This window comes from Tiliqua scincoides, chromosome 2 (assembly GCF_035046505.1).
Source record: "Tiliqua scincoides isolate rTilSci1 chromosome 2, rTilSci1.hap2, whole genome shotgun sequence".
Classification (NCBI taxonomy): domain Eukaryota; kingdom Metazoa; phylum Chordata; class Lepidosauria; order Squamata; family Scincidae; genus Tiliqua; species Tiliqua scincoides.
The window spans coordinates 39,908,477-40,052,655 of NC_089822.1; the positions used below are offsets into that span (position 1 = coordinate 39,908,477).

A 144,179-nucleotide genomic window follows, 5' to 3' on the forward strand; every position below is an offset into this window, starting at 1 on the left:
GAACCATAGTTGTAGTTTCTCATCATCCCTGAACCATTGCAGTTTGCCTAACACCTTTTTCAGGAGCTAAGCAGTCAAATGCACATGTTGGACCACTCAGACAATGATTTTCCAAATTCTTAGTGGATTGCCAAAATAGCAATGTTAACCAGTATTCATTTCAACATCACATTTTTAATGCAGAAAAATACCAGCTCTTTCTGTTTTAACTCCTGGGACAATGTGCTCACATTTTGACTGCATGACTGCATTGTTCTGATACATCATCCTGCCAGTGTTGGGAGCACACCAATTCCAGCCAAACAGGCACCGTGCAGTTGACATCAGGAAGCATATGGTTAATGGAGTGACATCACTAGGCTAAGTAACAAATCAAGTTTGGCATCCTGATGGCATCACTATTGATGATTGAAGTCAATTGGTGGGGGGAGAGAGCATGTGTAAACACACAGGCAAACATTTTGGCAAACAGCACTGAAAAATCATCTTTAAAAATGACTGTTTTTGGACACTGCCAAAAATGTTGACTCCCCGAATATTATTGGTTCAGTCCTAGTATTTATTCATTTGACCATATTATCTCGGTAGAATAGGGAATGGCTCATGACAAAGGGGGCAAGTCTGAATGGAAAAATGTCCCTGTTTCTATCTGAGGAAGATCCCTAAATTTGACATAGAATGATGCAATTTGGCATTTATGTACAGAGATGCCCGTCACATCGTTTCCATGCTACAGACCAATCTCTCCCTGTTTCTCTTTGCATCGAGCAAAAGAAATTAGTTACATTGGAAGTGCATTAGTGCTTCACTCGTGGTAGTGTAGCTCAACAAAACAATGCCATGCGGGGAGTGAATGCCTTATCAAGAGAAAGTTTACTTTGAGTGTTAAGAATTAATTTAGCCGAATTGGTGTGGAGAAAGTGGTAAACACAATCCTGCTCACTGTTGTTTGTCAGGGTGTATTATATCACCCTGGATTGCTTTGTCAATAATCTGCCTGGCCTGCAAGCTAAAAATCTAAGATTGCCAGGATGACTGACAGGCTGGAGATAGCTGATAATTCGAAGGAATTGGAGGTGTAAAATCTGTAAGGACCATGTCTACAGTATAAATGCCAGGGTATCTCCACATCACTCTGTACTTACAAAGGCAACAGCATTGTTAATGGCAGCCTGTCTGTCCATCAAGTTTGCTACAGGAGGATTTATCCCTCTTTCACTCCTTATCTTCCATTGCTGTGTTTATTTTGAAACCAGCTGCAGAATAAATTGCATCTTGCCTTCAACCTCCTACACAGAGTGCAATATTCTGGGAAGACTAAAACCATTGTGTTTTTTAAGGGGGGTGGCTTTTTTCTTCAGTAGACTAACTTCTAATTGCATTTGTGAAACGCATCGGCCTTTCTCCTCCCTCCAGTTTCCAGCTTCCAGGGGAAGCATCTTCTGTTTAACATAAGATGAGCTACAGTTGAAAATCTACCTTATGGAACACTGGAAGTGGGTGGGGGGGCGGCATTCTTGGCATGCAAAAAAAGAAAGGGGAGAATATATTTGGTACATGTAAGAGACTGACTGCCCAATCCTAATGGGCAGCCCAATCCTGAGCTGTCCGGGGAGCCCCCGCTCGGCGGAACCACAAGGGCTGCTGCCAAATCCAGCTTCTCCCGCGCTACCGCAGGAGGCACCTAGGGAGTAGGGGACGTTCGTCCCCTTCCCCCGGGTAAGGGAGGCAGCCCCACAATGGGGCTACTCACTTTAGTAGCACTCAGGCGCCGCTAAAGTAAAGGCACTCGTGTAAGGCACGCAGCCTCCACGAGTGCCAAGGATCCTGCGGAGCAGAGTTCCACGGTTCCTCCTCCTGCCCGCCCCCAGGCACGCCTCTGGCACACACCCCTCCCCACATCACACTGGCCTCCCAGCGTCACACTGGACTCCCTCCTCCCTGGAATGCCCCCGCCCCTCCCCACTTGCCATTCTGCAGCCCGGTAGTGGCAGGCACCACCGAGATGTGGAACGTGGGCACCCGCCAGGCGGTTGCTCTGCGCTGGCCGGAACCGAGCCACCTCCGGCAGGAGCCCAGTGGTAAGCCCCACAAACGTGTCTTACGGCACGTTTGCGACTGTGGTCCACGCCGCAGAGGCGCAGTGCGGACCATAGGATTGGGCCCTCACAGCCCAATCCTATTCACACTTTCCTGGGAGTAAGCCCAATTGATTCTAATGGGGCTTACTTCTGAGTAGACATGCATAGGATTGGGCTCTCAGACATGAGTTGTTCCAGTGACTTCTCCATAAAATAAGCTCCATTTAGGAGTTTTAAAAAGAGTCTCTTCAGCCCCCCCCCCCACCAGCCAGTCAAGCTGTGCTTGTTCTCACTAACATATCACCGCCTATATAAAAGGCTCAGCGAGAGGGATTTAATTATTCTGTTGATGATGCAGAAGTCAGAAATGATTTTACTTCTGTCTCTCAGAGCTGTGCTTGGCACACGTTTAGAAGGGGTCCTGAGCTGTGTGACCTGGATTCCTTTATGAGAAAATGGCATTAAATTAATCATATAGTGAGAGAGACAATCGTGCCACAGACTCTTTGTATCTAGATGAAAGCACTTTGGGGACTGAAAGAGAAACACACACACATATATGTGCATGTTTGTGTGTATACGCGGAGACGCACACACAGACCTCACTGTCTTTGGAAGAATATTCAGCCATATTTTTTGCTTCGCACACCAAACCTAGTTTGTATATATGTTTTGCCACATTTCCTGACTGCAGTGTCCAGGCTGGCCCACTGCACAGCCTGTTGCCCATTTCTGATGTAGTTGGTAGTCAATAACAATCACTATTATTATGGAAATAATATCACTGTGGTACTTGCAATTAGATTTATGGAAATCTTTTCACCTTAAAAGGTTAAAAATTAAGGTGCCTGAAGAAAAGGTTGGTGTCTGTTATTGGTGGGATCTATATTGGTGGGTCTATTGTTAGTAACCTGAGAGGACATGCAAGGAATAATGACCTGCATTTCAGCACCATGGACCTGTTTTAGTCTAGTCTGAAACGATGGAGGGCCCAGGCCAGATAATGGGTCAGCCCAATCCTAAGCTTCCTGGAGGCTGGAGGAACAGCTGTGCCAAAAGTGATGACCATTGTATGCTGTGGGCAAAGGGAAGCTGCCGGAGGTCTCCTCAGGAGAAGGGGACTTTTGTCCCCTTCCGCAGAGGAAAGCCCCAGGCCCCACAATGGGGCTTCTCACTCTGCACTTGCTATTTTGCCAATGCAGACAAGAGAAGCTCTGTGTTTGGCTTTGCAGCCTGATACAGAGGATAGGATCTGGCAGAGCAGGGCTCCTCCAGTCCCGCACCCCTCCCAGTTCTTCCCCTCACCCTGTAATGCCTCCTCCTGCCCTCAAAGCCCGCACTGTCACCCATAGCTTTACCTTGCTCTGGGCGGGCCCAGCACCAGCTAGCACTGGCATGGTGCTGGCAGTCACTACTCGGAGAGTGCCATAAACGTGCTTTACAGCATGTTTATGACACCCAGCTCCTGCGCTGGAGCTTAGCACTGGTGCTAGGACCCTATAGGATTAGGCTCTGAGTCATGCTTAAGTCCTGTCAGAGATGACCTATAGGCAACTGAAGAGGGGTCCCCAAATGTTACCACCATCCCTGACTTGGTAACACATACATCTGACTTGGCAGCATGTAGCTGTCCACTATTTCCACCATGTCATATGGAGGAGGAAGAGAGAGATGAAAGAGAAAAAGAAGAAAATGAGGAGAGGAAAGCGTTGAGCCCCAGCATTTCTCCCCCACCCTAAGTCACCCCTATCCTTCTCGGCTTCATTTTGGGGTCGGTTCTGAGTTTCATAGAAATTAGCGGGGCAGGGTGGTTGTGACTTTTGTCCCGCTGAGTTCAAGGCAGTCTGATGCAAGAGGACTGGATTAGGAATGAAATCATATTATTATTATTCTAGGCAAGAATGGTAATCCACCATAAATTAGTATCAGAGACTGGAATCCTAGATGTTGGCTAAATTCACATACCTGGTTTGTATCCTGATGTATGAAACAAATGTTGCTGATAACAGTCTTTATCAGCAAGATGTCTTTGGGCAGACTTCGTGAGCCCCTTTGGGAAAATAAACACCTAATTCACAGCCCAATCCTAATGTGGGCTAGCACCAGCACAGGAACCACTGTGCCGGTGCTAGCACATTTGCAATGACTTCCAAATAGGGAGAGTCATCGAGAAGACCTGTGCTGCCCCACTGGTGCTGAATCCAGTGGAATGGCAGCTGGGGCAGGTGAGTTCTGTGCCAGGTGGTGCAGGGGTGGGGAGAGGGCAGAACGGGGGTGGAGAGAGGATGGTTCAGGGCCAGGAGGGGGCAGAGAGGCCTCCAACATATCTTAACCCCTGTTCTGAAAGCCCTAGGTGGGGCTACTTAGACCTGCGCCAGCTATTTAACTGGTGCAGATCCATGTAGCCCCACTGGGCAGGCTGGGCCTTGACAGCCTGTTCCCTTACCCTGAGGAGACCTCTAGCCTGCCCAGTTTCAGCTCTGGATATTGTGTGGGTCATGTGGCCCTGCTGCAGCAATGCTGCATAGGATTGGCTGCAAGTCTTCTGTGCCAGTCTGGTCTGACAACACATGGTACAGCTACCTTCCGAAAGCTAAGCAACAGGGATGTGCAAATCCACTGTGGTTAGACTTGAGTGGAGTCCTGCGTTCCCTCCTCCCTTTGACTCGATTCACGCACAGGTCTTAATGGGCGGCCATGGGAACTCGTCCAAAGCATTTTCAGCACTATTTGACTCAAGTCAGGAGTTGTTTAGATACTCCTGTCAGGCGCAGCTCCGCAGAAAAAGCAAAACTCCTGGCGGAGTCTATGTGTGTGTCGGAGTTCTCATTTAACACTTTCCTGATGTCCCCACCTCATCTGTAAACAAAAGCTCCACTGTTATTCCAGTGAAGGCAGCAGTGCAGAAAGCAGTGATTGGTTCCTGATGAACCCCAGCCATGAAGCCCCTCCCCACCCCGTTCACATCATGCCTTCAAAAGGAGCACCAGGCATGCCAGGGCATGGAGCAACAAGGACTGGGAGGAGCCTATGTTTGGCAAGGTGAGGGGTGGGACGAACTGCGTGAGAGTGGAGGCAGAAGCAGCAAGCAGGAGTAGGGTCATGTGCAGCAGCTGGGAGGCTTACCAGTACTACCTGATCCTTTGCAGATTTACTCAGAAGTAGTCCCGTTGCAGTCCCATTCAATGAGCCTGCTGGAGCCATGAGTTTCTCTTTGATGGCTAGGAATCACCTCCCCCCCTTCTTCCCTCACTTGTCCAGGGAAAAAACCATCCAATGCTCGTCGGTTCCTTCAGAGATGGACAAGAGAGCCCAATCCTGCTTCCCTCCCGCCCACCTCCTGCTCGATGCAAAAGCAAAACAATAACCCTTCCCTGCTGCCTGGCTGGAACTTCCCTGCTGCTTGCCCAGTCTGAATGATGACCCCATACAGGGGTGGATCCAGTGTTTCTGTTTGGGAGGGCATCGGCACTACCAACTCCAGAACCCAGGTCAACCAGGCAGGTAGACCTGGGCTCCGGGTTGAACTTGATAGCCACTGTGGCCAAGGTTGTTGGGTGGATAGACCTGGGCTCCCACCTGAACTTGCCCAAATCTACCAGCTGGGTAGACCTGGGCTCCTGCCTGGACTTGGAGCTAAAGGCCTACTGGCTGGATAGACCTGGACTCCCATTCCAGCCAATCTCACTGGCACCTGCCAAGCAATCTCCCTGGTGCCTGATTTCGCTTCCCCACCCAGCGGACACCTTTGCCTGCTAGCAGACAGTTTGGGGGGCCACAGACCCATGCCCCCCCCGGCTCTGCCCCTGAATCCACAAGGTTTCACACCGCAAAAAAAGGTAAGCAAGCACACACAGACAGACTCAAATCTGCACACACAGGAACTCATTTCCAAGTCAGTGGCCTCAGACTCGAGTCAGTGCCAGAGTCATCTGACTCAAGTTCCCATCCCTGCTAAACAAGTCTGAGCCTGCCCAGTGGCTGCATGGGGGACCACCTGGAAGCTTTATACACGCCACCATGAGTTCCATGACAGAGGAAAGGTGGGCTACAATTATACATCTTTTTAAATGTTCAGATAGATCTGAGTTATCAGCACCTTAAAATCCCAAAATGCTTAAACTGCTATAAAAATATGTTGTAGATTGTTTAAACAAATCTCCAACATATTTAAAGGTTTAAACCTTTCTCTTGTTCACACCTGCATTCTGGAGAGTGGCAAAGGATAAAAGGAGCATCACACAACAATGCCCTATGACAGCCTTACCCACAGCTTCAACAGTGCTGCTGGCCCAGTTAGAGGTACTTGGGGGAAAGTAGCTTTCCAGAAACTACAATTATACAGCTTCCAAGAGACTAACCTAATCTCTTCTCCTTCCCTGTTACAGAGTCTCTACATGGTCTCCCACCATTGATAAGAGGCCTCCATAGAGCTTGAAGAAGAAACAAATATTGCATGTTGCTAGCACAACATTGTCCCATTCCATCTTTTTGTCATCCAGAAGGATATGGTAAATGCTACAACGCTTTTTCATATACTTAGAGCACAATCCTAAGATTGCATTGGGCCCAGGAGGGTTACAAATGTGCCATAAAGCATGTTTGCGCCTCCTCAAGTGTCAGCCAGGCCAGCACAAGTGTACCAGCCCATGGAGGCGGCAACCAGTTTTTGCGATGTTGGATGCAGGTGGGACCATGCCGACGGAGCTCAGCTGGTACAAGGGTCTGTGGGGCATGGGAAGGGCGGGGAGGAGGCATTCTGGGGCGGGGGAGGTCAGGCTCAGCCTCCCCGTTCCAGTGCAAGTTAGGATTGCGCTGTTAATTGTTCAAGGAAAACTGTGCACAGGTGCCTGTATATACTCACAAGCATGTACATATACACTTGTACACACAAAGTAACTCTATGCACTCCAGACAGAAAGATAATGTTCACTGGCCTAAAGCGTCCTTCTATTTTTTATGTGAAATAAATTCAATGGGCACAGCAAGTCTTTTGTAAGTTTTTTTTTTTTTTTTAAATCCAACCCAGAGCAGCCATCATCAGTCTGGAAAAAGGGGAGCTACAAATGAGGTCATTTATGTGTAAACTGAGATCTTGGGCAAGATGGATTTGAAGTGACACATCTTTGAGCAGGCTAGCTATTAACAAGATTGTTCTTTGTTGAGGACATTCAATAACCAGATTGTCTATAACAAGATTATCTTGTGTGAGAGATAAACCCTGCGCTGCTTCCATGATGAAACAGGCCTGAGAAGTAATAAACTATATAGGCCCAGAGTACGAACAAGTTAGTAAAAGAGACCTGAAGAGAACTGAATTCTGGCTTGCTAAAAAGATGTTGCCAATTTTCTTGGCATCCCACTGCACTTTCTGCTCAGACTTGTCTAAAATAAATCTTGTGCTCAGCAAGGGTCTCCCCCTCTTTTTCCTCTGCCTGCCTTGTCATGGAGTGTGTTGCTTGCCTGTTTTCTAGGTACACAGTAAGTTCTCAAAATTGTTTTAGCCTGCCCTTGGACTGGGAACTTTTTAAAATGACATGGAGAGAGAGAGAGAGAGAGAGAGAGAGAGAGAGAGAGAGAGAGAGAGAGAGAGAGTCATTCAGGCAAGGAATAATGATAGACAGATGAAGATACCTTTTCTTGGACTGATTTATGTTAATGTAGGAGCACACAATTTCAAATAAGAGGGATTGTCCATAGCTTGGAGGTTGAACACAAGTGTTGCATGCGAAAGGTCCCAGGTTCAACCTCTGGTATCACTAGATAGGGCTGGAAAAGATCCCTGTTCAAAACCTCAGAGAGCGACTGCCATTCAAAAGCAACAATACAGAGTTAGATGGACCAACAGTCTGGCTCACTATAAGGCGGCTGCATATGAAATGAGATATGAACCTTCCTGTTAAAGAATAGGCAGACTGCTACAGAAGCTCTTTCTAAGCCCAGCATCACTTATCACGAGGCAGATCTATTGTCCGGTATAGCATTTTTTGTTGCAGATAAATAAGTGGGCCTGCCATATCCATGGGCCCCATATCTGTGGATTCAACCAACTGTGGATCAAAACTAGTCAGAAAAAAAATTCCACGCACCCTGCCATAACGTCCAGCCATGTCACAGATCACAGATCCTCCCACCGTTCCACAGATCTGTACAGTACTACACAATTCTATGAAATTTTACGCCATTTTGTAAGTGGACCTGGGCATTTTGTAAGTGGACCTGGATCTGCGGACCTGAGCACCTGTAAATTTTGGTATCCACACAGAGTCTTGCCACCAAATCCCCACAGATAAGAAGAGCTCTACGGTATTGTAATCATGAAGGCTGGGGGTCGGGGCTTCAGGAGAATGCTCTCCTCCAACATGCTATTGTCTGCACTTTTTAATAACACATGAACAGAGCTTCAATTGCTTCCTGAAAATGTCAAGTGCTTAAATGTGATGGCTGCATCCAGCACTTCTGCTTATCAGGTGATATTCCAATAGAGTCAGTTGCAATCATATTTTCTGCACACAGGGTTGTATCTAAGCAGCTAGCTTTGTGAGCATCAGCTGACCACCATGGTGATGCTCCAGCTAGCTCCACCACATTCTGTGTTTGTCCTCTTTGCTCCTATATGAGGCCTTTGCATGCTCTGGCTGTGTCTCAAATTGCAGGGGGCACTTTGCCAACATAATGCCTCAATTCACACGGTTGCAAAAGGCACCAATTCCTGATTCAGTGCACCGGATACCACACCAGAGTTCAACCCTCGCACTTGGTATAACAGGCCAAAGGATCAGGCTAGGAGTATATAGTGTTAAGAAGTAGCTAAGCTCAAATTATTGTGAGAACAAGCTCTTTGCCTGCTACAAGATTCCAGAAGCCAAGATTATAGTGTGCTTTTTAAAAAAAGAAGTGTGACCTTGATGTGATACCTAATTGTGTGATACTAATATTAAGTGTTAGAACTAAAAAAGCTGTACTCATAATCCTCAAAGCATTCCAGAAGCAGATAGTTAAGTAAGTAGATTAATTGAAGTTTTGACATTAAGGTAGCCACAGACAGATTCTGTGTAAGAATCAGGATTAAAATTGAGGCTCCAATATTCCACCCCATGGCAAGGTTTTTCTACTATGAGTGCAGAGATTATTCCCCCCCCCCCCCCACACACACACATCTCTATGAAGGAGCATTCAAGCATGTGTGACACCTGCATCCTAAAGTGGTATGGTCCAGTGCTCATTTTATTAGATCTGCTGTTTATGTCAGCTGGCCCTTAGGTCTCCAGAACGCAAAGCCTCAAGACGAAGCAGATAGGAACTAAAACATGGAATTTGTGCTGCCTTGCTGAGAGCAAATGTTTTGATCATATTTTGGTTTGATTGCTGTGGATGGAAGCCACTTCACAGTTTTGTTGCGGTCATATTTCCTATTTTATATATGCTTTTGTTTAAGATATTGGCAATGGATGCAGGAAGGAGGAGAGGGAAACAACAGAAAGCAAGCTTCTTTTTACATTAATCTTTTCAAGTTGCCTTTGTTCTTTGCAGTTCAGCTTCTGTGAAGTCAGTCAGGGAAGGGGAAGCTTGTCATTTGTCTCTGTGCCTTGCTTTTTGAATGGGAAAAGTTGAGATTCTTTGTTTTTAAACCCAGGACAAATGGATGCCAGGTATGCAGTATTTCATCTGGCACCTTCTGGGGCCTTGTTGTGTTTATGGGCCACTTGTACAATAGGAAGTCTGCCTTTGCTGTACACAATTTTGCTACCTTATGAAATAGGCTGTTGGTGCACTATACGTGACTCATTGGGGCTGTTTGCATGTTATCCTAGATGTGTGCTCACTACTTCTCTCTAAGTGCCACTCCCCTGTCGCCAGAGTCATATTTAATGGACTCAGCGATATGGGTGGAGTTGCTCATGTGGGTCCTGCCCATGGAATTTGAACCCTACAAAGAAGAACAATGCAGCTTCCATGGGAAAGACTCAAATACATGGTCCTATCATACCTCTGTGAATGAGACAGCTCAATCCTAACCTGTCCTGGCACAACCAGGTCACATGGCCTGTGCTATCTCCAGCACAAGTTAGGAAGAGGCTAGAGGTCTACTCTGGGTAAGGGGATATTTTTGCCCTTATGCCAGGTAAAGACCCAGCCTGCCCTTTGAAGCTCCTCAGATCTGCACCAGCTATTTAGCTGGTACAAATCCAGGAAGCTTGGTGTAACACTGCAAGGTCTGGGGTTGGGATATGGTGAAGGCATCCTCTGCCAATCCCACACCCTGGGCCTGATCCATGCCCCTCTCCACCCTCCCCACTCCAAAATTCCTCCTCCCCACAGGAAGTGGGCAGAGAAAGAATGTCAGAGGCAGACATGCTGCCAGGTAATTGAAGGCATTTCACATGCCAGATCAGACCCCAGGAGGTTTCGGCTGGTCCTCAGAACAGATACTTTTAGGCCACGCAAAATGGTACAGAATTTGATTTAACAAAATGATGTCATATGTTAACTTTATTTATTTTGTATACCAGATTTTTAGCCAGCTTTTCTCCCCAAAGGTCACCCAAAGCAGCACAAGTCTGCATGGACCTGTGAAGACACATTGAACCCAGAAAGGAGGGGAGGATTCCGCAAATGCTGCTGTCACTGAACCCACCCCTTCCGCCCTCCTTCCCACCCCATCACCTCCCTGTTTCACCTATCCCTGCCCTGTTCCACCCCCTCCCTGCCTCCCTTCCACCCTCTGTGCAGTTCTACCTGCAACGGCAGACGTCCAGTGTCCATTGCTGGACAGCAGGCCCTAGGTGAGGGGGATAAAGGGGGTAATTTGTACCTGGGCCCAGGGTCAGAAAGGGGGCCCAGGAGCCAAAGGAGGGGCCCAGAATGTTCCTGGGATCTGACATTTTCCTATCTCACCTGAACTTGCTGCCTACGCATGATGCCGGGGCACAATCACATTCATGCAGTGTTTGCTGCTGCAAGCCATGCACACCAGGCCCAGGAAAGCATCCATGACCCTCCTTAACACCGTGTCAAATCTGGGAGGAAACTGGCCTGCCACAGTAGCTCTTTGGCTTGTGGATCCCATAACCATGAAGGAGTGTATAGAGGCTCAGGGACCTAGCTGTGGGGCTGCAGCTGCTGCAGAAGTTCATTTTGGTCCATTCTAGTGTGAGCCTAAATACTATGATGCTGTTTTTCTGCAATGGATTTTCTATATTTCAAAGATTTTAGAGAGACTTTTGTTTGGTGTGTTTGTTGTGTGTTTGGTTTTCAATATTACTTTATCTAGCTGCCAATGCCACATGGTTGGGTAGACCTGGGCTCTGCATCAAGAAGCCTAGTAGACCTGAGCTCCAAAACTATTGTGGCTATCAGCACCCTCCCCCTACCCTATTTTGCCCCCCCCCATCTGCCTGCTCCCATTGCCCCTTCCCCCTTTGGGAAGGGCCCAGAAGAAACTTTGTACCCCCTGATAAAATTCTTCTCATAGGCCCTGCTGGACAGTCTGTGCATTCTGGCATGTCACCTTTCATGTGAGCCAGAAAGTGTGTTATGCCACCAGAGTGCTTGTTCCAGCAGCATAACACACCATCCAGATTGAAACATGGGTCTCATCCACATTTTCTATCAGTGAAACGAAACCATTAATGACCTTTCTATAAGAGACTTTCTTAGGGTTTCTGTTATACAAACATATTTTTTGCATATTATAGTGCTGTAGAAATAATAATTAATCAACAGGGTTTTACTCTATTTTTTTTCTGGCACATGTTCCCTAACCTATTCCATGGTTTTCCAGTAACCTCTTCATTTCTGTACTTAGGATTTGTGGTAGTCTGTGGTCCTTATTGGGGCTTGAAAAGAGACAGTGAGAGAGGAGAGGCTGCCATGTGGGCCTACAAAATATGTGGCTCACATTGGGATGGCATGCTGATCAGTTCTGCTTCCTGTGCATTCCTGTCAGGTGGACGAAAGCGAGACAAAGAATATTGCCAGATGAAATCCTTGTTGGATCTCAGAGGAGAAAAAAAACCCACAAAAACCTGTTTTACTCAGGCCTGGTTGGCATTTGGAATTTTCCCCCTACAGTTCATCCTCTGTTATAGATGCTGCATGGGCTAAGACTATAAAAGAGGTAATTTAAGGGCAAATCCACACCTGAAAAGTCAAAATCATTGGTTTCCCCTTACAGAAGGCTCCCTGGGGAACATAATACAGGGAATCATGGGCAATTTACTACTAGTTGTGATATATAACTGCCTGATGTAAAAAATCAATGGTTTTCTCTTTAAAAGGCTTCCCTGGGGACCAAAGAGTAGAAGGTCAGTACAGGTTACTAGTTTGCATGCTTGTCTGTTTGTTCTTTGATGGCAAACAACACTATAAGTAATGACTATTCACTCCCAAGAAGAAAGTGGCAAGGATCCCTCTGTGCTCTCTACCTTATCTGCCATTGGAATATCATTCTTTTAGATTTTCTGTCCCAAAGAAGAAGAGTGGAAGATTTAAGGTATGTCATCTACTTCCCACCCACTTCTTTGTACATCTTTCTTTTTAAATGTACATACTCAGCTAAAGCAGTTCAGGCATTTTCAGAACAACTTAGTGGACCAACTTAGAGAGGAATCCTGAGAAGGTGTTGGGCTGGCGCAAGTCCCTTTCACTGGCCCAGGAGTGTTGCGGAAGTGCCATAAAGCACTTTCACACCTCCTTTCAAGCAGGCTGAGTCAGGTATGTGCTGGCTGCTGAAAGTTACATCCAGCCTTGGAGGCCAAGGCCAGCCGGCACAGTGGGTTGGAGAGGTGGGTGGGTGGGTGGGTGGAATGGAGGCAGGGAGGGGCATTTTTTGGTGGGGGGCTGGTGGACTATGAGGTGGATTGGGGGCTGGGAGGCGGGCAGGATCGACTGTGGTAGCGCAGGCCAAATACTAACCCCTGTCCCTGGCCCAATCTGCCTTACACAGGCTGCTTGGATTTGTGTCAGTAAATTCGCTGGCACAGATTCTAATAGCCCTATGGGGTGGCTGGTATGCAATAAGGGGTAAGGGAAAAAAATATCCCCTTACTCCAAGTTGTGCTCCAGCTGGCATCTACCTTTTGCTGGATATAGTGCAGGCCTCTCGGCCTGTCTGTTTCAGCACAAGTTAGGTTTGGATTGCCCACTTCTACAATGCTCCTCCCATAGCTCAAGCTGTGATCTCTACTGTACCACCTTTCACTGGCTGTATTTAAAAAGAAAACGGGGAACTGAGTGAAAGAGGATGTGTGGATGGTGGATATGATGTTGTATATGTTTTTAAGTTGGTTTTGTTATTGGTTTATATATTCTGGTTTGGCACTAAGCCAGTGTTTCTCAACCATTGGTACAGGTACCACCAGTGGTACTTCAGATGGTGCCTGGTGGTACTCACAGGACCCCTGGACACCTGCTGCCCAGCAGAAAGACCAGGAATGCAACATAGTGAACAGCGGTAGGAGTCTTCAAAGCACGCTTCCCTGCACTTGAAAAAGCCCTCCCATCCACCTTGAGCCTCTTACAAGTGTTTGACATGTCACATCTGGCCTCCCAACCCAGAAGTAACAGGCAATGATGTCATCACCAGCTGCTTCTGGTGGTACTTCAAATAGGTGAACCGTGTGAAGCGGTATGGTGGTGGACAAATGCTGAGAAACACTGTGGTAACCTCTTTGCTGCCAGTCACAATTTTCTTTTGATTTTGTTGCCTCCAAATTGTGAATTAATATATTGTTTTATTATTTTTTGCTTGTGAACTACTCTAGAATCTATGGGAGAGAAGGGCAATATATAAGCTTCTAAACATAAACAAGCACAGAAATGCACAAGGAGTCAACTATCAAGCTCATGAAATGTTTATATAATCATTTATATAATGTTTATATAATCAACCATATTATTTAAATCATACTGGTTGTTCCTTACGCTGTCTACTTTTTATTCTCTGAGAAACCTCAAGCACAGGAAATGTATGGTCAAATATCTGGTAAACCTCTTTTGACAATATTGTAGGAAGAAAAAAAAAGACATTGTGAAATGCAGCACCAATAATCATCATTTGGAACCACTAGATTCCAAATGCACAGCACAGAATATCAAATACATATGCATGCTTTATCCATCTGTGAGTGTGTGTGTGGGGTGTGTGTGTGTGTGTGTGAAAATGTATTGTTAAACATCAAGTATGTCTGCTTGAGAAACAAGTATAACATCCTCTATAAAGTAAAGGTAGACCAACTACAAAGTAATTGTGTAGCAGGAGCTACAAGGGGTCTTGATATTTACTGAGTCAGTAAATAGAAAAGGTGGCTTAATGCACAATTGTAAAAAGTCTGTGGTCAATGAAGCAAAGCAGAGAACACATATTAAATGGAAAAGGCAGTCATGCGGTGGTCTGGCTAGAAAGAGGGAGGCTGCAAAAGGAACAAATCTTGAAGTTATCAGCCCATGATCAGTGAAAAGGCAGACAACTCAAAGGGGCTTCATCAGCAGCAAGTGAGAATGTAAGATGTTTGTCGGTCCAGCCAATTGTCATCTCTCTTCGCAGGAGGCAACACATCACCCTGCTATGATGTGCCAACTAAGGCAATTCCTGCACCCAAGACGATTTGTCGTAGTGTCAAATCTTAGACTTCCTGAGCACCATCTCCACAATCCTATGACAGTGTTTTGCATGCAGAAAGACGTTTGCAAACTGACCTGCTCAGTGGATCTCATTCTCCTGCTGACTATAAGTGAACCACGTAGGAGTATCACCCTATAACAGATGACACTAGTGAGGAGGTGTTAGAGAGAAGTTCCCTGTAGCACCAAGCAGTTCTTAGATAGGCTAGGGGCAGAGGGAAATGGACACTCTCTCCCTTCCTTCACCTCACTGGCACTAAGAGAAGCTTTGTTCAGAAGTCCCTCCTGGATCCATTTTGATACATGGTAGCAGGTGTGAGGGAAGAGTCCTGATACCTTTTCTTCAGCTCCTGCTCTGCTCCTCCAAACTATGGCAGGCAACTGTTCTGCAGCCCTAATGGTTCATACCCAGGCTCCATTTGCACAATCCATACTCTGAGGCTTCTAGAATACAGTTCACTTGTAGGAAGATGACTCAGTTACTGTAGGCATATGCACATTGTTCCCTGTGGAGACACAATCGTGAACACATGGAGGACAAGCACATGGCTTATTTTTCTTTTTTGCAGAATTTGGACTCAGAGGGAACTGCTTGCTCAAGTTTGGATACTTAATATGTCACTCTGTAGAATACATGTGAACATTCCATGACAATGCACACTTTCTAGAATACAAAACAAAGATGACATCCACTGTTTTCCTTACTAGAGCAAGAACTCTTGTTCCAGAGGAAGGGAAACTGTAGATGCCACCACTTATAAAATATGATATACATATATAAAAAAGCACCCATCAGTGGTCATCACTTTCAACCACCCGCGCAATATCATTGCAAACAATGTCAGCCTCAGAACCAAACAAATGAAATCCCTTTATGCACAGCTTGGCACATTGAATCGTCTTCCTTGGAAGTTTTTTTTTTTTTTTTTTTGTGATAAGAGGATTATAATGACACTGAATCATGCATGTCACTTTTTAAACCAAATGTCTTGTTTCTCCAGTTCTTCCAAAAATGGATATTGTGAACACTGACGTCTTCCTTCTTTACTGGTATGAAGTCTTAAATGTAGGTTCATGTCAATAAGGGCGCAATCCAAGAGCACCCTTCGGCTGCCGCAAGTCCCTTGCGCCAGCCCAGGAGGGTTGCGAATGTGCCATAAGGCACATTTGCGCCTCCTCAAGAGGAAGCTGGGCCGGCACTCCAAGAAGGCTGACATAAGCCTCTGTGCCGGCTTCCTCTTGGACATTTATGTCGGCTTGATTGGGCTGGCACAAGCAGCAGAGGTAGGCGGGGAGAGGTGGGGAGAAGGTGGGAGGGAGGCGTTCCTGGGCAGGGGGAGGGCAGCTGGTGGGCGGTCCTAGGGGCAGGCAGGCGGGCGGGGAGTGGGCGGCGGGGCTGGGATCTGGCAGTTATGCCGGATCCCAACCCCCGTTCTCAGGGAGAACGGAGCGGCTTCAAGTCACTCCACTCTCCTCAAACTTCTTGAGGTGGCGCAAGTCCAAGGAGACCCATAGGGGCCAGCAGCCCTTACCCAGAGTTAAGGGGAAATGTTTCCCCTGACCTCTGGCTGAGCTGCTTATGGCCACTATTCTGTGCTGGATACAGCACAAGCCTCCTGGCTTGCCTGTTCCAGCACAGGATAGGATTGCGCCCTTAATCATTCATATCTACTTATTGAGATCACTCAGACCATTGGGCATCTTGGAACATATGCATGCCATTAAAATGTGCCAGATGTTTGTTTAATCCAAGTGACTGAATCATGCCAAGGTCTGAACACCTTGTAATTTGCAGGATAACTCACTCTTTTTACTTATTGTCTCATAAATTACATTCTGAACATCCATAGTTTAGAGGTCAGTGCCATTCGCTGCCCTTGATATGCCTCTCAAGCACTCTTACAGTCTCTGCCAACTCTTCCTTTTCTTACATCATGATTTTAAGGGCTCAGTTAAATCTTTGCCAATGATTTCATTCCATACATTATTACGTATTTTAAAAGCTCAGGATTTTTTTAGAGGTATACTGCATTAGTGGTTTAAGCAATGTTGTGAGTCCCCAAGAGATGGCGATGTTGAGTCTTCTGTTGTCTCCTGCTTCTTTTACTCAGCAATGCAGTTCTTAAAGAAGCTGAGAATTATTTTTAAATTCTGTATTATAATGCATTCATTAAGGAACATACATTAACCTACAGAGCCTCTGTAGGAGTGAGCTGTAGATGGACCTATGGTCTTTAGAGAAATGGATCGTACCCATGGAAACTGTTAAAAACCAAGCCAGTTGGCATTGTGTGATACAATATGAATTATCTTCTGAACAGCATCTTAAGCTCCAGTATGTGGAATATTTTATATACAATGATTTCACTAACTAACATTTTAAAACATCACAAGAAGACTTGAAAAACACTGTAGTTCAAACAGTTCTCTTTTAAGAGAGGACATTCTGTTAAGGAAGAGAGAAACCCTGCTTCCAACCAGGTTTATTTGATGGTGAATTGCATTAATTTCAGTGAAATGATTCAAAGCAAGTTCAGTGGCGCTTCCTTCTAAGTAAACATATATAGAATTGCACTATACATCCACAGAATAAGGGTCAAACTAGATGTGCATCTAATCAGGCAACATGACCATATGGGAGTGTCCTTTTTTTCCTTCTAAATAGCAGGAGAGGACCATGAAACATAGTAAAAAGGTGCCAGAGGGTATAGGGACTTTAGCTCTTTGCCCTTACATGGTTTTGATCACTATTATACCCTCCTTTTAAGGTTGTATTCTGTATTTTGTTTTAATGATTTTTTTAAAATTGCACAGTTCTTTATGATTACACTTTCTATTTGGTTCCTAATTTTTTGCATTTTACTGTTTGTATACCAGCGACTTTCAAAATTTTCCTTCTCAGGGCACACTGACTCTATGGTCTTCGCCTCTTGTGATTTCGCTTCCGGTTTCCTGGAAACTCTTCCTGGTTCTGTAGCTCTGTTTCTAGGAACAGTAACGCACTGTCTGTCCTTCTTCCTCCATCGCCCTCAAGATGACTACAAAGAGTTGCCCTAGAGACAGAGCCATAGAGCCTGGAAGAGGTTTTCAATCACTGTGCTCTAAACTCCCGTTGCACGCCTGTGAACCTTTCACATGAGCCATGGCATAGCAGTTGAACATTCTTGTTCTATATGGTATGCTGCCTGTTTATTTTGAGGGAAAAGCAGAATATAAACCATTTAAATAAACCCAATTTTAGGTTAAAAAACTTCCATTCATTTTCACATAAAAATAGGTGTACCATGATTTTGTTCCCAGTCATGCCCCTTCCCATCTTAAAAAGAAGGGGGGAAAACTTCCATTGAAAGCCTGTGGAAGCATTTTTAATATCTAATATTTCTTGCAGGAACATGGTAGGAAGCAAAAGTCCTAAAGCCCCCAACAACCCCCCCCCCGCCACGGTTCTGTTTTGTTTCACTCCCCTATGAGCTGCTATTTAACAAACAAACAACCTATTAGGTCATTTAATGCATTTAGCATAATGTGCAACTTGTCCCTTAACAGATCTTTAGCAGGACCTATCCTTAGGTACTTGTTATAAGCTTTTTGATAGTCTTTAATTAAACTTCATTCAGAGGCATAACACAGTGCCAGGGACAATGGTGTCATGTGATGTCATGTGATGTCATGACATCACTTCTGAGGCCTCCCTGGAGAAAGGAGCAATTGCTGTGGTGGCTTCGCACCCCCCTGTTCCTCCTTCTTTGGAGGCCTCTCTTGAAGGACAAGGAACAGGGGGTGTGAAGCCACCAGCACCTTCTCTGTAACTAGGGCGGAGTCTGAAAAGCAGTCATGCATCCCCCCTTGGTGTAGCACCAGGGGCAGGCACCCCTCTGGCTCTACCCTAGTTCTGCCTCTGCCTTCATTGCTGTGATCTAAAATGACATATGGAGAACACCTTCACTTCAATCAAATCTACTGTAGACCTCACAAGATCTCTCTCAACCTCCCAAATGATCCATCTCTTTTCACAAAAATCATACAAATCAACTTGGAACCTATTTAAATTTTTTAATAAGACAGACCAAACTATTCTCCATCTGGGGTTTCAGCATTTTTTGCTAAGGCATATTTCCATTGATGGCAAAGAGGAGATTCTCTTCCTGGAACCTAAAGATCTAAAGCCTAAAGATCAACAGTAATTTCAAAGCTGGGCTCTCTTCAATGATGTAATTAAGGGCCATATTAAGGTGATTCAGATGTAACTGTTTATAATATCACTGTGCAAAACTACATTCATTGGTGGAAGGGGGAGCTAACCATACTTTTGTTCCAGTATAGAAACATGAATGGTAGCAAGGGTGCACTAAGATCAACCTCACCAGATGGAGAGACACAGCAGGTTACCAGGCTTCCCAAGTGGATCCAGCTGCATGGGCTGAGATTATAAATGCCTGCTTATAGCAACATGGAATCTGAAACCACTTTCATATCGTATTTTTATCATGTTGAAATGTGGGTTACTGGATGGGAGTGGAATTCAAGGGAAACGGGCACCTGGTTCACCATGGCATGACATCATAGCTCAGCCAGTTGCTCTTCAACCCACATTTAACTATTGCATCAAAGCCTTGTAAGATGCCATCTCAGGACACAATGAAACAATATGATGGTTTCTTTGTCATGCATTCAGTGCATACTACTGAACTTGCCAAGGCAAAAAAAAAAAGTCATGAAGCACCCCTCACCATCAGTTGGGCACATATCCAAGGTATGCTCAAGAAAGCAGGGAAAAAAGGATTCACTATTTTCAAACCCATATACTCCAGTTTCTTAAAAGTTGTAAAATTACCAGGTGCTCGGCTTTATTTAAGCTCAGTCATTTGCTCGATCTGTTTCTACAAATTATATCACAGAAGCTGTTTTTGTTCTGATTATTTTAATTTGCCATTCTATATGGTAAACTCATCTCAGTGTTTGTAAATTATTATCCAAACAAAATTAGGAAAAAAAAATGAAACACAAGCATGGTATTTGGCAGGCTGCAAAATCCTGTGGGCTTTCCACACACAAGAATTTCAGTGAGCTATAGAGGCTGGTTCATTCAATTTCCCTTTTTTCAACTTCCTGTTTGCACACTGAGGGGAAACAAAATATTCCAGTGGGTGTTTGAACAGCTTGAGCTACATTGACCTGGGAACTATTGCTCAGTGATGGAAATGTTGGCTTCATATTTCAACAGCTTGAAATTCCACATCCCCTTTAGATCTTCAATTTCCTTCTTTCTGAGCTTGTTGTTAGCCACATGTTTCTGAGTATATGGCTGTTGGGTACACATACGCTGATGCTTTAAATATGGGGGGGGGCCCCCTCAGGTCATTCAACAGTATTACCCTTACTTAAAATTCTACGAAAGAGAATAAACTGCAAACATATCTAATGACAGTTTTGTTATGCCAATAATAATAAATGATCCAATTATTACTTGCATTTTAAGGTGAGATTAAGCTATTAAAAATTCACATGTGAGAAAAGTTTTCTTATACTCATGTAGGATCTGTGTAGTCCAACTATCTTCCACAGTTCATTGGTTATGTGAACATAGTGCATCCTCTACAATTGGAACCAGAATGATTTATCCCTGCCAGAGAGGATTAAATAAAAGCCCAACCCATTTCAGAGGCTATCTCTTTGTGTTTTCAACAAGAAAAGGCTTTTTTAACCTCAGGATGATGCTGTATTGACACCTAGTGACAAATGAGAAGCATTGCAAGTATAACAATATTTTTTAAAGTAGTTAAGCGGAGGGACTTTGTGTTCTAATCCAATGAAGATTTATGTCTAAACAGAAGTTAGCATTCTAATTCACATAACCAGCCACAGAAAGTCGAACATATTTATTGATGGGAAAATCTTATCTTTGAATGACTGTATAGGCTTATTTTTACTTCAATGTGTAAGTAACAGATCTCCTGCCTTGACATTGCACTGAAAACATCTTGGGAAAATAAGTCTTAATTGAAGTGGCAGAAGGAATTAGGGCTCCTCCTAAGCTATTATTTATCATACAGATGCACAGGTAATAAATTATATATGGAACCAAACCCTTCACAAAGAACCTGAGTGAAATCTGTGAAGCATTGGATTTTATACCAAGGTACCAGGTTTTAGCAAGGCATGTGCCCTCTTTCTAATTCATAATCATTCTTATAAAAGTTTTGTTCCAGGCCTTCCTCGTCAGTTTGGGCATGAACTTTTTACCAGTGCATAAAAATGTATAGATTCTTTCTGAATCTATACATTTAACATAAATATGTTAAACAATCCCACAGTTTGGAGGCAGTGTAGTGGGTTGAGTGTTGGATTTTGGGCAAGGAACAGTTCAATTCATTATCCCTGTTCAACCCTAAATCTCACTAGCAGGCTTTCTTTCAGCCTAAGCTACCTCATAGGGTTGTCGCAAGGTCCTAAGCTCCCAGAAGAAAGGATGAGGGAGAAAAAACTTCTTATATTGTTTCCTGATTTAAAAAACAACAGACTTTTGCTTTTGATAATGACCAAAAAACAATTCTAGCCAAGTAGCTCAGCTTTTGAGCACAAACTGAATTCCCACCCCTCCTCATCTTTCATTTCCCCTGATCCAATATCCTAGCTATGCACCTGGAGAATGAAAACAAGGATATTATTCAATCGAAACTGTCATTTTTTGTTGCCTCTTTGCTATGTTTTATTTTTATCTGTAAAACCTAGATTTTATCCATAGTACAAGCTAATCCTAAACAAAACCTCTTGCTTTTGGCTTATCTGTTTGTTCTAGGAAGCAGTGAGACAGGCAGCTGACCACAAAATGGATCTTGACATTCTTTGGAGGATGTTCATGAAATAAAGAATGAATTCTCTCAAAGAATGTTTTGTCTTTGAATCTTCTCTTGCCAGACCAGGTTCTCATTCTGGAGTTTTTAAAATGTCCAGTCCTATGGATCTCCAAGTCATTTGTTATGAATATATTATTATTCATTATAATATTTACATTTTAGCAGTTATATCACAAACACTGTGGGCATTAACAGTTCTGGTTGATGCATGGCATGGCATCAGGAATTGTGCCGGGGGTGTATTGGCAGCCATGACTATGAGAGGGGCCATCTGCATGGACTAATATTTGGGACCCCCAATACTGGTGGCAGTCGTGGCACAAGTCTGCCAAGAAACTCATGCAACCACTTTAACCAGCACCCCTATCTACAAATGGGAGTGTTCCCCTATGCAGTGGCATCACTAGGGTTGATGTCACGCAGTGCATTGTGGGAGGAGGGAAGTAATGGAGGCAAGTGGACAAAACAGAATGGGGGCAGTCACAGCCAGAAAGACTCTGGAGCCCAGGTCTATAGGGCTTGCTGGGTAGACCTGGCATCCCAGTCAAAGTCCTTCCTGATGCGGAGCCTAGGTCGACCCACCCGGTATACCTGGCCTCTCAGTAGGACTAGTCAGGAGATTTCCAGCTTCCTTCCTTTGGTGTCATCCTCCCTGACTATGTCACCCAGTGGGGTCTGTACCTCCTGCACCCCCTAGTGATGCCACTGTCCTGTGACTCCTGCATCATCATGTAGTCCCAGAGGATGCTCCCACTGGCCAATAAAGAGGGTAGGAGAAGCTGTAGCTATTGCCACTCATCGTGTACCACTGACAATCTTGGAGAAGAGTATGGGTCTCAATGCACCATAGTGAGGCCAGTGCAGGGCTTTGCCACAGGGTCTCCAGTACCTGGCACTGGCATTGGATGCTGTATATTGTCTCCTTCACAGATAGACAAAACAGACCCTGCAGTGGACAGTTGGACTGGAGCTGGAGAAATAGGTACGAATACAGCAGATGCAGCACAACAGCAGTGCCAAGAGCAAAAATTGCAAGGAAGTGCTGGTGCTGTATCTTTCGTACTGTACAGTGTTTTGACCACAGTTTGAATCAACTGCTGGCACAATCATAATATCTGGGAGGGAGTGAATAATCAACCTACTGCCAGCCAGTCTGAAAAGGGGCCGAGATGACCCTGTGCTGCCTGTCCTGGCTGGAAGCTCTGCTAGGAAGAATGCCACACAGTTGAAAAAAGCTTTAAAAGAAGGGATATCCCCTTAGAGCAAAAATCATTTTCTAAAATATGGTACTGTTATTTTCTAGGCAAGGATATCAATGTACAAATGTAATACACTACACTGAAGAATTGTGTTAAGAATCTTTGAATAGGAGATTGCTGATTTTGAGAGATGTTTAGCCTGCAGACTATGAGCTCAATAGATCCACAATTCCTCTGGCCTTATTTCCTCTTCTGTTTAATCCTGGATATTTGCCTTCTAGGACTCCTGTACTTCAAGGCTAACACATGTCCTGTGGCCTCTACAGCTGGCTAAATAAATTAGCTTGGGAGTAGCTCATTCTTTTTAAAGCAATGAATTGAGGTGGGGCAGAGGACAATAAGTGGCCCCACATCCTTTCGTTACCAGTGGCTTTTGCTGGGAGGTAGCACCACGCAAGTGCCCCATGTGGCTGATGACATCATTGACCTGTGCCCACACAGGGCACTACCGCCTGTTGTTCATTGCCCTCTGTTCCACCTCACTGGTTGCTGCTGCTGCTGTTCATGCTCCTTTAATTTTTAGCATTGCTGCTGCTTCTGCATGATGCTCTCTCTCTCTCTCTCTCTCCCACACTCTCAGCAGCTGCTTACTGTGACAATGTACCTCTAGCAAAGTGGGAAGCTGAACAGCTGCTTGTGGAACCTGAGCCAATCTTCTGCCTGGATCTGTTGGCTAGTGTTCCTGTGAAAGTTGGGAGGACTGCATTAAGCAACTTGCGCTGAATTAATTGTACCTACTACCAGCCCCCCCCCCCCCAAAAAAAAAAAACTTAGGAGAAAACAAAGCTGTCAACATCATCATCATCAAAAGGAAAAATAACTTGTTAATCGTCTTTGAAGACGAAGGATATTTAAAAATGATCCTTCTATTCACAGGAATAATCACTGAAACACACAGCCACGTACACCACTTACGCTGGTTTCCTTTCAAACTGCCTTCATCAGGTTTCTGAAAAAAGCGCACATGCTGTTTCTCGGTCTGTTTATTTTTTTATTTATTTTTGTCACGATGTTTGGGGGGGGGGATGAGTCACCATGTGATTCATTTGCCCGGTTGTATAAATAATATTTCAGCAGAAGCTGAGATTATTTCCCCTCCCCCTTCATTCCTTGCTCCCTCCCTCCGAGCCAGCATCTTCCTGTTCTCATCCTGTTGGCTTTAGAACAAAGTCTGGCTCTTCAGTTATGTATAGGAACAAGTCTGGTTTGGACATCATGAACCTGCCTCTGAAGAACATTGAACATTTTGTTGAAGCTTTGATACTGACTACGTTAGAGTTTGTTCAGGTCTAACTAGATTTGATGTTGGAGATGCATGGATGCATCTCTTGATGTCTTGGCAGGGAGCTAAAAGCAACGATGGAAGGGGTGATTTGAATCTCTGCCATGGTTCAGCCCCCATACTAAGAACACAAGAACCTTGCTGGATCAGGCCAAAGGCCCATCTAGTCCAGTTTTCTGTATTTCATAGAGGCCCACCAGATGCCTCCGGGAGCACACAAGACAACAAGAGACCTGGTACCCTCCCTTGCATCTGGAATACCAATAATTTCCGTTCAACCTCCTATTAGCTGCAGAGTGGAAAACATACAAGTTAAACCTTTCACTCCACAACTTTAATTCAAATTGGGGCACCTTGCGACTGCTTTTAGACAAGAAGAGACGCACTCCGAAGATGCACTGAAGCTTTGTTTTGAACAGACCACATCCCTATGAAGGATCCCTGTTAACTATCACTCATGTGGGATCTTTTTCCTGTCTCTAGGGAGAAGTTAGTAGGAGGAGAAGGTTGCAATAAGATACCCTAGCTGTAAGATTAATCTCAGATGGCGAGATTGCAAAACCAACAGCAGATGTGACAGCCTTACAGCATAGATCTGAAAAAGTATACCTCACAATGAAGGATAGTTGAACTGCACATTAGTATGCATAGAATATGCACATATCAGAATGATGGGCCATATTAGGTACTCCTGAACCTTCTGGGATCCTTCTTCATGAGAATGCATGAAAAAATATGTGCTGTTGGTGTTTCAGTGCCTTAAGGGAATTTTCCGTTCTCCATATATCACCACTGAATCCAGTTTCGGAAGTGAGTGAGACTTAGAAGTGTAATTCATACAGGTTGCAATCCAAAAATGGAAATGGGCCAGTGGTGGCCAGAGGTGTAGGACATGTTTGTGCCACCAAGTGAAGAGGCAAGCTGGCTCAAGTCCTGTGGGGCTGGTGCAAAGGCCACGCTGGCTGAGGCAGGCTGGTGCAGGGGTCTGGGGGGCAGGGGAAGGGAGGCAAGGAGGGGTTCTGGGATGGGGGAGGGAAGGAGGGCCTGTCAGTGGGCCGCAGTTGATTGGGGGGAACATAAGAAGAGCCCTGCTGGATCAGGCCCAGGGCCTATCTAGTCCATCTTCCTGTATCTCACAGCGGCTCACCAGGTGCCTTAGGCAGTACACATGACCACAAGATACTTGCATCTCGCTGCCACCTCCCTGCATCTAGCATTCTATTTACGCTCACACACCCCCAGTGAAGACAGGAGATTGCAATTGAGTTTAATTTGTGCTACTTTATTAAACACAGTGACCAATTTTTAATGCACGAAACCTACTGAATATACCTTCCCTACCTTGCCAGTCTGGGATAGGTAAAAAAAACTACCATTCATGGCCAGTTCGAATGACAGAAAAAAAAAAATCCTACCCAACCCTCATAATGAGCGACCAGCTAATCTCAGACTTTACATTCCCCTCATGGCTTGTAACTTGTAATGGAGTTTTCTTCCAAGGTTTGATGCCATCACCACCTCCAGTGGCAAGGGGTCCCACAGACTAATTACACTCTGGGTAAAGAAATATTTCCTTTTGTTTGTTCTAACTCTCAGTTTTAGTGGATATCCCCTGGTTCTGGTATTGTGTGAGAGGGAAAAGAGTATCCCTCTATCCACTCTGTCAACCTGCTGCATAATTTTGTATGACTCAATCATGTCCCTCCTTAGGCTCCTTTTTTCTTGACTGAAGAGTCTCAAGCGCTGCAGCCTTTCCTCATAAGGGAGGTGCCCCAGCCCAGTAATCATTTTGGTCGCACTCTCCTGCACCTTTTCTAGTTCCACGATATACTTTTTAAGATGTGGAGACCAGAACAGAACACAATACTCTAGGTGCAGCAGTACCATCAATTTGCAGGCTGCTGCAAACAGGCTGCAAACAGGCTGCTGCAGTGTTACCCAGGGTAAGTGGAATGAATTCGCCTTACCCCAGGCTAACCCTGCTCTGGATGCAGCACAGGCCAGCCGACCTGCCTGCTCCAGGGCAAGTTAGGATTGGGCTGACAGTCCCTTTATTTCCTCCCTGGTTTTTGTGGGTGAGTGAGGGTGCCTGCATGTGTGTGTGTGTGTGTGTGTGTGTGTGTGTGTGTGTGTGTGTGTGAATTCAGAACAAAGTTAGTTGCCTTGTAACCAAATGCAGAAAAAAGAAACAAAATCAACCTTGTCAGCATATTCTGGCAAATCAATGGTATGTGCACTGCAGATATTTAATTTTCCCATGACATTTATTGCAGAAATCAAATCATAGCTTGGGAAATAAAAGAATTTTTGTGTGAATTGCATCTTATGCATTTATGAGCAACAGGGTCATAGGATTGAGGTATGTGTGTTTTTATGTGACACTGAGCTTTGGAAAGATCTGGGTTCCAATCTTTGCTCAGTTTAAAACTACAGAGTTGTATTCACACACTCTACAAATTGCACACTGAAGGCTTTGTAAATTTCAGTATGTATGTTTAAATCAATTCTAGATTTTTAGTAGGGCTGGAAAGACCTCTCTTTGACTACTCAGAGAGCTAGTGCCAATCAGAGTAACACAATATTGGGCGAAATGCACCAATGGTCTGACTTAGTTTTAAGGCTCTGTCCTTGAGGATCCTAGCATGATGTGCATATTTATTGCAGGCCAGATTGGGTTGTCACACCAGTGGAATATGTGTTCCATTGGTGTACAGTGCTGTAAAGCAGACGTAAAGCATGCTCCAGCATGTGCACTGCTGGAATGCCAGTGGGAAGGCTGGAGCCTTCCCATACAGACCAGCAGAACTTGCTGGAGGAGGTAAGCTTGCACAGGGATTGGAGGGAGGAGAGAGAATGTTGAACAGGGCAGGGATGGGCAGAACAGGTGAGGGGTGGGTGGAATGGGGTGGTGACAGGGCAGGGATGAGGGCAGATCAGGCCTTGGAGGGGCCAGGATCAGCAGTGGTAGTGCATAGCATACCAAAACCCGAGCCTCTTCCTGGTCCTGATCTACCTTCTCAGGGCAATATGGATTTACGTCAGAGATTGAGCTGATGCAGTTGCCTTACCCTGTCCGAATGTCCCCTTGCCCCATAAAGACCTCCAGCAGCCAAAACTCCCCCATGGGATGCAGTGGAGGATGCACTGGGGCTGCTGCATCACCATGCAGGGAGTTGGATAGGATTGGGCCATGAATGAAGTTTTATGACTTATTGAGTACAGCAGTAGTTCAGTGTCTATCCGTTCTTTTTAACAGTGCAATTGCCTGCCCAGCTGAACACCAGCTGTGCAGAATCCAAAAGACTTGGAAGACCATCATAAGGAGTTGCACTTAGCTAGATGGATGATTCAGTGTGAGTTGTTTTGCCTGTGCGGCAGACAGAACAGAACAGTTTTCCAACCATCTTCTTAACAGTTTAAAACAGCATTCCAAGACAAGTGAGGCATTCTGCATTCCTTAACTTCTTTACCTGCACTTTGGGGATTTCAGATCAGAAATTAAAAAAAAACAGCTTGCAGTACCTTCCTGGGCAAGTTAGGTGGTGGTGGTTCTTTTTCTTCTTCATCAATCATTTTCAAGGGCGATTTGCTATTGGTATTATATTTCCTTCTGTGCAGGAAAGGACACATCAGGAATGCCTGATATCACAGATCTGGCAATCCAGAATCACAACCTATGCCTGTATCTTTAGGAAAATTATTTCATGGAATGACAAAAAAAAAAAAAATCAGTGATAGCCATCAAGATAGAGAATTCTTTGCACTGGAATATTTGCATCTTCTCCCTTAACAGATATATGCAGAGGGAGGACCACATCTGAATCCTCTTTAAGTGGTTGTGACAGTGAAATTACATGATGCCACTCTCGGTCCTCATGGCTGTGTTGGTTTTGAGACTGGTTAAATGCACCATTCTCTGATATGTGACCATTATCTTTGACATGGAATGAGTTAGCAGAGAATGTTAATACCTCTCATGTTCTCCTCATTATGCTTTCTCATTTTCATGACAAAGACAGTAAGGGGAATAGAAAATGGTACAAAATTAAACCTGACAATCTGGACACATACCCCTATATAGAAGGCACAGCTGGAAAACCCAGATGCCAAAATGTGTGGGGAAATGTGGTACTTTGTGTGGCTTTCATGTGGATGTGGCAAGGTATACCTGCCAAATTGGAGAAGATTACCCTGCCATGCTGTTAGTTAGTTAGTTATACTCCCATTCAAGGGGGTTTTAAATAAGCAAAAGGTGAATGTAGACCAACATGTGCAAGTTCATTGCTGTATCTCACATTGTTGATTGCTCAATGGTTGACAATTCTCATCCAAATGTCTGTACTTCTTCTATTAAAAGATATGGTGTTTAGGCAGGATTAAGTGATATGAAACTTCCATCAATGGTAATTAATCTGCGATGGCACATTCTCACATGCAAATGATCCCTTGCAAACCCCACAAGTCACATAATAATTTTTGTCTTAAAAATAGACTTACATTTTACAATTATAGAGTATTTTTAACAATTAATATAAACCAATGAAAATCATGCATGTGGTTTTGCATCACTATTCATTTTCAGGCAATCGCTCTTGAGACCAGCTATCTAGAGCCCTGTGATGTCCATGTCCCCTCGGGGTATTGGCTCACCTGCCTCTTCTAGCCCAGCCCAGTCTCTCCAGGGTCGACGCGAGGAACGGGGAGCAAACAAAGCGGGCTTACTTATTTTCTTTAATCTGGTTGTGGCCTTTATATTCATGGGGTGTTCTTGTTCCTTCACAAGAACCCCATTCCCCCAAGTACAATCTCAATCACAGATTCTCCACAATCCAGGACCCAAGTGGCCCGTCGCCCCAAGAGCCTTTATCTCCCCCCTTCAGTTCTCACCACAAAAGGTGTCTGGTGCAGGTTGTTCTCTACAGGTCCGGTCTCGAGCTCTGGGGTTCTCTTGTCCAGGGGCCAGGTCCAGTAGCCCTCCTTTCCCCTTGGTTCTCAATTGTTGTTGGGCTCAGCCAGGAGTTATCTCTGATGTTTTCTGGACTGGGATCCCTTCCCCAGCCTATGGGTAGCCCCTTCCTCCAGGGGCTGGAGTATTGGGCTCCACTCCTGGATCCCTCTCAGCTAGGAAGGCCTCTCCTCCCTTAGAGATACCTCCTTTCTCCCTTCTCTGCCCCTTCCTAACCCCCATTCCAGGGAGTTCTGGAAGGTGCATCCTCTCCCTTCCGCTGTCTCTTCCCCTCTTCTTATCCCTCTAGCCAGACCTCTTAGCCCTGCCCCTTCCTTCCCACACCTGGGACCCAGATCTCACGGGATCTCCTCCTCCCTTCTCCCTGCCGGCTCCACCCTTTCTTTCCTCAAAGGTAGCTGCACCTGGGCTCTGAGAAGGCCTCTGCCTTGTCCCAGAGGAGAGGGGCCTGCTTGCAGCCAAGACTTAGGTGTCTCACCCTCTTTGCCTGGTTCCTCGCTCTTCCCTGGTCTTCCAGGGGTCTGTATACCCCTTTTCTCTACTTTCCACCCCTTTTCCTCCTGTTCCCCTGATGGGTTTTGCTTCTCCTGGTACCCCCGGGATGACAAGCCCTCTAAATTCCTAGAGGCTACCTGAGCTCAGGCCGGCTTCAGGATTTTGTCTTTGTGCTTTAATTGAAAGAGCTATCAGCCTTTTGCTATGACAGAGATCTCCGTACTGTTTTGCGACAGGCGTTCATCTTCCCTCAAAGAAATGCATGAAGGCTTTTCCTCTTAAGCACTATGACTTAGTTCCAGAGAATCATGACTGATGAACTGCTTTGCAGAATAGGGATTTCACACCCCTTCTCTGTGCTATAACCTCCAGCACACCTCAAGGTTGGAGGACCCAGGAGTACTTTGGAATATGATACAGGAAATTGCTGATGGAGGGGAAAGTTGGGGGAACTCCTGCAGTCCCCTAGGTGAGTGGAAGTGTCAATCTATTTACTGATGTTATTGGATGCAAATATTAAGCAAAACAAAAGGAAAAGAAGAAACATATAATCAAAACTCTCACCAAAGTTTAGTACAATGAAATACACAGACATTGAGTAGACATCAATGTCTCCTTTTATGGAAAACAAAAATGTCCTCCAGGTGTTTTAGGTGCCCCAGTTGTAACTTTTAACTTCCTTTCCCAAGTTCCACCTCTAAAAGGTGATAAAAATGGATTTAAGATATTGCTTTATTGCTCTAGTTTTATAGATAGGTCTGCATCACAATTAGTGGTTGAGGAATTTTACAAATTAACATATTACCGGTCATTGAAAGTGTGCATAATAGATTGATGTGTTCGAAGTTCATTAGTGCATACACAACTTCTCTCATTACTACATTAGCACATGTGTCATTGTTAGCTTTAGCAGAGTCACTGATGTAGTATATATTATGGCTGCAATCCTATACATACGTTCCTGGGAGTAAGTCCCATTGAACAGTGGGACTTACGTCTAAGTAGACACACAAAGGCTTGCACTGTAACAGACCAAGCCTCAGCACATCTACTCAAAAGTAAGTTGATGTTAATAACAATAATAAACAGTATTTATATACTGCTTTTCAATGAAAACTTCATAAAGCAGTTTACAGCAAAAAATCAAGTAAGTTCCATTGAGTTCAATGAGACTTAGGGCACAAGCCTAACCAGGTCTACTCAGAAGTAAGTCCTATTTTGTTCAATAGGGCTTACTCTCAGGAAAGTGTGGTTAGGATTGCAGCCTTACTCCCAGAAAGTGTCTAAGTTTACAGCCAGAATAAATTAAGTTACAGCCACAGTCAATGCATGTCTACTCTGCAGTAAGTCTCACTGTGTTCAATGGGGCTTACTCCTAGGAAAGTGTGGCTTGGGTTGGAAATATAGGTACATCCTAACAGGATGACTGATTTTACATTTGCCACAATTGAGCGTGGTAGTTGCTAGAGCTAGATTGCATAATGTTTGGGGTTTTAGTGCACGATTCTAGAGTTTGTGGTGATGAATTTTCTCACAGGAAAAAGAAGGAACTGAGGTATGCTGCAGCAGCATATGGACTTAATGATAGAATTTGAATTTTAAATGAAATAGTAAAGATTGTCTAAGCTAATTAAAGGTGTCATTGGAAAGCAGGATAAACTTTAAATGTACAAGACAGGAATACAATTCCCCCCCCCCCAACTTTCCAATATGAGCAATACTGTAGTGACAAGAAAAATGAGAAAGAAAAATGAAGGGCAAGAGGCCCAAGAAGACAATTTATTGAAATTGGAATGTTGTGATTTAATTCAATCGCACTAAACCAAAATACATGAATGGGGAATCTCTAAGAATGCATATTTAGAAGAAGTGTTAGATTACACACGCACTCTACCCTCCAGCAGAGCTCATCCTATGCACATCAGATATTTCATGTAATTGGTGATGGCCAGCTCAGGGCCCAAACCTACCCAACTTTCCAGTGCTGATGTAGCCTCAAGTGCAGCCTTGAAGAAAGGGAACAAATATTCCCTTACGTGGCCTCCATGATTGCCCCCCCACCGAAGGATGCAGCGTATGCCCCACTGGCATGGCTGCACCGGCGCTGGAAAATTGGATAGGATTTGGTCCTCAGTCTTCAGCATGAACTTGGACTAATGAAATCATAAAATAATGCTTGGTGTTACTACATCCAGTGCAGTGAACAGAAGCAGAATCCACAAATTGAACTGCCTTCTGAGCAGGGAAAAGAGCATTCCACCAACCCAAAAGGCTCCTTCAGGGACCAGCTGAGTGAGTAGAATGCACACACATATTATAGGGGGGAAAAACCAATTATGCAGAACTCCTGTGTGGTGGCCAATGGCATAGCTTTGGTTTGGTGGGGAAAGGACTAGGAAGGAGAGGGTGAAAGGTGCAACAAAAGAGATTTGCATTCTGGAGTGACCTTGGGCAAAGGGAGGAACTTATGTGAGACCAGGAAGAGGCTGCAGGCAGCTCTGAAGACTGCCTGGAGCCCTCAAAATGGAGCAGTCTAATTGCACAAAGGTAGACAAAGCTATTTTCTGTTTCTTTCTTTACTTTCCCAACATTTTTGAAGTGTGTACCCTGTATCTGCAGATTTGCAGCATCCATTGGGGGGGAGGGTTCTGTTCTGAACCCCCCACAGATAGGGGGGTATGCCTGTAATTATAAAGTTTGAAAATGTCTTACTTACCTTATATTGTGATGCAAAAAGGAGCCCTGCAAACATATTTCCAAGAGGCACACATTGTATGTCACCTGGCTTGCGAGCCGCTGTTTGGCCACCACAATCTACAGGCTTGTACTATCAGGGAGTTTATCACTGAACTTTGAATGCATGAGGGGGGGGAGGTTCCAGCTTTACCCACTACACCAGCTCACAGAAGTTTCAGTGCTCTTGCAATTACAGGAGAGCTATTTGATCAAACTGACCAAATTTCAGCATGGAAAGTCACTCTAAAGTTTGATTCTGAAGGCAAGTAGTTGGAATGTTCTTCAGACACTTCCACAACAGGTTAAAAAGCTGACATTTGGTGAACCCAAAGTCCAAGCACCCACCCACACTTTACCAGAGAACAAGTTAAACCGGAGTGCAGATACTATAAAAGGTAAAGGTTTCCCCTGCACAGTTGTGTCTGACTCTAGGAGGCCGTGTTCATCACTGTCTCCAAGCCGAGGGAGCCAGAGTTGTCCAAAGACATCTTCCGTGGTCATGTGGGCAGCATGACAAAACGCCAAAGTGCATGTTGTTCTATGTCAGCGGTTGTCAAACTGTTGGTCTGGGGCCAACCAGTGGGGACACAACCTGAAGTTTTGGTGGGTCATGAAACTGACAGGGTAGATCAGGCTATGTGCGTCAAGGGTTAAATAACTTGTACTTGTGGGGGGGAGCACTGCTGCCCAATCACCATTACAGCCTCAGGGGCTTGAGTAAATGAAACATTTTTTTTAGTGGGTCCCAATGCTAAAAAGTTTGGAAAAGGGGTCTATGAATATAGAACCCTTCCAACTCCAGCTGTTATCCTTCATTGGTGTAGCCAACTTCATTGGGAGTCCTCCTTCTACATACTCTAAGCTTACCTTGGAGTGGGAGAGAGGATAATTGCTGTGGCAAGCTGGCAACCAAGAATTAAGTATGAAAACAGGAGAAATTGTGTGTACAACTGAATGGATAAGTGTTGGGGTTCCCCTTCTTTGAAAAACCACTTAAAGACAAGTCACAACAGGATTTCCAATGGCAACGAAGAACGTCTTGCAGCAAGCAAACAATAGTTATTTTACTGTATGTACCTAAAGTTAAAGCAGAAAATAGCTATTAAAAGGTCACATAAATTCACCGTTATGTCCATTCTTATGAAAGAATGCTTTCATGTGACTCAGGTTTTGTTTTAGCATGCTTCAGGAATGTCACACAAGCTGTGGGAATATGTTACCTCAGAAATGCGATCTATGTGTTCCATGTGGTTTTGTACATTATGTGTGTGGGTTATGGTTGTTACTGGAGTTTCCATGATTACTGAGTGGGGATGTTGGGTAAATTCCTGGCAATGGAGCAGTTTATTCATTACATTAAGTACAGCTCGTATTTCAAAATGTTTTCTTTTTCTTTTTTGCCTGACATCATTGCAAAAATAAAAAACAAATGGCATGGCTATCAGCTCTCATTACCAATTGCCCAGCAAATGTAAAAACCCTAAAAATAGCCACAGGAAGCAATTATTTCTATGACAAATTACAGGGTTGTTTATTTAGTGTGCTAAGTAATCGATTTTTGATCAAAGATAAACAGTTTTAAAAGTTACATTTATTTTGTTGTGTGGGGAGAAAGGAAATTGCTATTCCCTGCAGGCTGTTTTACCTTGTAAAGCAATCCGTCTTCAAACCTAAAATGAAAGAGAGCCAAAAGCTGAATTAGATGACAAGGCCCTTGAGATACTGCAAGCTACTATGTTTTGGTTGAGGACCACAGATGTTTCATATCAGGCGGATCACTACACAAGCACACACACGCAAAAAGCCTGTGTGGATTTATATGGCTTGTGATCCAGAACCTTTCATGCCCAGAGCTTCCTCTTCTTCTGTTGTGAGAAGGAAATTGTGCTTCACATCAAATCTTCTCCTCTAGGAACCTCTTCCAACACCACCTTCCTCTATTCACACTTTAGATACATAAATAGTGAGACAACATATATCGTGAGTTCAGCCTGTTAAAAAATGCACTGTTTTTAATTCTTTAAAAAAAAATTGGAAACATATGGGGCTTCTGGAGACACAACCCCCATTTGTTGTTGCTCATACCGTTCATTCTGGTGTGCATCTGGAATAAATGAAAATGGATATGGTGGGGCCCATTCCTATCCATTCCAGTGCTATGCAGTTTTCTCAGAACGATGGCCCATGGTGTTCGATGGGGCTAACTCCCAAGTAAGTGTTCATAAGATGGGTTGGCAGCATTATTGATTCTTTTTGTTTTTGGTTTATGTCAACTACCTTCAATGGCAGGCGGTAGTGCAGGAGCTCATCCAAAAACACACACCCTACGGCCACACCCTTGTAGCCCTAAAGTGAGACCATTTTAAAAAATCAAATTTCTTCCATAGAGTATTTTCTTCTCCTGCCACTTATTTCTAGCTTGAAACTTACTTGTAAATTGTCAATTGCTTCATTTAACGATGTTTCTCATTTCATCCCAATGAACACAGGTCTCAGGACAATTGACAATGAAGGTGAGATGCCAACAGTCAAAAGATGAGATCTGCAGGCCTTTTATAGGCATTTATTTTGCCCCAACCATCTCATCCTCCTGGAGCAGAAGGAAAAAAATGGATTTGTGTCTCTTGGTGGTTTTTATCCAATGCAATGAGGCAAGGTCCACACTCTTGAACCTGGGAGCATGATCCAGTTTACCACCTCTCTTTCTTCCTCCCTCCCTTCTCCTGTCCATCTGCACCTCCTCCTCCATCTGCATCTGTGGGCAGGGCTTTGTCCTCTCCATTATGCTTAGGGCCCAGGTACATTTCTCTGTTTGCCTCCTGTGGAATCTGACACTTCACCTGATTTTAAGTCCTTTGAAAAAAGGGTCAGATATCAGAAGTACTGTTGAATTAGTCAGTTTCAAAGGCAGCAACTGCTCCTGATTTAGGAAACATCCTGGCATTATACTGCACCCCACCCATCTCTTGACTACATCCCTGATGGCTGGCAAAGCAAAATCCAAGGAGCTACTTACATACCCAGAAACTTACAGCTCAATGCTATCCAGGATTGGGCTGTCGGGGGCAGGCATTTATGACAGCAGACAAGTTTTCTGCTGTTGTAAAATGGCCGCTGATGGAGGGCAGAGCATGCCATTGGCACTCATTTTGCAAGCACTGCCACATCAGGTGGCAGTGCTCCAATTCATCTGCCAGACTCCACTGAGCCTGCCGGACCAGGTAAGGCAGCTGTGGTGGTGCAACACGAGGGGAGGTAAGAGGTGGGGAGGCAGCAGGAGGGGGTGGATTCGGTGGCACTGGATCCTATCCCTTCTTTTTCAAGCCTCCCCACCTCTTTCTTCTCCTCAAACATGCGCCAGCTACAGAACTGGCCACAGAACTGTGGCTCTTAGGCGTGCCCCTGGGAAAAAAAAATCAAACTCCAAATCTCCTGCAATAGCCTAAGCCCCCTCTCCATTTCCAGGTAACAATGTGCCATGTAACATGGGGATTACAACGGACACCCCCTTGGGCAGGTAGAATTATTTGCACGTTTGTCTGGATCCTGGCCAAGTGTTTAAAATTGCATACATAAATACATAAACATTAGATCTTCATAAGGGAAATTTTGTTACCAAAAAGCTCTTGATCAAAAGCTTACTTTCATGTCGAGCTCCTGCAAAAAGGCTCTCAAGAGAGACCCGTCGTCACCTCGGCAGGTGCAAACAAGGGAGGCTCGGATGTTCAGGTTGCCTGCAGCAGAGACAGAGCAGCAACCATCTGGAGAAACTCTGGTTTCCTGAGAGCAACCAATATGTTGCCACCAGCATCGTATCTAAAACTGTGCTCTGGATGGTGGCTCTTGTGTTTTTCCTTATACTGTCTGAAACTATTTAAAATTCTAGGTAGCAAGAGGCACCAGATTTCCAAGGATCTGTTTGGCTGTTTTGAACCACTGTTTTGAGGGCTTGCAACAACTCTGTGGAATCCTAGGGTAAGCCCATGTCCAAACAGCAAATATCAGAATGCTTGGATTGGCCAGAGGTAAATCACCATCCTACATCCTGTTTCTCACAGTGGTCAGGCAGGTGCCTCTGGGACACCTGAAAGACCTGAAGGCAACAGCTGTCTCCTGCTGTTGTTCCCTCCCCCAACTGGCATTCTCACCTCAGTCTTCTTGCATTGTCTTCAGTAAGTCATTCTATGGCCAGTATACAAATTGAAGTTACTAAAAGCTCATTTAAAAGCCAAATGTATCCTAATGAGAGCCTACTTTTTTCCAGCAGCCTTCCTGCCAAATTGGGTTTGCAGTGTAAAGGGAGGTCATACACTTTAGCAATGAAGAAGGGGAAAGAATCTTTTTACTTAATTTGGGGGGGGGGGAGTGCCATTATGCCTGGGGAAGTATTACAGTATTTTACTAATCAGCTGCAATGCTCATTAGTCTGCTTATTATATCTGAAGCACTTGTATTTGTTGAAGAAGCAGCAGCTGAGATAAAAGAAATTTAAAAGTGAAATCATTACAAATTTGAGTCGATGCCTTTTTTGCAGTTGGGAAGCTGCTCTATTATCCCTAATGAGCTGATGCCCCAACCTCTCGAAACAGATCCATAGTCTCTAACCTCTTTTGAACTTACTAGAAAATACTGTGATGTGAATTTATAAACAGATAGAATTTTTTGTTTGTTGACTCTCATTTTGGGAGAAAGATCCATTTCATCTGAATTTATGAAATATGCAGTCAGTACAAAGAAACTTCAAGAAATTAATTACTCTTAGGTGATTCAAATGATAACATGTAGAGAAGGATCAGGAAGAAAGTAGATTGGGATCTACTCTTAGATGGCTGGTCGACTTGTAATAAATCAGCTAAGGTTTCTGACTACCAATTGTTGAGTGAGGACAACAACAAAAAGGTCTCCTGCCCCGAGGCTACAATGTTACACACACTTACCTGAGAGTAATGCTTATTGAACTGAATGAATCTTACTCCTGAATAAACATGCTTAGAATTGCACTGCAAGTTAGGTTGTTAGAATCTCTGATCTGAAGTAGCAGACATGTCGATTAGTACTTGTATGTGTAAGTTCTTCCAGCGAGTGGCTCATGGGATGCAAGACGTATTTGGCTTCACTCCATGAGCACCATTTTGGTGTCTGGCTTGGTCCTAGCCACTGTGTTGCCGCTGGCTTCTGAGCTCCACCAGATCCAGAGCCCTGTTTCAGGCCTCATAGCCTGACACAAGAACATAAGAACAGCCCCACTGGATCAGGCCATAGGCCCATCTAGTCCAGCTTCCTGTATCTCACAGTGGCCCACCAAATGCCCCAGGGAGCACACCAGATAACAAGAGACCACATCCTGGTGCCCTCCCTTGCATCTGGCATTCTGACATAACCCATTTCTAAAATCAGGAGGTTGCGCATACACATCATGGCTTGTACCCCATAATGGATTTTTCCTCCAGAAACTTGTCCAATCCCCTTTTAAAGGCGTCTAGGCTAGACGCCAGCACCACATCCTGTGGCAAGGAGTTCCACAGACCAACCACACGCTGAGTAAAGAAATATTTTCTTTTGTCAGTCCTAACCCACCCAACACTCAATTTTAGTGGATGTCCCCTGGTTCTGGTATTATGTGAGAGTGTAAAGAGCATCTCCCTATCCACTCTGTCCATCCCCTGCATAATTTTGTATGTCTCAATCATGTTCCCCCTCAGGCGTCTCTTTTCTAGGCTGAAGAGGCCCAAACGCCGTAGCCTTTCCTCATAAGGAAGGTGCCCCAGCCCCGTAATCATCTTAGTCGCTCTCTTTTGCACCTTTTCCATTTCCACTATGTCTTTTTTGAGATGCGGCGACCAGAACTGGACACAATACTCCAGGTGTGGCCTTACCATAGATTTGTACAACGGCATTATAATACTAGCCGTTTTGTTCTCAATACCCTTCCTAATGATCCCAAGCATAGAATTGGCCTTCTTCACTGCTGCCGCACATTGGGTCGACACTTTCATCGACCTGTCCACCACCACCCCAAGATCTCTCTCCTGATCTGTCACAGACAGCTCAGAACCCATCAGCCTATATCTAAAGTTTTGATTTTTTGCCCCAATGTGCATGACTTTACACTTACTGACATTGAAGCGCATCTGCCATTTTGCTGCCCATTCTGCCAGTCTGGAGAGATCCTTCTGGAGCTCCTCACAATCACTTCTGGTCTTCACCACTTGGAAAAGTTTGGTGTCGTCCTCAAACTTAGCCACTTCACTGCTCAACCCTGTCTCCAGATCATTTATGAAGAGGTTGAAAAGCACCGGTCCCAGGACAGATCCTTGGGGCACACCGCTTTTCACCTCTCTCCATTGTGAAAATTGCCCATTGACACCCACTCTCTGCTTCCTGGCCTCCAATCAGTTCTCAATCCATGAGAGGACCTGCCCTCTAATTCCCTGACTGTGGAGTTTTTTCAGTAGCCTTTGGTGAGGGACCGTGTCAAATGCCTTCTGAAAGTCCAGTTATATAATGTCCACGGGTTCTCCCACATCCACATGCCTGTTGACCTTTTCAAAGAAGGCTTCTTAATTCTGCACCATCTAAAGAGCTGCCACTCAGTTGAGTAGCCCCATTGCGGGGCTACTTCCCTTACTCGAGGGAAGGGGATGAATGTCCCCTTCTCTCAAGGAGCAGCTGTTGGTGCCCGGTGCACACAGGATACCGCGGCAGCCATTTTTGACACTGTGGCAGCCCCACACTCTGGGCAGGATTGGGCTGTAAGTTGCCTGCTACGCCGACAACAAGAGCTGTTTCTTATGGATAGGACCATGGAAGCAAATGAACGAGACGGTATGTAAAAAAAAAATTATCTATGTGGCTGGTTTGAAAGATCAGTCTCATAATTCTGTAGTGCTATAATTCCCAAACTTTTTAGCACTGGGACCCACTCTTTAAAATGACACTCTATATCAGGACCTACCTAGGTTTAAAAAGGATATCTTGAAAGAAATAATATTTTTATTTACAAGTTTTTATTTACAATAACCAGAAAAAAGACACTCAAATATTTTGTCTCCCTGTATTTACACAAGCTTGCAAACTGCAAGAACTCAACACTTACTGGACAGTTAGCAGCTATCTTGCACAATGCAAGAGTTGAGCTCTGGCAGGGCAATTAGCAGCGATCTGATTTTTGAATAGCTTCAGGGCTTGAGGCAATTAGTTATCCAATCTTTCCACCATCTTTCATTAGAGGCTGTGCTCAGGGCTTTGGGCCCCACCAAAAATTGAGTCCAGTCCCACTGTTTGGGAACTGCTCCTGTAGTGTACTAACAACAAGAAGGAAATATAGGATTGGAAAGCAACGGGAAAAATCCTGATTTTGAAATTGGTTTGTATTTATTTTATGTCTTATGTAACCAGAAACAATGGTTATGATTTCCACCGGGGGGGGGGGATTCTTAGGTTCTAGAATAAAATACAGATTTATACACCCTTGAACTCAATAGATTGATAACAGTGAACTCTCTTTGTAGGATTGTGATCTCAACAGGAGCAAAATCATATGCTTAGGGGACAATTTAGGGCACAAACCTAACCAGATCTACTCAGAAATAAGTCCTATTTTGTTCAGTGGGGCTTACTCTCAGGAAAGTGTGGTTAGGATTGCAGCCAAACAGCCCAGTCCTATCCACACTTTCCTGGGAGTAAGCCCCTTTGACACTAATGGGACTTACTTCTGAGTAGACACACATAGGATTGGGCTGTTAGTTGGTTAGAAGAAGTAGATGCAACCTTTAAGTGAGCTCTGCCTGCAGTGCCTATGGTCAGGACATTCCCATACATGGAGTAATATACACACACATTGAAAGGAGATGTAACGTGGATGGGAACTGGATTGTGCCTTTTATTAAAAAGTGTAAACCTTTGCCTTTTAAAAATAATAGTAATAGACTGACATGATGGATGGATGTTTGTGGGCCTAAGCTGTGTCATTAACATCTAAACAGCACAAGATCCATTATGGATCGCTGCGGAGTATTCAGATTCCTATTATGTGCTTTCAAACACTGCTATCGTTTTAATAATGGATCCCATGTATAAATGATATGCAAATGGCTTGAGCTGGAGAATGGAAAAACGAGGAATGCATCACTCTTAATTAGGAAATGTGAAGAGATATATACTGCTGTAAGAAAAATACCAGAGAAGACATGAAAAACATTTATCTTTTAATAGTTTCCTTTGGGATAACCTTAACTGTACTAATTGGTCTTTGATGAATTCTGAGAGGGACTGTTGAGTTAAATGGTCAACATGCTCATTAGTTAAAGAATAACATTTTTGTAGAAATCAAGTAACCCAGAAAGTGTTCAAGACATAACCTTGCACCTGGGCACAAGGTAGTTTTTAATGTAGGCCCTGGAAGCAGTATCTGTGCAAGGCCAAATACTGTAGTGAAATATAAAACATATTTCATGGCCATCTCCCCATATACATTTTTCCCCTAAACACGTGGGGGAAGGAGGCTACAAGGCACTAGATGTTAGATTAAATCAGTACCATTTTATTAGCAAATGTTTTTCAAGCAGATATTTAGCAGGGGAAGATTCCCTCATCTCTTCCTCTCCCTGCTGAGAAAAAGTGTGTCCATTATAAGTCAAGCAGCTACAGTAGCACCTGAGGAATGGACATCTCATTGGGGGGGAGGGAGGAAAGCAGGAAACAAATTGAATAAATAAGTCTTAGGGCCACATTCCTCCTGTCCTTCTCCATTACCTCTGCTTCCAGGAAGAACCAGGAACTATGGACTGCATGGTGAGGTGCTCCACTCCCAGGGACCAAAATATTTGGTGCTATCGGCCTATTTTTCCCTTGGGTCCTCAGTAAAACCTTTAAAGAGGAGCAGGTGGGAGAAGCAATGATAACAAGTACATCCTGGGCAGTTGACCTCTCACAAGTTTGTCACACCCCCAGTCACCTCCTGAGGAGGACAACTGTTGGAGTTGCAATAGTAATATCTCTAATTGACTTTCCTGTTTGGTTTAATGTTGATTTTAATATTGACATGCATTTTTTTTTAATGTAAGCCACCCCGGGCACTTTCTAAGTGGAAAGACAGCCTAAGAAAAAAATGCATGTGTTGATATGTTGTCCTTTCAGGCAATAATTAAAGGTATAGGAGCATTGTCCGAAAACAGGTAACAGCCACCTTAGGGCCCAATCCTCTCCAACTTTCCAGTGCCGGTGCAGCCGCAGTGCAACCCTGAGGAAAGGGAACAAACATTCCTTTACCTGGAGGAGGTCTCTGTGGCTGTCCCCCTACCATAGGATGCAGTGCATGCACCATGGGCCCAGCTGCACCAGCACAGGAAAGCTGGATAGGTTATGGCTCACAGTGAACTGTTCATTTATAGCCTTCATAGATCTCACGAAGGCTTTCGACCTGGTCAGCAGGGACGGCCTCTTCAAGATTCTCCCCAAGATCAGATGTCCACCCAGGCTCCTCAGCATCATCAGGTCTTTCCATGAGGACATGAAGGGCACTGTAGTCTTTGATGGCTCTACATCACATCCCTTTGACATTCAAAGCGGAGTGAAGAAGGGCTGTGTTCTTGCGCCAACCTTATTTGGGATTTTCTTCGCTGTCCTGCTGAAGCATGCCTTTGGAACTGCAACAGAAGGCATCTATCTCCGGACCAGATCATACGAAAAGCCCTCCAACCTCTCCAGACTGACAGCAAAGTCCAAAGTTCAGCTGAAACGTCTGCGTGACTTCCTCTTTGCCGACGATGCAGCTGTCACCACCCACTCTGCCAAAGATCTCCAGCAGCTCATGAACTGTTTTAGCAAGGCCTGCCAAGACTTTGGACTGACAATCAGCCTGAAGAAAACACAGGTCATGGTTTAGGATGTGGACTCACCTCCCTGCATTGCAATCTCTGCACATGAACTGGAGGTTGCCCATGACTTTGTGTACCTTGGCTCAATGATCTCCGACACTCTTTCTCTCAATACCGAGCTAAACAAATGCATCGGTAAAGCAGCTACCACATTTTCCAGACTCACAAAGTGAGTCTGGTCCAACAAGAAGCTGATGGAAAATACCAAGATCCAGGTCTACAGAGCTTGCGTCTTGAGTACACTTCTGTACTGCAGCTAGTCATGGACTCTTTGCTCACAACAGGACTCTTTGCTCAAATTGAACGCTTTCCACATGCGCTGCCTCCAACGCATCCTCGGTATCACCTGGCAGGGCAAAGTTCCAAACAACACCGTCCTGGAATGAGCTGGAATCCCTAGCATATATGCACTGCTGAAACAGAGACGCCTGCATTGGCTTGGTCATGTCGTGAGAATGGGCGATGGCCGGATCCCAAAGGATCTCCTCTATGGAGAACTCGTGCAGGGAAAGCGCCCTACAGGTAGACAACAGCTGTGATACAAGCATATCTGCAAGAGGGATCTGAAGGCCTTAGGAATGGACCTCAACAGGTGGGAAACCTTGGCCTCCGAGTGTCCTGCTTGGAGGGAGACTGTGCAGCATGGCCTCTCCCAGTTTGAAGAGACACTTGCCCAACAGACTGAGGCAAAGAGACAAAGAAGGAAGGCCAGTAGCCAGGGAGACACACCAGGGACAGACTACATTTGTCCCCAGTGTGGAAGGGATTGTCACTCCCGAATTGGCCTTTTCAACCACACTAGATGCTGTTCCAGAGCCACTTTTCAGAGTGCGATACCATAGTCTTCTGAGACTGAAGGATGCCAATGAATGAACTGTTCATTTGAAAATGATCTTATTATCTACTTGTCTTATAAGTCCTGAGGCAACTGGTAATTGCAGCTGACTTTTCTTTTTATCTATCTATCTATCTATCTATCTATCTATCTATCTATCTATCTATCTATCTATCTATCTATCGAGAGAGAGAGAGAGAGAGAGAGAGAGAGAGAGAGAGAGAGTACACAGCATTTAATATCCTCTGTTGCTCTTTTGCTATTTTTTTAAATGGGCTTCTTTCCAAAGCCAACTTCCGACCAGGATGGTCACATGAAACAAGGTACTTTATAAAATCCTAGTCCCTAAATGAGAGATAACATGGCTAAGCTCACACAGCTTCCTCTCATTTGAAAACATGAGGGGGAAAAAAGTTTTAAAAAATGTGAAGAAAAAAAGTACATTTATGTAGAAGGGGGAATTTGATTATTTTCTCCCAAATATTATATGAGAAGGAATGTAGCTAAACAGTAATAGAAGATCTTTTTAACCAATAATTGGTGTTCCTAATAAGGGTAGCACTGATAGCCAGCTGTGCACCTGCCCTTAGTCCTGCAGCGAGGAAGGGGGAGTCTACAAATGATTACCCACTTCAAGTATTTCTTGTGCTCAAAGTTTCATTTTGTAAAAATTTGGCAAAATACTTTTAAAAAATGTATCCCAGTTTGAAAGGGGGCTTATATAAAGAGTTTCGAATAGAACAGCTGTGCAGTGCGCAAATCAAGGACATTGCCCTGGTGGGCTGCCAGCCTACATTGTAGACAGAGTCTGCAGTGAAAGCTCTTCTCCTCCCAATTAGAGAATAAAGGCGGAGGTGCCTACCTAGCAGTCTTTCAGTCTGTTTGGTGTGACTTCTCACTCCTTCCTGTGCACTCTTTCTATAGCTGTCTCTTGTAGTTCTCTCTAAAAGGCTGGTAATACTGAGTCACAACCTGGGCAAATGGTTTGCTTAGGAATTGCTTCCAGGCTGGTGTTTTTTTGTTTTTTGTTTAAAATTAATATACTTTACAGCCCAATTGTATCCCCTACCACGGTGTAGCATGCAGGTGTGCCATGGAGGTGCATGTTGCATGCTATGGTGTGGTGGGGTGATCAGGAAGCCTGTGAGAAGTAAGGGAAAAATATCTTCTCTTACCTCTGCATAGGCCCCCTGATGGCTTATGGGTCTGTTTGTACCTATGCCAGCTCTATAGGACCAAACAGACCCACAAGAGACTCTCCAAATATATGCCAGCTATCTAGGTCCAAACAGATTCTCTTCAAGGAGAGCCAGAGGGTGGAGCAGGCTCTCTCACCAACATAAGCCCATGTTCCTCCACCAAATGCCCCATTACTCCCCATCCCCACCCACTGCCCACCCCATCACCAACGTATCTCCTCCAGCAGTGGCTGGGTGCACCAATGGCATATGTGCCAGTGTTGTCTCTCCATCTGTGGTGACAACAGAAAAGGCCTTCCACTGACAGAATGCTAGTTCCATTAGTGGAAGGCACCCATAGGACTGGATCTTCAACGTACTGACATTCCTGTCATTACACACCAGTGCAACGGGAACATGTAGCAGTTTCCAGTGCAGACTTTTAATGACCTTGCTAGATACAAAATATTTGAGAGAAAGTTGTTTTGAGCTTCATGGCTTCCAATTCTGTTTCTAAAATCTGCTACTGGCTTGTCATGTGCAACTGATAGAGCTGAAATTAATGTTTGCAAATATTCATCCACTTTTTCAAATTTTATCATGCTGGTTTGGGAATGTGAGGTAGGGGGTTTCAAATCTGGACATGATGTTTTCTGTCAACGGCTGGAGACCTGTTGGCAATTCTTAATTGCCTGGATTCTGATAGACCTCAGCTGTGAAATCTCATAATCTGTGAGTAGTCATGTAATTCAGGTTGAGCATACTTAGCCACAGATTTTATATCTGTGGATTTGGCTCAACACGGGTCCCCTGGACCGATGTTGAGCCAGATTTGGTCCAACCTGAAGCTTCCAGAGGTGACTGGAGCTGTGCTTCGGTCACCTCCACAGGCTCTTTTGAAGCCCATAGAGACCATGCATGGACTTTACAGGCCTCATAATGGCCTCCAGAGAAGGGCACTTCCTGTTTTCGGCCTCTGGAGGCTTCAGGTGGGCTCTGAAAACCATGGATTTCATTATCCGTGGTTTTTGGTATCCATGGGGATCTGGGAATGGAACCCCCATGGATACAGAGGCTCTACCTTTAACATCAAACACTAAATATTATTACATGCTCATAGCTGCCAGGACTAGGACCAGAAACCCATAGGTCTTTATACTGCTGCCCCACATGATGAGCAGCCACAACTATAGGTCTGAATATTCCTTGGGCAGTAAAGGATTTCTCAGTTCTTGGATGTCTCAGTTTATACAGGCCAGCCTTTAGCTCCCCTGATAAGGAAAGGCTATATAAGCGTCCTATTATATCCATAATTGGGGGAAAGGCAGTGTATAAATATTTTAAATAAAAAAATAAACATTGACTAGGAAATAGCAATAGTCTGTCTTCCCCCCGTATTTCTAGATCTTGGAGCTGACTATCAAATACATCACATAATGAAATGAAATAAAATTGTCTGGCAACTGCTGATATTCTGCAAGTGTTCAGTAATTGTTGAAACAATCAGTGAATGCATTGTGAATATTCAACATTCAGAGAAGAATTTTGAGGAGGGAGCACATTTGTTTGAGGTCTAGAAAATAATCAGCATTTATGGAACAAGGCTACCATCAACCTGCTGAGCAGTTTCAGCTGAAGGCAACCTTTCACCTTCAGCTAGTGAGGAAGGAAGGTCAACAGTATACCTGACTTACAGTACAGCCATGTGTCTTCCCTGTTTTGGTGAACTGGCACTGTGGCAAGGAAGGAGGGATGAAAGTTCCCACCCATAGTAGGACTGCTCTTCCTGTCAGCCTATCTTTCCTACTTCCTGCAGGCCGTGTGTTCCTCTGTTCTGCAGTGTTGCACTTTTGCTGCTCCCCAGGCTCATGTAGTGTTTGACCCTGTGGGGGTTTGTGGGAGCTTTTGGCTGTTTGCACTCCAGTTTGGCTACAGGTAGACTAGATGCTTTTGCTGCATGACGAACAGCCAGGGCAAGGGATTGTCTGGTAGAAGGGCAAAGAAATATGGCTTCCTTGTCTGCTCCAATTCTGACTGATAGGAAGCCAGTTAGATTTAAGGAAAGATAATATGCAGGCTTCCTGAAAATAAAGGAGTCTAACTCGGTCTTATTGTAGACAGAATTGAGCTGCTGCCTCTTATGCAGCCCAGTCTTATACAGTATTTACTGTGCATCAGCTGTCCCCTTCTTTCACTGCTGCTGATTCCCATAAAGCAGTCAGCACCTTTGCAAAAGGCTACTTAGTGTGCTGCCAGGAGCGCCAGTGGGAAGGCCTGTGCCTTCCCGCCTGTATCTTCACATCTCCTGCCAATCACCAACAACAGCAAGTCAGTAGTGGACTGGGGAGGGTGGTGGGAGGGTGCAAAACAGGGTGGGGAGGGCAGGGAGGGGACAAAGGATGGGTGGATCAGGCCCAGGTGCGGTCAGGATCAGTGGTGTCAGTGCCAACGATATTCTTCACCCTCTTTCCAGACCCAGTCCTGCAGTCCAGATGCAAATGGCACTAGAGACATAGCACCAGCTATCTAAGTGTTGCAGATCCAAGTAGACCCACATGTACCATGGAAGCTTACTTTCATGTAAGGGAACAAATGTTCCCTTACCCAGAGAAAGCCTCCCAAACTGTCCCTCACCATAGCATGCAGCAGGTGCCATGGGTAGTAGATAGTGTTATGTGTGTAAAAAAGTTGAGTTTGACTGAGGAGGACCTGAGGGAAAACTGCTGCAGGAGAGGAGGCTGCAGTACCCGTAGAGGGAAGATAGAGGCTGCTACGTGCAGAGGCCTATAAAAGGGGCTGCACAAGACTGGGTTTGGATAGACCACCAGGGAAGCCTTGCTGAGAGGAGCTTCAAGACTGAGCTGGGAGAGACCATGCTGCTGAGAGCTGAAACCTGAGCTGAGGAGAGAGTTGCAGCAAGGAGCCCCTGGAAGAGCCACACAGAGAACCAGGGAGCAATCACCCAGCCCCTTTGCCTCATGTCCTGCTGCCTCCTGCCTGCATAGTGCCTGCCTGCCTCAGGTCCTCAGGGAATTTGGAACTAGGTTGTGTTTTTATTTGGTTAAGGTTCCATTCCGAACAATAAAGGCCTTAAACCTTTTGTTGGTGTCAGTAGTCTCTTTGGTCCTGTGTAACAATAGGACTCTTAATTATTCACTGGTGTACTGGGAGGGCGTGTCAGGGAGGCAAATGCTATAGGGCACCATCCAGTGAGGGGCACCACCATGATGCCTCCTGCACCACCCTTTTTTCCATTAATGCCCCTTTACAGGGCCTTAGAGCCTTCAGAAGCTTCCAGAAGGCCTAAAAACATCACTACCAGTTTTCAGCAAAAATTGGAAGTGACCTTGTTAGATCTTCTGGAGGTGTCAGAAGGCCTACTGGGGGCGAGGAAGCCTGAGTGTGGCCTAAAAAGCCCCTCAGAAGAGCTAAAAACATCGCTTCTGGTTTTCTCTGAAAACCAGAAGTGACTTTTGGCCGGGGGGGGGGGGGTTGCATTTTGCGGTTCTGGAGAAATTGAACCACCTTTGAGACCTTCAAAGTAAAATACTTCGCACAAGGACTCCCCAATGAATCAAGCTGCCCAACCCTAGCCATGACCTCTGCCACTGGAACTAGTGTTCTGGAGGTGGAATGCATTTTATGGTGTCATAAACATCATTCTGGAAGTGACCAGAATCATACACTTCCAGGCCAGCATCACAAATGATGGGGAGGACCCCACACATGTTGACAGAGAGGAGCCCTGCTTATGGTAGGTTGGTGGGGGGGGGGGGGTGGATAGGAACTGAAGTGGGAGAATTGGGGAGGGCCGGGGGCACCCCACCCATGAAAGTGTGAGCATCTTTCATCATATGTTATCCCCTCCTAAGCTGGGTGACACATCCCCTTTATCTCCTTGGATTTCCACAAGCTAAAGAGTGATGAAAGTCTGAGGAGACCCATTGGCGATTGCAGGGCTTACAGAGCGGTAAGGGAAAATACCTTACCTCTCTCAAGCCTCTTGATTGCGCCCCCCCCCCCCCCCATGATAGTGTCCAATGCAGCCCGTCTTGGCCTGCTTACATGCTATGGTGGGAGAAAGGATGGGAGATTAATAGCTTGAAATGCATTGGGTGCATGAATATCATACACTTTGAACTATAGTCATTATCCTATGAAAGCAGAACATGTACAGTTTGGGTAATTTGAGGAAAGATTGGAGTGCTCTAAATTTACTTTCTGCAAATTCTTTTGAATTAATACTTTTTTCTTCAAGAACAAACCATTACATCCTGAAACTCTGTCATACTCTATGCTTGTTAAGCCATGATCAAGAGATGGACAAATGAGGATTTCATAGGCTGGGATCCAAAGAACAATGTAGGGGTTTTCAGGGCCTTGAGAATGTCTTTACACTCTCACATAACACCAGAACCAGGGGACATCCACTAAAATTGAGTGTTAGGACAGACAAAAGAAAATATTTCTTTACTCAGCGTGTGGTTGGTCTGTGGAACTCTTTGCCACAGGATGTGGTGATGGTGTCTAGCCTGGGTGCCTTTAAAAGGGGATTGGACAAGTTTCTGGAGGAAAAATCCATACACAAGCCATGATGTGTATGTGCAACCTCCTGATTTTAGAAATGGGCTATGTCAGATGCAAGGGAGGGCACCAGGATGAGGCCTCTTGTTATCTGGTGTGCTCCCTGGGGCATTTGGTGGGCCGCTGTGAGATACAGGAAGCTGGACTAGATGGGCCTATGGCCTGATCCAGTGGGGCTATTCTTATGTTCTTATGTCTAGTTTTTAAAATTTTCCTTTGAAGATATGCCACGTTTGTGCTTTTAAAAGTCCCCCCAGTTTCAAAAGCAATTTGCCAAGAAACATTACTATTTGAGAAACTTGAGGCCAAAATCCTCATGGCCCTGTGAAACTATAGATAGTTGCAAAGGCTTTTGGCTCCCACCCATAGATTTTAAATTGTGTTGTCTTGAAAAGAATCGCATCCTCTGAGAGTACACCTGCCTGCTGTGCCATATTCCCACACTGGATTCTGTTTAGTATGATAAGCAGTTCTTAGATTTCTATATGGTAATAGATTCTTGTACTAAACATATCTATTTTCTTCAAATGTATGTCCTCTAACTTCATTTTTTCTTCTTCTTCTAGATGTACATAGAAGCACCATCCGTTCCTAGTTTACACCCATTATAATTTTGGCAAACTGGAGGAGAACAGGATTCAAACCTATCATTGGTAGTCACCCACATATGAAGGAGATTGGAAGATTCTTATTGGGCTGAATAAAGTTGCACCATCTTGAACAGAATGAAAGGAAAATAAAAGCAGAACTCAGTAAAGACATGTACTAAATGTCTCACAAGAAGCAGTTCTAAAACTGGGACTGCTAATGAGTTTAAATGCATAAATCTGGAACGCTTTGTAGTAGTAAGAACTTTTCTGATATTCCTTTCTTTTAGAAACCCTGTAAATTCTGAAAATTTGACTCCGAAACCAAAAAATAAGATCTTCATTATCTAACCAGGTGTCTGGTGCAACCTTATCCATGAGTGTTTCTCAGACTGTGGGTTGGGATGGGACCCACTAGTTGGGTTAAGAGCCAATTTCAGATGGATCCCCAATCATTTCAATGTGTATTTTATTTTTAATATACTAGGCTTGATGCTATGTGGTATGTGACTGCATTTAGGGAACTGTTACAGATCTGTATTTTAATAGGCTACAATGTATATGCTCTTAACAATGATAGTCAATGGGACTTACTCCCAGGTAAGTGTGGATAGGATTGCAGCCTTTGGAATGTTTGGGGGATATTTTTTAAATAGATAAGCAACTCCTAGGAGGGGTCTTCTTTATTTTAATTAAATTTTTAAACATAATTATTGTGAACGTTTAAATTCACTCAATTAATTAATTGATTTGATTTTGTCGTATGTGGTGTTAAAAATTTTCCTGCTTGATGATGTCACTTCTGGCCATGACATCACTTCCAGGTTAATGACATCACTTTTGACGGGTCTCAGCAGATTATCATTCTAAAAAGTGGGTCCTGGCACTAAAAAGTTTGAGAACCACTGTGGTATAATATTCCTTTCTTTTAGAAAACCCTGTAAATTTGGGAAATGTGACTTCCAAACCAAAAAGAAAGACCTTTTTATCTAACCTGGTGTGTGGTACAATCTTATCTTTTACTCACAAGTAAGTTCCACTGTGTTCGATGGTCCTCACTTCTTAGTCAGATTGCTTAGAATTGCAACTTTTGTTGAAATCTCATGGACAGAGGTGTTTGAAGATGGTGCTATTTACCTGACTCAGGCCCAATCTTATCCAACTTTCCGGGACCGGGAACTAATGCTGAGGAGGCCTCCATGACTCCCCACCAAAGGATGCAGCACACATTGGCATGGCTGCACCAATACTGGAAAATTGGATAGAATTGGGCCCTCAGGCCCCAATCCTATACATACTATCCTGGGAGTAAGTACCATTGAATATAATGGGACTTCTGAGGAGATCTGCCTAGCATCCCGCTGTTAGAAAGTGTTCAGTAAGACTTGCAATGTAAACCTATCATACTCTCTGGAAACAAACACTTCTACTCATGGATCTAAATATTAAATGGCCACATTTTTCTGAACAAAGACCTATTTGGCATAGTGCAGCATAACTCGCATTATTACATACTTTCTTGGCCATGATGTTATTAATATTTGAAAATAACTTCTTGCGGCAATTAGCAAATTCGCATCTTTATCGGGATTAAAAAAAAAAAAAAAGCACCCACCCTCCCAAGTTATTGGGCTACAAAGTGAATTGTTCTGCAGCTGCAGAATCAAGTGCTTTAGCTGAGTTAATGCTTTTCATTTCTTTTGCATGTGTCAGCACTAATGGAGGCAAGCCTCTATAAAGCCTTGCATGTGAAGATGGTGCTGAGCAGACTAGATTCAGTTCTGTTGAATGCTTTCTGCATTTTTTTTCCCCTGAATAACGCACAAAAGGAGACTTCAAATCAGGCTGAACTTCAAGTAAAAGTTAATGCTATTCTCTTTTGGGTTCAACCACCCACTTTGCTTAAGGTCACTAGTTGAGGCTAATGCTGTGCAGAGGGGCTGCAGCAAACTTGGCATCTCCTTGATTAGGCTCCCTGCTGATCTAATACACATACCAGCTCACTTGCCAAGTCAAATAACACATTTAGTGAATTGGAAATAAGATTTAAGTGAGCCAGCACAATGCGGCTTGCCCTCTCATCTTTCTCCTGAATACGTCTCTTTGTATGGGAGACTGTGAAAACTGCTCTTGTTAGAGGACTTAATCTTCATTTTTTCCTGTAGATTATTTGGAAACAGGTCAATTGAATGTTGGAGCTGCTAACTCCTCCTACCAAAGAAAAGGAGCTGCTTGTGGCATACTTAATGCATCATTGAAATGCAAGCCTCCTCTTATGAAAGGGGAAAATACTGTAGTATAAGGATCTCTTAAAGCCAGGGGGGAAAGTCTGAGTGTTAAACGTCACCTTTTAAAGGGAATATGTTTATTTCTTTACCAGCTACCCTCTTCCCAAGAGTGTCTCTTATTAACTGCTTGTGACTGGTAATTGATGGGGTTGATTACATCAGAAGATATTCACCTGGTATGATTGCCGCGCCAAAGTTAACTCTTTACGCAGTAGGATATAACGGGATGACATTTCTCTCCAAAGCATTTCACATTACACTTTGGTCTCTTCGGGGTTTCAGTGGCACAAGACGGGAACTGCTCATAAACCATTATAGCAGGGTGTTTGGTATGTTTGTTTTCTGCTATTTTTGGCAAAGAGGAGTCATGCTATTTGCTATAATTTGAGATTTACCGCAGATTTATCATAGGTTATCAGGCCATCCCAAGACATAATCATCTCTAACCGTCCCATATCTCTGTGATGGGTTGTTCGGGGTTATGATGTGTATTGACTTTTTTATGATCTACTTATCTCTTCTGGTTATATAGATTTATGTGAGCTTCCATTTCTATGAAATCCTGACATAAGAGCTTACTTTTTAAGGCCCTTAATATTTTACATAATAGTCAATGGCAGCAATATAGTATGGAGCGAAGACTGGAGTGGGAGGCGGGAGGGGAGCCGCAGCTCAAGGGTAGGCAGGATAAAAAGAGCCACACAATTAGTTCTGCATGTCCAAGAATGCTCTAGAATTGAGGGTGACCCTTGACTATTATACCCCCATGCTACCCTGCAAATTGTTCTTGAAACTTCTGCCAGTTCTGACAGAAATTTATGATTCAGTTTGGGGATCTGATCTGCAAAGACAAAATTTTTAATAATCCCACAGGGTACTGCAAATACTCCTTTGGAATTGGTCCAAAGCCTCCAAGGAAGTTTTCAGATTTTTTTTTTAAATAAAAAGTGAGTTTTGAATAGATCACAAATATCTAGTTATACCAGCGATTTTTTTTTAATCAGTGTGCCATGGCACATCAATGTGCTGCAAATAATCAGCAGGTGTGCCATAGGAGTTTGGGGGAGGGTGATTTATTAGAAGGGTTTGGGGGAAATGTGAGCCCCCATAGCAGCACATTGTGCCTTATCAATTGTAAAAAAATAATTGAGCAGTGTGCCTTTTCAATTTTAGTGACTTCTCAGTATGCCCTGAGATAAAAAAGGTTGAAAATCACTGAGCTGTACAATAGAATTACTCCTTTTATTTACTTTAAGTGCTCAGGATCACATACCTTCTAATAATAATAAGAGTAACTTAGGGTGCAGTCCTAATGCGCCATTGGGCCGGCGTGAGAGTCAAGACTCCTCAAGAGTCGGCTAGGCTGGGACTTGGAGCTGTGCCAGCCCACAGAGGCTGACTTCAGCCTCCACGCCGACAGAGGGATCTCTGTCATTAGCCGTCAGCTGATCTCGGCTAATGCAAGGCTCTGGGGTGGGTGGGGAGTAGGTGGGAGAGAGGCGTTCTGGGGTGGGGGGAGGATGGGCAGAGGGTAGTCCTGGGGGTGGGCGGCAGGCCCATATCTTGAAATATGATCAAGATTTGCATATTTTGTTTTTGTTATTTGCAGCTAATGAGTTCCTAAGTTAGAAAAAGTGCTTATTTTTGGTTATGACCCACTTAATGACATCACTTCTGGCCTTCAGCAGGCATCATGAATGTTATTTGGCCCTTGCTATGAAATGAGTTTGACACCCCTGCCATAGGGGCTGCAGTGGTTTACCCAGGGGTAAGGGGAAGAGTTTCCCCTTACCTTTGGCTGAGCCAAGTTGCAGCCCTATCTCACGTTGGATACAGTGCAAGCCTTCTGGCTTGCCTGTTCCAGAGCAAGATAGGATTGCACTGTTATTCATCTGTAATTAGAATTTCACAGCCCCTTCATACAATGATTTGTGACTGAGAAAGAGTGAACCACAGTAGATGCCCAGAACAGTGAGTATGCCAAATCAAGGACTGATTCCAAATGTTGCTGCTACTCTAATGGCACTTTCTGCTTAAAGACATCACTTCCGGTCCTCAACAGGCAGCATAAATGCTAACTGCAGCCCTCTGTATTAAATGAATTTGACACTCCTGTTAAAGACTACTGGGAATCTCCAGTACAAAACGCTGTGGCAAGATGGCTAACTGGAACCGGTTATATTGAATGCATTTCACCAGCTCTGAAACAGTTGCGCTGGTTGTTGTGCCATTTCTGGGCATGATTCCGAGTGATGATGCTTACCTAGAAAAGCCCTAAATAGCCTGGGATCCAGGTATCCGAAGGACTGCCTCCTCTCATATGAACCTGCCTAGGCACTTTGCTCCTCTTCAAAGGAGCTGCTCCAAGTAGCATACCATCTGAGGTTAGGTGGATGCTAATCCAAGAAACGGCCTTTTGTGCTCTGGCACCCCAACCTTCAGAATGCTCCCCAGGGTCTTTCACCTGATGATAGTCATTTTGTCGTTTCGGGACTGGGCAAAGCTGTTTATATTTCCCCAGGCATTTTAGAGTGCCATCGAAACTGATTTTAATATCGACTATTTTCTAACATTACTGCTTTACTGCTGTTTTATTCTCTTTTATGCATTGGTTTTCATTTTGATTGTATGCCCAGCCTTGAGCTTTTTGCTAAAGGGTTAAACTTCGAAATCTTTTTAAATAAATTAATGATCTGACTCTGTGTAATGCAGCTTCATTTGTTCATATAGCTCAGTGGAAGTTATTTTTCTGCAGCCATGTTTAGGTTCATGCTGTCAGGCTGAAATCATCCTAAGCATATACCGAAGTCAACCCCAGTTCAAATAAGGCCTATTACTTCTGCATAACTATAGCAATGATTGGGCTGCTAGAGAAATCGTAATACTACATGTCCATGTTGCATGTAGTTTGGGGGGGGGGGGAGAGAGGAGCATGTTCAGCCAGAGAGAATGGAAGGTGGGAGGTGTTGTTTCAGAGATACTCTGACGCAAAGACACAGTCTGCACTCTCAACTCATTGTCTTCGTCTCCATCAATGATGAGAATGAATCGAAAAGGAGGGCAGAAGGAAGGCAGCCTGGTGGAGTGTGCCTATGCATCCTGGGAGACTGCCCAGTTCAACTTCACTTCTGCTGTCTCCATCTGGAGCAAGTGCCGTCCCTCCTGCCTTAGAACCTGGAGCACACATTCCAGAGAAGTGGCAGCAATTGTGGAAATACTTTGCTGCTAAATTATACCAACTAGGCATCAAGGCATGCACCAAAAACCCATATGCTAGCCACACACACGCACTCTGTGTGGGCAAGACTACAGAACCACAGGTGCAATACAATATCTGATGGCAGCAGAAACAGGGCAAAAGTTCTCCATGCAGTTTTGTATCTTAACAACAAGAGGGCACTGTAACACCAGACCCTAGAACAGTGATGGGGAGACAGTCTCTTCTACGATCTCTATGCTCACTGTGATAGATCCAAGTAGCAATATGGCAGTCTGGAGAACAAAGTTGGGTTCCCCAAACAGAATGAAAGAGAAGCAAATTATATGAAAAGGTTGAGGAATGGAAACTGTAGGATTTGAGGGGAAAGTGATGCAAGCGTCCAGTTGGTTTGTTGAGTTGCATCTGTGAAATGAAGAAAAAAAAATTCATACATGCATCTATGTGTGTATAATGTAATTCACATTTTGTAATTCACAGTGACCTGCAAATAGTAGCTGAGGATTGTTAACAGTTTGGGCATGAGACTGGCAGAAGCTGTTTTGTGGATCTGTGAGTCTTGGGAAAGAGGCACCTCACTGTAGGACATGGAGAGTATAGTTTGGTCATGCTGTGGACAGAACACCCTTGCCCATATCTGCTTTTTCCATCTAATGTGCTCAATATGGAAACAGGCAAGGCCAGCCAGGAATTTGGAAAAGTGACCTACAGTAAGAGAGTTGCAGACCTTCATTTCCTCCTTGAGGATGAAGTGGTTTGCCCTTGCCAGGGACAACTGTGGTGCTCCTAATGTACATTTTCTCCAAACGTGTTGACATAGAGTAAAATCCCCATCTACCCTCACGACTGCAGCTGACGAGCCACCAAGCTCTGAAGTGTCCAATGGTGGTGCTCATAGTGCTATCAAAAGTCGTAGTCAACCTCTAAGCCAAAGGCTAATCCCCTCCACAAACTGTCAGGCTGAAGCAGCTGAATGTCTGTGTTGCAATCCTCCAAGCCACATTGTGCTGGCCCTACAGAATGCAGAAGATACTGGGCTAATGCACCATATATTGCAGGGCATATCTGTCAAGATCAATGTATTGTGCAATGACCGCTGAACAACTAATTAGGACATGGCTAATATATGAACCAATATGATTCTGAATTCTTTTATTTCTGGGTGTCTTTTTCATTTGCAGTGGTTTAGCTGCATTCAAAGGAAAAAAATGGGCATTTTTGTAATAAGAAAACTGATGGTAAGGTCAGAAGCAAATACGCAGATGTAAGGAAGCTCAATTAAACAAGTGTGTGTGTGTGTGTGTGTGTGTGTGTGTGTGTGTGTGTGTGTGTGTGTGTGTGCGCCTTGATCAACCTGCAGATGTTAAACAATCCTCCTTTTTTCCCTCTACACAGGATTCAGGTTGCAGCACTTTCAGTTCTGGAATGATGCTTTGAAATGTAAGAAGGGTGGCTGAAGAAGGCAAGGGACTGTGGAATGAGAGAATTGGTCTGGTTGGTCGGAAATTGGAGTGCCACAGAAAAATAGACTTTATTCCTATCCGTGTATGAGAGTTCTTGTGTAAAGCCAGGCAGGTTCTTACTTAGATCAGGTGGCCAGTAATGATGTGTTCCTTGTTTTTTTCTGTGCATTAGACCTGAGACATTCAAGAGCCAATTTGCATAAGTGCTGGAAAAAGTAGCATGTGATCGTGTAATTAAGGATTGTCAGCACAGTTCTCAAAGCATTTGTGCCAGCAGGAGCCCCATTGAAGCCAATGGGGCTCCCACTAGGGCAATTGTTTGAGGAAAAGCCTGTGTATCAACATGAAAACACACAAGGGGTCTTGAAGGAAGGCTGGATGGGCAATATTTATTCTACTTATCGAGTGGCTCTGTACGCTTAAGTATTAAACTGGATTGCATTTTTTGTAGATATGTGCATCTATGCATAACTGTCTACATTTATAGTGACATGTTGGTCCATCCAAAATAAAGTTCCTCTTTTCAGACTTTATCCAAATATTTGTGAATATTGTATGTTGGGGGGGGGGTGTTCACCATGCTTTTTAGTTTGACTCTTGTATAGCATTTGAGATTGGAATTTCAAGGCTATGTTTGAATGCCATTCAGTGGACATGCATCCAGGATAGAATACATCCACTGTTAGCTTTGCTTTCTGGGTCAAATTCCTAAATTGGGATTGGAGGAAGCAGTTTTAAGCATTTGGGAGAGGAGATGATAGTGTCCTGGAAATGAATGTGGGTGTTCTTCTGCACCACTGGATTTAGTGTGCACAGACTTCCATACCAGGACTTAAAAGTCTATGGACACATAACATTTTTCTCCTGTTTTTCCCCCCAATAGTATTACATGTTAATAATACTGTAGTCAGCTTATTTCTACATTGCTGTGTGTTTTTCTTACTTAATTGCAGCTTTATGAAGCCTAGTAATATTAACATCTAACCCTTAATGAAAAAAGCAATGACATTTTAAAGGGATAGCAAGATAGAAGGGAATTATTAACTGGAGAGGAGATGTAGGCATCAGCAACCAGTCTCCTTTCTACAGTGCTGAATAAGAGAACTGGCATTGTTTCTTGATGCCTTTCCCACAAACAGATTTAAAATAAACACACACCCCTTACTGCAACTTGTTAATAAAGAAAAGTAAAGGTGACTTGCTGATGTTGCAGGAACTGGTCTCTCTGTCCTCATGTTCTTTCTTGTAATGGTGCACAACAGTCTTCAGACTTCCTTCCATCAATAACAGATGTGAGTTATATTATTCATGTTCCTAAAGTACCTAGAATACCTTTATCTTCCAGTAAGACCCTCATCAAAACATAATGTGCAGTTGGCTTTCCAGCACTGACATAAGGGCAATGAAGCTCCGAGGTAAGGGAACAAACATTCTCTTACTTTGAGGAGGCCTCCGTGAGTGACACCCAACTGCAGGAAGCAGCACATATTCCATTGGCACCGCTATGCCAGTGCTGGAAAGCACTGACATAAGGGGTTAGGATTGCGCCCAAAGTGATATTACTTATAAGAACATAAGAACATAAGAACAGCCCCACTGGATCAGGCCATAGGCCCATCTAGTCCAGCTTCCTGTATCTCACAGCGGCCCACCAAATGCCCCAGGGAGCACACCAGATAACAAGAGACCTCATCCTGGTGCCCTCCCTTGCATCTGGCCTTCTGACATAGCCCATTTCTAAAATCAGGAGGTTGCGCATACACATCATGGCTTGTAACCCAGAATGGATTTTTCCTCCAGAAACTTGTCCAATCCCCTTTTAAAGGCATCTAGGCTAGACGCCAGCACCACATCCTGTGGCAAGGAGTTCCACAGACCGACCACACGCTGAGTAAAGAAATATTTTCTTTTGTCTGTCCTAACCCGCCCAACACTCAATTTTAGTGGATGTCCCCTGGTTCTGTTATTATGTGAGAGTGTAAAGAGCATCTCCCTATCCACTCTGTCCATCCCCTGCATAATTTTGTATGTCTCAATCCTCAGGCGTCTCTTTTCAGGCATCTCTTTTCTCTTTTCTTATGTGTGTAATGACAAAGCTGGAATTGGGGGGGGGGGGCGTGAGATTGTAGTGCTTCATTCTTCAGTGCTGACTAATTTTACAATGGTTGCCAAACATCTCCTGTATTTTCTGTTTAGCAGTGTATCCCCCTCCCCCCCCTGCATTCCCCCTGCAAAACACATACACAAGTGATTATACTGTTTAGGGTTTCTGGGTACTGTTTAAACAGAGAATCTGATATTCCAGTAGTGAGTGTAGCAATTTCTGCTGTGTGTCTGTAACATTTTGTGTGCTTATGTGTACAAAATGTATCATTAGTGTAAAGCCCTTTGGATTAAACAGGATGAAAGGCTTTGTTCTAAACGTAGGATATCATATATTATTTATTCAGAACACACTATGTAAGTCCCCTATTCTAAACTGGCTCCCCTTAACAAATACCATCCTTAAGTGATAGCAACAAAATATTCTTAGTGACTATATATAAAATAGGCTATTTCAGTTGTTGCTTTTATTTGGAAGCATGCAGAACATTGACTTGGAAAAAAAAAATGGATCTGAACAGTTTTGCAATGTCTCTTCAGTGTAAGCCTGAATTTCAGTCTTTTTTTAAAAATGGTAATTGTATGCCTGACATTTTTTTTTCCCTAACCTTGTTTCTTAATTCTAAACTCTTCTCGCAATTAAAATGTGCCTCGTTGTATTGCTGAACTTCCTGCTGGCTATTAATGTGGATTGTCCTTATTTGGCTATGATAGATCAAATCTGAGCTGACTGCAGAAAAGTATTTCTTACGACTACAGATTTCTCAAACACTGTGTTCTAAAGTTCTTGACTTTAAGAAACTGTCAATTATGTTTAGTGAGATTACTCACTAGTAAGTGGTTTCATTACTACACCCTTTTCATTCCAATGTAATGCTAATGAGTTCCTTGGAACTCACATGTAAGAGAGTCTTACTCACAAGTCTTCATCACATAGTACTGGAGCCTTAGTAAAGCTGAAATTAATTAACCTGAAATTTAGCCCAAAATACTCTGAATGTGTTGTTGACTATTCTCTGGAAGTTCTTCAAATTTGTGTATAATCACATGACAACCATTAACAGTGCTGGTGACATCATGACTCTGGGTCAAAGTTCTGAACAAAGTCCCCCATAATACCCCTCACCCCCCCCCCATGATGGTGCACTGGACACTACCACTGCTTTTGGTTCAATGGGGAAACAATTGTTTAATAGGCTTGCCTAAAAAAGGGGGTCCCTCTGATGGGTGTAGATGCTGGCCAATGCCCAGCCCGACCAACCACTGGTGCCACACCTGATCATTGATATTCAGCATGTATGTAACTCCACTTCCCCAACAAGTCTTGCTGCAGAAAGAAACTTATGAGACCTGGATGAGATCTTGATCGTATCCATGGCCTGAATACGACTCCATTCCAAACCACCAAAAGAAATGGACCCATACTGCAGCAGCTGAAGAGGGCATTAAAACATCCCCCATCCTACTGTCCCAAGGTGGATTGCGCACACTACCCTGTATGCTATTTAAATTATTTGAAATGTTTCCATGGAAGTTTTTCAGATGTCCCCTAGTGCTATTTTTTTACACAGTTGGAAAAAAGTGGAAAAAAAGTAAGCCTGCGCACACATTTAATATAACCCATGATTTGGCCATTAGTGGCTCCAGGCCACCCAGTTCTACATGTCCTTACCAAGAGGTAAAAGAAGCCAGTGGACAAGTCCTATACAGTCCTGGGGTAGCTAAATTAGAACAATGCTACATTTTCGCCCTCATTCATTTCTGAGACAACTATTCTTTTGACTAAATTACCCCGAAAAGCCCATCTTCCATTTTGTTTGCTCTGCTTTCCTGTTGTCCACCTTTATTCTCTCCATTTGCTGAAGCTGTAGTATCATTGTTTAATGCATAGCAAAACTTTTTTTTCCTGTCTTCTTCCCTTTGGGATTCCAGTCAAAGAGAGGTCACATAGCCAATGAGGCCATGGTTCCAAAGCCACAGTGCCCTCACTTGAAAGCTTGGACCCATTTCAAATGACATGAGAATGCACACTGAAATGCACGTTGAATGTTCATCTCATTGTGAGCAATGGTATGCGTGCATGGATGAGGATTCAAATCCACATTCCAGTAGGCAATGCCTATACTACATGGTGCATTCCGATGTGCAACCAAACATACATTCCAGTGCACGTTTCTTGCTAAAGTGCAGCAAAAAAGAAAGTGTTGATCCAGTTGCCTAAACAAGAAGATGCTCCCCCTGCCAAGAATACATTCATTTCCTTTCAGGGACCTTCGGGGGGGGGGGGAAATCACTTAAATAACCGCCTTGAGTGCTCTTTTCTGGAGTGGAAAGGCGGGATATAAATTCTGCAAATAAATAAATAGGGGTGCAGGGAAACATTCACAGAATTTAGCTCCCAAGGTTGTGTCAGCTCTAAGTTACATCAGTCCAGAATTTTTACCTAGGGACTTTCTAAGTTGAGTGATTCATGAACATTGTACATGGTTAGAGGAATGAAATATATTTTCTTGGGGAAATGTCAGGGGAGACATCAGAGGTCCACCACATCAGTTACTGGTTGAGGGCCTATGCCAATGCGAGGACTCACCTGGTCAGGCTGATGATTGAATCCTCAGTACTGGTAACAGAGGTAGCACTCAGCATGCCACAGAAGTCCAGTACAGTCTTTGCCCCAGGATCCCTGAGAAAAAAGTGGTGGACGGACAAGATTGTTCTCCTGAAACACCCCTTTAAGCTCCAGCGCAGGCACCATTGTTCCAGGCAGAATATGAAACTTTGACCTGTTCTTATGGAGGTGATAAACTTGTGTTTGAGCTGTACCATTTCAGATAGGTGGGAACCAACATGGCTGAATATTCCTCTATACAGAAACAAAAAACCTCATACATGAAACAAAAACTAGCATGTCAAGGCACTGATTGTGCTACAGCCTTTCACCCTGGCTTCAAGGTTTCAATGTATGTTTATACTCTATGTTATTGTATCTAGTTTTGCTCTGTGAGCATGTCCTTACCATTTTTTTCTGTGGTGCACACAGTATCAACAATATGAACTCTTTTGGATTTACAACATTGCAGAAGTGTCTCTGCATTTTCTTATTATCTGACTTGATGAACTAATTAGAAACAGTCAAGGTTATAGCTAGGTGTTCCAATAAAAATGGCTCTAATTGCCCCGAGACTGAGGATAATTCAATTACAAATCTTTTCAGTTTGATTTATTCCTTTCTTCCTAAGGAAGGATTATGTTGATGGGTTTCAGGTAATAGAACTTGGTGGCTTAGGAGGAGCATTAAAACATCCTTCCAGATTTAACTAATGTGATTAAGTTTTATGAAGTTTGTTTTTCTTCTTAAAATCTTACAGAGGTCAAGTACTCATGTGATTCCTTTGGAGCAGTGGTTGAGAAGTGGGTTAAACTGAGGAGGTCGTAGTAAGCTCTTGAAATTTGCTCATTAGGGCTCTAAAAGAATTGAAAAATCTTTTCCCACATCACGCAACCTCAGTTCAGAAATGAAATAAATCTCACATAATACTTTTTGAGTCTTAATTACTGGCTCTCGGTGTGGAACCGCTTCTTGGATAACACCTTCTTACCGGATCACACTTCTGTACTCATTACAGTAGAGAGCAACGGGCCTAACAAATATTTTGAAGTTGAGTTCAAACCTTTGCCCTGCCAGTAATCTAAACTGAAATGAACCATCAAGGTGATTGCCCTTCCTCCCCACCCCCCACACCCCATCAATTTTTCCACACAAAAAGAGAAGGGGTCTTTTTATGCCTTCTTTTTTTCCTTCATTTAATGAGCAGGGAAATATAATTCTCTAAAACCATTCTGAAAATAATTTAGAAAATAATAATTATTAATAAATTCCTATTAATAATTTAATAGGAGTCCCTGATTATTATTATTGGGATGGAATTGCATATTTATTTATTTAGGGCGGTGTACACAGCTGCTCCCCTCCTTTTGGCCTCACAACAACCCTGTGAGGTAGGTGAGGTTGAGAGAAAGTGACTGGCCCAAACTTACCTAGGAAGTTTCATGGCTGAGAAGGGATTTGAACCTGGATCTTCCAGGTCTAAGTCCACCTCCCAAACCGCTACACCACCCTGGCTCTCCATTTGAAGTGAGAAACAGTTCTTTGAAATTGGAGAGTTTATACATGGGGGACGTAAGAATAAATGGCTGCAAAGTTTACTAACAACCCAATCCAATGAGCTCTTTGTACTGGGTGAATCTGGCACGTACCAGTTCCTGTCCCCTCTGTGAGCGGCCTCTCTGCTGAAGAGCTGGTACAGGTCCGAGGAGACCCATTGTGAGCAGGAGGCATACAGAGGTGTAATGCGTGTCATAAAAATATTACTTCATAAGTGCAAATGAGAGTATTTAAGAGACACCCAATTCAAAGACATTTTCAGCTAACAGGAAATGAAATTAGTTAAGTGCTGGAGAAATTATATTTTTTCAGTTGTATTCTTTGATCCTGAGCAACAAGTTTCTTTGGGAAACCCAGCTGTCCATTTCTTCTTGAGCCATTTCGGTTGTGTATTAATTCATTAGTATCGATTAATAATACTTTGAATAGCATTTCAATTGTCTTGCAGAGTGTAGACCACAGTACTGCGCACACTCATGGAAGTCGTGACCTCTGCTATTAGTGGGCCATCTTTTTGCGAAATAATGACTGGTTTTCACAGACATTCAATAAATTGTAGCACTCTGACAGTCCAATCCTAGGATGGCCACTGTTCAGAGGTACAGCAGCACTGAAATGGCCACCGCTGTATTCCGTGGGGCCTGTGAGGCAGATGGGGGTTGGGTTCCAGCAGACCCCCATTTACTTGGATCTGTACCAGCTATTTAGCTGGTGCAGAACCAAGGAGACCCATGTAGGGCTCTGAGGCCTGGGAGGGGAGATAGAATTTGGCAGTAGCCTCTGCTGCCATCTCCGCCCCCTCCCAAGTCTGAACAGCCCTCTGTGTCGCCCTCCCCCACCCAGTTTATCCCCTTCCCTCCTTCCCCCTGCCCCAAAATGCCTACCCCCTGCTCAGTGGGATATTCACCATTGTTGGCTCCTGGCAGTCATCCCACCAGCAAGGAGGCACAGCATCAACTGACACTGGACCCTCCACTGGCACAATTCCTCTCCCAGCTGCTGCAAAGTGCCTTACAGTACGTTTACGATGGCTGTTGCCAGGGCAGCATGCAGGTGACTAGTGCTGCCCGGTGATAGGGTCAGGACAGTTAATCATAACCACAGGATGTGGTGATGGCGTCTAGCCTGGACGCCTTTAAAAGGGGATTGGACAAGTTTCTGGAGGAAAAATCCATTGCGGGGTACAAGCCATGATGTGTATGTGCAACCTCCTGATTTTAGAAATGGGTTATGTCAGAAGGCCCGATGCAAGGGAGGGCACTATGATGCAGGTCTCTTGTTATCTGGTGTGCTCCCTGGGGCATTTGGTGGGCCGCTGTGAGATACAGGAAGCTGGACTACATGGGCCTATGGCCTGATCCAGTGGGGCTGTTCTTATGTTCTTATGATTTGGGCCCTAGATATCTTCAGGACCACCTGTTCCCAGGTGATTCTATAGGTCATTAGGGAAGTCTCTGCTCCATGAGCAGATGCTAGCTGATGTTTGATTGACTTGCATGCAACATAGGGCCTTATCGGTGGCTGTCACCAGGCTCTGGAACTTTCTCCTTCATGAGGCCCATTTTTATCCATTTGTCTGTCTTCACATGGGTGCTAAAGAACTACCTCCTCCTTTAAGTCTTGATATGGGCTGAGAATGAGCTGCTTTTGCTCTCACTGGTTATACTCAGTTGCTGCTATTGATTTTCTGCTGCCTCTGTAGTTTGTTGTTGTAAAATGCTTTAGATTAGTTGCACTGCACACATTTTAATTCTGTGAGCAACTTTCATTTTTGACACAAAACGGAATGCAAACTTAAATAATGAATAAAGTAATAATGTAAGCACATTGAACCTGGCAAGGTTCCCAAATTAACAGCTGTTTGTCCTTGCTCCAGCCTCTGCCCCGTCACTGACGTAGTTCTTACAGTCTTCCATTTTGCATTAAACTTTAACCTAGCTCATCTTAAAAGCAAAGCATAATGTTATAGTGCAAAGCAACACTAAAATAAGAAAATTGCTGACCACTACCAACTTTTATGATAGATCATGGATGCAATAAAGCAGCCTCCTAAAGTGCTGCTGACGGAGGAATATTTGGAATCTAAATAAATGTTATGGCGGTATATGGGAGAAATATATACATGACAACAAAGGAAGGAAATTCAGTGAGACATGGGCCATTGCTGCACTTGGATGAATGGTAGATTTTTTAGACTGTGTGGGTGAGAGATTGAGAGAGAGAGAGAGAGAGAGAGAGAGATCCTATCTGCAAATTCCAAATCGTAGTTTGCTGCAAATGTATGTCTTGTCCTCTGCTGTGTTCTTTGAGCATTCACAGACAGCCTAAATGACTGAGATCAATTAGTTGGCAGACATCTGCGGCAAGAAGGCTGCAGTCCTTTCTTTTCAATTGGGACTTAACCTTGGTTGCTCTTGTCTTTATGACATTAAGACTGACCTACTGCAAATTGCTGAATATTGGCTGCTCGTGATGACTATATAACGAGACACTGGCACACGTGACACATGTTTGCAGAGCTGGAGACTTCCGTGACTTCCCAAATGCCTCAAATGAGAAAAGGCCACTAAAAATGTGCGTGCTGATCAGCTAAGTGGATGTGTTGAAAACCTTTATTCTTTCCAGGGTTTCAGCTAAGTGGGCATGCGTACCATCTTTGTTCCTTGTAGATTTGTCACTGAATTTTACATCAACGAACATTTGAAAGGAATGTGGAGGTGTCTGCTCGCATGAGATATGTCAGGAATTTCAAGGGGACCAAAAAGTTTCCAGAACACTAGCTGAATTTAGATGCATACCTTGAATTAAACGGAAATAAACAAAGATAAAACACTGACGATGTAACAAATCTGGTGATAATAGCACTCAAACATACAGGGTTATTATAACTAATTAAGCCAATACTGTACATGTGATGTGCTTTGTACACTCAGAAAGTGCTATGCTAATACCAATGATTATTTAAATTAAATGCATGTTTTAACCCTGAAAATGTTTGCTTTCAAATGTTTAACCAGGACTACAAAACTGTCTCTGAGGTTCTTTCAGTGCGTAGCCATGTACTTGGGAAAGTATATTCCGGCTGAATGCAGAAGAATTCTATGTCAGGTGCCTGTTTTCAGCCATACAAGCCCATTCTTTGATGACAGGAACACTGCAGAGCTCAGGATCTTCCTTTCTTGATGGATTCACCAGATTTGGGTATTAGAATTACTTCCCATCTGAAATTATAAGATCACATTTTACTGATCCAATGTTAGCATTCAATCACCTTTTAATATTTAACAGCTGTGTCGTTGGAAATGAACAGCCCAGTCCTAACTAATTCCCCACAGAGTGATGCAGTGACACCAATTCAATGTCTTCTGTATCCCGAAGGGGAGTATTGGCCTACAGAGGCCTCTTTGGGGTAAGGGAACATTTTATCCCTTGCCCCAGGGTAAACTTATGGCAACCTGCTGGGTCCATTCGGACCTGTGTCAATGATATCACTGGCACCAGTCCGTGTGGACCTGTGAATCTAGGATTGCAAAGAGCATTTGGATTTAGTGAACACTACTGCAGCTGCCAAAGCCACTCCTCCCTTCCTGGTCCAAATCTGCACTCCTCACCGCCCTGTTCCGCCCAACCTCTCCCAGTTCCACCCTCCACCCACCTCCCTCCCATCCCCTAGGGTTACTTACTAGTGCTGGCACCAGCCGGAGGATCCTGGTGCACACAGCCAGCTGCTTGCAGTGGTGGCCACTGCACACTCCAGCATGTTGCATTTTGTGACTGCCAGAAAGTGCTATACACTGCTGAAACACTGGTTCTGGCAATAGGATCGAGCTATAAACCTCATTTCAGAATGATTTCACGGTGTCAGTTTTTTGTAATGGATGTTATACAGGAAATGAATGCCTTTTTATAACTAGCATTCAGAACTGCAGGTGTTTTGTTAGCACAAAACCCGTTCCTATGAAAAAAGTAACACCAATCTGATGGCCCTCCACATTGAGACCTTGGCATCTAGATGGTGCTGAATAAGAAACAGCATTATTTTAACTGGGGGAAAAATCTAAGAACCAAAGCACCACTATAAGGATACAATCCTAAGTACCTTTACTAGAAAGTAAAGGCCCAATCGTATCCTACCTCAGCACCGGCACTGAGCTCCAGTCCTGGTGCTGGGTGTTGCAAAAATGCTGTAAGGCACAACCACGACAGCCAGAGAGGATGGAGCGCTGACCCCAGTTGGCGCTGAGCCCAGCACTGGACAGACACTGCCTGGAGCACACTACGAGCTCCAGGTGGTGGTGAGGGCCTTGGGGGCAGAGGAAGGCATTCCAGGACAGGTGGAGGATGAAGGAGGGCAGATTTGGGGGAGGAACTGGAAAGGGATGGGACTGGCAGAACCCTGCTCCATTGTATCCTATCCTCCATGTCAGCTGAAAAGCCCAACACAGAGGCGCTCAAGTCTGTGCTGGCAAAATAGCTGGCACAGATTTGAGAAGCCCCATTGTGGGACTTGGGGCTTCCCCTGAGGAGACTGCCGGCAGCTTCCGTGGAGCCACCAGATGCAGCAATAGCCGTTTTCCAGCAGCGGTGCAAGAAGTCTCCTCAGGGGAAGTCCCCAGGAACTCAATTGAATTTACAAATTGCTTAGAATTGCATTGCACTTGCGCTTTCTCCAGGAACAGAAGATGTTAAAGAGGTTATTGAATGAATTAAGTTGTGTGGGTTAGTTCTCTTTTTGAAATAGTTTCTATAGTACATGAAGGTAGGGGCATGCGGGGGCGGGAGGCTGGAGAATCTAGACAAACAAGGACTGCTTTTAATAGATAATTTATACTTGGATTCCATAAAAAAACACATTTGTATTCTATAGGTAGGTACGTAAGATAAATAATACGTTTTTTGTTTTCTTTAAAATATACATGGTTAATAACCATAAGAAAGGATTGAAACCTATTCACTTATGTATTGTAGGAATGGATGGGTGATTTATACCTGTGTGGGTTCTTTGTGCTTGATGTAAGATGCACATATTTTGTACTTAAGTATCTGAACGAGAGTACAAACTGTATCATATGAGGTATCCTGAGCCTTGGATGAAGAATGTATATGTAAATAATCTTCTGCATGCTCTCTTGTTATATAATGGACGAGGAAGGCAGCATGCCTGGCTAAGAGAGACGGAAATTTATGAAGCCATTCCATTAAGAAGATTCAGGGCTACTGACAGTCATACTGTTACTGTGTTGCTAGAATGAATTGGAGCATAAAGTTTACCTAAGTTCCTAAGGGAACTTCAGGTCACTCCAAAACCCCAAGTTCACTTCATTAAGATGTTTTCATTTCTGCGCTAGTTTGGGAGTGGATGTTATTCAGATACGAAACGGATGTGAAATGTTGGTTTCAGTTAAATCAATTGCATCTTCCATTTCAAGACGCTTTTGCTGCCTTCCTATTTTATTTTTTAAAAAAACCCTGAATTTTAAACTTAGGGTTGGTACAATCCTAACCAACTTTCTAGTACTGGCATAGCCGTGTCAGTGGGGCATGTGCTGCATCCTGCAGTTGGGGGGGGGCAGTCATGGAGGCCTCCTCAAGGTAAGGCAATGTTTACCTCACTGCTGGAAAGTTGGTTAGGATTACACCCTTACTGTCTAAAGACATTCATCACGTTTTATGATGTTCTCTCTTTCTCATACAGCTTCTCTTTCTTCGTATACTAACGTCAGTTACAGCCCAATCCTATCCCCCCACCCTGCAGCCTAATTCTATCCCCCCACGTCCGCCATGCAGCTGCACTGATGGAGTGCATGCTGTATTATTATTATTATTATTAATAACAGTATTTATATACCGCTCTTCAACTAAAAGTTCACAAAACCAAAGCTTTTCAAATAAAAGTTCCCAAAGCTGTATGCATTGGTATTTACAGTCTGAGATTAGCTGGTCACTCACCATGAAGGCTGGGTAGGAATTTTTTTCTGTCGTCCAAATTGGCTGTGGACGGTGGTTTTTTTGCCCACCCCAAACTGATGAGGAAGGGAAGGTGTGTTCAGTAGGTTTCATGCATTAAAAATTGGTCACTTTCAACTGTTACCCTGCACATGCCCAATCTCATCTGATCTTGGAAGCTAAGCAGGGTCAGGCCTGGTTAGTACTTGGATGGGAGACTGCCTGGGAATACTGGGTGCTGTAGGCTTATACCATAGTCTTTCGAGACTGAAGGTTGCCAACCATTTTCGTTTAATAAAGTGACCCAAGTTAAACCCAAATGCAGTCTGGTGTCTTTGTTCAGGGGTGAGAGGGTAAATAGAATGCCAGATGCAGGGGAGTGGCAGGTCTTATGTGCTCCCTGAGGCATCTGGTGGGCTGCTGAGATATAGGAAGTTGGACAGGATGGGCTCTGGGCCTGATCCTGCAGAGCTCCTGTGTTCTTTTGTTCTTAATGGTGATTGCATGAACAGGCAGCCTGCATAAAGTAAAAATATTTTGGACTTCGCTTCATGTATGCCACCTTCTGTTTGTTGGCATAAGTCTGATAAGAGACAGGGGTGTGCAGGGTAGAAAAATGGGGATAGAATCCCAGCACATGCTGCTGATTTCCACCCCTTCCAGCTCCCAAATCACCCAGAGCAGGCAAGGATGCATCAGTTTATAGCAGCCATCCTTTTCCCTAAGCCATATAGTGGCATTCTTCAAATCGTGGGTGAAATGCTTGCTTCAAACATTAGGCTAAAGGGCACCAACTGGCAGGTAATGTCATGCACCCCACAGCTATCTTCTTACTTTATCAGACCACCATCCCAACCTTTTTCTCTCTTTAAGCTGAGCAAGCAAGAAGAGGATCAGGTCAGTCAAAACCTATCTCTTCCACCTCCTACTCCAGCACCACTGCCACAAATCAAGGGGCTGAAGGAGGAGATAGGGAACCACTGTAATCCTGATTGCTCTCATCCCAGGGCCACTGAAAATGCTCTTCGCCATCTTTTCCACCCTCCATTGCCTTCAGCTGCTGATTCTTAAAAACACTGGGAGGAGCCTGGGAGGGAAAGAGCCCTTCCAGACTGCTTCCTCTCAGGCTGTTTTGAAGAAGTGGTGGGCAGAACCTAGGAGAGGGGGGTAAAGGGGGTAATTTGTACCCAGGCCCAGGATCAAAGGGGGGGGGTCCCAGGAGCCAAGGGAGGGGGCCCAGGAATTTCCTGAGATATTATATTATATTTTCCTATCTACTCAGACTTGTTGCCTGCACAGGATTCTGGGGACACTACCACGACTAGGGATGCTGGAGACACTACCGATGCCACATGGGTTGGTAGACCTGGGCTCCAAAGACTTTTCCAGCCCTCCCCCCACTCTGTTTCACCCCTCCCTGCACCTATTCTGCTCACCCATCACCCCCTCCTGCTCTGTTTCACCCCTCCCCCTTTGCAAAGGGGCCCCAAAGAAATTTTGCACCCCCTGATAAAATTCCTCTCGGAGGCCCTGGTGGTGGATACTAGAAGAGAAGGAGTGGTGATGAAAATAAGGGATACAATGACTGGGGAGGGAGAAGGAAAAAGGGTCAGACATTTGGGCACTGCTTTGACCAGGTCTGTCACTGGAGAAGCTAAGTGGAAATTTTTGCTTTTCAGTCACAAATAGCTGGTTCAGTGTGGGTGGAAGGAAGACACAGGGACAAGTATGACCTAGTGATACCTGAGTAGTAACAAGAGGTTTTTCCAAACCAATCTTTCATGACATACCGCGCAATCCTAACTTGCATTGGAACAGGAATGCCACTGGGCCTGCTCTGTATCTATCGCAAGTTTTGGGCGCTAAGTGGCTCAGCCTGGGTAAGAGGAATTCCCTTACCCTGGGAAGAGCCACTGCAGCCCCAATGGGGTTACTCAGATCTGCACCACTGAAATCAGCAGCACAAATTCAAGCAGCCCAAGGTTGGCCCTGGCTGCCCAAGAATGGGGTTAGGATCAAAAGTCCTATTTTGTTCAATGGGGTTTACTCTCAGGAAAGTGTGGTTAGGATTGCAGCCTAAAGCACATAATATTTATAAAACACTTAGTAGCAGTAAATTTCATAGTATCCTGTAAAAATGTGTGCTGCATAGTGGTGGTCAATATTAACAAGGTCAGCTTTCATAGGGTGGAAAAATCCTCTCATTGGCTCAGAAACTCATTTGCATTTGAAAATTAGTATTATTCTTTGTCAAGGCCAAACCAGCCACTCTCTGTTATCTTTGCCATATTATTTATATCTAAGGAGCTCATGTTCATGATCCATTTTGACTTATATAGGACTTTTGCATTAATCTAAATCACTTCTGACGAAAGTTATTCTACACGACTGTACAAATGTGCCTTAATTAGAGAAACAGCACTATAGCCAGATCCCTGAATCAGTGTGGATTAAAACATAATTTCACAGCCAAACAGAAACATGTTCCCAATCACTGCACTTGAATTATTGTTACGTAGCTTGGGGCTTGTATTAAAATCACTGAATAATTGCAATCAGATTATTATAATCAAGTACAGGGACAGTAATTACAGGTTACAGTCGTTTTAAGCTGCCCTGGAAGTCCCATATACTTATCATATGCATATTAAAAGTTTATGTTAGTGATAAAATTAATGAACAGGATTGCAAGCTCCTGTCTGTGAGATAGGTGTCACAGATCTTCCTGTACAAGGAGTTGCATTCTGTATGGCAAGGGCATCCAACATGTCTGTCTACTTACATGTTTTCCGCTTTCCACACCAGTCAACTATGAACAGGAGAGGGGGTAATAATCTTTTTTTTAGTTCCCACTGAAAAAAGAATCCACCTTTAATAGAACTGAATTTTATTTCCATTTGTGGAAATGATTCTCTTTATTATCTTTTAAACCAATGGTGTCAAACATAAGGCCCGGGGGCCGGATGCGGCCTGTGGAAGCTTTTTATCTGGCCTTCAGGCTCTCCGCTGCTGAGCCATGCTGAGGTGTTACTGCTGAAAGGGCAGTCCACTTGAAAATTGAGCTCTCCCATATCTTGAATATGATCAAGATATGTATATTTTCTCTTCTGTCATTTGTAGCTAGTGAGTTCCGAAATAAGAAAAAGTGCTTATTTTTGGTCATGAACTGTTTAATGACATCACTTCCTGCCTAATGACATCACTTTCAGCCCTCAGCTGGCATCATGAATGCTATTCAGCCCTCTGTATGAAATGAGTTTGACATCCCTGTTTTATACAATATTAGGTTTGATAACTCTTTGCTATCTATGGACTAATGACCTGGAGACAGGGTTGAGCAGTGAAGTGGCTAAGTTTGCAGACGACACCAAACTTTTCCGAGTGGTAAAGACCAGAAGTGATTGTGAGGAGCTCCAGAAGGATCTCTCCAGACTGGCAGAATGGGCAGCAAAATGGCAGATGCGCTTCAATGTCAGTAAGTGTAAAGTCATGCACATTGGGGCAAAAAATCAAAACTTTAGATATAGGCTGATGGGTTCTGAGCTGTCTGTGACAGATCAGGAGAGAGATCTTGGGGTGGTGGTGGACAGGTCGATGAAAGTGTCGACCCAATGTGCGGCAGCAGTGAAGAAGGCCAATTCTATGCTTGGGATCATTAGGAAGGGTATTGAGAACAAAACGGCTAGTATTATAATGCCGTTGTACAAATCGATGGTAAGGCCACACCTGGAGTATTGTGTCCAGTTCTGGTCGCCGCATCTCAAAAAAGACATAGTGGAAATGGAAAAGGTGCAAAAGAGAGCGACTAAGATGATTACGGGGCTGGGGCACCTTCCTTATGAGGAAAGGCTACGGCGTTTGAGCCTCTTCAGCCTAGAAAAGAGACGCTTGAGGGGGGACATGATTGAGACATACAAAATTATGCAGGGGATGGACAGAGTGGATAGGGAGATGCTCTTTACACTCTCACATAATACCAGAACCAGGGGACATCCACTAAAATTGAGTGTTGGGCGGGTTAGGACAGACAAAAGAAAATATTTCTTTACTCAGCGCGTGGTCGGTCTGTGGAACTCCTTGCCACAGGATGTGGTGCTGGCGTCTAGCCTAGACGCCTTTAAAAGGGGAATGGACGAGTTTCTGGAGGAAAAATCCATTATGGGGTATAAGCCATGATGTGTATGCGCAACCTCCTGATTTTAGGAATGGGTTAAGTCAGAATGCCAGATGTAGGGGAGAGCACCAGGATGAGGTCTCTTGTTATCTGGTGTGCTCCCTGGGGCATTTGGTGGGCCGCTGTGAGATACAGGAAGCTGGACTAGATGGGCCTATGGCCTGATCCAGTGGGGCTGTTCTTATGTTCTTATGTTCTTATGACTCTCCTGATTAAAAATGTACCCAGGAAATTGAACAGCTTTTTAAAAAAGAGAGAAATTGGATAAATTTTCCATTGTGAAATCATGTGGGCAATGATTATTTGTCTACAATCCTGCAGTCACATGGGAATAAGTCTGATTGACCTCAGTGGGGTTTATTTCTGAGTAGACTTGCATAGGACTGGATTGTTTTGTATTAATGTGTATATCTTGGAAATCCAGTTTTTGAAAAAGACTAAATTTGTGTTTTGCCAAAACCCTGGTTTTGACACCATTTTATATCAGCTTCTTTTGGAATCAGTATAAAAGCAATTTTTCTGATGTACTGAAGTGTTGTATTAAAAACAGTAACTCATGCTGCCTTAATATTCTGATTAAAGACAAAGCCCTATTGGTGCATTTTTAATTAGGCTCATCCTTGGATTCCAACAAGGAATAAAGCATCTGAAATATGAACTGGATTGTGATGGCTTGGATCTAAATTTAGAACCTGAAATTCAAGAAGCAGTGAAGCCCAAAGGCTTTCATCACAATGAACAGTCTCAGGCACAAGCATCCAATCACTGCACAGTGCTCTGGCTCTTTTGCTGATGGGAAATGGCAAGTTGGGAAGAGTGAAATGCAGCAACCTAAACATTTGTGATGGCATTTTTTGGTCTACTGCCAATATAACATCATTGAAATGTCAGCATAACATCCTTGTTGTTCAGGTAACCCTCCCACAAACACAAGTGACATAGATTTGGAAGGAAACAGAGGCATAATTATTGATAGTTACAATGCCAAGCCACAATTCAGGCCAGTGTAGCAGATCCTGACTAAAATCCATCACCACTCCAATGCAGGGACCTAATTAGGAGAAGACAATTGTCCTGCCTAATCTCTCCATATGGCGCAACACACTGGCTCAAAATCTGGGGTTCCCTCAAAGGTCACCCAGCTTCTTCATCACCAGTCTCTCTTTAGGGGGCTAAGGAAGCTGAATTGCTCTGTCCCCCCTGAGACAGGTAACCGCTAAACTACACTTCAGTCACCTGGATAGGAGCCCCAGCATAAGTAAATCAGCATGGAGGTGGGAGGGAGGTGGGGGGTAGAATGGAGTAGGGAGGGGAGGAACAGGATGGAGAACGGGAAGGAGAGAAGGGCAGATCAAGGCCAGGAAGAATGCAATATTTGCAGCAGTGGCATCACCAATATCCTGTCCTGCCTTCCCAGCCTTAATCTACCTTCCAGGGTCCACTTGGCTTTGAGCTAGTTAAATTGTTGGCACAGATCTGAATAGACCCATTTAGGCAGTGGAGGCTTACCCTTTGCCACAAGGATTGTTCCCTTACCTGGAGGAGACCTCTGGGACTGCTGCCCCTCAGAAGGCAGCACATGTTCTGATGTGGGGGGTGGGTGGGTTGGTAATTGGATGCTACGAAATAGCTATGGCAGGCATGGTCCAACTCATAGCCAAGAGAGAGAATGCCATGTTTTGGGGGGTAATAGTTCCATTCTTCATTGCTCTGCAGGTATCTACCCAGAGATACCTTGATCCTGTCCCATGTTAAATGTATTGGGAACAAAAGTCTTAACCAAGAACTTGAGTATTTCTGTCACAGCAACACAGAACATATCACACAAACCTCTTTTTTTAAGGGTATGTTTATGATAAAAGCAGCATACATGGATATGGTTTGGTAAAGGGGATTTTACACCATCCCCCCATGCAGAAAGGGATAACTGAATGTCTGTTAAATATGAATGGAAATGAAAGAATCTGACATTCAGGAGAACAAAATAGGCCAGCAGACTAATTCTGTGCCAGCCACACAGACCTTCTGCAGCCACCATGACAGCCAGCATAAGCCAGATAAAAGGCCAACCAAACACCCAGATGCTGCTCTCAGAAAATTACATGCTAGAACTCAGCATCTGGGTTTCACAGCTGCCAAGTCCACCCCATGGGTGTCCACAGTATTGGCTCAGATGTTGGACCAAACAGAAGGGAAGTGGGCCACACGGAACATGCTGAACAGCACAGTTAACAAGATGAGGCTGAGCCAAGTGTGTAATCAAAACACATTGAGCTTGCCAGCCTGGTTTAGAACTTTCAGAAGCAGAAGCCAAATCTAAAACCAAACCTAAATATCGGACATGGGCAAGAAATTTCTCTCCAGGTAGTCCCTTGGAACAAACTGAAAACTGGCAATTATAGCTGAAACCACCTACCAACCAACTCCCTGTGATGAACCGGAAAGATTCAAGAGGCATGGAATGTTTATTTCAAATTCTATTCTGCTTTTTGTCCAATCACTCCAAGGTGGCTAATGAACAAAAAAAATAGAATGAAAGTATCCATTTAAAAAAAAATCAAAACAACAATAAAACAATCAAAAACAAGTAGGCTGGGGTGAGTAGGCTTCTTGAAGGCTGGGATGGTGCACCTCAAATTTGCCTCAGGGTTTGTCCCTCAAATCCAGGGAGCGGAAAGAGGAGGAGAAGCAGTGAAGGCAAGTAGATGGACAGAGAGGGTCACTCCTCAGCAATCTGTTGCCTGAGGTGACTGCTTCCATTGGCTTCATGGATGGGCTGGACATAGTGGGAGTCATGCATGCCAGTTGAAGTATACTCCAAACTGCCCCATAGCGTATCCATTGCTCGTAATCCAAACAGGTCAAATTGGAATCTCCTGGTCTCTGTCAGGAACACGTTTAGGTCGGTGGAACACTGCCTCCATGAAAACGCTCTCGCATCAATCTTGCTTTACTCTTTCACATTTTTATACCACACTTCCTCCAAGGAGCTCAGGGTGGTGTATATAGTTCCTCACCTCCTTTTGTCCTCATAACAATGCTGTGAGGTAGGTGATTTGAACCTGGACCTTCCAGGTCTAAGTCCAATTCCCAAATGACCTATGCCTTGTGCACGACAACATTAATTTAACGGTGAACGTGTGTCTTTGGAACAGGAACATTTCAGATCTTTAGAAAAACTGAATGGTGGGTTGTCGTTGTCATCCCCCAATGTTAGTGCTCAAACCTTCAACCACCTTATCTGCCCAACTCTGCCAACCAAAGATTCTCCCTGACTCCATGTGTAATGTTCAAGGTCACTATCAACAAGGTCACTATCACATTTAAGTGATCCTGGAAAAATATATATATATATCCTCCCTTAGCTCTTATGACTAAGCCCATGGTAGGGCGCTTACAGGGCATAAGGGGGGGTAACTTAAAAGGTGGATGCACCTCAAGATCACTTCAACTTATCCCTAAGTAACATGTCAAACTCACAGTGAGTGCATGCATAAAAGATGGATTTTTTTCAGCCACAAACAGTCTTTGTGACTGTGGCATAGTGGTTAAATGGAGGCCAGATTCTGAAAAATGTGCATGGCTTAAGTTACCCCTTTTAAGTATCCTGCCACCTTCCACAATCTTACTGGCCAACAGAGGAATTATTTCAGTATCACTAGAGGATGGTAAAAAGGAAAAGGTAGGCACTACAAAAAACTTAGTACAATCCTAAAATGCACACACAACCACCTCAGTTGTAGATGTCTCCCTGCCACGCAAACATAAATATATACAGAGCCATACAACCTGGTTGTAGGCCATGCAGAACATGGGGTCCATGTGGCAGCTTGTAGCCCCTCTTTGTGGCCCCCTGAAGGAATGCCATTATTTGTAGACCATTTCCATCTTGCTGTGGGCCCCATGAATTGGGACCACATAGGGAATAGAGGGGCTTTAACCATACTCCTCAAACCCCTGATGCCCTCCCCCTCTTTGCCCCAAACCACTGCCACCCTACTTGCTCAGGCATGGGCTAGGTCTATTGGTGATATGAGCTAGCGGACATTTGAGCCAGTAGCTCTGACATACACAGCAGCAATAGCATGCCATTTGCAGTGCTGCTGCTGCCTTTATTATGGTGGATCATGACATCTGCTCTTGTAAAGGGCCCATAAGATTGGGCCATTCATGTGAAATAATGGCACAGTTCCTGTGTGCCTAGGAAGGGAGGTAATTTTGCCTCTGCCCCCACCTCTGCATAGAGGCATGAGGCATATTGGCCAGTTAGACCAGGAAGCACAACCTTGTGCAGCTCTACCCAATCTCAATCCATGGGAGCTTAATCTGGCTGTTATTGACAAAAAATCAGTGCCTTGCCAGTCATCAGGTCCAGGACCAAATCTGTAACTGTTTACAGCTTATTGTTGACTTCCTGCTCTTTCTCCAGTGTCTTATCCATGAAGCCTTGAAAATCTTGTTTCTACTATTGATCTGAGCTAGTTTGAATGGGCATGTGCTAGTACTATATGCCAAGGATCGAGTCACCTAACAAGCTCACTTTACTTTGCTGTCAGTTTCATTTTCTGGTGCTCCACAGGCCAGCCTTCTCTGTCTAAAGTAGGACACTCAGCCTATGTACTTATTTCATGGGAATGCTTGTGATGTTTTATTTTAATGGCACTTGTTTCTAGAGAGATTTCATTTTAAGGCCAATTGTTGCTTGAACATTGCTCCTCACCATAGGATAAAATCTCAGGCTAAAATTTACCACTCAGTCTGTAACAGCAGTGCTTTAGGGAAGATTGATCACTGCTTTTCGAGCCCTGGTAAGCTGTAAATTGTTGCAATCTGAGAAGATGTGTGGCTTTCCTGCGCAGATGGATTTTGTTCATGGCAGCAGAACAAGTATTTGTTCCATGGTTTGTAATCCCAAATTATCAAAGGTAGACTACCTAGTACTTAGGGGGGTTGTCACTTCAGCTGTATTGAAGAGAGGAAAATAATCCACATGCCTCTCTAGTTTTGGGCAAGTTGTCACGTGCAATTCTGATTCTGCCGTTGAAAATCAAGCAAGGGACATTTTCTTCCCGTTCTTTCGTATTGACAACTTGCATTTCTACTTGTGCACAACCCAGTGCTTATCTATTCAGACGATGCACTCCATCATTACCCTGATGTGAATCGCACTGCCTTTTTCGAGGGCAAAGTATTAAGTAGAGACAAATAGGAGTTTAGTCCCCCATGGAATTGGGAGTTTTGTGTTCAAAAATGAGACTTGGTGTTTATTTAACAAGTGTCCATTTTAAAACATGCCCTCAGTCTTGAACTCATGCAATCCCAAGTCAGTCGTAAATGTGTGAGGAATCAAAAATATACACTAGCTGGACTTTTGCTATAACAGACACATGATTTCTCTGCCAAGTTGGATCTTGGGATGAAGTTTCTGACTTTTCCAACTCACCTCATCATACGCCTCGGAGCCAGGCCTTCCCTACGCACTCAGGGCCAATTGTAGAGTGCATGAATTGGCCTTCGGTGTGAGCTTTGCAAAGTTCTGCAAAGTTCTGTTCCTTCATGTTTGAACAACCAGAACAGAAGGTGGGGTGGGTGACAGTTGGAAAGGAATGGGTTTATTCCTGATACTATATATTTTTTAAAAAAATTGCCGGTGGTTTGGCTGAGGAGTTGATTAGTGCTCTAATGGAATTAGACTATAATTGAATGTTGGTTGAAAATAAATATTTTGTCAACAAATTTTATCTCCCTCCCACGTGCAATTTTGAAAGCCTTATGCAGGTTCTCAGTGCTTTCATCAAGTCCACAACAGATTCAACCAGGACAGGTGCAGTGTTTTTCTACTATGGTAATAGGTTAGTGATGTCACCAAAATTCTTAGTTACCTGTTTGCGAGTACAAATTTCCAGCCCATAAAGCTCAGTTGCATTACACATTGAGTAGCATTTCCCTGAGCATTCAAGGAATTCTCCAAGAGGTTCTTTTTCCTACTTGGAATGTAAATTGATCATCCATAGCTTAACAAGTAGTTCTAGGATTTATAGTTTACCATAGCAACAACAACAACAACAACAACAACAACAACAACAACAACAACAACAATAAACAACTTTATTTATACCCCGCCCTTCTCCCCAAAGGGACCCAGGGCGGCTTACAACATATTAAAAACAGATTAAAACATAATTTAACAACAAATAAAAACATATTAAAAACATATGCTCAAGATAAAAAGAGCATAAAGCAGCAGAACATAGAGGACTCAGGCCTGTAAAAAATACTAAAAGATGTAAAAAAGATGTTAAAAAGGCCATGAACTCAGAAGGCTTGTTTAAACAAAAGGGTCTTCAGGCCTCGCCGAAAAGTCTCAAGAGAGGGAGCCACTCTCAAGTCAAGGGGAAGGGCGTTCCATAACATTGGTGCCACTACTGAGAAGGCCCTATTTCTTGCCACTGCCCCACGTACCTCCTTAGGCGGCAGCACTTGTAAAATGGCCTTCTCTGATGACCTAAGAGGACGAGCCGGATTGTGCGGAAGTAGGCAATCTCTAAGATACCCTGGCCCAGAGCAGTATAGGGCTTATACCTATAAGTACAGCAGTATAGGGCTTATACAGTGTCAGTATACCATGACACTGGAGCATTCAGCAGGGACATCAACCAACTCACAAACTATATGTAACAGATCTTGCATATGGAATACTGTCATGTGCATGCTTAACAGCATCTTAACATGTACAGAGATACTTGAGACTTATAGTTTCAAGGGCACCTACAAATTACTCAGGCATTTTTGAAATTCAAGTCAAATTTTAAATTGAACCAAAGGCAATTCACCCAATATTGACCACAAGCATTCCATATTCATGAGATAGATGTGTGACTGAATTTTAAAAACGCATAAGAACTTGAATGAGTCCACAGTGTAATATGTGGGCTCACAGTGCAATTGCCTGATCATACATTTGCAAGTACAGGTATAATCTAATTATCCATTGATTTTTCACCTGCGGTTTTATCTCATTGTGATGAAAAATTAAAGGAAAAATATCCCTTTTAAAAACAACTTTGCATATCATTGTAATGGGGGAGCAGTAAGACTATCAATCTCTCTCTCCAGAATGGACAGCCCAATCTCAAGTTGCCCAGGGTGCGGGGCTGCAGCGTCGCCAAAAATGGCTGCTGCTGCATCCTGCACGCTCCAGGTAGCCGCCAACTCCTCCTCTGGAGAATGAGATTTTCATCCTCTTCCCCTGGGTAAAGAGAGTAGCCCCACAATGGGGCTACTTGATTCACTACCAACCAAAAGGTCGGCAGTGAATCAAGAACCTTCGTGTCGGGCAGTGAGCAGTTCACCAGTCCTGCCTCCCTCTCCCTGCTCCCTCCCCCTGGAATACCTCCTCCCCGCCCTCTTCCCACCCTCCACAAGCCTCCTCCCCATGCCACCTCCTCCCCACGCCTCCACTTACCTCTTTGCTGCTCAGCGGTCCCTGTGACCACTGAGTGGTGGAGCTCTGGTGGCCACACAGCAGTAGCCCGGCATTGAACAGTGCTCGGCTACTACCAGCACTCGCCCTGCGGTAGGGCCCGCAAATGGAGGCGGTAGGGCCCTTACCACCAGTGCACACTGTTTAGGATTGGGCCCTTAGAAAGGCTTCACTCCTAGGCAAGTGAGCATGTGAAAATGCAAAGCATAAGTGATTATCACATCCGCTTTGCATTCTCTTTGCATTCTTTCCCGAGCTCCTGGTGAAGTGAAAGGAGGGGTTGTTTGCCTCAGAATGAACCCTTTCTAAGCTCCTGGAGATTGATTGATTTTTTTGTTTGATTGTCTGCTTGTTGCCATTCTTATGCATTACAAAGATAAGCAAGGCTGTTTTTAATAGGGCCTTCTCAGTAGTGGCACCAATGTTATGGAACTCCCTTCCCCTTGACTTGAGAATGGCTCCCTCTCTTGAGACCTTTCAGCGAGGCCTGAAGACCTTGTTGTTTAACCAAGCCTTCTGACTTTATGGCCTTTTTAACATCTTTTATACATCTTTTAGTTGCTTTTTTACAGGCCCGATTCCTCTAAGAACTGCTGTTTTATGCTCTTTTATTCTAACTTTTATCTGACTACTGTTTTTATGGGTTCTGCTAATGTGTTTTTTAATGTTTTTATCTGTTGTGAAATTATGTTTTAATCTGTTTTATATGTTGTTAGCCGCCCTGGGTCCCTTTGGGGAGAAGGGCGGGATAAAAATAAAGTTTTATTATTTTATTATTATTATTTAAATCTCTGAGCAAGGGGACATTGTTTTTTAAATGGATTTCCTGCAACATGATTTTTGGCAACCTCAGGGATTCTGGGAATGGAACCCTCGAGGATACCGAGACTCAACCTGTATGCATGCATGTTACAGCCCAATCTTAACTAAATCCCTGCGTGGCAATGCAGCAGCACTGTCGCGGGCTGTGCTGCATCCTGTGGGGAATTTGGAAGGTTGGATATGGCACATGCCAGCAATGCCAATCCTGCCCCCTCCCAAGCCCAATCGGCCCACCCCCTGCTGCTGCCCCATCTGCTCTCCCTGGGCCCTGTTCAACCCTTCCTCGCCCTCCGCTGGACTTACATTGTCTGGAAGGCTTCCAGATGACCTCTGGCATGTGTGGGAAGGCTTTGGTCTTCCCACTGGTGCTGGCTCTCTGTGCTGTTGCAAAGTGCCTTTTGGCACTTTTGCAACAGCGTATGCCACTGGCGGAATTACATGTTCTTCTGGTGTAGCGTTAAGATAGGATCGGGCTGTTAATAATACAGTTTCTCCACTCTTAAGCACTACATATCCCCTGTTGCAGTGTAGCCATGTTACTCACATTCAGAAAACTCACATTCAGAACAAAAGCATATCACAATTAATTAAGGCGATAAATTTTCGGAAGGAGCTGAACAATTGACAGTAATCTTTTTCCCCCTGTCTCTGGATTAATAGAGACTTCTCAGAGGGAATCTGAAGCAGCAATAGTTTTTCCTCTCTTCCCTGTGTGTGCTTGACATGCACCAATTAGAGGAAAATTAAAATAACTTAAAAGTTATAGTGTAAAAAACTAGAGGGAGGGAAAGTCTGCAGGAGAGTTGCTCCAGATGAATCTGAGCACTACTGATTAACACCACTTTTTGAAATGTTAATTAGTTTTACACTTAACGGCTTGTCATTGTCTAAAAGGGCATTGGAGCAAACTTTACAAAGTGCAGACGGAGAAGTTTTTAACTCCTTGGTGCTAGGAGCTGGCGCACATCCACCTGCTCTCAATTGCACTGTGAGTAGACAATTATTAATTAGCTGTGGTGAGCTACAAAACAAAAGGTGTGGTGGTCTTTGAATTGGCCAGCCTTGACAAATGAGAGGAAGAAAAATGATATGACATGAATTAACACTCCAATTCTATATACTTGAAGAAGTCCAGTTGTTCCTGATGGGGCTTACTTTCACCTCCTGTGACTCCAGGAAGGGTGTCAGATGTACAGTGTACTTTCATATTTGCAAAGCTTGAAAATGGTTGCATTATTCATCTAAGGTAGTGTTTCTCAAACTGTGGGTCGGGACCCACCAGGTGGGTCACAAGCCCATTTCAGGTAAGTCCCCATTCATTTCAATATTTTATTTTTAATATATTAGACTTGATGCTACCATGGGGAAGTGTTACAGACTTGTACTTTTAACAGGTTACTATATATTATCCTTTAGCAATGATAGTCAGTGGGATTTACTCCTGGGTAAGTGTGGGTAGAATTGCAACCTAGGATTGTGAAAAATATCCCTGCTTGATGATGTCACTTCTGATCATGACATCACTTCCAGTGGGTCCTGACAAGATTTTCCTTCTAAAAAGTGGGTCCCGGTGCTAAATGTATGAGAACCACTGATCCAAGGGGAACTCAACAAACCAAAATCAAGGGGGAAAAAAATCCCCTTGGTTTTGCTTTACGTGGCCTGCAATTGTGTTTTGGTGACATCTGTTAATTTTCATATTAAATGCTGTGTTCATTTTTGTCAAAAACAGTGGACTTGTTGCAGAATTGCATATCCTATTACCACGCATGTGCTGAAGATGTACATGACTATTCATTACTTATTTATTTATTATTATTAATATTCAGGAGGTCTGGTCTAGAGGTCTACCTTCTTTCAATTTGTAAAAATCCCTGTGTGGATTTAATAAGCCTGCCTATGTAAACCGCCTTGAATAAAGTCTTGAATAAAGACCAAGAAAGGCGGTATATAAATACTGTATATTATTATTATTATTATTATTAATATTCATGTCTAACAGAGACTTTGGCTGAATTCCAATCCACACTTACCCAGGAGTAAGCCCTATTGACTACAGTGGAATTTTTTTCTGAATAGACATGCATAGGATTGGGTAGTTTGGCTGTTAGTACAATCAAAGGAATGAAGGAAGAAAAGAACTTGAAGCCCCAACTGTGCAAACAATAACAAGTTTATTCAGAGGATTCATAAAAATAAGTAGGGAATGGGGAAGAATAGCATATGAAATAGCACAGCCACCAATATCAGACAGAGGGGGCATTAGCATCTTTAGGCAGAGGCGGCCCAATGAGAAGGCCATCTGAGGTGTTCATATGGAGCAACATCTTTAGAGGAGTGGTGAATGGAATTAATTTTTGACATTCTCTTATGCTGTGCTGAACTGGGCTACTGGCTGGAGCAGTTTGCAACAGCAGAACAGAGTTTTGCAGTTGCAAAATGGCTGCTGACAGAGTGTAGAGAGCTCCATCATCAGGAGGGAGGGTGTGAGGGGAGGAGAAAAGGATAAGGCTTTTGTTTTGGGCAGCTGAATCGAGCACAAGGTGGGGGGGAGGAATGTGGGTCCATTCAGCTCATAGGGGAGGGAGGCAGGAGTGGCCTCTCTTGTCCATCTCCAAAGGAACGGATGATTCATTGGACAAAGGATGGGTTGCCTGATTTTTTTTCTCTGGAGGGGGGAGGTGGTTAGTTGGAATCCCAGGGAGGGGGAGACAGACAAGGGAGGAGGTGGTTCCTAGAGTGATTGAAAATGCACATGAAAGTAAGTAGGCAGTGATATTATACACAATGTCTTTCGTGTCATTGCAACTTACTTCCACATTTTGAGTGAAGGCTGCTGGTTGTGGGGTGGGGGACACTGCATACTTCCCAGGTGCATTTTTGTGTCCTTACACGCACACACCCCACCAACACCTCTGTTTTTTCTTCAGAGTTGTGCCTGACACATATATAGAAAAGACTTGTGATTTGAGTCAAAACGAGTCAGTAAAGGGCTCTGGATGAGTCCTGATGGCCACCCATTATGACTGATGTACAAGTCAAGTCAAAGGGGATGGAGACTCAAGTCTTGTCTCAAGTCTGGGGGAGGTGCCTCCAGCACATCCCTGACAAGAATTTACATTTGCCATGTGCTGTAGTTTGCTAGCTACTGGTGTATTATTCAACACCAGCACTAAAGGTTTATTGCAACCCTCTTCACTACAAGTCGCAAGCTTCTTGTACTCTGCTGTTGGGCCAAGCTCTCTTTGCAGAGTTTTCCGCAAGTTTTACCTCACATTTCGACTGCCTCCTCTCTTCTCAACTTGCTGTTCTGCACATGCCACCAGGCTTTAATGACATTGCTCTGCAAGCTTGGGGCACTTGCCATTCCTTATGCCTTGTTTCTTCTCTGAGATTGCCATCAATCCAAAGTGAATTTTCACCAAATCAGAAGTATATAATTATTAAAATGAGTTATTCTATCATCTATTTTTCCTACTTTTCCAAGAAAAAAGCGTGCCTCAAGTTAAAAAGAAAAAGAAAAAAAAAAGTCGATGACTAAAGTAGTGTTAAGAGTAATGGAGGAGGAAAAGTGAACGTGCAAAAATTTCACTCTGCTATATTTCATGACTTTTCTGGGGAAAAATCTTAGTACTTCATCTGGTGGTTGTTGGTGCATGTGTGTGTGAATGTATATGCAGGTGTATATGTCATGGGTAAAGGAACTGGCAATGCAGAGGAGGAATGAGGGCAGTTCCAAAGAAAGAAAAACCTCCATGCTAGCTTTGCTTCGGATTTTCTTTTCCACCTTATCTATCGACAATGTGGATACAATACAACACTGGTCAGCAACCATAATGTAGAAGGTAACGTGCACGGGTTTTTATATGCGTCTCAGAACTATAAAGGGAGTGCGAGTGGATTTTAAACATTTTGATTAGCACCACAAAGATTTTAATGCTTTATTTAAACAGTTTGCTATAGGGCAAACACATTTGGTAGACAAGTAAAATGAAAGCAGAGGCATCAGTTTCTCTGTTTTCTATTAAGTAATGTTGCGAAGTAAGCAGAAGTTGGATTCAGATATCAGATAATTATCTTCACACTGTGTGTCACAGTAAATAATTTTAATTGGTTTAACTTCAGGGACCATTACTGGCCTAATTAGAAACATGAAAAGGCTACAAGTATTAGGAAATATCCTGAAGGAATGAGAACATTAGCAATTCTGTCAAGCCATTTTCAAAATAAGTACACAGTCGTCGTCACATTTCAGGAGAGAGCTGGTTATTTGAAAGGTGCTCTTAGGGAAACCGTACTTGTGGATGTGTTCAAAAAGAACTCAAAAGGCAAGTCTAGAGATACCATAGCAGTTTGACGTGGTTTATGACTGTGCTAAGGATATGCTAGTGCTGATCCGCTGCTTTTAAAAGAGCCGGGTTAATTTTTTCTGAATTACACAGAAATAAGATAGTGGAGAGGCCCTAAAAAACAAACATTCATAGAATAAGCATGGTCTCTTGGTTAAAAGTGAGATAGGAGAGTCTGCAGGGAAAGTTTCTTGTGGTTTCTGTCTCATTTCAGCTTCACATGGGTTTCTGTTCAGCCTGTTAGTGCACACATTCACACCGTCATCACTGTTACAGGACACAAAAATGTAGAAGCCGGCAAAAGCTTCTACAGTACAATCTTCTCATCGGTTGGAACAATGCAGTTAGGGTTTGCCACTGTTGTTGGCATCCTTCAGTCTCGGAAGACTATGGTATTGTGCTCTGAATGGTGGTTCTGGAACAGAGTGTCCTCTCCAGTGCGCGAAGCCTGGGTAAAGTAGGTATGGAGGATAGGCTGTTACCCATGCAGCAAATCCTCCCTCTCCACGTTGCTGAAATGGTCCAATGGAAAGGCAGAGGCCAATACGGTTGGTTCCAGCGGTGTCACAGGAGTTGCCAGAATGTGACTGTGTTCAGCCATGAACTGCCTCAGGGACTCCGGCTCTGGATTTTGCCTCGAGGTTGACTTCTGAAGCCTTTTCCTTAACTGGATGTAGCCACAAGGCAGTGGAGGTTTGGGATCAGAGTTTTCCTTCTCTCAGATGAACTGCCTTCCCAGGCTGATGAGTCCCATCTATCTGGTGGCTGTTTAGTCACCTCTTACGACAAGTACAGCCAAACTGAGGGACTATTCTTGTCCCCAGGCCCCAGGGGAGGGGCTGGTTTGCCAGCTGACTAGAAAAACCATGGCCTGGCTTCTTTCTGTGCCAGCAAGGGATGTTGTGGATGAGATATTTCCTTATGAAAGTACCATTCCAAACAAATGACACTGGTGTTCCAGTGGTCCTTTTACAAGATCTGGTGAGAATTGCTATATTCTTCCCAATACTGTAGCACCCAAAAAACTTCCATAAGAGAAGAGGATGAAAGAAATGGCTGATATCTTTACAGTTGAATGTGAGATCAAATAATTTATTCCAATGGACATTCAAGCGCTCAGTTTTCATTCAGATGCATTGATCAGAACATAGACAAAGCTCAATTCATGGCTAAGATTAGATTTAACCTCCCAGACATTCCAGCAGGCAGATCATATTCTTAGCTACTATGCAATATCATGAGAGGTGATGCAGTATACTGGTTAACCAACTGAGCTATGGATCGGGACTTCTCAGTTTGCAACTTGCCTCTGCAATGAATTCGCTAGGTGGGTTTTAAATAAGCTCCTCCCTCTTAGCCTCAACTCTCCAGCTGCAGTATGGGTATAATAATACTGACTTACTTAAGAAGTTGCATAAAGGACAATGAGATAATATATGTGAAGCCTTTTGCACTCTCTGAAAGCACTATACAAATGCTTTTATTATCACAAGACGTTCCATCTTACTTGTACTGTAAAATGCAGCAATGTTACTGTCAGGGTCAAGAGTGGGGCTGCCAGCAATCACATACTGATCCAGGGTAGTAGTGCCTAGTAGTTAGCATGCTCAGTCCTTCCCATTCCCCTCTCTTCCCTGTTTGTACAGGCAGATTACCAGGGAAAAGCATTGGTAGATTGAATCCACTGCCACCAGCCTATGGGATCTGCTAGCCAGAGTGGCTCCCTGGGCAAAACCCCCTCCTAGCACTATACTAAACCTCAGGGGTCTCTTTCAAAATCACCCTCAGTGTAGTGCCTCTAGAATGTGGAGATGTGACAATCCACTGATTTTCCCCAAACCAGGCCAACTCAGAATAAAATGGAAAAGGTTTTATTTAAAGGAAAAGGGGATAAAACTACGGGCACAATCCGAACCAAGTTTCCAGCACCAAGGAAAGGGCAATGCAGCTCCAAGATAAGGGAACAAACATGCCCTTACCTTGAGAAGGCCTCTGTGACTCCCATCTAACTGCAGAACAAAACACATGCCCTAGCAGCTATGTTATGTCAGTGCTAATTTGGGCCTAAATGAATTAGTGGTGAAAAAGGAGAATTGACTTGGTCAGGAAAAGGGTCAATCGCCTGCAACTAATACTGAGCAGTGCAATGTAAGTGGCTAGCAGATGGCACTGAGCTGCTGTGAAAACTCATGCTTGTCTCTTTTAACTTCGGGTTTTTCCACAAGGTATGAGTGAGCTTATAATGCAAAAGCACAGTGTAAAGAAGACAAATCCCCCCCAAACATAAAAACTAACAATTCCTGATTAATAAACTGTCCCGTATCCAGTCTTACCTGGATGTTGCAACCACCAGCTCATCCCACTTGCCTTCTCTGCAAGTGAGTCGGTGGGCTCTCCCTTGGAGGAAGAAAAGATTGAGCTTCTGGCCAGAAACTGTTTGTGTTTCTCAGCTGGAATGACATCATCTGTTACCTGATCTCTAGCTCTCACCTTCTTGGAAGGGGGACTGGAAGGAGCAGGAGCCAATCCATGGGCTCATCTCTGACTCAGACCTTCCTGAATTCCAGCAGGAAGACCCATGCAAATGAAGTTCAGCCAATGAAGAGTCCATAGGTAACATAGGTCCATCTGTTCTCAGGTAACATTTCATGCTCATTGACTACCCAGAGGGCTATTCTTTGGCATTACTTCCTTCTCTCCCCCCCCCCTTGGAGGGAAGAGCTGTAGCTAGATAGACTAGCTGGATGATCCACTTCCATCCTTTCCTACGTATATTTTCCTAAAATAAAACTATATTTGACTTTTGAATACAAGCCTCATGCAAAGCCTCCTACTGGACTTTCCTGTGCAATGTGCCTTTTAGTATTTGATCTTTTTCAACAACTTGCAGTTCCTACCTAAGAACATAAGAACAGCCCCACTGGATCAGGCCATAGGCCCATCTAGTCCAGCTTCCTGTATCTCACAGCGGCCCACCAAATGCCCCAGGGAGCACACCAGATAACAGAGACCTCATCCTGGTGCCCTCCCTTGCATCTGGCATTCTGACATAGCCCATTTATAAAATCAGAAGGTTGCGCATACACATCATGGCTTGTACCCCGTAATGGATTTTTCCTCCAGAAACTTGTCCAATCCCCTTTTAAAGGCGTCCAGGCCAGTTGCCATCACCACATCCTGTGGCAAGAAGTTCCACAGACCGACCACACGCTGAGTAAAGAAATATTTTCTTTTGTCTGTTCTAACTCTCCCAACACTCAATTTTAGTGGATGTCCCCTGGTCCTAGTTTTCCAAGAAACCAATCCTATCCCCCACCATTGATGGTCACGCTAATGGAACGTGCACTGCATCCAATGGTAGACAGGAGTGAAGAGAAGGTCATCCAGAAATAAGTTAACAATTTTTTTACTTACCTCTGGGTAGGCCTCCTGGTCTCCTCAGACCCAAGCCTGCTATGTAAGTGGTAAAAGTCAAAAGAGAGGAAGGGGTTGGGATGGGCTGAAAAATGAGGGATAAGGTGTGGTAAGCACCTTTGCTGCTGAGATCCACCCTCTCCAGCCAACTCCCCACCCCTGCCCTCCCATCACTGTCCTGGAACTCCCCAGGACCTCCACTTCCCCACCCGTCGCCAACTTACAGAGACTAGTGGAGTCTCTAGGAGCTACTGGTGCACGCGTTGCACCCTTACAGGAGCAACCGGAAAGTGTACAGCAGCAGCCCAGCTTTCAAACCCTCGCAAAGGGCCTTGCACTTCCAGAATGCATGTTCTGGCAGCATAAGGCCAGATGAGATTGGTCCATGACACTTAAGAGATTCCCAAAGACTAACAAAAAAGTACTCCAAAATTCTAGCAGGCCTTTGTCCTATGCAGATTGTTAAGTACAAATAGTGATGATACAACTCCCCTTGCATCTAGATTCATGAAAGTTTTCTCCTTTTTCTCCTTTTAGAACTTTTTCATAAAATTCTGGGAAAACATTTAGACTTTTTCTGAGAGTTATCTGGAATACTTTGGGAGATCTGGCACATTCCAGTTCTTCCCTGCTGGCCCTGCATGATCCTTAAACTTTCCAGCACCTAGTTTTGCCTCTTCCCTCCTTCTCTTCCATTCCCTCCAAACTTGCCTTTTTAGCACAAGTGATGGGGAGGGGGAAGTGAAGGAGAGGATCATTGGTCGAGCCTTCATTAGGTGCAAAGCCTGACAGGAAGCTTCCAAAGCAGGGAACAGAGCTCAGTGGCGTTAACACGCTCACAGTCCCAGGTTTGCTTCTTGGCAGCAGTAGGTAGGGATGAGAGAGGCTGTTTTCTGAAACCTTGGAGAGTCACAGCATCCTGAGCTAGATGGATTAATGGTCTAACTTCATATAAGGCTGTTCTGGATGTTCATACAAAGGTATCTGGAAACTGTACTTTGTGTGGCTTCCAAGTTCTTATTAAGGGCCAGGGTAACCTAGCAAATGACAATTCCCGGAGAGCTTTCCACTGGGAGATTCCTGTTCATAAGACTTTGGAGTTTAATGAAGGCCTATGGAGTAGCCCTCTCTTTTTGTGCCCCCTGCTGTATGATATGTTCTGGGGAAAGGGAAAGCATTTGGGGCAGAGGCTGCTTGAAGTGACCTGAGCTTAACAATAAATCTAGCTGAGATTCAAAGGGATTTCAGCTCAGATCGTAAAAAGCTTGTTATTTCCAGACTGGCAGTGGGGTTTTTTTCCTGACCCCCCCCCCCTTCCATTCTGAAATTTCTGTTTACAAGAACAAGGTGATGAAATATTGGTAGTCTTCTTCCCTTTAAAACTTGTTAACTTGAGACGATTCACCTTGTGGCCCATCATTTAAAAATAAATATTTTCCACCTTTGGCCTGTTGATGTAATACATATAAGCCCGGCTCCAAGCCATGAACAGAGGAGGGAATTTGGGCAAAGTTCACTTTTGGTTGTATCTCCTCATTTCACATTGAATTCCACTTTTGTCAATAACCAGGAGCTGCTTTTTGGAGTGCCCCTGACTGTTGGTGTTGGGATACTTCAGTATCCATGCCTGGTATATCCACACATGGTATAGGTGTGGCACAGGATTTTATGGCAGTCATGGCAATCATGGGCCCATCCAGAAACATAACTAGGAAGCCCCTCCCAGCTCTTGAGACTGGGAGAAAGCAGCAACTTTAAGCTTTAATTGAATTGACAGTCATTTGTAGGCTCTGAACTGATCACATGTATTGGAAACCCTCTGAACACACATTAGATACCACTCCAAACTCCTTACCTTGGCGACCCATGATGATGTGCACAGTGGATCTGGCCAGGATGCTGCAGGGTAGAATGGTGGACGACCCAGAGGTCACTTCTGAGTCATGCACACGAACTGCTAACACCTTTGGAGGCATCACATCACATTTGCCAAAGTGTGTGTCATGCTGTACACAACCCACCAAAAACTGAATCACAACCCACCTGTAGGTTGTGACCCACAGTTTGGGAAGCACTGCTTTAAAAGTTTATTTCCCCAATGACAACACAGCAAATGACAAATATGGCCATAAAAATTGGGATATCAAACATATTTGAAATATGTGATTCAAAAGGAGAGATGGGGTCACATTTTGAAAGTATTTTAATTCTGCCCATTATGGGAGCGGGGCCGTTCTATTTTTCCTTGCCCAGGTGCTAATATCCCTTGTTATGTCACTGGGCCTGTCTCAGGTAATTTCAGTCATGGTCCCAGGAGCTGTTACTGGGGGGAGAGGGCTCCTGTTTGGCACCCTGGTCTATGGCATAAGGGGTGCTGTGGGATTCCATCTTGTCCCCCTAGTTTAATAGCTATATAGAACTGCTGAAAGGGGTCATAGAAGGGTTTGGTGTTGAGTGTTATCGATATGTAGATGATACCCAAGTGTACCTTCCTTTGTCATCTAATGTTAGAGAAATGATTCAGAAGTTGGAGCACTGTCTGGATGTGGGCTAACAAGCTGAGATTAAATAAAGGCCAAACAGAGGTCCTCCTGAGTTGGAAATCCATGATGCAGGTATTGGAGTATGAGGTTGTTCTCTCTCTGCAGGAGCAGGTCCACAGTTTGGGTGTCATCCTGGCCTCACCAATGCTTCTGGATGCCCAGGTGGTGGCAATAGCTGGGGGGGGGGACCTTTACCTAGCTTAGGCAGGTGCACCAACCGTTGCTATATCTGAGTCAATTAGACCAAACCACAGTGCTTGGTGACATCAAAATCTGACTACAGCAATTCACTCTATGTGGGACTGCCCTTGAAGGCTGTCTGTAAGCAATAGTTAGTGCAGATTGTGGCATCCCAAGTAGACTTGCAGGCTTGGTGATTTGATTCAGCCCATCCTCTGCTCCTGCAGCTGCACCAGCTAACTGTATTCGGGCCCAATTCAAGGTGCTGGTTTTGACCTTCAAAGCCCTATACAGCTCAGGACTAGGATATTTGAGGAACTACTTTCTCCCACATGTACTGACCCATCCCCTAAAGGCAGCAGAGGAGGGGCATGCTGCATGTGCTGCCTCTGGAGCAGGCCCAATTGGCAGAGCAGGGCCTTCTCTGCTGTGGTATCTTTATTATATTACTTCCTCCCAGCTGGATTAAGAACTGCCCCTCCTTGTTAGCTGTCTAATGAGAGCTGAAGACTTTCCTTTTCCTCCTGGCCTTCCCTGCTCAATTCACAGCTTTGAGGTTTTGTGGTTGTATTTTGTTTTAATTTTGTTTTAATTGTACTATTCTTTATCATCTGTATGATTATTGCACTATATATTTTGTTCTTATTTTTGCCTTTTACTGTTTTTTCCCCTGTGTTGTACCTTGAGCACTCTCTTTATTCTGAAGGAAAGGCGAGATATAAATCATTTAAATAAATCAATGAATGACGTTAAGGAGCAGCAGTGGGTTGCAGCCCTCTGAATCCCAGAGATAGCCTTCCTGAAGACGACGGAGGCCCGTTACTGACACAGAAAAATATTCCCCTGATCTGTATCATTCTTGTATTGTGTCGCATTTGCAGAGTGGTTCCAAATGTTCCTGACTGCATTAAGCTCAAAATTGCTAACCAACTGATGAGTCTTGGAATGTGATAAAGTTTCACACGCGGGGGAAAAAAAAAATCTGCTTGGCAACAGTAAAACTATATCACTTTTTTCACATTTCCGGAAACTAAACATTGCTACTGAGCAGTTAAACCTTCTTCTTCTTCATTTCCAAAATTGCAAGAGAAATGCCATCATTATTTTATTCCCCACTTTCTTCCCTTTCCTGAATGACATTTAATGGCAGGTGGCTTGTTTCACCCGCGTGCATCCGAGAGCAATCCCACATTTTCATGCCGTTTCTCCAAAAGCTACACTGGTGTGAATTGAGGATTATATCTATGAATATCTACAGTTCCCTTTATCAGTCCGAGGCAGCAGGTTTCTTATCAGACAGCTTTACAATTATGAAAGTAGCTGCATATTAATGAGTCGGTGCTTACATAAACAACTGGCCTTGGAAAAATTGCACGAAGTAACTTGGCAAGATTTGAGTTTGCCTAATTAAATGTAAATAATGTTTAAACTTGTAGATTCCACAATCCTGCATATGCTACTAATGTGTACAAAACATTGTTATAAATACAATATTTAGCCATCATTCCTCTGCTCAGGTAATAGAAATGAATTGCTATATATAGTTTGAAGTTGTTCATTTTGGGAATGGCCCTATGAGGAAGGACAGGCAGCCCCACCTCTATTACCTAGTCCCCACTTGGCAATAATTTTATAGAAATGTAGGAAGCCGCTTTACATCAAGTAAGGGCACAATCCTATCCATGTCTACTCAAAAGTAAGTCTTCTTGTGTTCAATAGGGCTTACTCCCAGGAAAGTGTTGATAGGATTGCAGCCTAAGACTGTCAGTACATCTAACTCAGTATTGTCAAAACGGACTGATGGCAGCTCTTCAGGGTTTCAGACAGGACTCCTGCTCAGCGCTGCTTGGAGGTACCAGCATGAACATGGGACCTTTCGCACACAGAGGTCTACCACTTTATAACTCTACCACTGAGCTATGTCACTTCCTTTTCTCAGAAGCATCATAGGATTTGTAGCCTTCTCTGAGCCAGTCATCTGTTTCCCCTTTTAAGCGATGGAGTTACTGGCAAAAGGAGAGTAACATGTAGAGGAAGTCTGGTCACAGCAAGGGAATTAGCCCATACCTTCTGATATCAGTTTCCAAACAGTGTGGGTCTAGGGTCAACTTATGACCCTCCCTTGACCCTCCCTTATATACATATGTTTGGTATGTATATAAAAGTGCATAAGTAGTTAAGAGCCGATTTCTACAAACAACTAACTGTACAGACAAATAATTCACCGCACCAGTCATCTCAGCAGAGGGCACACATCCTATCTTGCAACTAGCTCTCTCTGGCCTCCTATCACTGTCAGCGAAGCATACCCTAATGCAGCGTTTGGCAACCTATGCCTGTGAGCAAGATATGGCCTGTCACCCAAAATCATCCAGTCCATAGTCCCAAAAAGATATATCCACCTGACCCTTGGTGGTCCTATGAAAGAATCCAGGTTTGTAATTCTCTCTCTGTAAAGCTCACAACATAAACAGACCAAGAGCAGAAGCTTCCTTTGAGCATCATTCTCTGTCTGGGCATGTAACTTTCTGTGCTGTGCCCAACTCTTTTTTCTTACGTCTATGACCTAATTGGGAGGTTTGCACATGCATATGGACGGCACATGTGTTCTTACTATTGACAGACCTGGTGTCTGGCCCCTATGTGGAAGAAGGTGGCTGACTCCTGTTCTACTGAGGAAGATCCCTCATAACACCGAATGTTGAATTTTCTTGTTATATTCTTAAGCTATATACTAGAACTCACAATTCTGTATTCAAGGGAATTTAGAGGAACACATAATGACTTCTAAAAATTTCTGAGACTACATTATCAAATTGGGACAGCTAATATGTGATCAGTAGACATGCATACATAAAGTGATTGTTTTTATTAGCCATCTAGTGTACACTGGCAAATCTACCAGTTATTTCACCAGGTATTTTTATAGATTCAGGCCAAAAAGAAGCTAGTGGGATCAATCATCTTCTATACAGACACAAACAAATTTGCCTGTTTAGCCTTTAAAACTGTAATTGCTACCATATATAGAATCATAGAGTTGGAAGAGCCCCACAAAGTCATCTAGTCCAACCCTGTGCCGGTAGCTGGAAATCCTTCTAGAGCAGCGGTTCCCAAACTGTGGGCCAAAGGCCCACCAGTGTGTCATGACCCAATTTTTGATGGTTCTCAAAACTGACAGTGTAGATTAGGCTATGCGCATCAAGAGCTAAACAACTTGCTACTTGGGGGGAACATGGCTGCACAATTACCGTTTTAGCCACAAAGGCTTGAGCAGCTGATAAAGTGAAACCTTTTTAAGGTATGTCCCAATGCTAAAAGTTTTGAGAACCACTGTCCTAGAGCATCTCCAGCAGGTGCCTGTAGAACCTCAGATAGGCACATTTGATGTATCCCTGATATACAATGGGCACTTGGGATCCACAGGGGATCCATTCCCAGACTCACCACGGAACCAAATTCTGTGGATAATTAAATTCATGAGGGGGCCCATGCTGGCAACTATAAGTACCTCTTTGAAATGTCCAGGGGGCCTTCTGAGGGTAAGGGAGGCAGGCCATGTGTGACTTCCCCGTGCTTTCGAAAGGCACTTCCAGTTTTTCGGCAAACTGGAAGTACCTTTCAGAAGCCTTCAGGAGTCCTTCTGAAGCACAGGGAAGCAGCAAATGACACTTCCGGTCATGTCTGGGAGGTCCTTGAGCCCCTCTGGATGTGGGCTCAGCACCCACATTGAGTCAAATCTGTGGGAGCTGAACCCTTGTATAAGGTGGGCCCACTGTATTTGATAACTATGCATTTCCACATGTGTGTTCAGCTCTCCAGTACTAGAAAGGATCCACATCCACACAAGGTGTAATCTCTACAGGCTTGCATTGCTTGCTATCATTGAATACATGTGATTCCTTTCCCTTGATTATGGCAGGTATGAAACAATGAATACAGGGACTTAAAAACTCCTAACTTTATTGTATTATTTTTTTTTTGGGGGGGGGGGTGAGTTGGTATATTTAACTCAACCTTTATTATATTTGCATATTCTATAATCATGGGAAAATATTAATGGATCTAATGCTATCCAATCTTTATTTTCCTTTGGCCCTTAATACATTCATTATGTATGTACTGTTTTTAAGACACACATAATGAGGTTTATTTAAGTCAGATGCTTTGGCTTGGCTTATTGCAACGTCTTCTTATTTTCAGCCACTTCTGCTGCTAAGCCTGCTACGGTGACCTAGTCATTTGGTTTTCTATATTTATTTTTATTTTCTTCCTCATTCCCCTCTGACTGCTCTCAATTTCCATTAACTTTTATTCTCAATGTATGTGATGATGAGAGCATGAGTACAATTGACCCACAGGCTCAATGATATGGAAAGCTCTATTTGATTGTCAGCAATGACATACTTCTTCCCCTCCCACACGCACACACACACCTCTCCAGACAAAAAGTAGAGCAAATGCAGTTCAGTTCAGTAAGACCTTTATTGGCATAAAATACAGAGAAAGAACAGAACAAAACAGGAATATACAAAGACAACACAACATAAGCATAAACATCAGTCGCTGCCCAGAGTCCCAGGGCTCTGCCTGGCTATTACCCCAGATAAAAAGGAAGCAACATTATCCAGAGTCTCAGAATCAGGTGTGGAAAGGAGAGACTGAAGCATGGTTGAATCCTCCCAGCCCTGCAACCTAGCTAACAATGGACCTAGAAATTTCTTGCATGACACATCATGTAGCGGGCAGTAAAAAAAGGTATGCATTAAAGTCTCAACGCAATCCCTACCACACTTGCATTTCCTCTCTAAGTAGGGGATAACACTGAACCTGCCCATTAACAAGGCTGATGGAAGAGCGTTACACCTTGCCAGTGTGAAAGCTCTCCGGGCCTGTGGGCACACCAGGTGGTAAAAGAAGGAGGCCGGTTTCCCAAAACTAACTGGAATATGAAGATGGAGTGGAGAACATGTGGTTCTGGCAGCACTAAACAGCTCTTGTTCGATATCCAGAATTCTTCCTTTGACAATTCTGTAAGCTGCATCACAACCAATCATACCTAACTCTGCAGTGTCCAGCCCTATTGACTTAATTTTAGTTAGAAGATCAGTGATCTCTATAGGCAGGACTAGATCCGATAATAATTGATGCATTAGATCAGAAGAGGTGGGGTTAAATAAAATCCTAAACCAAAATTTCAGAAGTCTTAACCATACAGTAGTCCTCAGTCGAATTAACCCCACCTCGAGACACAGGACCGAGTAGGGAACGCACCTGGGTAAGCCCAAAATCTTCCGTAAAAAGGAGGCTAGATGCGTTCTAGTGGTTGGTTAATAACCTTATTCCAGACAGGAGAGTCATAAAGAACCTGGGAAAGAACCTTTCCCTTAAACGCCTCCAGAGCGGCCGGAACATAACCATTGCCGCAGGTGAAAAAGAAACGGGAAATGGCGTTCTGCACTGCCTTGCAATGAAAAGCCCAAGTGAGTCTGTAATGGAAGTTGATACCCAGGTACTTGAAATGCTTAACCTGTTCCATTTTGTTGCCATTACAAGACCACTTAAAAGCTTTCCATCTAGAGCAAATGCATTAATGCCTTTTAATATGCCCAATCAAACACAGAACTTTTTAGTTTGTTACTCTGAACATGATTTTGTTTCGGTGTTTATTTTTAATGTAGCCTGACTTAAGGCCTCAATTCACATATATGCCCTTAATTCCCTTAATAAGCTTTGAATTCACATGTATGAATATATGATCCGACCATCTGCAGCTGAAATTAAAAATGTAGCACTAAAGTGAGAAAATTAGGAGTTGCCAGAATCAGTCCAACTGTACGCTGTTATCTTATGCATAAAAGATGCCGAGACTTTGTTGCCGTTTGCCAGCAGTATAAACCGTAACATATTCACCTTTTTCTTACTGCCTGTGGGAAGACTTTCTTTTCAGTGGATTTTATATAGTTTTTATTCTTGGATGAAGGTATTTTGAAATTACATGAACATTATGTTGAGTTTACATTTTTGATAGCCACAACATAGCAGGATTTTTTTTTAAGTAGCATCTCTCTTGAGAAACTTTGATGCAGCTTACATGAGCATCTCAAACAGCTTCCCATTCAAACAGCAACCAAGTCAAGATGTGCTTGTCTAAATATCTTCAGTGGGCTGGAATGTCATACATATTGTGCAAAGAATTTCTTATATATGAGCTGCATCTCATGTTGATCTTCGCAAGGCAAAATCTCACATTAACTTGGAGGTTTCTCTAAATACCAGTAAATGTAAAATGCACACACCTGCATCTCTCTCTCTCTCTCTCTCTCTCTCTCTCTCTCTCATAAATCAAAAATTTGTTTCCCCATGATTTAGATTACTATATACCTAGCATGTAAATGTTGTGGTTAATGAGTATATGCTTGATAAACAAGAAGTGGGCTTGTTTAAAGGGAACATTAATGCTCATGCTTCCAGTGACAATTCCATCCTGAAGACATGAGGCCAGAAAAAAGCACTGAATGAGTGGTTCTGTTTACCAGGAACTTCTTGCAGGTGTAACCAATGAGATGTCTTTAACAATCCCATCCTGGAACTTTATGACCAAAGAGGAGCAGGTTAACAAAAGGAGCTACACATATCCAAAACACTGGGATTTGAATTAGTGAAAGAACCAAGAATCATCATAAAGCTTACATAGTACCTAAGGCAGCAGTCCACAGACCAGCACCAATCTATGAGACATTGGCTGCAGGTCTGCTGTGTAGCTCTTGTGACTTCCAGCTGCTTGGAGTTTCCCATGGCTCACCTCAGGCCTTGAACATGTCCCAAGTTTCTCCAAAGGCTACCTTACTTCCCAGGTCTGCATGCTTATAGGCATGTGTTTGCAAAAGGGGTCACCCTATGGGATTAGGAAGTGGTCATCAAAGGTTATTCTATGCCACATTGCCCTTATGTTGTGTGATACTGGCTGCCTTCCTATCATATTGGGATGAGAAAAGGCAGAAATTTCATCTTAGGAAAATGGTCATGTAGAAGTTGCTGCACTTTCTTCCTGACCAAAACAGTCCTTTCCACAGGCAAAACCAGCACTTTAGGTTTGACAAGAGGGGGGGATCCTGATGGTTTGGCCAGGTATGAGGTTCTCTTTCCTCTCAACAGGACTTTCTTCTGAACCTCTCTTTTGACAGCAGAGAAGTTCAACTTTTTTCTTATCCAGCTCTGTCTTGGGGCTACTAAACAATTTCATTCTGATTCCAAGATAGATTTAAAATGCAATAACTAAACATTGAATTAATGTTTTCAAGTTTTCTTTTTCACAACAGTACATCATAAGCGTCAAGGTACTTTAGGGAGATAGCAAGAGCATGTTGGAACAACATTCTTTGCCTGTAGGCCCCCAAATGTTATCCCTGGAGCAGAAGTGCAGAAAAAGATCAGGGGTCCCAATCAGCTTTAGTAAGTAACAGCACTGCAGAACTATAAATTAGCATATGGAGTTCCTTTGAGATACAGGAAATAAGGTAGGGGAGTAACTCAGATTTAAAAAAAGAAAAAGAAAACTCATCAATTGTGCATAATTAATTTATTTATCCAGTAAATGCTGCACATTGCTCCAGATTTTGAAGATCTGAAGATATCTACATTGGTGTAATCGAAATCAGAATCCATCCCAGCATATTTAAGCTAATTAATTTAAAAAGTTTTTTTTAAATTGCATTAATCCTAATGACTTTCTGAGTGAGTCACAATTTTTTTTTTTTAAATACCATGCTGGTAATACCTCGTTTTTCTTGGCAAGCCATACCTCTGCAGCACTGAAATGGTTAATGCGGAGAAGCCAGGTTATTACACATTTCAATTCCAGAGTCAAATATAAAAATTTCTATTATAGGGACAATTAATTACATCTCAAAATGGCAAATGTGCATCCTTGTCAGGTAGAGTGTACTCTGATGGCCTTTCCTCAAACACTGAATGTGGAGATTTGATCTCTTCTAATGGTGCTGAGAAAAGGGTAATTATGCTATGGTCAAAGCTAATTTGCTTTCTGCCAGATGAACTGTTGTATTTTATTGTACGCTGACATTTTAAAGTAATTACGGCACTGTTGACCTTAGACAATTCCAGTTGTATCGCTGTCTACAGCTGCGCGTTCTACCTTTGGCTGGCAGACAGAGGCTGTAACGAGGTAATGACACGGACAAAGAGCACCATATGGGGCTCCTTTGAGATACACAAAGCCCAGTGAAAGGAAACAAGAAAATTTTAACATCATCATTACAGTCACACATTTTTACAACCATAAAGTCTATCGTCCTCCCCACAAACACACAGAATGCTCTAAGTAGCTTGCCAGCCTATGCAGAGAATTTTTGGTGTGTTTAGCTTCGATAAATGGCAGCCGTAGTAAGGAGAGAGAGGTCAGGTAGAACTGAATGTGACGGACTGGACCTGCCCTGACATGGAGTTCAAAGGCTAAAGACTATTGATTGAGATAAAAGTCTAGGTTCTTATCTAATGTTAAAGACACCCCTTGTTGTCTGAAAGCAAGGCAGGTAATTAGGCAGACAGGAAAGCACTCGAGTCAGAAAAATCACTATTAAACAGAGCTTCATTAAATGTAGATATTAGTTAATTTCAAAGAAGAAGTTATTATTCATTGATATGTTTTAATGAGCTATCTCTGGCTGTCTCTTTTCAGTGCTAAGAAATATAAACTTGTTCACAGTCCTGCCTAGTTAATATATCCCCGGCTAAGACAGCAAAATAGATTGTGACTGGGAGAGAACAATGCTTCATCCTATTTAAAGCGAAAAAAATTTAGTGCCGGATATGGAATTCTAGAATTTATTGTAGCAAAGACTTAGTGGGAGATGAAACTTCGCTGTCATGTTAAACACTGTTTGACATTTTAGTAGCATATGGAGAACTGGGCTATAGATATATTCACTTGTTCACAGGATTGCATTTTCTTCCTGCTTCCTGTAACTGGTCTGTATGGGTATTGCAAAGGGGGTTGGGAATAATTGAATTTCTCTTCAAGTTACATTTCCAATATGACCGCTTACTATTACTAGTAGAAGAAGTGCAGTTGTGATCTGGTTACATGAAAGCAGCATTTACAAATGAAGCTAGTGATAGCAGGGTCCTTGTATGGGGTGTATGTGTGAGTTGTCGAGAGAACGTTATCCTGGTGCTCAGGAAACTACAGTGATCTCCAGTAGCTTACTAAGCACAGTCATTGTTCTGCATTTGAATACATGAATTGGCTTCCTGAGTTAGACTAAAGTGAATCTACCTTTTACCAAGGTAGCCAGTCAAACATCTCTGGGAGCTCAGAAGCTGGGCCTGACAGTTATGGCTTCCATGTTGTTTGTCCCCATCATCTGGTGCTCAGAGGCATCTCACCTCTGGACATTCCCTTTAGCTCCAGAGCTTTGTGGAGCACCCTTAGCTCAGTGTTTGGGGCACTCTCCTTCCCCCAAACCCTAAAGAAAGCTATATCTACATGAACTGAATTCCGTAAGCTTGACCTGCAGATGTTTAGACAGCTGGGAGCTTATCTGTACCTTAATGTCTTCTTTACATTTCTGTACAACCCCCATCATTGATTTTACTTCTACCATTGAGACACCATATTCTCCCAAGCATTCAGCAGAGTCCTATTCTATGTCTCTTCTGGAAACGATACAGAAGGTTTATGTTTGGATTAAGAACGTAATTGTCATGGATAAGCAGGATATTATTTTAGCGACACTTTAAAAAAAGAGGGTTATATTTTAATTTTAAAAAATACATATGAGTAATCATACCTGAGTTGTGGATAGGTCAATTATGTGTTCTTTAAGATGCAACAGTTATCTTATTATATTTTCCTAGGACAGCAAAGTTGCAAACTTTTTACCTTTGGGACCCACCTAAAAAAAAAGTTTCACTTTACCAGCTGCTCAAGTCTCTGTGGCTAAAATGGTGATTGGGCAACAGTGTCCATCCCCCGTCCCCCCAAGTAGCATGTTGTTTAATCCTTGATGCACATAGCCTAATCTGCCTTGTCAGTTTTGCAGCCCACCAGAAATGGGTTCGTGACCCACTGGTGGGCCACAGACTCACAGTTTGAGAACCATCAGTGATACAAAAGTTCTACAGCCAAACACATGAAACTTTTTGTAAAGCTAATGTGGAAATTGCCTAATCAAGGAAGCAGATTCTTCATAGCAGTCAGAGAAGGATACAACTCTCACCAAGTGCACGTCACATCCCTCATTTCTCAGAAAGTGTTCTTCAAATATTTACAATTTACAAATGCAGTGCAATTTCTTGAAGTCTAGGTTAGAAACGTGCTCTTTAAGCATTCCACAAGCAAGGACATTTGGCCTGGAGGAAGGGAGTTTTCCAAAAAGGAAGCTCCTTGTGCATCTGAGATGGTACAGTTTCACAAGAGGACTGTACCAAGTGTGTTTGAATTAGCTATTACTTTGCACTCATTTTTCTCACTCCTTTACCCCTCCTGCTAAGAAGGCCACATCTGGTTAAAAATCTACGCATATTGCGTACATGCCACCAACTATTTTTTTCAGATACAAAACTGGCTATGTCAATGCCAAGTTAGTATGGGTGTTTTGTGGAAACAGTGGATAGCCGACTAAGAAGGATGGGAAACTATCACAGTATTTTAGAGTTGTTTTAACTTGCCACATCTGTGTCAGATTTACTTTGAGTGAAATTCTTATCAAGTCCATATGCTTAGAACATTGTATAGTTTTCCTGTGTATTTATAACTTGTCTTTTGCCTTCTCTTGGTAACATTCCTAAGTATCTGCACATCCTGCCATGGTATAATTGTAAGATTTTGGACTGTGGCAGTGTATTGTTTGTTTCTTATAGGACGGAAATAAAAATCAGTACTGAAAGGGTCAAGCTCTATCTAGGCCTTGCACTGCCAGAACTCCTATTCTGGTCCAAAAGCCTCACCTCACCCACATCAAGTGAGGGGAGTGGCATGCATGGCAGAAGCTCAAGGAGGCTCTGTCAGTGCTGGTAAGCTGGCGGTGGGAGTGTTTTGGAGCACAGAAGGGGGAGGGCAGAGAGAAGGCAGGGAGTGGAAGGGGTGGATCTCAACAGCACCAGCATGCACCAGTACCCTGTCCCCTTTTTTCCAACCTACCTCATTTCTCTCCTCAGACTCACACCTGCTGTACAGCTGGCATAGGACCAAGGAGATGCGTAGGGCATCAGGTGGCCTATGCAAATGTAAGACAAAAATGTTTTTACTTGCCTCTGACAGGCCTCCTGATTGACACCCCCCTCTTACTGGGTGCAGTGTACACTCTATCAGCGTGGCTGCATTGTCAGTAATGGTGCAGGATAGGATTGGGCAGTTATTGTGTATGCTGATTCTAAAAGCGTTACGTGTTACTGTGATCTTGATGCCTGTAATTTCAAACTGCCTTCTACTCAAAAACCATCAACTGGTGCGGTGGTTAAAAACTATTAATGATTCTCAAATGCATTCTGGGATGGCAAAAATGTAAGTGCGGCAAAAATTTAAGAAAGACCACTATGTCTAATGTTGAAAAGTCCCTGCTTAAGTTTTTTAAAAAAATAATAATAGTTTACTCCAACAGTAGAGAAAAAGCATCATCAATTGAAAGCACCAATATAGCATCATCAAATAAAAGATAACGTATAAGCAGCAGTGATTTTGTTTTTCTGCAGTGCTTGCAGAGATATATTAAAGGTCTAAAGAGGTCATGGATTCAGCCTGGTCTTCTCTAGGTATGTCCTTGGACATGATTTGTATTTGAATAATATTTTTATTTTCACATTAACCATGACACAGTGTTAATAATATATTATACGGCATTCAATTGTCCACAGTATATAAAATCCTTGCTAATTATGCACCTGTCCTGGCTGGTTTTACCTACATTTCTAATGTGTCAAGCTGCAAGATTAATAAATCACTTTAAAAACAGTACCCTTTTTCTGCTCAAATAAAGTGTGTGCATGTCTCTCCCCTCCCCCTTGCCAACTGCATGGAAACAACTTTAAGGGGAGGGGGAGGAAAGCAGGAGGGTTTGGAGATTGAATGGGGGGAGTGGAAGAGTGAGGGGGTTGAAAAGAGAGATTTCACTTTGATGAGAAGTGATCCCAGGCTGGGAACTAGGAACCAACCAGATAAGGATCACGGAGAGTTTCTTTCTGATGGTAAGCAAGGACAAGGACTGCAAACTGAGCATGTTTGGTACTTGCCAGATGGGGGCTGGAGTGGAAGAGCTTTGCAAACAACATGCAGCGAACACAGCAGGCGGCAGCCTCGGAGTGGAGGGAGAAGAGGGTGGGGCGGCAGCAGCCACTCTCGCAGCTGAGCAACTGTGTCTTCTGCTTTAAAAAACAAGTGCAGACGACGGGCTCGTATTCTGCCCAGGGGTGTGACTATATCGCTGCGAGAGGACATCCCGCGCTTCCCCTTTGAGTTCCTGGCGCCTTCCTAATGAGCTACGCCTTACAGTTTGAATAACACTGGCTTAGGGAGTAGCCTATTTGGGTGGACCATCTAATGGGCATGAGCCCTTGGCCAGTGGCCAATAAGATGACCTCTGATGCCACTTCTGATACTGTGTACCAGAGCTAATATTTACACCTACATTAGGTTATAAATATGTAGCCAAGTATGATATTAAGGTCTTGATTCTTTGGACTTCAGTCTTCAGCATGGAAAATGAGCCAACATGTTATGTTATACACTGCCCAAGATCTAGAAAAAAGCCTGGATTTCCAGTATGGAGTTGAATTTAACCACACTCTTATTTTATGTAAGCAACTCAGAGCCCAATCAAATGTGCCATAAGGCACGTTTGCGGGGCTTACTGCCGGGCTCCCACCAGAGGCGGCTCAGCGCTGGCTGGCACTGAGCCACCACCAGGCAGGTGCCCGAGTTCCGCAGCTCGATGGTGCCTGTGACTGCCAGGCTGCAGAATGGGGAATGGGGGCATTCCCGGGGGCTTGGGGAAGGCATTCCGGGGAGGGGGGAGGCATTCCCGGGGGTGTTCCCAGGGGCGGGGGAGAGGTGGGTCCGCAGAGCCAAGCTCCACAGGATCCCAGGCACTCGTGGAAGGCTGTGGACCCTACATGAGTGCCTTCACTTTAGCAGCGACCAAACAGTTGCAGGACTGCTTCCCTTACTCGGGGTAAGGGGACGAACATCCCCTTCTCCCGAGGAGCCTCCCACGGTAGTGCGGGAGGCTCGGGATCCAGTGGGAACCCTTTGTGGAGCCACCGGGTCCCCCAGCTCCGGGCAGCTCAGGATTGGGCTGCCCAGCTATAAATGCCACCCATTAGGTGAATTAAAAACTAGTAAGCAAGCCACAAAATTTTGCTTTTGTTTCTCTGACTGTAATCATGCAACCTTTGTGTATGTCAATAAACCTAACTTCTTGGTTAAATCAACCCATGGTTCTCATCCAAAAAGTGACTCTATTAAGCTAGTTTTACTGTACATTATTATGCAAAACGATTGTGATTATTTCTTAATACATTGACATAAAACAGAAAATTGTGTCATCCCCTGCAAAACAGAAATGTTGCAATGTAGAGATCTGGTACTGAAATTGAGTTGGAAGGATGGAGAATTTTAGAACAATAAAACGTTGAAGAATGAGAAAGGAGTAGATGAAAATTCAGGAATAAAATACAATAAACATAAGTAAGAAAAGCAAGAGACTAAGCCCAATTCTATCCACATTTTCCTGGGAGTAAGCCCTATTGACTGCAATGGGACTTACTTCTGAGTAGACATACTTAGGATTGGGCTCTATATTGGGAGGAAAAAGAACTGCTATCATGGGCGCCTTAACCAATTTAACATGTCATTTCTGGAGGAAAAAATATTTTTGATGTGTTGTTGGTAACTGTTGGACATAGAAGAAAATTCTTGAAACAAAAACAAGCTATCAACCATGCTGAGAAACAGTGGAGATGTATCTGTCTGGATTTAGATTTATTACTTTTTTTTAATGGAATATTTCTGAATGGACCCCCACATATCACCAAGAACTTTGCTGAAACATCCTGGTTGTTCTTTTTCTTTTATTGCAAAATGATTTTCTTTACTCTATTTCAAATGAGCCAGTTTTCCATGCAAAGCTATTTTGGGCCATAAAAATACAGCAATTCTAATCAAGTATATTGATTCATTAAGGACCCTACTAGATCTGTGTCAAAAATGTGACCCTCCAATCTGGGCGCACTTAGCTGAGGCAATACCATCTCCTCATTACTATCTTGAATTTATTGTCCATGAAATAGGCTGTTCCCTGCTTTTCTATCAAAACAAATATAAAGACTAATCTGGCACATAAAAATGTAAGTCAGAATATTGATTCCTCCTAGCTGTCCTAGGTATTCTAGACAGCAAAATCTCACAGTCTTGAGGAATTGTCCATAACTTCTATAAAACATACATTTTTAAAGACAATTCGTCCCGCTGAATCATCTTGCTCATTATTTTGATGGTGGAGATGCAATTGTTTTCTGTGGGGGCTTTTGATGAAATGTGATGCATGCTCAGGAGGTTTTGAAATGGGTCACTCCCTTTGTTGATGTGTAATTATATCCTGGACATAAAAGAACAGGAACAGAATGATAGGAATGAAATCATTTCAATGATTATGGGTTTAGTGATTATCATGATGAAAAGTGACAGTTACGCACCTTGAAAATCTTAAGGTCCTTTATAAAGATCTCTATTTATTCATTTTTAAAACTATCACAGAATCATGGGGCTGGATGAGACCTCAAAGGAAATTTCACCCAGTCCTCTCTATTGAAAACTTGTTTCCAGTATGTGACATCAATAACAAACATTACTACTACTACTACTACTACTACTACTACTACTACTACTACCTTAAATTATGGTTCTCTGATTCATTGTCAGGTCTTGAAATTTCATTTGAGTACATTTGAATGTATGTACATTTGAGTACATTTGAATGTACATTGAGTACATTCACTCTTTAAGATCCACACACATCATTGTTCTTGTTTAGAATAGTGATATACTTCTTTTAAACAAAAACTGAAAAGTTATCAAAGCAATTTAGGCACCAAAAGGAATGAGAAGAAACAGAAGGAGAATACCAGCAGCAACTGCTGGGAGAATCTATGTGCTTGGCTGAATAGAGATGATTGTTGTCTCCTTGCTACAAATGCTACCATTTCAGAAAGATGCCTCTTTGCTCAGCATAGGTATAAGCCATAGTTTTTGCCTGCATGTTAATAATATGTCCACCCTCTTTGGTTTTAATAAATAGCATTTACATGAAACACACTAATTTGTGTCTTTAAGACAAGCTCTTTCTAGCCAAGTTATGAAAATCATTAAAAAAATTTTTTGTGAACATTCAGTGGGATATAGGTGGCTCCTCAGCAGAAACCCTGGCCTCTGAGGCAGGCCTGCTTGGAGGCAGGCTGTGCAGCATGGCCTTTCCCAGTTTGAAGAAACAATTGGCCAAGGCAAAGAGGCAAAGAAGGAAGGCCCACAGCCAGGGAGACAGACCAGGGACACACTACACTTGCTCCCAGTGTGGAAGGGATTGTCACTCCCGAATCGGCCTTTTCAGCCACACTAGACACTGTGCCAGAACCACCATCCAGAGCACAATACCATAGTCTTCCGAGACTGAAGGTTGCCAACTTGATCAGCAGAAATGGTGCTGCTGAAAGGCAGGACAGCATGACCATTGGGTTCTCCCAGCATCACCCTTTCAGCCGGATTGCTTCTGCCGATGTGTCACTTCACAGATCACCAGTTGAAAGCAGCTGATGGTGGTGAAATTATCATGCATGTCAAATAAAGAGCTTTTGCAAGCCATATCCGGCCCATGGGCCTTATGTTTGACACCCCTGCTCTAGCATGTGCATCAGGAAAGGATGTCCTGCATACTTAAATCACTTCTAGAACTTCTTCCTAACACCATTTGCTCCACAGGTGCAAACTGTGTAACTGTACCAATTGGGTTGAACATCCATAGGCCCATTTCATAAAAATGGGATTCCACAGATAAATGCACCACATGATTTCAGCTTACACAGTATGGACTAAACATGCCTAGACCCTACTGATACATCCCTTTGACAACAACCCTGCATGAACAACCAGAGTCTCTGGAGCCAGGACAAGTGTGCTGCGTTGGGCAAGCAGTGAGACTGTACACTCTGCTACATCTCCAGTATGTATAGGTGGAATAATGAAGGAAAGTATTACGTGATCCAGCACAGAAATAGTTTTAAAAGATTAGTCATGAAAATATGCATATTCCTGTATCATCTTATTTTTTAAAAAAACACAATAATAATATCAAACTTTATAGGAGGTTTGTTTTTTGCTTTGATGTTTCCTGGAAGTTTCTAAAATTCAGATTTGATTCTTCTATTAAACTGACACTGACACAGCCCAACCTCCCTATTCAACCATAACAATATACTCTTCGTCTCAACTGAAGCAGAGTGTGAATGGCCCTTTCCCTGCTTTTGCTTTACACTTTATAAAATCTTCTGTTCCATTGGCTAAACAGGGATTTGAAGTGGTCAGTCAAAGCTTTCCTTCTCACTTTTCAATTTTATGGTCCTATTTCATTACCCCTCCTTTTGTGCAATATGTCATTTCACATTACCTGTATTTTTTCATATTTTACAGAATGTCACACTTAAATTGATCAAACTTCCAGAGCGCTGAATGCCACCCCTTGTATCTTGGCGAATATTGAAATTGCCAAAAGAATGACAACGAACATTGACAGTCCAAAGCTGCATGTTTCAACATTCTTTTTTCTAATTTTCAGACACACATTTTGGCAAAATAATTTTCAAAACTGTAGCCAATTCACCAGTGTAGGGCATTCTGGTTAACCTATGGACTCTGCCTTACTTCTTTCCCTGATTCTATCTATTTGCAGCAGGGATTTCTTTCTTGACCCAGTCACAGAGGGTGGCCAGCCCTCAGGCCTTAGAGGGTGTCATGGGGAGGAGGTTGATTCACCTTAGTTCTCCTCCATCAGCCCAGGCATTTCCTTCACCTGGTGGAGTATGAGGGCCCAATCCTGAGCCCAGCATGCCAGCTTTCCGCTGGCCTACTGTGGGCCCAGCGCTGGAGCTAATCCAGTGTGAGCCCGAACAGGGCCAGCTCTGGCACTGGGCCTGTGTTCCGGTGCCCGACGGCTCACCCAAACCGCCAGGTGGCAGAGAGATGAGTGGGGGCATGGGGGGAGACAGGGAGGAGTTGTTCTGGGGTTGGAGGAGGTGGGGGAGGGGAGGGAGAATGTGAGGAGGAGGCGTGGTGGGGGAGGGAGCAGGTTGGGAGGGGGTGGGACCAGTAGAGCTCAACTCCACCAGATCCTGAGCCCCATGTCAGGCCATGCAGCCTTACATATAGCTCCTTGATTCTGAGCCAGCTCCAGAGCTGCCACAGAATTGAGTAGCCCCATTGCAGAGCTACTTCCCCCGAGGAGCTGTCGTGGGCTGCCTGGTGCACACAGAATACCATGGCAGTCATTTTTGGCGCTGCAGCATTCCTGCACACCGGGCAGCTCAGGGTTGCATTGTAAGCCAGCCCTCCTTGGTTGGAGGTTCTGGGCTGCTTTCCTTCTCAGAAGCTGCTCTCTGCATGACAAGCCTGCTTTGAACTATATAGGAGTCCTCTGGTTCCAAAACTTTGTGGGTGTGGCCCTGGCTCCCTGTCCTAGGTAGATTACAAATATTTCCCCAGCTGCGCTGTGTCGGCACTAGTACTTTGTTTCTCCTGTGTCTCACGATGACCAAGCCATTTCCTTTTGCGGCTTTATGGTTCCTTCACCTCACCCCTGCCTTCCCTTACTCTCCCAATCTCCAATCTCTGGCTTGGGAAGCACTTTTGTAAGAGAGGACAAACAATTCAGCATGGCCAGGCAGGGTATTGCTGGATTCTCCCTGGAGTAGGGACCTGCACAGTGAGCTGTGTTGGTCCAGAGTCAGACAATCAGTATTTGCATTACAGGGTTAATGTACAAGGCATCTTAGTGAAGGCATCTCCCCCCAACGTTTTTGTTAATTCACTTCCCCCATAGACTTCTGAGTGGAATGGCACAAAAAAAAGGGGGGTTGGGCTCAGCTCTGCCCCTCTGTATTTTTTGCACTGCAACTGAGACTTGGAAGTGGTAACAAAAGTAAATTTTCCTTCTGTCTGGACGGAAAACATGGCTGCCCATATTGTACAGCAGTGGTTCCCAACCTGGGGTACGTGTACCCCCAGGGGTACTTACCAGGACCTTTAGGGGTATTTGAAAAAGAATTGAATAATGGTGGGAAAAGGTAGGTCTGGGTTAGAATACCTTGTGGGGCTGGCATTAGAATGCCTTGCAAGGCCAATATGAGGGGTACAATTTATGGAAATGGGCTTCCAAGGAGTGTGAAAAACAGTGAAAAACTGTTGCAGGGAGTAGTTTTCAAACATTAATGCCCTCTATGTACAGAAACAGTTTCAACAGTCTCAATAAAAGTTTAATCATCCTTTGGTGTGTGAAGTACAGACAGGAATCACTGTTTCATCCTCATGGACAAATTTTCTTTCTTAGCTTTCGCCTATCATCATCATGATCATCATCATCTGTAGTAGTAGTAGTAGTAGTAGTAGTAATGAACACATTATAACAAGAAATCATGTTGAAAAAAATGTGTTTTTGAAACTCCAGAATTGGCAACTCAGTTTGTCAAGCTCTTTTCTGATGAGCAAGAGAGGAATTCTGGCCTGATCAGAATGTGCATGCCAGACTGGTACAGCAGACTGTTTATGCAAGTTATGACTGGTTTAGGAAACCTCTGAACTGTCACGTATTTCCTGAATTAATGAGGCCAGATAGGTCCAAGGTCCCTAAAAAGACTTATCAAGATTAGGGGCAATTCACCCTGTGGTGGCATTGATCAATACTGTAAAAGTGACAACAGATGTGTATCATGCTTAAGCACAATTTTATAACATGCAATAGCTAGTAAATGTCCAATATTAGGCTTGTCTATACACTTTGCAGTTAGATATTGTTAGGAAATAATGTTTGGGGGGGGGGGAAATGCAAGCTCATCAGCATAAAAATAAAGGGGGGGTGGTAGTAATTCAGTATCCTGAGTAGATTTAAATTTATCTCAGATATTTAGATATTTATCATGTTGTCATCATCATCTTATTTTGTTCACTACCTTGAACATTTCTTCAAAAGACAGTCAGCAAATTTTATAAATAAATAAATGTAATGTTCCACAAATACTTCTAGTTACCCCCTGTGAAGGTAGCATGAATTTACAAAAACAACCTTATTAAATAAGTAGAAGAAAAATCAGCATGTGACTCTTATTATTTCAACATAAAGCTTTCATTCTCAAAGCAGTGAAGCTCGGAAGAATATCTAATTCAAAATATATGGTCATTTTCAATACAACAACCCAAAATATCTTATGATACTTACACTGCTCTTTTAAGCACCACAGATACTAAAAGCACTATATGAATAACAAAATGACATCTTTCAATATTAAGATCCTATGCACATCTAACAACCCACAAACAAACAAAAAATAGCATCATTTACATTGGTTGAAATCTCAGATGTCCTATAATGCTGAAGAAATGATTCCTTAAAGGAAATGTATCGCTTGCTAAAATTCCATCAAAATACACTGTCATCCTTTTGAATGGCATTGACATCCTTTAAGAACTATATTTCCACATGGAATATTAGTATATAAATGTTTCCTATTGCTTAATTACAAAATGCATCTTTTATTGTAGATAAATGTAGCAGTCAATCAACTGAACCGCGCAACACACATAGTGCTACCTGGCCTTTAATTTCTTGCACATGAACATTGAACAGTCAAAATAAGAGGTTATTTTGGAGGAATTATTATGATTGTAATCAGGCCTGACACTTGTGACACTTCAAACATGCAACCACCAACAGTTCCGTTACAATGAAAGAGCTCCCAGCACAACACATTTTAATAGTCAGAAGAGTTGTGAATTCGCAGCTTTGCACAGCAGGTGTAGCAGCACATCTTTGCGCCCCTAAATACACATGCTCATCTAATCTGACAGATTAGACAATGGCACCAAACCCTCCCCCCCCATCACCGATGTTTGAACAAAGACTTCATCTCCAATGAGGCAGAGCTTTTTGCTTGGTCTCATGCCACGAATAACTTTTCCAAGTCAAAAACAATGTATATTTTCTTAATGAAAACCAAATGAAAGCGAGAACAGAGTGCTTGCTGACATTTAAAAAATTTGCTTTCCCTTCTCTTCTCTATATTTACCTTTGCATCGTTGTGTAGAAAAGGTTTTGTTAATTAGTTGCATCTTGCATGTGTGGCTTGTAACCAAGACGGCATAGAGGCCCAGGGACTATTCGAAGGGAAGATTAAAAACCCATCAAGCAAGTGAGATATAATTTTACTATTTTACTCAATGACTGTTTATTTAAAATAACGACATTTTTAGACAGAAGCATAATTGGTAAGACTTCTATCATCACAGCCACATTCTGGTTAAAACACGCACGCACAAAACACCACTACCATATTTTAGAATAGGATAAAAACAGAACTATCTATTTAAAAAAAAAAAAAAATTTCAACTCAGCAACTGAACATTCAAAAATGGGCCTAGAGATGTGCATATATTTACCACGAGCAGATGAACTGGGCATTAATGGACTCTAGAGGGTTATTTGGAAACAGCTACACTTATCCTGAATCAGGAAAGGGAAATAGCAGGCCTGGTGAGCTGTGGGTCAGTTACAAATGTCGACTTCAGAGAGCTATAAATCTCTAGCATTACTCCAGCCGCCGAGTCTCCAAACACCCTTCTAGCGCCTTCCTATAATTTAAAGATTATGTAAGGTGTGCAGCAAGTACGTTCCATGAAAATATTAATTTAGAGATAAATCCTGTAAGTGCTGCAAAGAAGCTGCTTCTGTAGAGCGGGATCATCTTCTGGTGCACTTCAAACAGGAATTGCTGCTAGTTTTGTCAACAGTAGGAGGTCGTGGAAGCCTGCCAAATAAAACAAGGCCTTTCTCAATAAACGGCTCTCAGTTCCATGTTGTTGCCGAATATCTTCCTGTACTGTTTTATGACTGATAGAGAATATACATTTGGATATATTGTCTTCTGCCGACAATTCCTTGAGTCAGAAATCTTAATCAAGAAATGGAATTGGAGTAAAATCCAATTAATCACAGTTAACTCCTTCGGGCAGGTTCCAAAACGTTTTTTTTCCTGTTGTTGTTGATTCTGTGTATTTTCAAGGCACTATCCAGACTTGCAGATGTTTGCTCCTACTGCGAGACTGATGGCTTTCAAATTCCGATGTTTACATGTGGAAATGTGCAGCTTTTAAGAAAAGTCACAGAACATATTCACATTTTAATTGCTATGAAATTTAAGGGGATATCATTGTTTCCACTTTTAAAAAATAAGTTGCAGAAAGGTCTAGGACGCTGAGTGAATGACCAATCTGTTTCCTATCACTATGGGGAACTTCTACAATGATGGAGGAGAAAAAATTAATGGAAAGTGTCTCAAATTCTAATTTTGTTGACATTAGTAAGAAATGAGCTCTCTCTGCTGCTCTTCCCAATCCAAAATATACCTTATTACATGCAGCGTTAATTGTTTCGAAAGGGCTTCAGTTATTCAGATGGCAGACATCCAAAACACTCAGTAAGTACACACATTTGGATAATTTCAAACATCTGGGTTCCATTGTCATGGTGCATCAATGGTCAGTTCTGATATCCAGACATTTTGAATAATCAAGGTTTAGATAACAGACATTCTACTGAAGCTTAGTTGTCAAGGGCAAGTCCTCTTCAGAAATGTTAGCATCATTGTGCCCTTTTTAAAAGAACATTCTTAATCTAAGAGCCTGTTTCCAGGTAGATAGGAAAGGAAATAAAGACGAAACCTGGGTGAAATATACCAGGGAGAAAGAATCCAGAAGAGATGGAGTTGCACATGTTTGAAGGGATATCAGGAGATGATGAAGATTGACAGCTTCGTGTCAAAGATGATATATCTGTACATTTACTCTTTGAAGATGTTGAAGAAGACAATACGCTGTCAGTCTTTCCACAATCTACCATCACCAGTGGGATAGGATATTTGATTTTTCATTATTCATCTTGATTTTAACTAATTATTGTTATTTTATGTTGTACACTACAATCTAAATGCCTTTTTAGAGTCAGAAAGTACTATAAAAATATTTTAATAAATAAGTAAATAAGAGCCCAATCCTGAATTCAATACGCCGGCTTCTCACTGGTGCGCACTGTCGCCAGTGTGCCATAAGGTACATTTGTGAGGCTTACCGCTGGGCCAGTATCAGCGCTAGCCCAGCACCAACTTTTAGACCACCAAGTGCAATGGAGTGACCGTGGCACAGTAAGCGGGGCAGGGAGGAGGCGTTCCAGGAAGGGGGGAGGCAGGTGGAGAACGGAGAGAGGGCAGGGAGAAGCCGTGAGGCAGATGGCTACAAGATCACAGCCATTGTTGGTGCAATTCTGTGCTGCTCTGGGCCACCCCTTCCTTTCGGCCCCTTTTTTTAAAGGGGAAGAAGGAGTGGGCAGCCCAGAGCGGTGCAAGTGGCTGCGAGCTTGCAGCCACTATTGGCATAGTTCCATACCCATCTGAGGGTCACCCGCTTCTTCCTATTTAAAAAAAGGGGGAAGAAATGGACAACCCTCAGATTGGCCTGGCCCAGAACCGTGCTGATAGTGGCTCAGTTGGTTTCTTTCTCTTTGAAGGGAAAAAAAAGGGAGGCAGGGGTGTGGATGGTGGCAGCACCCCCACAGGCATGACATCCCAGGGCATTTGCCCCCATTGACCACCCCCAGTACGCCAATGTGGACAAATAATCACATTTAGAACAAAGAGGGTTTTTTTTTGTAAATGCGTGACCACCTGTGAACCTGCCTGGCTACCATGTTTTGGGCTAGTCATTAGTAAACTCTCACCCTCAATTTGTGGCATGTCCTTCCTCATAGCGCTGTTAAGATGAGGAATTAAATGAAACATGTGATGTATTTTGTACCCCAACTATATCAAAGATCCTGCAGACAGTCTGAAATCTGTTACAATTGATTCAGTGCTGAAACTTTTTAATGACTTTCAGGGTAGCGTGTGTTTCGCATGACATGGTTCTTTCTTTTAATTAGTATAATCATAAATTCACAGGCCTACAGAAGACTGGAAAATTCTCTATTCCAAGCTGTACCCTAAGACAATGTTTTTCAAACTATGGGTTGGGACCCACTAGGTGGGTCATGAGACAATTTCAGGTGGGTCCCCATTCATTTCAATATTTTATTTTTAATATTTTAGACTTGATGCTACCATGGAATGTGACTGCATCTGGGGAAATGTTACAGCGGTATACTTTTAGCAGGCTACTCTGTATATGCTTTTACCAATGATAGTAAATGGGACTTACTCCTAGGTAAGTGTGGGTAGGATTGCAGGCTAGGATTATTAAAAATTTTCCTGCTTGATGATGATGCTTCCGGTCATGACATCACTTCCAGCAGGTCCTGACAGGTTCTCATTCTAAAAAGTGGGTCCTGGTGCTAAAAGTTTGAGAACCACTACCCTAAGACATAAGAACATAAGAACATAAGAACATAAGAACAGCCCCACTGGATCAGGCCATAGGCCCATCTAGTCCAGCTTCCTGTATCTCACAGCGGCCCACCAAATGCCCCAGGGAGCACACCAGGTAACAAGAGACCTCATCCTGGTGCTCTCCCCTACATCTGGCATTCTGACTTAACCCATTCCTAAAATCAGGAGGTTGCGCATACACATCATGGCTTGTACCCCATAATGGATTTTTCCTCCAGAAACTTGTCCAATCCCCTTTTAAAGGCGTCTAGGCTAGACGCCAGCACCACATCCTGTGGCAAGGAGTTCCACAGACCGACCACGCGCTGAGTAAATAATCTTCCACACATTAATACACATTCATATTACATATTAAACCCCACATCGTTAACTCAAATCTTCCTAATCATAGCATGTGACAAGAAAGCAGCAATCAAGGTATCCCTAACAATTTGCATTGTTCTAGACAGCAATCCTAAATAGTGTAATTTATTCTAGAATTACAATTCAGTCAGCAACATATGGATATGATCATTACAATTACATGGGAAACTGAAGGTCAGTTCCTGACCTTAGTGAAACAAAAGACCTTCCTTTAGCCAGATACAACTTGCTACTGTGATTCTGGTGCAAGCAGGGCTGTATAGCAGATGGGCAGCCCAATCCTGAGCTCCCATGGCATGCGGTTGCAGCACCAAAAAGACTACCGCCACATCCTGCTCACCAATGGCAGCTGAGGGCCGCACCTCGGGAGAAGGGGACTTTTGTCCCCTTCTCCAGGGTAAGGGAAGTATACCCGCAATGGGGCTACTCGATTCACCGCCAACCAAAAGATTGGTGGTGAAGAGCGTTCGTGTTGGGTGCCGAGCCCCACACGAACAAGCAGGGTCCAGTGGAGATGAATTCCACCAGTCCTACCTCCAACCCTCCCTGCTGCCTCCCCCAGTGCGCCTCCTGCCCACCCTCTCCCCGCCCCCAACACGCCTCCTCCCTGCCCTCTTCCCGCGTCTGCTCCCTCCCCAGAATGCTTTCTCTCCACTTTCCCCCACCCCCGCTTTCCTCTCCTCCGCTCAGCGGTCTGCGCAACTGCTGAGCGGCGGAGGCTAGGTGCCCATCTGGGACTAGCCCAGCGCCAGTGAGCACTGGGCTAGCACGGGCTTTTGTCCAGCGTTAGGTCTCGTAAATGTGCCTTACGGCATGTTTGCGACAGTGTACGCAGGCGATAAGCCAGCCCGTCGAGCCCAGGATTGGGCTCTCAGCTGGCAGCTGTTTCCATAGTTCCTGCAGCCCAGTTTGTTTCCTTATGTTCATGGCCTTGCATGTAGAAATGCCTTGGCTGCTGACAGGTATTGGAAAATGACTATGTGATCACACCCTGAGTTAACTGGGTGAAAATGTCTTTATTTACCAGGACTAATAAATGCAGATACCTGAATAACATTGCAATCCAATGCATGCCTACTCAGAATTAAGCCCCACTGAGTTCAATGGGGTTTACTTCCAGGTGAGTATATGATTGCAGCCTAAGCCTAAGGTAAAGATTCCTATCTTTACAGTACACTGGTGGACCACCAGGTCCAACAGCGTACCATGAGGCCTACTGGTGCAACAGCCCTCTTTTGATCAGCAGAGCTCTGCTCCCAGTTAAAAGGCTGAGAGGCCACGTTCTGACTGTGGCACCACACAGATTGGCTATCAGCATGATCACGGTTGCAGAGGGGGGATCATGAGGTTGCCCAGGCTGGGGCGGATTAAGATACAACTTGGCAGCATTCACGTATGCCAAATTAGAAATCCCTGCCTGGGACCTGACACCTTCCTTAGATCTAATAGAGCAAAAGACCTTGTGTTGATCTAAGCAGGCCCATAGGGTATCACAGAGCAACCAGAGAGGAAAGCAAAATTTTCTCCTGGCCTGGTCACCAGGATGTAGTAGCCACTGCAAAAGTGGCCCTGCTTCATGCAGGCTGGCCCAGGGTAGGTCAGGGCAGTAAATAATGGCATTTTTTATTCGTGTATTTGCAGGTGTGTGACTAAACTACTTTCACATTGTATACTTTTTCTTGCCTTTTGTGATCAAAACAAGTCCAGTGCACACTTTTGCTTTCTAGAAAGTTATAAGAAAACTATTCCTGAAAACTTCAGGATAACTCACAGCTTATTTCTCTGCTGCTCAAACAAGGAACTGGCTATAACACATCTAAATGAGGACTCCAAACTGATATTTTTGATACTAATAAGGAACACCAATACTATATAAAGCTATAGCCTGCTGCAGAAAAAAGCAGTTAAAAATGGAAATACATTACAATGCCTTCACAGCTTAGCCAGAGAGGAGGGAGAGGGTGGGGGTGAGACAGCTCCCCATCGAGGGCTCTCTTTGGTTTGGTGTGTTTGTTTTTGCCAGCTAACTTTATGACTTTGAAAAGTGTTTCTTCACATTGCTTTTATGTGACACCTCTCTAAAATTGCGTATGGGAGGTGACAATAAAATGTATTTTGTTTGTTAAAAATGATTTCACTAAGCGCCTGTGCTCCGTGCCATTTTCAAGCAGGAATCCAGCAAGTCTTGTGTGGCAATGTGCAAATTTGCACGCAATTTGAACTGATTTGGCTCTTCAGAAGGTTAAGGTAGTTTAATGGTTGAAAGCACATAGCTGCACAGCAAGCTACAAAAAGTCAAAGGGTTAGAGGATTAGGATTTCATTTCCTTTTAGCCATTGCCATGTCTGTTTTCTGTCCAAACCGCTTCTTGTTCACATTTAACCCATGCTTTTAAAGGCAAGAGTGGTTGCGAACTTGTGGGCCTCGGGCTTCATTTTAACAAGCAGTCTCTTGCACTTTGGCGCATAATTTGTCATAAATGTCATAGGTCAGGGTGTGTTACAAACCTACAGCCAGCAGATGGTCATTATGACAGTGGTTTATGTTTCAGAAGCAAAAAGATGCTTTGTGATATTTACTCAAGTGTGGGAATGTTGCACCTCTGTAGAACGTTTTTTGAGATTCGCTGTCAAAAACAAGTCATAGGTTGTTAACTTTTTTAGATAGAATGGACAGCCAATGTATTCGGTTCAATTCATTTAGACAAGTAGCCAGATGTGAATCACACCTACACCTGTGAGTAAACGGAGCAGAAGGTACATTCTTTGTTAACCAATGTAAAAAAAAAAACTTGATTGACTTGAAAGTGTCTTTTTTGCTCTGTTCTCTCAGTTTTTGAAAAGCTATCTTCTTACTCCTCTTGACAGGTAGAAACACAGGAAGAAAGTCTTGTTCATGTAGAAGAGAATTCAAAATGAAAACATTAAAGGATTTTCTTCATTATTAAGCTTAATTTCTTCTTGATCCATAATACTTCCAAACTGTTGCTACAAAACATAGTTTGGTATTAAGATGATGTGGTGCGAGATGTAATAATAACCTTATTGTAGATGTCAGCCAACGTGTCAGTGGACCTAGAGTTCATGATTTAAATTGTATTTTTAAAGCCAACAAAAGAAAACAATACATAACAGACAGAAAGAACATGCATTCACATATGAATATGTGCACACACATTTTTGCTTGTGTTTGTCTGTTGATCATTGCCTTTTGACATTATCCCTATCTTCCATAACTTAAAATATTACAAGCCTGATATAAACCAAGATAGTTTAAACCATCCATTGATAACCTAGTTTTTAAGCTTACTGTCATTATTTTAAATATCTTTGGGGGGGGGGGGAGAAATCCTGACCATCATGTGAAGATTGTACTTGCCATTTGATGGCCACATGCAAACTCAAGCCATTACTGAAGAAATGTTCAAATGATAAAGCAGAGAGTATTGTGGGATGAGGGCTCATGTAAGTGGGTAGGAAGTTTGACTAGATGATCTTGAGGGTACTTCCAAGTTCCAGCCCTGTGATTTTATGGCCAACACCACCATACTTAACATATTTACACAGAAGTAAGTAATATTGATTTCTGTGGAACTCACTTCCAAAAATATGTGGATAACTTATATATGTGGATATACCAATGCATATAAACAGTGGCTGGACCAAATCTACAGAGATTCTGACAATGAAGCTGCTAGTTGATAATGAATATTAATAGCAAGAAGGAGTACTTTAAAAAAGTTTCTCCAGGATCACAAAGGTAATTGTACCGACATTGCAATGCAGCAAGAGTTTGGGACAGTTTACCTTACAGGCAACTCTGCCTCTGTTCCCCCAAATGCCACAGTGGATTCAACAGGTCTGGCCAATACTTATATTACAGCTTGGCAGTTTCTCTGTTAACATTATAAAAAAGGCAAAATCATGTATTTGCTCCAGCAACATTCAGGATAATAACTTGTTCCTTTATGACCAAGAGGAAATGGACCAAACACAGCCAATGCTCATTGAAAACTGAGAAATATTTTCTCTACTACTCATTGCTGTATATCACTCTCCAGACAGTTATACTGAAAAATCACAAGAATCCATCAGAATACTAACATGTATGTGAACTGCAGGCAATGCGAAATTCCAGGGAATTTAACATTTTCTGATCTAAGCCTTTCTGAAGCTAGTGATGGTCTTCTGGCTTCTTCAGTGGTCTTCCTCAGTGCAGGATTAAAAAGAAAAGAAAAGTTAAACAAATATTCAATACATGCTTATGTGGCCTGATGATGACAATCACTTTTATTAATACAGATATTTAATGATTGATTTGGACTGTATCGATACACTTTTAGGTAAAAGCATCTTTACAAATTGTACCAGTGCAATTAAAGTTATTCAAATACATATGCAGATCAAAATAATATCTTTTTCTATGTTGGTTGTTGTATCCTACCTCTTATAATGATTCCTTGAGAAACTGGCAAAACTTTGAGTTTGTGAGAGTTGTTGAGTCTGTGTGTTGAGTCTATGAGAAAGGTAGCATACGAATACCATAACAAATAAAATAAATGGGAAAGTGCTTTTCTAACTCTAAGCTACCAAATGTTTGGTCATTTTAAGTAGCTGGGATGGTGACATGAGTGAGTGAGTTCATTCTTCTCAGACAACAGAACGCCTCTCTGCAGCTGGGGAAACACTTGTCAAACAATTTCATAGACAGGCTTGCATGCATGATTATTAGTGCCTGATTTGGACAAGTACACACAAAAGAAAAACACACAATGGATGGTGACTGGGTTGAAAAAGAAACCTGAAAATAGTAGTGTGTAAGACTGCAATATTTTTTACATCACTTTGGACTGGTCATAACAGTGGTACATCCAAATAAGAGTTTTCTTTTTTCTTTTTTTTCCTTTTTTTAGCTAACTACTAATCTTCCAGAATGGCACTCACTGGCTAAATATATTTACTTTAGTGAGCATGAGGAAAGCTGGCTTCAAACCAATTAATAAAAAGAGACTATAATAACTATAAATATTTAAGCTTTATCGTTTATAGATATATTGCTAGGGGGGATTATTAGCTTGTTTCTGTAATGGTAAATTCCTACATCGTTCACAATGCAGTAGTATAGGCTGCACCACTGTGAGGGGAAACAAAAGAGCCCAAAGCAACTCCACCTTCCACCATTCTCTTCTTCAACATCACCCCTTGTTCACAAAACCCCTTTCAATTATATCCTTTGTTAGCAATGTTTACTTTTTCCATTCAAGTCTCTCTCTTTCTCTTGTTCCCAGTCATCCAGGCAGACAGCAAGCTGGAGCCAGAACAGAGGAGAGTGAGGAAGTAGGGAGGGTGATCCAAAGCAAGACACCAACATATCACACCACACCAAAACCTTCCTAAAAGCTGCAGCCACCACACCAGTAGGTTTAAAATAAGTCTCACCAACTCCACCAGTAGCTGAGATGGTGCTCTCTCCTGGAACGTTCTGTGTCCTGTACCTAAACTCACAAGCCATCTGATCACACAAACTGGCAATCATTTTAATTCCCTCAATATAGGCTCCTTTTCTGAATTATTTTCCAACAGTATTTTGAGAGGAATGACTTTATTCATCAGCAACAAACAGCAGCCAGTGAAGGGAGCTTTCTTTGACTCTGCTCTGTTGTCTCAGGGTTCCAGAATGTCTTCTGCTTTTTGCTTTGTAGAAAAGTAGCGGATTCCCTTCATGTTTGAGATACAATACAAAGTGCATGTCATACTACACTACAAAACCTGACAAGCATATTTGAAACCAACAACACAAGGCAAAGAGATGATGGTGCATAAGATTTTCACAAACAGATTTTCAAAAATAGGTATATAACTATTAAAAAGAAAGAAAAACTCAATTGCAAAGGCTTCCTTTGCTTTGTGCCAAGGCAAAATTAATCGAGGCACAGGTGGGAGCACTTTGATCATGAGGGGACATGTGCCACTCAAACAGATGTCACCAGGTAAATATTAAAAAACAACAACACAGACTTGGGCCAGTTTATGGGTCCCTTTCAGCTTGACTAGTGCTGTCAATACCCAGAATAGTACGCAAGTCAGCTAAATGTATCTTGTTCATTTAAGGAAGTTTGTTTGTTTTGCAAATGTGAAATAATATCCATAAATGATAAGCATATTTGTCCTTTAAGTGATCTTTGCCATTGTCCTTTTAATCTCCATTAAAGTAATTTTGCTCATTGACAAATATTTTCACTGAGGAATCAGCTTCATTGCTTTGTGCTTAGTGACTATATTTGAGAAAACCGAGCAAATGCATGTTCTGATTTTAAAAAAATCTGCTTTCAAGGGGACGATTTCAAGTGGTGGTCAAACTAATGAAAACAAGGTTAGAGCAAGCTCAACATCATGCAACTCATCAGCAGGTGGATACTTGGTAATGACGAATGCATGAGTGACATAACAGCAAAATATAACAAGCAAAAAACACCTTTTTTGTATTCTTTCTAAACTATTGGCACTTCTTCTTCTTTATCTAAACATCTCCCCACCACCACCCCTTTGCATCTAGGTACACCTGCAGGCATCTAGGTACACCTAGATGCCTAGGTACACCTAGGCATCTAGGTACACCTGCAGGAAGGGCCAAAAGGACAAATAGGAAGGGCCTTTTTGTACATGGTCTTTATTAATGAAAGGAAATCTAGGCTTACTAAAAACTCTAGTTCTACCACACATACTCTTCACAATACCCACGAACTAATATCAGGTTCTTCTGTAAGCTGATCCTATGGAAGCAGCTCAGAGGAGGACTTATTGATAGAGGCAAGTCCAAGAAGGAGCAAGTCAAAGGGAGGAGTGAGGAAAATCTCTTCCAGTCTGTTCTGACCACCCTCCCCCCCCCCTCAGATTATCAGTTTTGGATTTCATTGTTGTGAATGCAGCACTTTTATGGTCAATGAACTACATAGATACACAAACACACACGTGTAGTAGTAATGACAGCTACTTCTATAACTGTTGTGAATGACACTGTAATAAAATACAATACTAATTAAAATAGTGTATTTATCAGTGTATTCAGTGTATTTATCACTAGTTAAAAAGAGCAGTCACCATTCCCCAACCCTATCCTCTTTTGAAATTTAGCAGTCACCTGTTGCTGAAAATATGACTTGCCAAATGCCGAGTCAGTAATGTTACCACAAAATTACAGTTGCTCTCCCTAAAATGTATCTGCATTCAAACCAGTAAGAACTTTAAAAACTGCAACAAATGTAGTCACGGGTAAACAAAAAATATTTGCAGGTGACTTAGGGTGCCATCCTAACTCCTTATGTCAGTGCTTTCCAGCACTGACATAAGGGAACAAACATTCCCTTACTTTGAGGAGGCCTCCATGAGTGACACCCAACTGCAGGATGCAGCACTCGTCCCATTGGCACCGCTGTGCCAGTGCTGGAAAGTACTGACATAAGGGGTTAGGATTGCGCGCTTAATCTGCTTTGGGGAATATGGTTGGCAACCTTCAGTCTCGAAAGACTATGGTGTAAGCCTACAGCACCTGGTATTCCCAAGCAGTCTCCCATCCAAGTACTAACCAGGCCTGACCCTGCTTAGCTTCCAAGATCAGACAAGATCAGGCATGTGCAGGGTAACAGTTGCTGCTGTAGTGGGGAATATGGATTTCTTCATATGTGGAGCCCCTCCATTTTGTAGCCTGCAGCATTATTCACCTGCTGGGCACCATATCTGAGCTTCTGGCTAGGGAAAGGCCTGCATGACAGCCAAATGGTATCATAGGACAGAGTGATGGAATTTATCTTTCCCTGCCATCATTATGGAGGTCCTCCTATGGTGAAGGGAATGAAAAGTACGATTTAATGGTCTCTGGAGAGTGGGTGGAAAAAGGACTCAATGCTTCATACGCTAGTTTCTGAGTGGGTCATTTCAGTCCTTGTGGCAAATGCTATGTCCCTGTGGAATTCTTTGTAGACTTGCCTGAAAAGAAAAGGATTAAGTCACTTTAAAGGATGGAAATGTAACAAAAGAAGCACTTTTATGATGTAGCAGCATAAAATAAGGAGCTCCATTGTGCAATTGATTGCTAAAGATCTTTGAATTGAGCAGCCTTCATTGTAGGCCTTGTTCCCTGAGGGTTTGGAGGCTTGTACAAAATGATATGTCTACACTAGAAAAAAGAGTATAGCTCTCATTTAGGGGCAAATAAGAGATTATTGGTTTGTTTCTACATCATTTTTTTCCACACCTACTGAAAAGTGGCCTGTAGGGAGATTATACTCTAGTGAAAGTTGCTGCTAATTAAAACAAGTAATTAGTGTTCCTCCAGGCTTTGCAGTTTCACTCACTTTTGCCCGCCAGACAACATTAGTTTAAAAGCAATCCAATTTCTAGCAATAACAGACTGTAAAAAAGTCATTTAACAAGTATATAAGTGTAAGGTTGCAGTTCAGGCTTTGATTTCTCTCTTCTTGGCTATTTAGAAATGCCATATCAAAAATTTGTTGGGTGGGGAGGGCAATTAAACATTTTACAAATAATTTTCAGAAAAAATTAAAATCCATTAAAATCCTGTTCATTTGCAAAGATATCACAGAGGCTGTGAGGGACCGCATTTAGGAAGCCAAAACTGGATGCAATGCTGTTTCCTTAAAGTAGGCCCTCACTTAGCATTTCGTAAACAGATCATTTCATTAAGTCCTTTTGTTCTGGCTCCAGTGTCTGCTGAAATGCAGACTTGTTATTGACTCTAACTCTCCTTGACGTGAATAGAAGCAGTTAAGTTTAACATATTGCTGCTTTAGGCTGCCAGGAGACAAAAATGATTATGTATATATGTGGTTGTTTATCCAAAGTACTTTGTAACCTGCATAGATTAATCTCAAGGTTCAGCTGCTGCTTTCTTCTTAAAAGGGTTATGATAGTAAAGAAGAGATAGACATAAATTGGAATATTAGCTTCTGTTGCCAACACTGCTCTCATGCACACATGCACCTGTTTACCACTGCATGTGTAAACAAACAGCACAGTCTCGTATTTGGATTTGCCAGACCCAGAATTTAACTCAGTTGGGGGAATTTGTAACTAGAGAGACCATAATGCAGTGTATGGCTGTTGGGGGGGGGGGGGAATGATTGGATAGTGGAGAGAACAAACTCAAAATGCCTCTGATTAGGCTAGCAGTAACTACAAGACAAAGTTTTCCAAAAGAATGTAGATTTTATTAAGAGATACATGAGAACTGGAAAAGGTACCGTTTGCATATGGGACCAGCTGAGCAGTGATTTAGGTAGTTGTGGGTGAAAGAATACTTGTAAATAGTTCCATTTGGACGGGCACGGGTTAAGTGAGGGAGAGAAAGAGCCACTGAGAGTTGAACTACCAGCTAGGCAGAGTTTCCTCTGCCAAATTCCAATAGGAAAGAAGGAAGAGAATTAGCTGGAGGTTTAAAACAGGCATTGGGACTGGAGGATTTCAGAAGGGATGGGGAATTGCTACAAGGTTAGAGGGAGAAAGGAAATGGTTTATCCTTAGTCTTCAAGGTAAACTGGGGTATAATGTCCTCTGCAAAGCGAGACTGGGCTGATACTGGATACTAGGGATACTGGATACTAGGGATACTGGAGGCCTTTGGATAGTGGGGGAGAAGGAAAAACACAGCCACAAATGTGCTTCTTGGTGGGTGATGAAAGCAGCTCCTCCAAAGGTGAGGGCAGCTAACAATGTAAGAGGCTCTGTAAACAGGAAAAGCATCATCAAAAATGGACAGAGTGGAAATCTGTATTGGAGGGGCAGACTATCAAAATTGACAGCATGGACATTTTCAGTGGGGAAGAAAAGACCCCAAATTCTGCTCCCAGAGGAGGAGTAGTTATAGGACTTTTTGCAAAGAACACAAAGACATTCCTACGTGAATCATGGCATATGGAATACCTGCTGGATATGCAGCTATTAGTTTCCAAACTTGACTGAGTTATGGTCTGTCCTTCCAGGAGGCTTAACTGCATCCCATTTGGATAGGTTCCTGAGGGGCAAAAGGTATGGCAGGTGCAGACTGCACCTATGCTTAAATTGCTGGTTGGACAGGCTTCCTGGAGATGTTTGAAAAGACTGTCCAAGGTGGTCTGGCCACTGAATGGTTGAGCTCAATACTGTATTCAGGAGAACAAATTAGATTATGCCAAGGTGGGGTGTCCAAATTTTCAAGAACATAGAAGAAGCATATTTTGGAAAGAGCAGTCACTGGCAACACTCCTGACGGTGGATTTTTCTGTGAGGTGCCTATTATTTCTTAATTGCCCATCCTTGACCCTGTGATTCAAAAAATATTCTAAATTAGAGACATGTCGCTGTAGTAAATGGATATATGCTGCCATGCTCAGAAATTTAGCTTTCTGTTTGCATGCACATATTCGTGGGCTGTTCTCTGTTCCAGCTACCAGTAAAACACAAAGTGCCCAACCTGCAGTTTAGAAGCCATGATCATGAACCTCAACTAGGGGCAGCACTTCCTGGTCAAACAAGTTGAAATGCATGGTGCTATCTCAAGTGAAAAGCATCTTGGAACTATGCCCCATGATTGTACGTTCAAATATCTTTTCCTGTTTCTAAAGGAGGGTGTTGAGATTTTTCACCTGTTCAGCCAGTGGGCACTGATTTTTCTTCTGGGCATGTTTTGCCTAGCATTCCTCTTGAAGAATGAAGCTAGGAAAAGGAAATATGATTCCTGATAAGGCAGCACAACATTTTTACACAGAACCGAAGATGGTTTAGCAGTCACCACTAGAACGGCTGTAGTACAGCACAAAAGTGTCATTTACAACTGGATATTTTTTTTTCCAGCCAGATACCAGCAGAAAAATCTTTACAATGGGAAATATTTCTTTCATAAGCTTCATTTTAAATGAAAAGAAACTTCACTATCACAAGGAAAAAGGGTAGAAGGAAATCACTGTACCTAATCATTTCACCATTTTTCCCCGTCAAAGATTTTAGAGGCAATTTAAAGGGCATCATTCACTAGTACCACTGCTTTTTTAAATCCAGGTTTTTATGTATCATTGATAATCATATATGTTGCAATATTAAAAATGTGGGAAAGGGGAACTTTGTGGCATTCATAAGGCATCTTACATGGCATCTAAAATTAATTCTTGAGAGAACTGTCATTATTTTGATGGGTTATTATAAAAATAAGCACAGTGTAGAATACAATATTGAAGATTCCAGTCTAGAGAAGAAGAAAAAATATTGCACTCAGCATTATTGCCAATGTTTGCTTACCTGCTTCACACTAAAACATACTGCTGCTAACTGGACAAGGAACAGCTTTTAAAATGCTGCTTCTTGTATATTTAGCAGGGAATGTTTTCTGGTGTCTCCTGTATTATTATTATTATTATTATTATTATTATTATTATTATTATTATTATTATTATTATAAATAATAAAAACAACAGTATTTATATACCACTTTTCAATGGAATGTTCACAAAGCAGTTTACAGAGAAAATCACAAACTAATGGCTCCCTGTCCCAAAAGGGCTCACAGTCTAAAAGGATGCAAAAGAACACCAGCAGACAGCCACTAGAAAAGGCAGTGCTGGGGTGAGGAGGGCCAGTTACTCTCCCCTTGCTAAATAAAAGAGGAGCACCCACTGTATGTCTCCTGTATGTCTTTTTTTGGGAGACTGTGAGCCCGCTGGGACAGGAAAACATTTTTTCCATACAGCTTTGCTATGTGAACTTCCAAGCAATTGAAAAGCAGTGCATAAATATTATTAATAATAATACACCTTCTTTACACTGGCATACATGGGCGGGCAATGGGGGCAAATGCCCCAGGCACCAGGTTTTGAGCGCAGTGCCACAACCCGCTCCCCCCACCATCTGATTTTTGGCACAGTCAGGAACTGCGCCAACAGTGGCTGCATTCCTGCAACCACAATTGGCATGGTCCCAACCACGCCTGAGGGCTGCCCTTTTCTCCTCCCCTTTAAAGAACGGGGAGGAGAAGAGGGCAGCCCTCAGAAAGGCTGGGTAGTCGGTTCCAGTTTCGAAGGAGGCACACACAGCCTCTAGCTCCGATTCTGCTACTCTGCCTCCTGGAAGTTGCTGCTAGAAACAGTGCTTGCCTCCTGAGAGCTGCTTCTTGTGGAACCAAAATGCACCAATGGAGCCTTTCATGCAGCTTAGAAGCAGTATGATAGGCTCCATCGCAGGTGGCACAGAAGTAGTTGCAGTGACACAATAACATCACAAGTACTTCTGGGTCAGGGCGGCAGATGGGGGTGGGTGGGCCCTGGCGGAAAAAGTACCAGGACCACCACTGCTTTTTTACAAAGTTAAAAAAAAATCACTTTCCATTATTCAAGCACATATATGTAAGACCTAATCCACTAGGAAGTACTCCTCTGCAAGCCTTATTAAAATGAATGGGAATATTTCTTGTGCAGCTTGCATTCATTTTGAAGGAGCCTGCATTGCGAGAGATTTTACCAGCCGATTGTGCCCATGGCTTGCACTGATCCTAGAATCTGCTTTTCTTCTGTGTATCTGTGCATTTCTGGCTACTGCTCTAGCAGCACAGCCTTTAGGGCACCAGAGGGCAGAATCTCCTCTGACATACGTGGACACTCAACCCTTTTATAGATTAGTTCAGAACGGTACAGGGTTGTATAATAGCTCTAATTTTATGTAATAAGCAATATTTGCACAGCAATTCCATTATCAGGCAGAAGACAATTTGAGAAGTAATTTAGGAACCAGAACTGTATTAATGCTGAGTCTGAGCAAGGAACAATCTCCTTCTATAATCAAGATTCTTGTCCTGCTGTGTTATTTTGGGAGTGGGTGGTGGTGGCGGAAAATGATTTTAATAGTTACTCATTTTGTTGAGAATATAATTTCACTGAAGGATCCCCACCCCACACATTCTATATTGAAATGCATGTCACTAATGCAGTTTCTGTACGTTTCACAGCAGTTTTTCTCCGCAATCTAGCTGATGTAGAAATGACTATACACACTGTTTTCTTTCTAATTGCTTCATCAAATCCATTTCCAGGATCTCAGCCTGACTTTGCAAGGTACTTTGTCAGATAGTGGAGTAATGGCTATGGCCCAAATCCAGCCAGGACTCAGAAGCAGGTTTTTCTGTCATCTCCTGTCAGATTAGGCACTCTGTGTAGGAGTCATCAGCTTTGACAATGGTTTTGACATTACCTGTTTCCAATCTCTCCTCCTCTTCCTGTCTTCTCTTTTGCCAAAGAGCATCATCTCCATCATTCCTAAAACAGGTGATCCATGTCAGAGCCAACCATCTGTTGGTTGGGAAGGGAAGGCATATGCAGCTGTGGATACATAACCCAAGGTTGCATGCATATATTTCCAGATGAGGTTCAGCAGCAAAATGCATCTGAATACCAGTCATAAGAAAGAACAAAAGAAGAGCCCTGCTGGATCAGGCCCAGGGCCGGTCTAGTTCAGCTTCCTGTATCTCATAGCGGCCCACCAGATGCCTCAAGGAGCACACAGAAGACCACATGATACTTGCATCTTGCATCTAGCATTCTATTTGCACTCACACCCCCCAGCAAAGACACCAGATTACAATTGGGTTGAACTTGTGCTACTTTATTAAACACAGTGATTAAACACAATTTGTAATGCATGAAACCTACTGAATAGAAAGCAACAACAAAAGAGCACTATTTACATACATATCTCACACCTGGGCTTCTTAGAGGCATCTGACTGGTCACTGGGAAACAGAGAGGCCAGAAAGGTATAGCCCGAATCTGATCGTCTGATATGTAGTCTCCCTGGGAGGGGCTTCAGAACTGGGCTTGTTGTGCTGTGACTGGCTGCCAAATGTAGTCTGTATTTTATGCTCCATGGTTGGAAAGTGGGGCAGAGGGGTAGCTGGAGGTCCAGTTTTCTGCTGCTGCTTTTCCTTTCCACATTGTTCCTTATGAGGTTACTTTTATGTACATCAGTGGTATTGTTGGCATAGCATTTTTCTGGTGTCAGGGGCATGTCTAAAAGGGGATTCGGATATGGTGTATATAAATTACTCTTAAACCCTCCCATATCCCCCTACATCCCTCCCACTTCACGCTCCGAATTCCTCCTTGTTTTGACCTCTCAACTAGCGGAGTTGTGCTCGGGTCCAACAAGTGCCCAAGCTATGTTGGTGAAGCTTTTTTCCCAGTACTGCCCCAGCACCCATATTGCACCTGCCAGCAGGGGTTTCTACACTGGTGTGTCTGTTCTTGTATTAACATATGTGGAGATACATTGGCATATCTCAGGGATAGGATTTGGCCTCAATTTTTTTCATTTTGGGATATAATGATCTGTGCTTTATTTGGGGTACTCCAAGTTTTGGGTGCACTCAGGCTGATTCTAAGACCATGACACAGCACAGTGTTAGGTGCATTAAAATCAGTTAGCACCTAATTCTCAGTTTGGTTGTGGCCTATATCTATAATCCTATGTACAACTAATTGCTCAATCCTAACTTGCACCAGTACAGCCAGGCCACAGTGGCCTATGCTAGTTAGGAGCAGGCTAGAGGTCACTTCAGGATAAAGATACATTTTCCCCCTTACTCCATGTAACATCCCAGCTTGCCCTATGGGCCAGCTATTTAGCTGGTGCAAATCCAAGCCACCCATGTAGGGCACTGAAGCCATGGAGTGGGGGTTAGGGTATGGCATGTGCCGCTGCCATCAATGCCACCTCTCTCCCGGGTCTAATTCTTCCCCTGTTCCACCCTCCCTGCCCAGAAACCCCCCCTTCCCACCTCAGAACACCCTCCTGCCACCCTCTGTGCCGCTTGGTGCAAACCTACCTGCTCCAGCCAGCACAGGATCAGAATTGGGCCCAGGTAAGCCAGTGTGGGTCTCTGCACCAGCTCAGCCAAGCCTCAAGTCATCACAAACATGCCTTACTGCACTTGGGGACCTGCACCAGCTCAAGTGGCAATTTGGATTGGGCTGCCTGCAGGTGTTAGGACTTCCTCAGTTAATATCAAATGGTTATCTTTATAATTAAAGATATAAAAAAAAGTCATGGATCAACTCTATCAACAAGCACAGTTCCATTCACAAACTGGATTTATTGTCATGTAGTTGAGCTCACAGTTTCAGAGTAAACATAAGATGCACAAGTTCTGAAGAAAATGCCCGAAGCTAAGCACATGTTCAACAAAGTTATTTGTTTGAAACTATGTCTGAATGCCCTATATAAGCTCATTGCAACATATTCTAGTAAATTGTAGATTCTTACAGATGAAGCAGATTATAGGTTGCTGAAGTTTAGATAAGACAAAAATTGCTGCTTTGTCATGAATAGGTAGCCTTTGTACCATCTTGTTCCCACTGAGTCAATGAAAGAGGACTATATCACCTTTAGACACCTCTCCCTGGTGCTAGTTCATGAGTCTCACAAACACATATCCACTGCTCTTTGTGACATTAGTGAAGGTTAGTGAGTTCCAGCTGCTCAAAGAAGTCCTCTGAAATCCTGATAACTGTTTTTTCCCCCCAGAATTTTATTCCTTTCTATGGCCAGGATTCATTCATTACACCTTGAACCAAATACAACATTATGCTACCAAATGTAACTTGGAATATGACTCACTGACTGAGCATGCCCTTTGCTGCATCACTGGCACTTGCTGGCATCTGAGTGACATGTAAGCTACATCACGGCAGCGTTTTTTTCAATATTTCAACAATGTTGGTGGGGCATCTGTTGGTGGGCAGCTTCCACATAGGTGGGTTGTCATTGCACATATCATATGTAGGGATACGCTGATCTGAAGACTAGGACTGAGCCTCTATTCCCAGCTTAGTGTGCATAGGTCAGCATTCTAAGGCAGTTGTGATCCTGGGCTTCTTTGTGCCCATGGTGCCACTATTTGCTGTCCCCCTGCCCCTGAAATAATTGTGGTGATGCAGGGTCTAGGAGTGGGGGGTAAAGGGGGTAATTTGTACCCGGGTTCAGGGTCAGAAAGGGGGCCCAGGAGCCAAAGAAGGGGCCCCAGAAATTTTCTGGGATCTTCCATTTTCCAATCTCACCCAAACTCACTGCCCACGTGGGATGCTGCCTTGGCACATGATGGTGAATACTGCCACAAGCCATACATACCAGGCCAGGAATGCATACATTCCTTACAGTGTCACATCTGTAAGGAAACGGACCTGCTACAGTAGCTCTTTGGCTTGTGGATCTGCTAACCACGAAGGAGTGTTAAGGAGCTCAGGAACCCAGCTGTGGGACTGCAGCTGTTGCAGAAGTCAGTTTTGGTGTACACAGGACACTTTCCGTTCTAGTATGGGCCTAAATACGATGATACTAATCTCTTGCAATGATTTTCTATATTTGAAAGATTTTAGAGAGACTTACTTAGGAGTGTGTTTGGTTTTCTGTAACTAGCTGCCAGCGCCAGGCAGGCAGGTAGACCTGCCTGCTCTGCATTGGGAAGACTGGTAGACCCGGGCTCCAAAGACTATTCCAGCTGTTGCCACTTTTGCCCTGCCTGTTTTGCCTTCATTCTGCCACCTCCTTTCAGAAGGGGCCCAAAAGAAAATTTGTACCACCTGATAAAATTCCTCTCAGAGGCCCTGCAGTGATGTCATCATGTCACCACAATTTCTTCTGGAATCATGCCAGGAGCAGAAGCCTGCTCCTGGCGTGATTCTGCGTCGCTCTGGGCTGCCTCTATCCTTTCCTCCAATGAGATGAAAGATACACTGCAGAGCAGTGCGAAATCACGCCCGGAGTGGCTGCCCAGAGTGGCTGCCATTCCACGCCGCTTCAGCAAGCTGCTGCCTCTCTGGCCATGATTCAGCACTGGACTGGGCCACCCCCCTCCTTTTTGGGAGGAGAGGACAGGGTGGCCTAGAATGGCAGCACACTGAGAGTTGCAACTCCCAGTGCACTGCCTCTCTAGGCTGCCCCTTTCCACTCCTCCTATAAAGGAGGGGAGATGGGGGGCAGCCCAGTTTGGCATTGAATCATGGCTGCAGAGGTAGCAGCTCACTGCCTCCCTGCCCTCGATTCTGGGCTTCCCCCTCCTTCATCAGGAGGAGGGTTTTTTAAAGCCAAAAAAGCTGGAGGATCTGCTATCTTCTTTCACTTTAAAAAAGAGATTAATGGGCAGCGAGGGTGGTGAGTCTGCTGGCACCACCCCCTGAGGCCACTTGCCCCCCTTTGCACCTCTCTAGGTTTGCCACTGTTCTAAGGGCCCATTCCAGTCCTCCCCTAGCACCGGTGCTGAGCTCCAGCATCAACATGCCAGAAGGCACATCTGCAGCACCCTCGGAGGAGGGGCCACCAGTGCTGGGCCAACTGGGCCCCAGCGCCGAGTGGAGATGCAGGAGCCCGCCAGGGTAAGCTGCACTGTCATGTGGTGGTGCAGGTTTTCAGAGCAGGGGGAGGAGTTCCATGGTGCAGGAGGGCAGGGGGAGGAACCGGCAGGAGGAGGAACCAGTCTGTGAGAGGAGCAAATCCTGACACGAAGGTTCTCCAGTCTGCTCCAGCAAAAAGCTGGCACAGACTCAAGTAGCCGGCTAAGAGTCAGTAGACTCAAGTCGTAGTCTAAGAGTCAGATTGGATCCTTAGTTCACATGAACAGGTACAATTCCATTACAAATAAGGATCATTTATAATTTATTCTGCACTATTGTTTAAGAGTGAAAGTTTCCATTCTTATGGCCCAATCCTATCCCCCAATTTAGGACAGCGGGACAGTGCCTCAGAGTGTCTCAAAATTAGGCTACCAGTAACCACAAAACTGAGCTTTTCAAAAGAAGATAAAGACAATAGAGGTGTTTTTTTTCCAGTGAGTAAGGTAGGATTAGAGCCTGAGTCTTACTGGACACAATGGGCTTACTTCTGAGGAAAACACTTTCCCAACACCTTGAAATACAGGCAAACAAGAAAAAAAGTATGTTTAATTTCAGTTACTTTGCTTAGAAGATCAGTTATAGAGCTTTAAACTCTATAACAAGTGAAAGAAATACTTGTAAATAACTTGCATTTGGGGCAAGTAGGAGTTAATCTGAAAAAAATTGGGAGAAAATGCAATGGAAGGAGGCGATGCTGAACTGGGTTTCCTTTCCAGTTTCTCCCCAGTAGAAGAAGGCAATTTAATGGAAAGCTTTGAAATAGGCACATAAGAATGGAGGCTTTTGGGGGGGGGGGGGAGAGAGAGAGAGCTATTAGAAGGATCAAATTAGGGGCAAGATTACCAATCCTTTTTCTCCAGGGCACTTTTTTTTTTTTTCTGCTCCTGCAGCAAAAAGTTGCTCCTTTGAGCTGGAAACGTAGCTCCTCCAATGGAAAAGCTGGCTACCAGAAAGCTAAGCAAGAACCTTCTTTATTGCAGGACAGCACTGCAAAGCAGAAATGTGAAGACTTTCATTGGGTAAGAAAGAGCCACCAAAATGGAGGGGATCTCTCCATGGGGAAGAGATCACCAGAGACGCAGCATAGCATCCAGAGGATTTAGAAGTGACGAAAATGCTTGGTGTGGCCACCTCCAAGTGATGGAGAAGTGACAAAGTTCTGCTTCCAGAGCAGGGCAGTTATTGAACTTTGCACAAAGGAAACAAAAGCATTTCTGAGAGGACAGAAAGATAAGGAACATCTCCTTGGGTATGCATTAGGAATTTCCTAACTGGGTTTGAGTGTGAACTTCCGAAAGTACACAAAAGCCTTGATTGCTCACCAATCAGAGAAGTTCCTGAGGGACAAAGGCATGACAGGGTATGTGCTGCACCTAGGCTCAGGTTGTTGAGGGGAGACACTTCCTGACAAAGGAATCTGAAAAGACTGCCCAGGTGGCCTGACCCCTGGGCAGTTGGAACATTATTTATTATGCAGCAGCAAAACTATCAGGATGGGGCACCCAAATTTACAAGATCTTACAGCAGTGATTTCCAAACTTACAGTGATTATGGCGACCTTCTTTTCTGGTGGCCTTTTCTTCCCAGCTCTCCCAGGCACCGCCATCTTGGATTGCAGAAGATATCACACAATTCTCACAAGAATCACCTATGATCCAAGATGGCAGTGCCCAGGACAGCTAGGGAGAAGAGGCTGTCAGGGACAAAAATGAAATTAGGTGCACTGCACATGTGCTGGGAAAACGAGGATGTTTATAACACCTGTGGAGCACTTTTAATAACTCTGGGTTGTTTTACACCTATTTGGAGCTTCCCTGGCCCCTTTAAGATGCTGGTGACTTCTGATAAGCAGAAGGGATTGTTCAGATGACAAAGATCTTTTACATTATAATATAAGAAGCAAAGTTGACAGCACATTTGAGCTACTTAAAATATAAAAATACTGCATATGATCCATTCCATTCCCATTCATAACTCCAAATTAGTTCCATCCCCATTGGTGATCATCACAAGTGCTAATTGTGATATATATCACATATCCAAAGCCTACTGCCTACACATCCATGGATCCTAAGCCAGCACTGACCTCTCGCTTATCTGCATATAAGGTGGAAGAGGAACACCACCACTGACCTCTCGCTTATATAGGTGGAAGAGGAAAACCAGTGTTCTGTTATGCATATAGTTCAAAGTGCACTCTCAGTGTGAGATTGTACAACGCCATGTAATAGTTTCTTTTTCAAGGGACTTCTCTCTTCGACTTCCAGATGTTCCCTGACAGAATCTGATGACAGTATATTTCAATAGCAGTGAGTTTTTTCAATCCATGGGACTTTTGCCAAATTAACCGAACAATTGCATCCCAGACTGAAACATTACAGCTGCCAGCAATAGCAGATTGAGGGGAACAACCAACCCACACTTCTGACAAATAGGTAAAAATGGCTCATTTTGCAACATGGGTAGACTGTGCAGTCATCTCACCATCAAGACAACAGAGGTTGTTTCATAAGTCAGCTGCCAGTCAGCTGTATATATATAAAAGGCTATTATGAATATGATATGAAATCCAGTATATCTGTCATTGGGGTATATAAGTAAAGAGCTTTTGAAATCCTTCCCCTCCCGCTTTTTTTGGCAGCATGTGGCCATGTTAAATTCTGTTTTGTTGTTGAATCCCTCTTGGCTGGACGTGCTTGGGAACAGAAACATTCCCATATGATTGCAACAAACAGTTGAAAATGCATCTGTGTCTAAGTAAATCAGAACAGTATTGTGCTGTCATGCCGCTTCTGGAGGCTGTTATAGGACAGTTGTGTGTTTTTCCTCTCTGAAATCTTCTTCATTTTTAAAGCCATACACTTTGCATAGGACACATAAGGTGGGTGTTTCATAATTGATTCTACAACTGTCACTTTTTGATCATGCGCTCACTTTTATTGTAACATGTGCAAAATGGCTTTCACTCTGCAGAGTGCCTGAGAATCTTTATCTCATTCATCTTACAGTTAACTGCAATATAGGTCATTATTTCATCAGTTCTACAAATTTGTGTGCCTACGTGTGTGTGCTGAATCAGCCTTCATAATAGAGGTTATTTCTGGTAATGTGTAGAGACCCCCACAGAAATGAAGCCCCTGGAATAGCTGGAAATGAGCATGATCTTGTATGTATGGTGCAAACCCATCCTCAGATTTAAAAGCTATAGGTTGATATGTCAGCTTGCACCTGGAGGCATCTGATAGGCCACTATGAGATACAGGAACCTGGATTAGATAGGCCTTTGCCCTGATTTAGCAGGGCTCTTCTTATGTTCACCACTTAGTACTTCTGAACAACAGTACTACTGTTCTAGTCTTTTAAGATCAAGGTTGATTCCATTGTCACTTTAGAATACGTCATAGCTCATTGCTGAACATGTGAACTGATTCCATAAATATATTAAACGCCAGAGTGACAGCCATTGCAAAAGTGCTGTAAGACATTTTGCAGTGGCCAGAAGGAGGGAGGTGCCAGCGGAGAGGTCAGCACAGGAGGACACTGGGCCTCCATGCCAGTCAGGAGAGCCCTGGGAGCCAACAGCAATTAGTATGTCGCTGAGCAATGCAGGTGTGGGTGGGGGAAGTCGGGGGAAGGTGGGGAGGGGGTGAAACAGGGCAGGGGAGGGTAGGGAGGAGGGTGGTTCAGGCCCGGGGGGTTGGGAATGGTGGCAGAGGCTGCCACTGAATCCTATCACCTGTCTTGGACCTGAAAGCTCTACACAGGCAACTTAGATCTGCTCCAGCAAATGAGTAGACCCATAGTGGTTGCCAGGGCTGCTCATGAGGTAAGGAAACAAATGTTCCCTTACCTCAAGGAGACGGCTGCTTCCCTGGCCTCTTAAGATACAACAGTGGATGTTTCAGCACCACTGTACCCTAGCACAGGCAGCCATGTTAGAATTGGGCTTCCTGCTGCGAATTGGGACTTTCCCAATTTTGCTGCTGACATGAACATCCTAGGCAAGCCATTTCCTCTAGTTTTAGCTCCCAGCTGCCACATGGGGATAATGTCACATGCTTACCCGACACAGTGTTTCTCAAATTGTGGGTTGGGACCCACTAGGTGGGTCGCGAGCCAATTCCAGGTGGGTCCTCATTCAATTCAGTATTTTATTTTTAATATATTAGACTTGATACTACCATGGTATGTGACTACATTTGGGGGACATGTTTCAGATCTATACTTTTAACATGCTATCGTGTATATGCTTTTAACAATGATCGTAAATGGGACTTTCTCCTGGGTAAGTGTGGGTAGGATTGCAGCCTAAGATTGTTAGAAATTTTCCTGCCTGATAATATTATTTCTGGTCATGACATAACTTCTGGTGGGTTTTGACAGATTCTCATTCTAAAAAGTGGGTCCTGATGCTAAAAGTTTGAGAAGCACTGCGGCCTACAGGGTTGTTGCAGGGATTACATAAGAACATAAGAACAGCCCCACTGGATCAGGCCATAGGCCCATCTAGTCCACCTTCCTGTATCTCACAGCAGCCCATCAAATGCTGCAGGGAGCACACCAGATAACAAGAGACCTGCATCCTGGTGCCCTCCCTTGCATCTGGCATTCTGACATTGCCCATTTCTAAAATCAGGAGGTTGCACATACACATCATGGCTTGTACCCCGTAATGGATTTTTCCTCCAGAAACTTGTCCAATCCCCTTTTAAAGCATCCAGGCCAGATGCGGTCACCACATCCTGTGGCAAGGAGTTCCACAGACCGACCACACGCTGAGTAAAGAAATATTTTCTTTTGTCTGTCCTAACTCTCCCAACATTCAATTTTAGTGGATGTCCCCTGGTTCTGGTGTTATGTGAGAGTGTAAAGAGCATCTCTCTATCCACTTTATCCTTTCCATGCATAATTTTGTACGTCTCAATCGTGTCCCCGCTCAGGCGAGTCTTTTCTAGGCTGAAGAGACCCAAACACTGTAGCCTTTCCTCATAAGGAAGGTGCCCCAGCCCAGTAATCATCTTAGTCATTCTTTTGCACCTTTTCCATTTCCACTATATCCTTTTTGAGATGAGGTGACCAGAACTGGACACAATACTCCAGGTGTGGCCTTAACGTTGATTTGTACAACAGCATTATAATATTAGCCGTTTTGTTCTCAATACCTTTTCTAATGATCCCAAGCATAGAATTGGCCTTCTTCACTGCCGCCGCACATTGGGTCGACACTTTCATTGACCTGTCCACCACCACCCCAAGATATCTCTCCTGATCTGTCACAGACAGCTCAGAACCCAAGCTGAACCCAATTACAACACCAAGGTAATTGATTCCAGCAAGGTAATACACTCAAGGTGCTTTCCACCCTCAGAAAGCACTAAACAAACATTCAGTACGATTATGACACATTTTAGATTTGTTTCTATATCTGGTTCAAGATTAAAAGGAAGGATTATGTAGGTAAGAGCAGCATTGCTCTCAGATATTAGGGCTTATTAAAAATACCTGATGCTGTTGTCCCCTTTTCGAGTTTTAGCTGGACTCAAGCTAACACCCCCCAAATCAGTCTCAGGAAAGAAGGGGTGGTCTCATGAGTCATTACAAAGAAGACAAAAGAGAGATCTCACTTCAGCTCAGTCTGCAACTGCCCCCTGCATAAATAAGCACTTTGCCCTGCTTCTCAATACAAAGTTATTCAATCACATACAAGCTATATAACTTCTCCAAAATCTCCCTTCTGCCATCTTCTATTTCCTAAACCCACTTTTATAAACCACACTGTCTGCTATTTACTCCGTATATAAGATTTGGCATCACTTTCTAATGATAGAAAAGGATTTTTTTTTGTTGTTTGTTGGGTTTTTTATACTGGCCGTTTATTGTTTCTTTTATAGAGAGGAAAAGAAGCTGGTAAGCCCAGATTTCAAGCTAGATATTTACCTTTGTGCATTGGTGCCATTAAACTCTGACGCTATAAAATGGGCAACAGCTGTGCTTTATCTCTGTAAAGTGGCTGTAAAGTGGCATCTCTCTTTCTTACTCATCTGAGAAATAATGTGATGAGCAGTGAACACTAGAGGGGGAGCTTAGCCATTCAGGAGAGCTAAATCTCTGGACCCTCTGAAAAGCAGCAGGAGTGACACTTTTTCAGGCTCCTAAGCAAGCAAAGTTGAGTTTTGGGCAGCCAAGGTTCAGAAGTCAAGAGGTCAAGACTGGCCGACAGCCAATTTATTATCATCTTCCAGAAAGACAGCAAATCATAAGCAGAGAGTAAAAAATTTAGGGCTTTGCTCCTGACTCAGATGAGGAGTATTTTTTTTTTTTAAACCTTCTCTGGAGGCAGTTTAACATGAAGAGTAGGATTACAGGGATTTTTTTTTTTCTTCCTCACAAGGGCTGCCTGTCATGTAAATGTCTGAGGAGTGATGGAATGAATTATCATAAAATTTTGACAAATTTGATGGCTCAACCAAAGGGGGAAAACAGACATTCCACTTATTGGGTTCTAATAAGACATGACATTTCAAATGAGTTTACATGGCAGTTAGACCTTTGCTTTTTTTCTCCCTCAGTTTTGGAAGCATTTTTACACAGTGAATTACTGGCCTGACTTGGTATAAGGCAGTTTGCCTTGTTCTAATTTCACCACCACTACTAACTTACAGAGGTAACTGTGAAGTAGTGTTTCATTTGTACTGGTAACATCTATATCCATGATTAGTTAAACATGATTTGGGACTGACCTTGGAGAGGGAAAGTGCTGCTGCATCTGCAACTCTGCATCATGGTGAGTTCTGCAAATTATTGTGAAATCATTCACCAATGAGAGGAAAGAAGGGAAGAAGAAAGGGAGTTCCTCAACATGAGTTAGAAGATGTGGCAGTGTGACATCTCCCTTTATTGACTGATTTGGTTTGATTTGTAACCCACCTTTCTCCCCGGAGGGCACCCAAGGCAGCTTTGGCCATATTTCAACCACTTGCATAGTCCAGAAATTGTATGTGAAATGTGCAATACATTCTCTGGTCCTCACTGGGCCTAATTCTCACTGACTCCCCCAGCGCAAATGCAGCCACATCAAGGGGCTGCACACTGCATGCTGTGGTGGGATGGCAGTCACAAAGGCCTCCTCAAGTTAAGCCTCCACTTCTCCAATGGGTCTCTCCAAACCTATGCCAGTTATTTTGCTAGCTTAAGTCCAAGGAGAGTAAGGGAGAAGGATGGGGAATGGGAACAGTGAGAGGATCCCAGCACAAGTCACTGCCATGAAGATCCATCCTTTCCACTATTCCATTTCCCACCTCCCACCCTCATCCTCCCTGCCTAGAAACTCCCTTCCCCTCCCTGCCCTGTTTATCCCACTACCTGCCCCATGCACTGGCTTACATGCACTCTCGCGGGTCGAAGCAGCAGAGCACTCACACCATCACTACTTGCAGCAGCAATTCCAAAATGAGCCACCAGCAGTACATTATGCATGCAGCCAGGTAACTATTTATAGTGTTTCTCAAACTGTGGGTCTGGACCCACTAGGTGGGTCGCAAGTCAATTTCAGGTGGGTCCCATTCATTCAATATTTTGTTTTTAATATATTAGACTTGATGCTACCATCGCATGTGACTGCACTGGGGAAATGATGCAGATCTGTACTTTTAACAGGCTACTCTGTATATGCTTTTAACAATGACAGTAAATGGAACATACTCCTGGATAAGTGTGGATAGGATAGCAGCCTAGGATTGTTAAAAATGGTCCTGTTTGATGATGTCACTTCTGGTCATGACATCACTTCCGGCGGGTCCTGTCAGATTCTCATTCTAAAAAGTGCATCCTGATGCTAAAAGTTTGAGAACCACTGATTTATAACAATGGAACTGTGTTGCTGTGCTGTTGTCAATACTTTGTGAGAATCGGGCTGCCAGTGCCTTAAATGTAACAGACATAAAATACATTGCCTGTCATTGTTTTGCTGAAGTTTCTGCTCTGCTTCTTCTTTGCTCCTCTCCCCCCCCCTTGTTACCCCAAACATTATGCTCCTCTTTCCCCTTTCTCCTGTGCCCCTTTTTAGGATCAGTCTGCACAAGATCTCTTTGCTGTGACACACTGCTCTTGCATGGTAACTGTCCTAGCCCTGCTCTGCAATCTAGTGCAGGTTTCCACATAGATCCTCCACATCACATAGCATTCCTGTGCCAGCAACAAATGCCTCCAGGAACATGGCAGCTGCTGCCTGAACAATATATTCACAGCATGAAACCCACTTGTACTGCACTTCAAACATTATGGTAAACTAAACTTGCATTTTGCTACACTATTATATCCATGTACGAAAGAAATAACATGTGAAGTGGCCCTACATAAGAGAGCTCCTTACAATTTCCTTTGAAGTGCTTTGTACGATACTCAGCTGCAATGGCTTCACGTGTGTGTGTGTTTTTCCTACTGTATTCAAAAGTAGAGCATGTGACATGAACACAGAGTCGGTTTTGGCCAATTTGGCCAAACTGGGTCCCGTTCATAAGGAGGCCCAGAACTGCGCCAGCAGATTGTGGCACTTACCTGAGTCTGAGTGATCACTTCCAGGCAGCACCAAGTCAGTGAAAGAGACACCATCTGAACTGAGTGAGGGCTTGAAAAGCACACTTGTCCAGATCAAGAAATGTTGCACATTCATGATTAATCTTTTCCACGTTTAGTGAACTCAAACACCACAGTTGTGCTATCCACCTGAGGGCTACTGGTTGAACACCAGAAAACAAAGAGTGGGTGTCAATGGGCAATTTTCACAATGGAGAGAGGTGAAAAGCGGTGTGCCCCAAGAATCTGTCCTGGGACTGGTGCTTTTCAACCTCTTCATAAACGACCTGGCGACAGGGTTGAGCAGTGAGGTGGCTAAGTTTGCAGACAACACCAAACTTTTCCAAGTGGTGAAGACCAGAAGTGTTTGTGAGAAGCTCCAGAAGGATCAAATTGTGTTCTGGTCACGATAAGGAAACCGGATTTCTTGACGTGCTAAATGACTGTGGCTTAGATCAGCTAGTCACGGAGCCCACTAGAGGACAGGTGACTCTGGATTTAATTTTGTGCGGTACGCAGGACCTGGTTAGAGATGTAAATGTTACTGAGCCATTGGGGAACAGTGATCATGCTGCGATCCGTTTTGATGTGCACGTTGGGGGAAGAATACCAGGCAAATCTCTAACAAAAACCCTTGACTTCCGACGGGCGGACTTCCCTCAAATGAGGAGGCTGGTTAGAAGGAGGTTGAAAGAGAGGGTAAAAAGAGTCCAGTCTCTCCAGAGTGCATGGAGGCTGCTTAAAACAACAGTAATAGAGGCCCAGCAGAGGTGTATACCGCAAAGAAAGAAGGGTTCCACTAAATCCAGGAGAGTGCCCGCATGGCTAACCAGCCAAGTTAGAGAGGCTGTGAAGGGCAAGGAAGCTTCCTTCCGTAAATGGAAGTCTTGCCCTAATGAAGAGAATAAAAAGGAACATAAACTGTGGCAAAAGAAATGTAAGAAGGTGATAGGGGAGGCCAAGCGAGACTATGAGGAACGCATGGCCAGCAACATTAAGGGGAATAATAAAAGCTTCTTCAAATATGTTAGAAGCAGGAAACCCGCCAGAGAAGCGGTTGGCCCTCTGGATGGTGAGGGAGGGAAAGGGGAGATAAAAGGAGACTTAGAGATGGCAGAGAAATTAAATGAGTTCTTTGCATCTGTCTTCACGGCAGAAGACCTCGGGCAGATACCGCTGCCCGAACGGCCCCACCTGACCGAGGAGTTAAGTCAGATAGAGGTTAAAAGAGAAGATGTTTCAGACCTCATTGATAAATTAAAGATCAATAAGTCACCGGGCCCTGATGGCATACACCCAAGGGTTATTAAGGAATTGAAGAATGAAGTTGCAGATCTCTTGACTAAGGTATGCAACTTGTCCCTCAAAACGGCCACGGTGCCAGAAGATTGGAGGATAGCAAATGTCACGCCTATTTTTAAAAAGGGAAAGAGGGGGGACCCGGGAAACTATAGGCCAGTCAGCCTAACATCTATACCGGGTAAGATGGTGGAATGCCTCATCAAAGATAGGATCTCAAAACACATAGACGAACAGGCCTTGCTGAGGGAGAGTCAGCATGGCTTCTGTAAGGGTAAGTCTTGCCTCACCAACCTTATAGAATTCTTTGAAAAGGTCAACAGGCATGTGGATGCGGGAGAACCCGTGGACATTATATATCTGGACTTTCAGAAGGCGTTTGACACGGTCCCTCACCAAAGGCTACTGAAAAAACTCCACAGTCAGGGAATTAGAGGACAGGTCCTCTCCTGGATTGAGAACTGGTTGGAGGCCAGGAAGCAGAGAGTGGGTGTCAATGGGCAATTTTCACAATGGAGAGAGGTGAAAAGCGGTGTGCCCCAAGGATCTGTCCTGGGACCGGTGCTTTTCAACCTCTTCATAAATGACCTGGAGACAGGGTTGAGCAGTGAAGTGGCTAAGTTTGCAGACGACACCAAACTTTTCCGAGTGGTAAAGACCAGAAGTGATTGTGAGGAGCTCCAGAAGGATCTCTCCAGACTGGCAGAATGGGCAGCAAAATGGCAGATGCGCTTCAATGTCAGTAAGTGTAAAGTCATGCACATTGGGGCAAAAAATCAAAACTTTAGATATAGGCTGATGGGTTCTGAACTGTCTGTGACAGATCAGGAGAGAGATCTTGGGGTGGTGGTGGACAGGTCGATGAAAGTGTCGACCCAATGTGCGGTGGCAGTGAAGAAGGCCAATTCTATGCTTGGGATCATTAGGAAGGGTATTGAGAACAAAACGGTTAGTATTATAATGCCGTTGTACAAATCTATGGTAAGGCCACACCTGGAGTATTGTGTCCAGTTCTGGTCGCCGCATCTCAAAAAAGACATAGTGGAAATGGAAAAGGTGCAAAAGAGAGCGACTAAGATGATTACTGGGCTGGGGCACCTTCCTTATGAGGAAAGGCTACAGCGTTTGGGCCTCTTCAGCCTAGAAAAGAGACGCTTGAGGGGGGACATGATTGAGACATACAAAATTATGCAGGGGATGGACAGAGTGGATAGGGAGATGCTCTTTACACTCTCACATAATACCAGAACCAGGGGACATCCACTAAAATTGAGTGTTGGGCGGGTTAGGACAGACAAAAGAA

General features: G+C 43.6%; 1 pseudogene; it reads left to right on the plus strand.

Moving 5' to 3' along the window:
• The first annotated feature begins 68,674 nt into the window (after positions 1 to 68,674).
• Positions 68,675 to 68,791, plus strand: LOC136642380 (5S ribosomal RNA; annotated as a pseudogene).
• Positions 68,792 to 144,179: the final 75,388 nt, after the last annotated feature.